Source organism: Carcharodon carcharias, chromosome 15 (genome assembly GCF_017639515.1).
Source record: "Carcharodon carcharias isolate sCarCar2 chromosome 15, sCarCar2.pri, whole genome shotgun sequence".
Lineage (NCBI taxonomy): Eukaryota > Metazoa > Chordata > Chondrichthyes > Lamniformes > Lamnidae > Carcharodon > Carcharodon carcharias.
In genome coordinates, this window is record NC_054481.1 from 80,655,954 (window position 1) to 80,797,255 (window position 141,302).

Here is a 141,302-nt window from a genome sequence, read left to right on the forward strand (position 1 = left end):
TCCTGTTGCTGCTGCTGTAGCTGCATCTGTTGCTGCTGTTGCTGTTGCTGTCCCTGCTGCTGTTGCTGTTCCTGCTTCTGCTTTTGCTGTTGCTGTTGTGTTCTTGTTGCTGTTGCTGTTGCTGTTGTTCCTGTTGCTGCTGCTGTTGCTGCGCCTGTTTCTGCTTTTGCTGTTGCTGTGCCTGCTGTTGTTGCAGTTCCTGCTTCTGCTGTTGCTGTTGCTGTTGTGTTTTTGCTGCTGCTGTTGCTGTTGTTGTTGCTGTTCCTGTTGCTGCTATTCCTGTTGCAACTGCTGTTGCTGTTGCTGTTGCTGCTCATACTGTTGCTGCTGCTATTGCTGCTGTTGCTACTCCTGTTGCTGCTTTTGCTGCTGCTGTTGCTGTTGTTGCTGTTGCTGTTGTTGCTGTTCCTGTTGCTGTTGTTGCTGCTGCTGTTCCTCTTCCTGCTGCTCTTGCTGTTCCTGGTGTTGTTGTTACTGCTACAATTGCTGCGGTTGTTGCTCCTAATGCTGTTACTGTTCCTGATGCTGCTGTTGCTTCTGTAGATGCTGTTCCTATTGCTGCTGTTATTGTTGCTTTTCCTATTGCTGCTGATGCTGTCACTGTTGCTGTTGCTGCTGTTGCTGTCGCTGCTGCTGTTGCTCTTGTTGCTGCTGTTGCTGCTGCTGTTGCAGCTGCTGCTGCTACAATTGATGCTGCTGTTTTTGCTGTTCCTATTGTTATTATTGCTGATGATATTGCTGCTGTTGTTCCTGTTCCTGTTGCTGCTGTTCCAGCTGCAGCTGCTGTTGCTGTTGTTCTTGCTGCTGATGTCGCTGTTGCTATTTCTGCTGTTAATGCTGCTGCTGTGGTTCAGCTTGCTGCTGTTGCTCCTGCTGTTGTTGCTGTTGCTTTTTCTGCAATTGATGCTGCTGTAATGTTCCTAAAGTTGCTGTTGTTTCTGCTGCTGCTTTTGCTGCTGTTGTTGCTATTCCTGCTGCAGCGTTTGTTCCTCTTCCTGGTGTTGCAGCTTTGGCTTTTATTGTTGCTCTTGCTGTTGCTGCTGATGCTGTTGTTGTTGCTGCTGCTGTTGCTCTTGTTGCTGTTCCTGTTGCTGTTGTTATTGCTGTTCCTGTTGTTGCAATTGCTGCTGCTGCTGTTATGCTGCTGTTGCTGCTGCTGCTGTTACGATTCTTTTTGCTCATGTTGCTGCTGTTGTTGCTACTGTTCCTATTGCTGCTAATGCTGTTGCTGCTGTTCCTGTTGCTGGTGTTCCTGCTGCTGTTGCTGTTCCTGCTGCTGTTGCTGTTCCTGTTGCTGTTCCTGCTGTTATTGCTACTGCTACAATTGCAGAGGTTGTTGCTCCTAATGCTGTTGCTTTTCCTGCTGCTGCTGTTGCTGCTGTTGCTGCTGTTGTTGCTGCTGTAGATGCTGTTCCTATTGCTGCTGTTCCCATTGCTGCTGTTCCTGTAGCTGCTGCTGTTGCTGCTGTTGTTTTTGCATGTGCTGATCCTGTTGCTGCTGTTGCTTCTGCTGTTCCTGTTCCTATTGCTGCTGTTGCTGCTGTTGTTCCTGTTCCTATTGCTCCTTTTCCTGTTGCTGCTGTTGCTGTTCTTTTTGCTGTTGTTGCTTCTGTTGTTGCTGCAGTTGCTGTTGCTGCTGATGCTGTTGCTGTTGCTGCTGCTGTTGCTACTGTTCCTGTTGCAGTTTTGCTGCTGCTGCTGAAGTTCCTGCCGTTGTTGCTACTGCTATTATTGCAGTGGTTGTTGCTCCTAATGCTGTTGCTGTTCCTGTTGCTGCTGTTGCTGCTGCTGATTCTGTTCTTATTGCTGCTGTTTCTGTTGCAGTTGCTGCTGAAGCCGTTCCTGTTGCAACTGCTGCTGCTACAATCGCTGCTGCTGTTTTTGGTGTTCAAGTTGCTGTTATTGCTGATGCTGTTTCTGCTGTTCCGGCTGCAGCTGCTGTTGCTGTTGCTGTTGCTGCTGCTGTTGCTGCTGCAGCTTTTCTTGCTTTTGCTGTGTCTGCTGTTGCTGTTTCAGCTGTTGATGCTGCTGTTGCTGTTCCTATTGTTACTGTTGTTGCTGCTGCTTTTGTGGCTGCTGTTACTGCTGTTCCTGTTGCTGCTGTTGTTCCAGTTGCTGCTGTTGCAGCTTTGGCTGTTATTGTTGCTCTTGCTGTTGCTGCTGATGCTGTTGCTGCTGTTGCTGCTGTTCCTGTTGCTGCTGTTGTTGCTGTTGGTGTTGTTGCTGCAGATTTGACTGTTATTGTTGCTCTTGCTGTTGCTGCTGCTGTAGCTGCCCCTGTTGCTTCTGTTGCTGTTGCTGCTGCTGTAGCTGCACCTGTTGCTGGTGTTGCCGTTGTTGTGCGCGCTGCTGTTGTTCCTGCTTCTGCTGTTGCTGTTGTGTTTTTGCTCTTACTATTGCTGCGGTTGTTGCTGCTATTGCTTTTTCAGTTGCTATTGCTGCTGCTGTTCCTGTAGCTGCTGCTGTTGCAACTGTTGATGCTGCTGTTGCTTATCCTGTTTCTGCTGTTGCTGCTGTTGTTCCTGTTCCTGTTGCTGCTGCTGCTGCTGCTGTTCCTGCTGTTAAGCTGCTGTTGCTGTTGCTGATGCTGTTGCTGTTACTACTGTTCCTGTTGCTGCTGCTGTAGCTGCACCTGTTGCTGCTGTTGCTTTTGCTGTCCCTGCTGCTGTTGCTGTTCCTGCTTCTGCTGTTGCTGTTGCTGTTGTGTTGTTGTTGCTGTTGCTGTTGCTGCTGTTGTTGTTGCTGCTGCTGTTGCTGCGCCTGTTTCTGCTTTGGCTGTTGCTGTGCCTGCTGTTGTTGCAGTTCCTGCTTCTGCTGTTGCTGTTGCTGTTGTGTTTTTGCTGCTGCTGTTGCTGTTTTTGTTGCTGTTCCTGTTGCTGCTATTCCTGTTGCAACTGCTGTTGTTGTTGCTGTTGCTGCTCATACTGTTGCTGCTGCTATTGCTGCTGTTGCTACTCCTGTTGCTGCTTTTGCTGTTGCTGTTGTTGCTGTTGCTGTTGTTGCTGTTCCTGTTGCTGTTGTTGCTGCTGCTGTTGCTCTTCCTACTGCTCTTGCTGTTCCTGCTGTTGTTGCTACTGCTACAATTGCTGCGGTTGTTGCTCCTAATGCTGTTGCTGTTCCTGTTGCTGCTGTTGCTGCTGCTGTTGCTGCTATAGATGTTGCTCCTATTGCTGCTGTTATTGTTGCTTTTCCTATTGCTGCTGATGCTGTCACTGTTGCTGTTGCTGCTGTTGCTGTCGCTGCTGCTGTTGCTCTTGTTGATGTTGTTGCTGCTGCTGTTGCAGCTGCTGCTGCTACAATTGATGCTGCTGTTTTTGCTGTTCCTATTGTTATTATTGCTGATGTTATTGCTGCTGTTGTTACTGTTCCTGTTGCTGCTGTTCTAGCTGCAGCTGCTGTTGCTGATGTTCTTGCTGCTGCTGTCGCTGTTGCTATTTCTGCTGTTAATGCTGCTGCTCTGGTTCCACTTGCTGCTGTTGCTCCTGCTGTTGGTGCTTTTGCTGTTTTGCGATTGATGCTGCTGTAATTTTCCTATTGTTGCTGTTGTTGCTACTGCTGCTTTTGCTGCTGTTGTTGCTGTTCCAGCTGCAGCTTTTATTCCTCTTGCTGGTGTTGGTTCTTTGGTTTTTATTGTTGCTCTTGCTGTTGCTGCTGATGCTGTTGCTGTTGCTGCTACTGTTGCTCTTGTTGCTGTTCCTGTTGCTGTTGTTATTGCTTTTCATGTTGTTGCAATTGCTGTTGCTGTTATGCTGCTGTTGCTGTTGCTGCTGTTGCTGTTACGATTCTTTTAGCTCATGTTGCTGCTGTTGTTGCTACTGTTCCTATTGCTGCTAATGCTGTTGCTGCTGTTCCTGTTGCTGTTGTTCCTGCTGCTGTTGCTATTGCTGTTGTGATGTTGTTGCTCTTACTATTGCTGCGGTTGTTGCTGCTATTGCTTTTTCAGTTGCTATTGCTGCTGCTGTTCCTGTAGCTGCTGCTGTTGCAAATGCTGATGCTGCTGTTACTTATCCTGTTGCTGATGTTGCTGCTGTTGTTCCCTTTCCTGTTGCTGCTGCTGCTGTTCCTGCTGTTATGCTGCTGTTGCTGTTGCAGATGCTATTGCACTTACTGCTGTTCCTATTGCTGCTGCTGTAGCTGCACCTGTTGCTGCTGTTGCTGTTGCTGTCCCTGCTGCTGTTTCTGTTCCTGCTTCTGCTGTTGCTGTTGCTGTTGTGCTGTTGTTGCTGTTGCCGTTGCTGCTGTTCCTGTAGCTGCTGCTGTTGCAACTGTTGATGCTGCTGTTGCTTATCCTGCTGTAGCTGTTGCAGCTGTTGATCCTGTTCCTGTTGCTGCTGCTGCTGCTGTTCCTGCTGTTATGCTGCTGTTGCTGCTGCTGCTGTTATGCTGCTTTTGCTGTTGCTGCTGCTGCTGTTACGATTCTTTTTGCTCATGTTGCTGCTGTTGTTGCTACTGTTCCTATTGCTGCTAATGCTGTTGCTTCTGTTCCTGTTGCTGTTGTTCCTGCTGCTGTTGCTGTTCCTGCTGCTGTTGCTGTTCCTGTTGCTGTTCCTGCTTTTATTGCTACAGCTACAATTGCAGTGGTTGTTGCTCCTAATGCTGTTGCTTTTCCTGCTGCTGCTGTGGCTGCTGTTGCTGCTGTTGTTGCTGCTGTAGATGCTGTTCCTATTGCTGCTGTTCCCATTGCTGCTGTTCCTGTAGCTGCTGCTGTTGCTGCTGTTGTTTTTGCATGTGCTGATCCTGTTGCTGCTGATGATTCTGCTGTTCCTGTTCCTATTGCTGCTGTTGCTGCTGTTGTTCCTGTTCCTATTGCTCCTTTTCCTGTTGCTGCTGTTGCTGTTCTTTTTGCTGTTGTTGCTTCTGTTGTTGCTGCAGTTGCTGTTGCTGCTGATGCTGTTGCTGTTGCTGCTGCTGTTGCTACTGTTCCTGTTGCAGTTTTTGCTGCTGCAGCTGAAGTTCCTGCTGTTGTTGCTACTGCTATTATTGCAGCGGTTGTTGCTCCTAATGCTGTTGCTGTTCCTGTTGCTGCTGTTGCTGCTGCTGATTCTGTTCTTATTGCTGCTGTTTCTGTTGCAGTTGCTGCTGATGCCGCTGCTGTTGCAGCTGCGGCTGCTACAATCGTTGCTGCTGTTTTTGGTGTTCAAGTTGCTGTTATTGCTGATGCTGTTGCTGCTGTCCCGGCTGCAGCTGCTGTTGCTGTTGCTTTTGCTGCTGCTGTTGCTGCTGCAGCTTTTCTTGCTTTTGCTGTTTCTGCTGTTGCTGTTTCAGCTGTTGATGCTGCTGTTGCTGTTCCTATTGTTACTGTTGTTGCTGCTGCTTTTGTGGCTGCTGTATTGCTGTTCCTGTTGCTGCTGTTGCTCCAGTTGCTGCTGTTGCAGCTTTGGCTGTTATTGTTGCTCTTGCTGTTGCTGCTGATGCTGTTGCTGCTGTTGCTGCTGTTCCTGTTGCTGCTGTTGTTGCTGTTGGTGTTGTTGCTGCAGATTTGACTGTTATTGTTGCTCTTGCTGTTGCTGCTGCTGTAGCTGCACCTGTTGCTTCTGTTGCTGTTGCTGCTGCTGTAGCTGCACCTGTTGCTGGTGTTGCTATTGCGGTGCCAGCTGCTGTTGTTGTTCCTGCTTCTGCTGTTGCTGTTGCTGTTGTGTTGATTTTGCTGTTACTATTGCTGCGGTTGTTGCTGCTATTGCTTTCTCAGTTGCTATTGCTGCTGCTGTTCCTGTAGCTGCTGCTTTTGCAACTGTTGATGCTGCTGTTGCTTATCCTTTTCCTGCTGTTGCTGCTGTTGTTCCTGTTCCTGTTGCTGCTGCTGCTGCTGTTCCTGCTGTTATGCTGCTGTTGCTGTTGCTGATGCTGTAGCTGTTACTGCTGTTCCTGTTGCTGCTGCTGTAGCTGCATCTGTTTCTGCTTTTGCTGTTGCTGTGCCTGCTGTTGTTGCAGTTCCTGCTTCTGCTGTTGCTGTTGCTGTTGTGTTTTTGCTGCTGCTGTTGCTGTTTTTGTTGCTGTTCCTGTTGCTGCTATTCCTGTTGCATCTGCTGTTGCTGTTGCTGTTCTTGCTCATACTGTTGCTGCTGCTATTGTTGCTGTTGCTACTCCTGTTACTGCTTTTGCTGCTGCTGTGGCTGTTGTTGCTGTTGCTGTTGTTGCTGTTCCTGTTGCTGTTGTTGCTGCTGCTGTTGCTCTTCCTGCTGCTCTTGCTGTTCCTGCTGTTGTTGCTACTGCTACAATTGCTGCGGTTGTTGCTCCTAATGCTGTTGCTGTTCCTGTTGCTGCTGTTGCTGCTGCTGTTGCTTCTGTAGATGCTGTTCCTATTGCTGCTGTTATTGTTGCTTTTCCTATTGCTGCTGATGCTGTCGCTGTTGCTGTTGCTGTCGCTGCTGCTGTTGCTCTTGTTGCTGCTGTTGCTGCTGCTATTTCTGCTGTTAATGCTGCTGCTCTGGTTCCACTTGCTGCTGTTGCTCCTGCTGTTGGTGCTTTTGCTGTTTTGCGATTGATGCTGCTGTAATTTTCCTATTGTTGCTGTTGTTGCTGCTGCTGCTTTTGCTCCTGTTGTTGCTGTTCCTGCTGCAGCTTTTGTTCCTCTTGCTGGTGTTGGTTCTTTGGCTGTTATTGTTGCTCTTGCTGTTGCTGCTGATGCTGTTGTTGTTGCTGCTGCTGTTGCTCTTGTTGCTGTTCCTGTTGCTGTTGCTAGTGCTGTTCCTGTTGCAATTGCTGCTGCTGCTGTTATGCTGCTGTTGCTGTTGCTGCTGCTGCTGTTACGATTCCTTTTGCTCATGTTGCTGCTGTTGTTGCTGCTGTTCCTATTGCTGCTAATGCTGTTGCTGCTGTTCCTGTTGCTGTGGTTCCTGCTGCTGTTGCTGTTCCTGTTGCTGTTCCGGCTGTTGTTGCTACTGCTACAATTGCTGCAGTTGTTGCTCCTAATGCTGTTGCTGTTCCTGTTGCTGCTGTTGCTGCTGTTGTTGCTGCTGTAGATGTTGTTCCTATTGCTGCTGTTATTGTTGCTTTTCCCATTGTTGCTTATGCTGTCGCTGTTCCTGTTGCTGCTGTTGCTGTCGCCACTGTGGTTGCTCTTGTTGCTGCTGTTGCTGCTGCTGTTGCAGCTGCTGCTGCTACAATTGATGCTGCTGTTTTTGCTGTTCCTATTGTTATTATTGCTGATGTTATTGCTGCTGTTGTTACTGTTCCTGTTGCTGCTGTTCCAGCTGCAGCTGCTGTTGCTGTTGTTCTTGCTGCGGATGTCGCTGTTGCTATTTCTGCTTTTAATGCTGCTGCTGTCGTTCAACTTGCTGCTGTTGCTCCTGCTGTTGTTGCTGTTGCTGTTTCTGCAATTGATGCTGCTGTAATGTTCATATTGTTGCTGTTGTTGCTGCTGCTGCTGTTGCTGCTGTTGTTGCTATTCCTGCTGCAGCGTTTGTTCCTCTTCCTGGTGTTGCAGCTTTGGTTGTTATTGTTGCTCTTGCTGTTGCTGCTGATGCTGTTGCTGTTGCTGCTGCTGTTGCTCTTGTTGCTGTTCCTGTTGCTGTTGTTGCTGCTGCTGTTGCTCTTCCTGCTGCTCTTGCTGTTCCTGCTGTTGTTGCTACTGCTACAATTGCTGCGGTTGTTGCTCCTAATGCTGTTGCTGTTCCTGTTGCTGCTGTTGCTGCTGCTGTTGCTTCTGTAGATGCTGTTCCTATTGCTGCTGTTATTGTTGCTTTTCCTATTGCTGCTGATGCTGTCGCTGTTGCTGTTGCTGTCGCTGCTGCTGTTGCTCTTGTTGCTGCTGTTGCTGCTGCTATTTCTGCTGTTAATGCTGCTGCTCTGGTTCCACTTGCTGCTGTTGCTCCTGCTGTAGGTGCTTTTGCTGTTTTGCGATTGATGCTGCTGTAATTTTCCTATTGTTGCTGTTGTTGCTGCTGCTGCTTTTGCTCCTGTTGTTGCTGTTCCTGCTGCAGCTTTTGTTCCTCTTGCTGGTGTTGGTTCTTTGGCTGTTATTGTTGCTCTTGCTGTTGCTGCTGATGCTGTTGTTGTTGCTGCTGCTGTTGCTCTTGTTGCTGTTCCTGTTGCTGTTGCTTGTGCTGTTCCTGTTGCAATTGCTGCTGCTGCTGTTATGCTGCTGTTGCTGTTGCTGCTGCTGCTGTTATGATTCCTTTTGCTCATGTTGCTGCTGTTGTTGCTGCTGTTCCTATTGCTGCTAATGCTGTTGCTGCTGTTCCTGTTGCTGTGGTTCCTGCTGCTGTTGCTGTTCCTGTTGCTGTTCCGGCTGTTGTTGCTACTGCTACAATTGCTGCAGTTGTTGCTCCTAATGCTGTTGCTGTTCCTGTTGCTGCTGTTGCTGCTGTTGTTGCTGCTGTAGATGTTGTTCCTATTGCTGCTGTTATTGTTGCTTTTCCCATTGTTGCTTATGCTGTCGCTGTTCCTGTTGCTGCTGTTGCTGTCGCCACTGTGGTTGCTCTTGTTGCTGCTGTTGCTGCTGCTGTTGCAGCTGCTGCTGCTACAATTGATGCTGCTGTTTTTGCTGTTCCTATTGTTATTATTGCTGATGTTATTGCTGCTGTTGTTACTGTTCCTGTTGCTGCTGTTCCAGCTGCAGCTGCTGTTGCTGTTGTTCTTGCTGCGGATGTCGCTGTTGCTATTTCTGCTTTTAATGCTGCTGCTGTCGTTCAACTTGCTGCTGTTGCTCCTGCTGTTGTTGCTGTTGCTGTTTCTGCAATTGATGCTGCTGTAATGTTCATATTGTTGCTGTTGTTGCTGCTGCTGTTGCTGCTGTTGTTGCTATTCCTGCTGCAGCGTTTGTTCCTCTTCCTGGTGTTGCAGCTTTGGTTGTTATTGTTGCTCTTGCTGTTGCTGCTGATGCTGTTGCTGTTGCTGCTGCTGTTGCTCTTGTTGCTGTTCCTGTTGCTGTTGTTATTGCTGTTCCTGTTGTCACAATTGCTGCTGCTGCTGTTATGCTGCTGTTGCTGTTGCTGCTGTTGCTGTTACGATTCTTTTAGCTCATTTTGCTGCTGTTGTTGCTACTGTTCCGATTGCTGCTAATGCTGTTGCTGCTGTTCCTGTTGCTGGTGTTCCTGCTTTTGTTGCTATTCCTGCTGCTGTTGCTGTTCCTGTTGCTGTTCCTGCTATTGTTGCTCCTGCTACAATTGCTGCCGTTGTTGCTCCTAATGCTGTTGCTGTTCCTGCTGCTGCTGTTGCTGCTGTTGCTGCTGTTGTTGCTGCTGTAGATGCTGTTCCTATTGCTGCTGTTCCCATTGCTGCTGTTCCTGTAGCTGCTGCTTTTACTGCTGTTGTTTTTGCATGTGCTGATCCTCTTGCTGCTGTTGCTTCTGCTGTTGCTGTTCCTATTGCTCCTGTTGCTGCTGTCGTTGCTGTTCCTGCTGCAGCTTTTGTTCCTCTTGCTGGTGTTGCATCTTTGGCTGTTATTGTTGCTCTTGCTGTTGCTGCTGATGCTGTTGCTGTTGCTGCTGCTGTTGCTCCTGTTGCTGTTCCTGTTGCTGTTGTTATTGCTTTTCCTGTTGTTGCAATTGCTGCTGCTGTTATGCTGCTGTAGATGTTGCTGCTGCTGCTGTTACGATTCTATTTGCTCATGTTGCTGCTGTTGTTGCTACTGTTCCTATTGCTGCTAATGCTGTTGCTGCTGTTCCTGTTGCTGTTGTTCCTGCTGCTGTTGCTGTTCCTGCTGCTGTTGCTGTTCCTGTTGCTGTTCCTGCTGTTATTGCTACTGCTACAATTGCCGTAGTTGTTGTTCCTAATGCTGTTGTTGTTCCTGCTGCTGCTGTTGCTGCTGTTGCTGCTGTTGTTGCTGCTGTAGATGCTGTTCCTATTGCTGCTGTTCCCATTGCTGCTGTTGCTGTAGCTGCTGCTGTTGCTGCTGTTGTTTTTGCATGTGCTGATCCTGTTGCTGCTGTTGCTTCTGCTGTTGCTGTTCCTATTGCTGCTGTTGCTGCTGTTGTACCTGTTCCTATTGCTCCTTTTCCTGTTGCTGCTGTTGCTGTACTTTTTGCTGTTGTTGCTTCTGTTGTTGCTGCAGTTGCTGTTGCTGCTGATGCTGTTGCTGTTGCTGCTGCTGTTGCTACTGTTCCTGTTGGTTATTACTGCTGCTGCTGAAGTTCCTGCTGTTGTTGCTACTGCTATTATTGCAGCGGTTGTTGCTCCTAATGCTGTTGCTGTTCCTGTTGCTGCTGTTGCTGCTGCTGATTCTGTTCCTATTGCTGCTGTTTCTGTTGCAGTTGCTGCTGGTGCTGCTGTTGTTGCAGCTGTTGCTGCTACAATCGCTGCTGCTGTTTTTGGTGTTCAAGTTGCTGTTATTGCTGATGCTGTTGCTGCTGTTCCGGCTGCAGCTGCTGTTGCTGTTGCTGTTGCTGCTGCTGTTGCTGCTGCAGCTTTTCTTGCTTTTGCTGTTTCTGCTGTTGCTGTTTCAGCTGTTGATGCTGCTGTTGCTGTTCCTATTGTTACTGTTGTTGCTGCTGCTTTTGTGGCTGCTGTTATTGCTGTTCCTGTTGCTGCTGTTGTTCCAGTTGCTGCTGTTGCAGCTTTGGCTGTTATTGTTGCTCTTGCTGTTGCTGCTGATGCTGTTGCTGCTGTTGCTGCTGTTCCTGTTGCTGCTGTTGTTGCTGTTGGTGTTGTTGCTGCAGATTTGACTGTTATTGTTGCTCTTGCTATTGCTGCTGCTGTAGCTGCACCTGCTGCTTCTGTTGCTGTTGCTGCTGCTGTAGCTGCACCTGTTGCTGGTGTTGCTGTTGCTGTGCCCGCTGCTGTTGTTGTTCCTGCTTCTGCTGTCGCTGCTGCTGTTGTGTTGTTTTTGCTGTTACTATTGCTGCGGTTGTTGCTCCTATTGCTTTTTCAGTTGCTATTGCTGCTGCTGTTCCTGTAGCTGCTGATGTTGCAACTGTTGATGCTGCTGTTGCTTATCCTTTTGCTGCTGTTGCTGCTGTTGTTCCTGTTCCTCTTGCTTCTGCTGCTGCTGTTCCTGCTGTTATGCTGCTGTTGCTGTTGCTGATGCTGTTGCTGTTACTGCTGTTCCTGTTGCTGCTGCTGTAGCTGCATCTGTTGCTGCTGTTGCTGTTGCTGTCCCTGCTGCTGTTGCTGTTCCTGCTTCTGCTTTTGCTGTTGCTGTTGTGTTCTTGTTGCTGTTGCTGTTGCTGTTGTTCCTGTTGCTGCTGCTGTTGCTGCGCCTGTTTCTGCTTTTGCTGTTGCTGTGCCTGCTGTTGTTGCAGTTCCTGCTTCTGCTGTTGCTGTTGCTGTTGTGTTTTTGCTGCTGCTGTTGCTGTTGTTGTTGCTGTTCCTGTTGCTGCTATTCCTGTTGCAACTGCTGTTGCTGTTGCTGTTGCTGCTCATACTGTTGCTGCTGCTATTGCTGCTGTTGCTACTCCTGTTGCTGCTTTTGCTGCTGCTGTTGCTGTTGTTGCTGTTGCTGTTGTTGCTGTTCCTGTTGCTGTTGTTGCTGCTGCTGTTGCTCTTCCTGCTGCTCTTGCTGTTCCTGGTGTTGTTGTTACTGCTACAATTGCTGCGGTTGTTGCTCCTAATGCTGTTACTGTTCCTGATGCTGCTGTTGCTTCTGTAGATTCTGTTCCTATTGCTGCTGTTATTGCTGCTTTTCCTATTGCTGCTGATGCTGTCACTGTTGCTGTTGCTGCTGTTGCTGTCGCTGCTGCTGTTGCTCTTGTTGCTGCTGTTGCTGCTGCTGTTGCAGCTGCTGCTGCTACAATTGATGCTGCTGTTTTTGCTGTTCCTATTGTTATTATTGCTGATGATATTGCTGCTGTTGTTCCTGTTCCTGTTGCTGCTGTTCCAGCTGCAGCTGCTGTTGCTGTTGTTCTTGCTGCTGATGTCGCTGTTGCTATTTCTGCTGTGAATGCTGCTGCTGTGGTTCAACTTGCTGCTGTTGCTCCTGCTGTTGTTGCTGTTGCTGTTTCTGCAATTGATGCTGCTGTAATGTTCCTATTGTTGCTGTTGTTGCTGCTGCTGCTTTTGCTGCTGTTGTTGCTATTCCTGCTGCAGCGTTTGTTCCTCTTCCTGGTGTTGCAGCTTTGGCTTTTATTGTTGCTCTTGCTGTTGCTGCTGATGCTGTTGTTGTTGCTGCTGCTGTTGCTCTTGTTGCTGTTCCTGTTGCTGTTGTTATTGCTGTTCCTGTTGTTGCAATTGCTGCTGCTGCTGTTATGCTGCTGTTGCTGTTGCTGCTTTTGCTGTTACGATTCTTTTAGCTCATTTTGCTGCTGTTGTTGCTACTGTTCCGATTGCTGCTAATGCTGTTGCTGCTGTTCCTGTTGCTGTTGTTCCTGCTGCTGTTGCTATTCCTGCTGCTATTGCTGTTCCTGTTGCTGTTCCTGCTATTGTTGCTCCTGCTACAATTGCTGCCGTTGTTGCTTCTAATGCTGTTGCTGTTCCTGCTGCTGCTGTTGCTGCTGTTGCTGCTGTTGTTCCTGCTGTAGATGCTGTTCCTATTGCTGCTGTTCCCATTGCTGCTGTTCCTGTAGCTGCTGCTTTTACTGCTGTTGTTTTTGCATGTGCTGATCCTCTTGCTGCTGTTGCTTCTGCTGTTGCTGTTCCTATTGCTCCTGTTGCTGCTGTCGTTGCTGTTCCTGCTGCAGCTTTTGTTCCTCTTGCTGGTGTTGCATCTTTGGCTGTTATTGTTGCTCTTGCTGTTGCTGCTGATGCTGTTGCTGTTGCTGCTGCTGTTGCTCTTGTTGCTGTTCCTGTTGCTGTTGTTATTGCTTTTCCTGTTGTTGCAATTGCTGCTGCTGTTATGCTGCTGTAGATGTTGCTGCTGCTGCTGTTACGATTCTTTTTGCTCATGTTGCTGCTGTTGTTGCTACTGTTCCTATTGCTGCTAATGCTGTTGCTGCTGTTCCTGTTGCTGTTGTTCCTGCTGCTGTTGCTGTTCCTGCTGCTGTTGCTGTTCCTGTTGCTGTTCCTGCTGTTATTGCTACTGCTACAATTGCCGTAGTTGTTGTTCCTAATGCTGTTGTTGTTCCTGCTGCTGCTGTTGCTGCTGTTGCTGCTGTTGTTGCTGCTGTAGATGCTGTTCCTATTGCTGCTGTTCCCATTGCTGCTGTTGCTGTAGCTGCTGCTGTTGCTGCACCTGTTGCTGCTGTTGCTTTTGCTGTCCCTGCTGCTGTTGCTGTTCCTGCTTCTGCTGTTGCTGTTGCTGTTGTGTTGTTGTTGCTGTTGCTGTTGCTGCTGTTGTTGTTGCTGCTGCTGTTGCTGCGCCTGTTTCTGCTTTGGCTGTTGCTGTGCCTGCTGTTGTTGCAGTTCCTGCTTCTGCTGTTGCTGTTGCTGTTGTGTTTTTGCTGCTGCTGTTGCTGTTTTTGTTGCTGTTCCTGTTGCTGCTATTCCTGTTGCAACTGCTGTTGTTGTTGCTGTTGCTGCTCATACTGTTGCTGCTGCTATTGCTGCTGTTGCTACTCCTGTTGCTGCTTTTGCTGTTGCTGTTGTTGCTGTTGCTGTTGTTGCTGTTCCTGTTGCTGTTGTTGCTGCTGCTGTTGCTCTTCCTACTGCTCTTGCTGTTCCTGCTGTTGTTGCTACTGCTACAATTGCTGCGGTTGTTGCTCCTAATGCTGTTGCTGTTCCTGTTGCTGCTGTTGCTGCTGCTGTTGCTGCTATAGATGTTGCTCCTATTGCTGCTGTTATTGTTGCTTTTCCTATTGCTGCTGATGCTGTCACTGTTGCTGTTGCTGCTGTTGCTGTCGCTGCTGCTGTTGCTCTTGTTGATGTTGTTGCTGCTGCTGTTGCAGCTGCTGCTGCTACAATTGATGCTGCTGTTTTTGCTGTTCCTATTGTTATTATTGCTGATGTTATTGCTGCTGTTGTTACTGTTCCTGTTGCTGCTGTTCTAGCTGCAGCTGCTGTTGCTGATGTTCTTGCTGCTGCTGTCGCTGTTGCTATTTCTGCTGTTAATGCTGCTGCTCTGGTTCCACTTGCTGCTGTTGCTCCTGCTGTTGGTGCTTTTGCTGTTTTGCGATTGATGCTGCTGTAATTTTCCTATTGTTGCTGTTGTTGCTACTGCTGCTTTTGCTGCTGTTGTTGCTGTTCCAGCTGCAGCTTTTATTCCTCTTGCTGGTGTTGGTTCTTTGGTTTTTATTGTTGCTCTTGCTGTTGCTGCTGATGCTGTTGCTGTTGCTGCTACTGTTGCTCTTGTTGCTGTTCCTGTTGCTGTTGTTATTGCTTTTCATGTTGTTGCAATTGCTGTTGCTGTTATGCTGCTGTTGCTGTTGCTGCTGTTGCTGTTACGATTCTTTTAGCTCATGTTGCTGCTGTTGTTGCTACTGTTCCTATTGCTGCTAATGCTGTTGCTGCTGTTCCTGTTGCTGTTGTTCCTGCTGCTGTTGCTATTGCTGTTGTGATGTTGTTGCTCTTACTATTGCTGCGGTTGTTGCTGCTATTGCTTTTTCAGTTGCTATTGCTGCTGCTGTTCCTGTAGCTGCTGCTGTTGCAAATGCTGATGCTGCTGTTACTTATCCTGTTGCTGATGTTGCTGCTGTTGTTCCCTTTCCTGTTGCTGCTGCTGCTGTTCCTGCTGTTATGCTGCTGTTGCTGTTGCAGATGCTATTGCACTTACTGCTGTTCCTATTGCTGCTGCTGTAGCTGCACCTGTTGCTGCTGTTGCTGTTGCTGTCCCTGCTGCTGTTTCTGTTCCTGCTTCTGCTGTTGCTGTTGCTGTTGTGCTGTTGTTGCTGTTGCCGTTGCTGCTGTTCCTGTAGCTGCTGCTGTTGCAACTGTTGATGCTGCTGTTGCTTATCCTGCTGTAGCTGTTGCAGCTGTTGATCCTGTTCCTGTTGCTGCTGCTGCTGCTGTTCCTGCTGTTATGCTGCTGTTGCTGCTGCTGCTGTTATGCTGCTTTTGCTGTTGCTGCTGCTGCTGTTACGATTCTTTTTGCTCATGTTGCTGCTGTTGTTGCTACTGTTCCTATTGCTGCTAATGCTGTTGCTTCTGTTCCTGTTGCTGTTGTTCCTGCTGCTGTTGCTGTTCCTGCTGCTGTTGCTGTTCCTGTTGCTGTTCCTGCTTTTATTGCTACAGCTACAATTGCAGTGGTTGTTGCTCCTAATGCTGTTGCTTTTCCTGCTGCTGCTGTGGCTGCTGTTGCTGCTGTTGTTGCTGCTGTAGATGCTGTTCCTATTGCTGCTGTTCCCATTGCTGCTGTTCCTGTAGCTGCTGCTGTTGCTGCTGTTGTTTTTGCATGTGCTGATCCTGTTGCTGCTGATGATTCTGCTGTTCCTGTTCCTATTGCTGCTGTTGCTGCTGTTGTTCCTGTTCCTATTGCTCCTTTTCCTGTTGCTGCTGTTGCTGTTCTTTTTGCTGTTGTTGCTTCTGTTGTTGCTGCAGTTGCTGTTGCTGCTGATGCTGTTGCTGTTGCTGCTGCTGTTGCTACTGTTCCTGTTGCAGTTTTTGCTGCTGCAGCTGAAGTTCCTGCTGTTGTTGCTACTGCTATTATTGCAGCGGTTGTTGCTCCTAATGCTGTTGCTGTTCCTGTTGCTGCTGTTGCTGCTGCTGATTCTGTTCTTATTGCTGCTGTTTCTGTTGCAGTTGCTGCTGATGCCGCTGCTGTTGCAGCTGCGGCTGCTACAATCGTTGCTGCTGTTTTTGGTGTTCAAGTTGCTGTTATTGCTGATGCTGTTGCTGCTGTCCCGGCTGCAGCTGCTGTTGCTGTTGCTTTTGCTGCTGCTGTTGCTGCTGCAGCTTTTCTTGCTTTTGCTGTTTCTGCTGTTGCTGTTTCAGCTGTTGATGCTGCTGTTGCTGTTCCTATTGTTACTGTTGTTGCTGCTGCTTTTGTGGCTGCTGTATTGCTGTTCCTGTTGCTGCTGTTGCTCCAGTTGCTGCTGTTGCAGCTTTGGCTGTTATTGTTGCTCTTGCTGTTGCTGCTGATGCTGTTGCTGCTGTTGCTGCTGTTCCTGTTGCTGCTGTTGTTGCTGTTGGTGTTGTTGCTGCAGATTTGACTGTTATTGTTGCTCTTGCTGTTGCTGCTGCTGTAGCTGCACCTGTTGCTTCTGTTGCTGTTGCTGCTGCTGTAGCTGCACCTGTTGCTGGTGTTGCTATTGCGGTGCCAGCTGCTGTTGTTGTTCCTGCTTCTGCTGTTGCTGTTGCTGTTGTGTTGATTTTGCTGTTACTATTGCTGCGGTTGTTGCTGCTATTGCTTTCTCAGTTGCTATTGCTGCTGCTGTTCCTGTAGCTGCTGCTTTTGCAACTGTTGATGCTGCTGTTGCTTATCCTTTTCCTGCTGTTGCTGCTGTTGTTCCTGTTCCTGTTGCTGCTGCTGCTGCTGTTCCTGCTGTTATGCTGCTGTTGCTGTTGCTGATGCTGTAGCTGTTACTGCTGTTCCTGTTGCTGCTGCTGTAGCTGCATCTGTTTCTGCTTTTGCTGTTGCTGTGCCTGCTGTTGTTGCAGTTCCTGCTTCTGCTGTTGCTGTTGCTGTTGTGTTTTTGCTGCTGCTGTTGCTGTTTTTGTTGCTGTTCCTGTTGCTGCTATTCCTGTTGCATCTGCTGTTGCTGTTGCTGTTCTTGCTCATACTGTTGCTGCTGCTATTGTTGCTGTTGCTACTCCTGTTACTGCTTTTGCTGCTGCTGTGGCTGTTGTTGCTGTTGCTGTTGTTGCTGTTCCTGTTGCTGTTGTTGCTGCTGCTGTTGCTCTTCCTGCTGCTCTTGCTGTTCCTGCTGTTGTTGCTACTGCTACAATTGCTGCGGTTGTTGCTCCTAATGCTGTTGCTGTTCCTGTTGCTGCTGTTGCTGCTGCTGTTGCTTCTGTAGATGCTGTTCCTATTGCTGCTGTTATTGTTGCTTTTCCTATTGCTGCTGATGCTGTCGCTGTTGCTGTTGCTGTCGCTGCTGCTGTTGCTCTTGTTGCTGCTGTTGCTGCTGCTATTTCTGCTGTTAATGCTGCTGCTCTGGTTCCACTTGCTGCTGTTGCTCCTGCTGTTGGTGCTTTTGCTGTTTTGCGATTGATGCTGCTGTAATTTTCCTATTGTTGCTGTTGTTGCTGCTGCTGCTTTTGCTCCTGTTGTTGCTGTTCCTGCTGCAGCTTTTGTTCCTCTTGCTGGTGTTGGTTCTTTGGCTGTTATTGTTGCTCTTGCTGTTGCTGCTGATGCTGTTGTTGTTGCTGCTGCTGTTGCTCTTGTTGCTGTTCCTGTTGCTGTTGCTAGTGCTGTTCCTGTTGCAATTGCTGCTGCTGCTGTTATGCTGCTGTTGCTGTTGCTGCTGCTGCTGTTACGATTCCTTTTGCTCATGTTGCTGCTGTTGTTGCTGCTGTTCCTATTGCTGCTAATGCTGTTGCTGCTGTTCCTGTTGCTGTGGTTCCTGCTGCTGTTGCTGTTCCTGTTGCTGTTCCGGCTGTTGTTGCTACTGCTACAATTGCTGCAGTTGTTGCTCCTAATGCTGTTGCTGTTCCTGTTGCTGCTGTTGCTGCTGTTGTTGCTGCTGTAGATGTTGTTCCTATTGCTGCTGTTATTGTTGCTTTTCCCATTGTTGCTTATGCTGTCGCTGTTCCTGTTGCTGCTGTTGCTGTCGCCACTGTGGTTGCTCTTGTTGCTGCTGTTGCTGCTGCTGTTGCAGCTGCTGCTGCTACAATTGATGCTGCTGTTTTTGCTGTTCCTATTGTTATTATTGCTGATGTTATTGCTGCTGTTGTTACTGTTCCTGTTGCTGCTGTTCCAGCTGCAGCTGCTGTTGCTGTTGTTCTTGCTGCGGATGTCGCTGTTGCTATTTCTGCTTTTAATGCTGCTGCTGTCGTTCAACTTGCTGCTGTTGCTCCTGCTGTTGTTGCTGTTGCTGTTTCTGCAATTGATGCTGCTGTAATGTTCATATTGTTGCTCTTGCTGTTGCTGCTGATGCTGTTGCTGCTGTTGCTGCTGTTCCTGTTGCTGCTGTTGTTGCTGTTGGTGTTGTTGCTGCAGATTTGACTGTTATTGTTGCTCTTGCTATTGCTGCTGCTGTAGCTGCACCTGCTGCTTCTGTTGCTGTTGCTGCTGCTGTAGCTGCACCTGTTGCTGGTGTTGCTGTTGCTGTGCCCGCTGCTGTTGTTGTTCCTGCTTCTGCTGTCGCTGCTGCTGTTGTGTTGTTTTTGCTGTTACTATTGCTGCGGTTGTTGCTCCTATTGCTTTTTCAGTTGCTATTGCTGCTGCTGTTCCTGTAGCTGCTGATGTTGCAACTGTTGATGCTGCTGTTGCTTATCCTTTTGCTGCTGTTGCTGCTGTTGTTCCTGTTCCTCTTGCTTCTGCTGCTGCTGTTCCTGCTGTTATGCTGCTGTTGCTGTTGCTGATGCTGTTGCTGTTACTGCTGTTCCTGTTGCTGCTGCTGTAGCTGCATCTGTTGCTGCTGTTGCTGTTGCTGTCCCTGCTGCTGTTGCTGTTCCTGCTTCTGCTTTTGCTGTTGCTGTTGTGTTCTTGTTGCTGTTGCTGTTGCTGTTGTTCCTGTTGCTGCTGCTGTTGCTGCGCCTGTTTCTGCTTTTGCTGTTGCTGTGCCTGCTGTTGTTGCAGTTCCTGCTTCTGCTGTTGCTGTTGCTGTTGTGTTTTTGCTGCTGCTGTTGCTGTTGTTGTTGCTGTTCCTGTTGCTGCTATTCCTGTTGCAACTGCTGTTGCTGTTGCTGTTGCTGCTCATACTGTTGCTGCTGCTATTGCTGCTGTTGCTACTCCTGTTGCTGCTTTTGCTGCTGCTGTTGCTGTTGTTGCTGTTGCTGTTGTTGCTGTTCCTGTTGCTGTTGTTGCTGCTGCTGTTGCTCTTCCTGCTGCTCTTGCTGTTCCTGGTGTTGTTGTTACTGCTACAATTGCTGCGGTTGTTGCTCCTAATGCTGTTACTGTTCCTGATGCTGCTGTTGCTTCTGTAGATTCTGTTCCTATTGCTGCTGTTATTGCTGCTTTTCCTATTGCTGCTGATGCTGTCACTGTTGCTGTTGCTGCTGTTGCTGTCGCTGCTGCTGTTGCTCTTGTTGCTGCTGTTGCTGCTGCTGTTGCAGCTGCTGCTGCTACAATTGATGCTGCTGTTTTTGCTGTTCCTATTGTTATTATTGCTGATGATATTGCTGCTGTTGTTCCTGTTCCTGTTGCTGCTGTTCCAGCTGCAGCTGCTGTTGCTGTTGTTCTTGCTGCTGATGTCGCTGTTGCTATTTCTGCTGTGAATGCTGCTGCTGTGGTTCAACTTGCTGCTGTTGCTCCTGCTGTTGTTGCTGTTGCTGTTTCTGCAATTGATGCTGCTGTAATGTTCCTATTGTTGCTGTTGTTGCTGCTGCTGCTTTTGCTGCTGTTGTTGCTATTCCTGCTGCAGCGTTTGTTCCTCTTCCTGGTGTTGCAGCTTTGGCTTTTATTGTTGCTCTTGCTGTTGCTGCTGATGCTGTTGTTGTTGCTGCTGCTGTTGCTCTTGTTGCTGTTCCTGTTGCTGTTGTTATTGCTGTTCCTGTTGTTGCAATTGCTGCTGCTGCTGTTATGCTGCTGTTGCTGTTGCTGCTTTTGCTGTTACGATTCTTTTAGCTCATTTTGCTGCTGTTGTTGCTACTGTTCCGATTGCTGCTAATGCTGTTGCTGCTGTTCCTGTTGCTGTTGTTCCTGCTGCTGTTGCTATTCCTGCTGCTATTGCTGTTCCTGTTGCTGTTCCTGCTATTGTTGCTCCTGCTACAATTGCTGCCGTTGTTGCTTCTAATGCTGTTGCTGTTCCTGCTGCTGCTGTTGCTGCTGTTGCTGCTGTTGTTCCTGCTGTAGATGCTGTTCCTATTGCTGCTGTTCCCATTGCTGCTGTTCCTGTAGCTGCTGCTTTTACTGCTGTTGTTTTTGCATGTGCTGATCCTCTTGCTGCTGTTGCTTCTGCTGTTGCTGTTCCTATTGCTCCTGTTGCTGCGTCGTTGCTGTTCCTGCTGCAGCTTTTGTTCCTCTTGCTGGTGTTGCATCTTTGGCTGTTATTGTTGCTCTTGCTGTTGCTGCTGATGCTGTTGCTGTTGCTGCTGCTGTTGCTCTTGTTGCTGTTCCTGTTGCTGTTGTTATTGCTTTTCCTGTTGTTGCAATTGCTGCTGCTGTTATGCTGCTGTAGATGTTGCTGCTGCTGCTGTTACGATTCTTTTTGCTCATGTTGCTGCTGTTGTTGCTACTGTTCCTATTGCTGCTAATGCTGTTGCTGCTGTTCCTGTTGCTGTTGTTCCTGCTGCTGTTGCTGTTCCTGCTGCTGTTGCTGTTCCTGTTGCTGTTCCTGCTGTTATTGCTACTGCTACAATTGCCGTAGTTGTTGTTCCTAATGCTGTTGTTGTTCCTGCTGCTGCTGTTGCTGCTGTTGCTGCTGTTGTTGCTGCTGTAGATGCTGTTCCTATTGCTGCTGTTCCCATTGCTGCTGTTGCTGTAGCTGCTGCTGTTGCTGCTGTTGTTTTTGCATGTGCTGATCCTGTTGCTGCTGTTGCTTCTGCTGTTGCTGTTCCTATTGCTGCTGTTGCTGCTGTTGTACCTGTTCCTATTGCTCCTTTTCCTGTTGCTGCTGTTGCTGTACTTTTTGCTGTTGTTGCTTCTGTTGTTGCTGCAGTTGCTGTTGCTGCTGATGCTGTTGCTGTTGCTGCTGCTGTTGCTACTGTTCCTGTTGGTTATTACTGCTGCTGCTGAAGTTCCTGCTGTTGTTGCTACTGCTATTATTGCAGCGGTTGTTGCTCCTAATGCTGTTGCTGTTCCTGTTGCTGCTGTTGCTGCTGCTGATTCTGTTCCTATTGCTGCTGTTTCTGTTGCAGTTGCTGCTGGTGCTGCTGTTGTTGCAGCTGTTGCTGCTACAATCGCTGCTGCTGTTTTTGGTGTTCAAGTTGCTGTTATTGCTGATGCTGTTGCTGCTGTTCCGGCTGCAGCTGCTGTTGCTGTTGCTGTTGCTGCTGCTGTTGCTGCTGCAGCTTTTCTTGCTTTTGCTGTTTCTGCTGTTGCTGTTTCAGCTGTTGATGCTGCTGTTGCTGTTCCTATTGTTACTGTTGTTGCTGCTGCTTTTGTGGCTGCTGTTATTGCTGTTCCTGTTGCTGCTGTTGTTCCAGTTGCTGCTGTTGCAGCTTTGGCTGTTATTGTTGCTCTTGCTGTTGCTGCTGATGCTGTTGCTGCTGTTGCTGCTGTTCCTGTTGCTGCTGTTGTTGCTGTTGGTGTTGTTGCTGCAGATTTGACTGTTATTGTTGCTCTTGCTATTGCTGCTGCTGTAGCTGCACCTGCTGCTTCTGTTGCTGTTGCTGCTGCTGTAGCTGCACCTGTTGCTGGTGTTGCTGTTGCTGTGCCCGCTGCTGTTGTTGTTCCTGCTTCTGCTGTCGCTGCTGCTGTTGTGTTGTTTTTGCTGTTACTATTGCTGCGGTTGTTGCTCCTATTGCTTTTTCAGTTGCTATTGCTGCTGCTGTTCCTGTAGCTGCTGATGTTGCAACTGTTGATGCTGCTGTTGCTTATCCTTTTGCTGCTGTTGCTGCTGTTGTTCCTGTTCCTCTTGCTTCTGCTGCTGCTGTTCCTGCTGTTATGCTGCTGTTGCTGTTGCTGATGCTGTTGCTGTTACTGCTGTTCCTGTTGCTGCTGCTGTAGCTGCATCTGTTGCTGCTGTTGCTGTTGCTGTCCCTGCTGCTGTTGCTGTTCCTGCTTCTGCTTTTGCTGTTGCTGTTGTGTTCTTGTTGCTGTTGCTGTTGCTGTTGTTCCTGTTGCTGCTGCTGTTGCTGCGCCTGTTTCTGCTTTTGCTGTTGCTGTGCCTGCTGTTGTTGCAGTTCCTGCTTCTGCTGTTGCTGTTGCTGTTGTGTTTTTGCTGCTGCTGTTGCTGTTGTTGTTGCTGTTCCTGTTGCTGCTATTCCTGTTGCAACTGCTGTTGCTGTTGCTGTTGCTGCTCATACTGTTGCTGCTGCTATTGCTGCTGTTGCTACTCCTGTTGCTGCTTTTGCTGCTGCTGTTGCTGTTGTTGCTGTTGCTGTTGTTGCTGTTCCTGTTGCTGTTGTTGCTGCTGCTGTTGCTCTTCCTGCTGCTCTTGCTGTTCCTGGTGTTGTTGTTACTGCTACAATTGCTGCGGTTGTTGCTCCTAATGCTGTTACTGTTCCTGATGCTGCTGTTGCTTCTGTAGTTGCTGTTCCTATTGCTGCTGTTATTGTTGCTTTTCCTATTGCTGCTGATGCTGTCACTGTTGCTGTTGCTGCTGTTGCTGTCGCTGCTGCTGTTGCTCTTGTTGCTGCTGTTGCTGCTGCTGTTGCAGCTGCTGCTGCTACAATTGATGCTGCTGTTTTTGCTGTTCCTATTGTTATTATTGCTGATGATATTGCTGCTGTTGTTCCTGTTCCTGTTGCTGCTGTTCCAGCTGCAGCTGCTGTTGCTGTTGTTCTTGCTGCTGATGTCGCTGTTGCTATTTCTGCTGTTAATGCTGCTGCTGTGGTTCAACTTGCTGCTGTTGCTCCTGCTGTTGTTGCTGTTGCTGTTTCTGCAATTGATGCTGCTGTAATGTTCCTATTGTTGCTGTTGTTGCTGCTGCTGCTTTTGCTGCTGTTGTTGCTATTCCTGCTGCAGCGTTTGTTCCTCTTCCTGGTGTTGCAGCTTTGGCTTTTATTGTTGCTCTTGCTGTTGCTGCTGATGCTGTTGTTGTTGCTGCTGCTGTTGCTCTTGTTGCTGTTCCTGTTGCTGTTGTTATTGCTGTTCCTGTTGTTGCAATTGCTGCTGCTGCTGTTATGCTGCTGTTGCTGTTGCTGCTGTTGCTGTTACGATTCTTTTAGCTCATTTTGCTGCTGTTGTTGCTACTGTTCCGATTGCTGCTAATGCTGTTGCTGCTGTTCCTGTTGCTGTTGTTCCTGCTGCTGTTGCTATTCCTGCTGCTGTTGCTGTTCCTGTTGCTGTTCCTGCTATTGTTGCTCCTGCTACAATTGCTGCCGTTGTTGCTTCTAATGCTGTTGCTGTTCCTGCTGCTGCTGTTGCTGCTGTTGCTGCTGTTGTTCCTGCTGTAGATGCTGTTCCTATTGCTGCTGTTCCCATTGCTGCTGTTCCTGTAGCTGCTGCTTTTACTGCTGTTGTTTTTGCATGTGCTGATCCTCTTGCTGCTGTTGCTTCTGCTGTTGCTGTTCCTATTGCTCCTGTTGCTGCTGTCGTTGCTGTTCCTGCTGCAGCTTTTGTTCCTCTTGCTGGTGTTGCATCTTTGGCTGTTATTCCTGCTGCTGTTGCTGTTCCTGTTGCTGTTCCTGCTATTGTTGCTCCTGCTACAATTGCTGCCGTTGTTGCTTCTAATGCTGTTGCTGTTCCTGCTGCTGCTGTTGCTGCTGTTGCTGCTGTTGCTGCTGTTCCTGTTGCTGCTGTTGTTGCTGTTCGTGTTGTTGCTGCAGATTTGACTGTTATTGTTGCTCTTGCTGTTGCTGCTGCTGTAGCTGCACCTGTTGCTTCTGTTGCTGTTGCTGCTGCTGTAGCTGCACCTGTTGCTGGTGTTGCTGTTGCTGTGCCCACTGCTGTTGTTGTTACTGCTTCTGCTGTTGCTGTTGCTGTTGTGTTGTATTTCCTGTTACTATTGCTGCGGTTGTTGCTGCTATTGCTTTTTCAGTTGCTATTGCTGCTGCTGTTCCTGTAGCTGCTGCTGTTGCAACTGTTGATGCTGCTGTTGCTTATACTGTTGCTGCTGTTGTTCCTGTTCCTGTTGCTGCTCCTGCTGCTGCTGTTGCTGCTGTTATGCTGCTGTTCCTGTTGCTGATGCTGTTGCTGTTACTGCTGTTGCTGTTGCTGCTGCTGTAGCTGCACCTGTTGCTGCTGTTGCTGTTGCTGTCCCTGCTGCTGTTGCTGTTCCTGCTTCTGCTGTTGCTGTTGCTGTTGTGTTGTCGTTGCTGTTGCTGTTGCTGTTGCTGCTGTTCCTGTTTCTGCTGCTGTTGCTGCGCCTGTTTCTGCTTTTGCTGTTGCTGTGCCTGCTGTTGTTACAGTTCCTGCTTCTGCTGTTGCTGTTGCTATTGTGTTTTTGCTGCTGCTGTTGCTGTTGTTGTTGCTCTTCCTGTTGATGCTATTCCTATTGCGACTGTTGTTGCTGTTGCTGTTGCTGCTCATACTGTTGCTGCTGCTATTGCTGCTGTTGCTACTCCTGTTGCTGCTTTTGCTGCTGCTGTTGCTATTGTTGCTTTTGCTGTTGTTGCTGTTCCTGTTGCTGTTGTTGCTACTGCTACAATTGCTGCTGTTGTTGCTCCTAATGATGTTGCTGTGCCTGCTGCTGCTGTTGCTGCTGTTGCTGCTGTTGTTGCTGCTGTAGATGCTGTTCCTATTGCTGCTGTTCCCATTGCTGCTGTTCCTGTAGCTGCTGCTGTTGCTGCTGTTGTTTTTGCATGTGCTGATCCTGTTGCTGCTGATGCTTCTGCTGTTCCTGTTCCTATTGCTGCTGTTGCTGCTGTTGTTGCTGTTCCTATTGCTCCTTTTCCTGTTGCTGCTGTTGCTGTTCTTCTTGCTGTTGTTGCTTCTGTTGTTGCTGCAGTTGCTGTTGCTGCTGATGCTGTTGCTGTTGCTGCTGCTGTTGCTACTGTTCCTGTTGCAGTTTTTGCTGCTGCTGCTGAAGTTCCTGCTGTTGTTGCTACTGCTATTATTGCAGTGGTTGTTGCTCCTAATGCTGTTATTGTTCCTGTTGCTGCTGTTGCTGCTGCTGATTCTGTTCTTATTGCTGCTGTTTCTGTTGCAGTTGCTTCTGGTGCTGCTGTTGTTGCAGCTGCTGCTGCTACAATCGCTGCTGCTGTTTTTGGTGTTCAAGTTGCTGTTATTGCTGATGCTGTTGCTGCTCCTGCTGCAGCTCCAGTTGCTGTTGCTGTTGCTGCTGCTGTTGCTGCTGCAGCTTTTCTTGCTTTTGCTGTTTCTGCTGTTGCTGTTTCAGCTGTTGATGCTGCTGTTGCTGTTCCTATTGTTACTGTTGTTGCTGCTGCTGCTGTGGCTGCTGTTATTGCTGTTCCTGCTGCTGCTGTTGTTCCAGTTGCTGCTGTTGCAGCTTTGACTGTTATTGTTGCTCTTACTGTTGCTGCTGATGCTGTTGCTGTTGCTGCTGCTGTTGCTCATGTTGCTGTTGCTGTTGCTGTTGCTATTTCTGTTCCTGTTGTTGCAGTTGCTGCTGCTGCTATGCTGCTGTTGCTGTTGCTGCTGCTGCTGTTACGATTCTTTTTGCTCATGCTGCTGCTGTTGTTGCTGCTGTTCCTATTGCTGCTAATGCTGTTGTTGCTGTTCCTGTTGCTGTGGTTCCTGCTGCTGTTGCTGTTCCTGCTGCTGTTGCTGTTTCTGTTGCTGTTCCGGCTGTTGTTGCTACTGCTACAATTGCTGCAGTTGTTGATCCTAATGCTGTTGCTGTTCCTGTTGCTGCTGTTGCTGCTGTTGTTGCTGCTGTAGATGTTGTTCCTATTGATGCTGTTATTGTTGCTTTTCCTATTACTGCTGATGCTGTTCCTATTGTTACTGTTGTTGCTGCTGCTTTTGTGGCTGCTGTTATTGCTGTTCCTGTTGCTGCTGTTGTTCCAGTTGCTGCTGTTGCAGCTTTGGCTGTTATTGTTGCTCTTGCTGTTGCTGCTGATGCTGTTGCTGCTGTTGCTGCTGTTCCTGTTGCTGCTGTTGTTGCTGTTGGTGTTGTTGCTGCAGATTTGAATGTTATTGTTGCTCTTGCTGTTGCTGCTGCTGTAGCTGCACCTGTTGCTTCTGTTGCTGTTGCTGCTGCTGTAGCTGCACCTTTTGCTGGTGTTGCTGTTGTTGTGCCCGCTGCTGTTGTTCCTGCTTCTGCTGTTGCTGTTGCTGTTGTGTTGTTGTTACTCTTACTATTGCTGCGGTTGTTGCTGCTATTGCTTTTTCAGTTGCTATTGCTGCTGCTGTTCCTGTAGATGCTGCTGTTGCAACTGTTGATGCTGCTGTTGCTTATCCTGTTGCTGCTGTTGCTGCTGTTGTTCCTGTTCCTGTTGCTGCTGCTGCTGCTGCTGCTGTTCCTGCTGTTAAGCTGCTGTTGCTGTTGCTGATGCTGTTGCTGTTACTGCTGTTCCTGTTGCTGCTGCTGTAGCTGCACCTGTTGCTGCTGTTGCTGTTGCTGTCCCTGCTGCTGTTGCTGTTCCTGCTTCTGCTGTTGCTGTTGCTGTTGTGTTGTTGTTGCTGTTGCTGTTGCTGCTGTTGCTGTTGCTGCTGCTGTTGCTGTGCCTGTTTCTGCTTTGGCTGTTGCTGTGCCTGCTGTTGTTGCAGTTCCTGCTTCTGCTGTTGCTGTTGCTGTTGTGTTTTTGCTGCTGCTGTTGCTGTTTTTGTTGCTGTTCCTGTTGCTGCTATTCCTGTTGCAACTGCTGTTGTTGTTGCTGTAGCTGCTCATACTGTTGCTGCTGCTATTGCTGCTGTTGCTACTCCTGTTGCTGCTTTTGCTGTTGCTGTTGTTGCTGTTGCTGTTGTTGCTGTTCCTGTTGCTGTTGTTGCTGCTGCTGTTGCTCTTCCTGCTGCTTTTGCTGTTCCTGCTGTTGTTGCTACTGCTACAATTGCTGCGGTTGTTGCTCCTAATGCTGTTGCTGTTCCTGTTGCTGCTGTTGCTGCTGCTGATGCTGCTATAGATGTTCCTCCTATTGCTGCTGTTATTGTTGCTTTTCCTATTGCTGCTGATGCTGTCACTGTTGCTGTTGCTGCTGTTGCTGTCGCTGCTGCTGTTGCTCTTGTTGATTTTGTTGCTGCTGCTGTTGCAGCTGCTGCTGCTACAATTGATGCTGCTGTTTTTGCTGTTCCTATTGTTATTATTGCTGATGTTTTTGCTGCTGTTGTTACTGTTCCTGTTGCTGCTGTTCTAGCTGCTGCTGCTGTTGCTGATGTTCTTGCTGCTGCTGTCGCTGTTGCTATTTCTGCTGTTAATGCTGCTGCTCTGGTTCCACTTGCTGCTGTTGCTCCTGCTGTTGGTGCTTTTGCTGTTTTGCGATTGATGCTGCTGTAATTTTCCTATTGTTGCTGTTGTTGCTACTGCTGCTTTTGCTGCTGTTGTTGCTGTTCCAGCTGCAGCTTTTATTCCTCTTGCTGGTGTTGGTTCTTTGGTTTTTATTGTTGCTCTTGCTGTTGCTGCTGATGCTGTTGCTGTTGCTGCTGCTGTTGCTCTTGTTGCTGTTCCTGTTGCTGTTGCTATTGCTTTTCCTGTTGCTGCTGCTGCTGTTGCTGTTACGATTCTTTTAGCTCATGTTGCTGCTGTTGTTGCTACTGTTCCGATTGCTGCTAATGCTGTTGCTGCTGTTCCTGTTGCTGTTGTTCCTGCTGCTGTTGCTATTGCTGTTGTGATGTTATTGCTCTTACTATTGCTGCGGTTGTTCCTGCTATTGCTTTTTCAGTTGCTATTGCTGCTGCTGTTCCTGTAGCTGCTGCTGTTGCAACTGCTGATGCTGCTGTTGCTTCTCCTGTTGCTGCTGTTGCGGCTGTTGTTCCTGTTCCTGTTGCTGCTGCTGCTGCTGTTCCTGCTGTTATGCTGCTGTTGCTGTTGCAGATGCTATTGCACTTACTGCTGTTCCTATTGCTGCTGCTGTAGCTGCACCTGTTGCTGCTGTTGCTGTTGCTGTCCCTGCTGCTTTGCTGTTTGCTTTGCTGTTCCTGCTTCTGCTGTTGCTGTTGCTGTTGTGCTGTTGTTGCTGTTGCCGTTGCTGCTGTTCCTGTAGCTGCTGCTGTTGCAACTGTTGATGCTGCTGTTGCTTATCCTGCTGCAGCTGTTGCAGCTGTTGATCCTGTTCCTGTTGCTGCTGCTGTTGCTGTTCCTGCTGTTATGCTGCTGTTGCTGCTGCTGTTAAGCTGCTTTTGCTGTTGCTGCTGCTGCTGTTACGATTCTTTTTGCTCATGTTGCTGCTGTTGTTGCTACTGTTCCTATTGCTGCTAATGCTGTTGCTGCTGTTCCTGTTGCTGTTGTTCCTGCTGCTGTTGCTGTTCCTGCTGCTGTTGCTGTTCCTGTTGCTGTTCCTGCTGTTATTGCTACTGCTACAATTGCAGTGGTTGTTGCTCCTAATACTGTTGCTTTTCCTGCTGCTGCTGTTGCTGCTGTTGCTGCTGTTGTTACTGCTGTAGATGCTGTTCCTATTGCTGCTGTTCCCATTGCTGCTGTTCCTGTAGCTGCTGCTGTTGCTGCTGTTGTTTTTGCATGTGCTGATCCTGTTGCTGCTGATGCTTCTGCTGTTCCTGTTCCTATTGCTGCTGTTGCTGCTGTTGTTGCTGTTCCTATTGCTCCTTTTCCTGTTGCTGCTGTTGCTGTTCTTCTTGCTGTTGTTGCTTCTGTTGTTGCTGCAGTTGCTGTTGCTGCTGATGCTGTTGCTGTTGCTGCTGCTGTTGCTACTGTTCCTGTTGCAGTTTTTGCTGCTGCTGCTGAAGTTCCTGCTGTTGTTGCTACTGCTATTATTGCAGTGGTTGTTGCTCCTAATGCTGTTATTGTTCCTGTTGCTGCTGTTGCTGCTGCTGATTCTGTTCTTATTGCTGCTGTTTCTGTTGCAGTTGCTTCTGGTGCTGCTGTTGTTGCAGCTGCTGCTGCTACAATCGCTGCTGCTGTTTTTGGTGTTCAAGTTGCTGTTATTGCTGATGCTGTTGCTGCTCCTGCTGCAGCTCCAGTTGCTGTTGCTGTTGCTGCTGCTGTTGCTGCTGCAGCTTTTCTTGCTTTTGCTGTTTCTGCTGTTGCTGTTTCAGCTGTTGATGCTGCTGTTGCTGTTCCTATTGTTACTGTTGTTGCTGCTGCTGCTGTGGCTGCTGTTATTGCTGTTCCTGCTGCTGCTGTTGTTCCAGTTGCTGCTGTTGCAGCTTTGACTGTTATTGTTGCTCTTACTGTTGCTGCTGATGCTGTTGCTGTTGCTGCTGCTGTTGCTCATGTTGCTGTTGCTGTTGTTGTTGCTATTTCTGTTCCTGTTGTTGCAGTTGCTGCTGCTGCTATGCTGCTGTTGCTGTTGCTGCTGCTGCTGTTACGATTCTTTTTGCTCATGCTGCTGCTGTTGTTGCTGCTGTTCCTATTGCTGCTAATGCTGTTGTTGCTGTTCCTGTTGCTGTGGTTCCTGCTGCTGTTGCTGTTCCTGCTGCTGTTGCTGTTTCTGTTGCTGTTCTGGCTGTTGTTGCTACTGCTACAATTGCTGCAGTTGTTGATCCTAATGCTGTTGCTGTTCCTGTTGCTGCTGTTGCTGCTGTTGTTGCTGCTGTAGATGTTGTTCCTATTGATGCTGTTATTGTTGCTTTTCCTATTACTGCTGATGCTGTTCCTATTGTTACTGTTGTTGCTGCTGCTTTTGTGGCTGCTGTTATTGCTGTTCCTGTTGCTGCTGTTGTTCCAGTTGCTGCTGTTGCAGCTTTGGCTGTTATTGTTGCTCTTGCTGTTGCTGCTGATGCTGTTGCTGCTGTTGCTGCTGTTCCTGTTGCTGCTGTTGTTGCTGTTGGTGTTGTTGCTGCAGATTTGAATGTTATTGTTGCTCTTGCTGTTGCTGCTGCTGTAGCTGCACCTGTTGCTTCTGTTGCTGTTGCTGCTGCTGTAGCTGCACCTATTGCTGGTGTTGCTGTTGTTGTGCCCGCTGCTGTTGTTCCTGCTTCTGCTGTTGCTGTTGCTGTTGTGTTGTTGTTGCTCTTACTATTGCTGCGGTTGTTGCTGCTATTGCTTTTTCAGTTGCTATTGCTGCTGCTGTTCCTGTAGATGCTGCTGTTGCAACTGTTGATGCTGCTGTTGCTTATCCTGTTGCTGCTGTTGCTGCTGTTGTTCCTGTTCCTGTTGCTGCTGCTGCTGCTGCTGCTGTTCCTGCTGTTAAGCTGCTGTTGCTGTTGCTGATGCTGTTGCTGTTACTGCTGTTCCTGTTGCTGCTGCTGTAGCTGCACCTGTTGCTGCTGTTGCTGTTGCTGTCCCTGCTGCTGTTGCTGTTCCTGCTTCTGCTGTTGCTGTTGCTGTTGTGTTGTTGTTGCTGTTGCTGTTGCTGCTGTTGCTGTTGCTGCTGCTGTTGCTGTGCCTGTTTCTGCTTTGGCTGTTGCTGTGCCTGCTGTTGTTGCAGTTCCTGCTTCTGCTGTTGCTGTTGCTGTTGTGTTTTTGCTGCTGCTGTTGCTGTTTTTGTTGCTGTTCCTGTTGCTGCTATTCCTGTTGCAACTGCTGTTGTTGTTGCTGTAGCTGCTCATACTGTTGCTGCTGCTATTGCTGCTGTTGCTACTCCTGTTGCTGCTTTTGCTGTTGCTGTTGTTGCTGTTGCTGTTGTTGCTGTTCCTGTTGCTGTTGTTGCTGCTGCTGTTGCTCTTCCTGCTGCTTTTGCTGTTCCTGCTGTTGTTGCTACTGCTACAATTGCTGCGGTTGTTGCTCCTAATGCTGTTGCTGTTCCTGTTGCTGCTGTTGCTGCTGCTGATGCTGCTATAGATGTTCCTCCTATTGCTGCTGTTATTGTTGCTTTTCCTATTGCTGCTGATGCTGTCACTGTTGCTGTTGCTGCTGTTGCTGTCGCTGCTGCTGTTGCTCTTGTTGATTTTGTTGCTGCTGCTGTTGCAGCTGCTGCTGCTACAATTGATGCTGCTGTTTTTGCTGTTCCTATTGTTATTATTGCTGATGTTTTTGCTGCTGTTGTTACTGTTCCTGTTGCTGCTGTTCTAGCTGCTGCTGCTGTTGCTGATGTTCTTGCTGCTGCTGTCGCTGTTGCTATTTCTGCTGTTAATGCTGCTGCTCTGGTTCCACTTGCTGCTGTTGCTCCTGCTGTTGGTGCTTTTGCTGTTTTGCGATTGATGCTGCTGTAATTTTCCTATTGTTGCTGTTGTTGCTACTGCTGCTTTTGCTGCTGTTGTTGCTGTTCCAGCTGCAGCTTTTATTCCTCTTGCTGGTGTTGGTTCTTTGGTTTTTATTGTTGCTCTTGCTGTTGCTGCTGATGCTGTTGCTGTTGCTGCTGCTGTTGCTCTTGTTGCTGTTCCTGTTGCTGTTGTTATTGCTTTTCCTGTTGCTGCTGCTGCTGTTGCTGTTACGATTCTTTTAGCTCATGTTGCTGCTGTTGTTGCTACTGTTCCGATTGCTGCTAATGCTGTTGCTGCTGTTCCTGTTGCTGTTGTTCCTGCTGCTGTTGCTATTGCTGTTGTGATGTTATTGCTCTTACTATTGCTGCGGTTGTTCCTGCTATTGCTTTTTCAGTTGCTATTGCTGCTGCTGTTCCTGTAGCTGCTGCTGTTGCAACTGCTGATGCTGCAGTTGCTTCTCCTGTTGCTGCTGTTGCGGCTGTTGTTCCTGTTCCTGTTGCTGCTGCTGCTGCTGTTCCTGCTGTTATGCTGCTGTTGCTGTTGCAGATGCTATTGCACTTACTGCTGTTCCTATTGCTGCTGCTGTAGCTGCACCTGTTGCTGCTGTTGCTGTTGCTGTCCCTGCTGCTTTGCTGTTTGCTTTGCTGTTCCTGCTTCTGCTGTTGCTGTTGCTGTTGTGCTGTTGTTGCTGTTGCCGTTGCTGCTGTTCCTGTAGCTGCTGCTGTTGCAACTGTTGATGCTGCTGTTGCTTATCCTGCTGCAGCTGTTGCAGCTGTTGATCCTGTTCCTGTTGCTGCTGCTGTTGCTGTTCCTGCTGTTATGCTGCTGTTGCTGCTGCTGTTAAGCTGCTTTTGCTGTTGCTGCTGCTGCTGTTACGATTCTGTTTGCTCATGTTGCTGCTGTTGTTGCTACTGTTCCTATTGCTGCTAATGCTGTTGCTGCTGTTCCTGTTGCTGTTGTTCCTGCTGCTGTTGCTGTTCCTGCTGCTGTTGCTGTTCCTGTTGCTGTTCCTGCTGTTATTGCTACTGCTACAATTGCAGTGGTTGTTGCTCCTAATACTGTTGCTTTTCCTGCTGCTGCTGTTGCTGCTGTTGCTGCTGTTGTTACTGCTGTAGATGCTGTTCCTATTGCTGCTGTTCCCATTGCTGCTGTTCCTGTAGCTGCTGCTGTTGCTGCTGTTGTTTTTGCATGTGCTGATCCTGTTGCTGCTGATGCTTCTGCTGTTCCTGTTCCTATTGCTGCTGTTGCTGCTGTTGTTGCTGTTCCTATTGCTCCTTTTCCTGTTGCTGCTGTTGCTGTTCTTCTTGCTGTTGTTGCTTCTGTTGTTGCTGCAGTTGCTGTTGCTGCTGATGCTGTTGCTGTTGCTGCTGCTGTTGCTACTGTTCCTGTTGCAGTTTTTGCTGCTGCTGCTGAAGTTCCTGCTGTTGTTGCTACTGCTATTATTGCAGTGGTTGTTGCTCCTAATGCTGTTATTGTTCCTGTTGCTGCTGTTGCTGCTGCTGATTCTGTTCTTATTGCTGCTGTTTCTGTTGCAGTTGCTTCTGGTGCTGCTGTTGTTGCAGCTGCTGCTGCTACAATCGCTGCTGCTGTTTTTGGTGTTCAAGTTGCTGTTATTGCTGATGCTGTTGCTGCTCCTGCTGCAGCTCCAGTTGCTGTTGCTGTTGCTGCTGCTGTTGCTGCTGCAGCTTTTCTTGCTTTTGCTGTTTCTGCTGTTGCTGTTTCAGCTGTTGATGCTGCTGTTGCTGTTCCTATTGTTACTGTTGTTGCTGCTGCTGCTGTGGCTGCTGTTATTGCTGTTCCTGCTGCTGCTGTTGTTCCAGTTGCTGCTGTTGCAGCTTTGACTGTTATTGTTGCTCTTACTGTTGCTGCTGATGCTGTTGCTGTTGCTGCTGCTGTTGCTCATGTTGCTGTTGCTGTTGCTGTTGCTATTTCTGTTCCTGTTGTTGCAGTTGCTGCTGCTGCTATGCTGCTGTTGCTGTTGCTGCTGCTGCTGTTACGATTCTTTTTGCTCATGCTGCTGCTGTTGTTGCTGCTGTTCCTATTGCTGCTAATGCTGTTGTTGCTGTTCCTGTTGCTGTGGTTCCTGCTGCTGTTGCTGTTCCTGCTGCTGTTGCTGTTTCTGTTGCTGTTCTGGCTGTTGTTGCTACTGCTACAATTGCTGCAGTTGTTGATCCTAATGCTGTTGCTGTTCCTGTTGCTGCTGTTGCTGCTGTTGTTGCTGCTGTAGATGTTGTTCCTATTGATGCTGTTATTGTTGCTTTTCCTATTACTGCTGATGCTGTTCCTATTGTTACTGTTGTTGCTGCTGCTTTTGTGGCTGCTGTTATTGCTGTTCCTGTTGCTGCTGTTGTTCCAGTTGCTGCTGTTGCAGCTTTGGCTGTTATTGTTGCTCTTGCTGTTGCTGCTGATGCTGTTGCTGCTGTTGCTGCTGTTCCTGTTGCTGCTGTTGTTGCTGTTGGTGTTGTTGCTGCAGATTTGAATGTTATTGTTGCTCTTGCTGTTGCTGCTGCTGTAGCTGCACCTGTTGCTTCTGTTGCTGTTGCTGCTGCTGTAGCTGCACCTATTGCTGGTGTTGCTGTTGTTGTGCCCGCTGCTGTTGTTCCTGCTTCTGCTGTTGCTGTTGCTGTTGTGTTGTTGTTGCTCTTACTATTGCTGCGGTTGTTGCTGCTATTGCTTTTTCAGTTGCTATTGCTGCTGCTGTTCCTGTAGATGCTGCTGTTGCAACTGTTGATGCTGCTGTTGCTTATCCTGTTGCTGCTGTTGCTGCTGTTGTTCCTGTTCCTGTTGCTGCTGCTGCTGCTGCTGCTGTTCCTGCTGTTAAGCTGCTGTTGCTGTTGCTGATGCTGTTGCTGTTACTGCTGTTCCTGTTGCTGCTGCTGTAGCTGCACCTGTTGCTGCTGTTGCTGTTGCTGTCCCTGCTGCTGTTGCTGTTCCTGCTTCTGCTGTTGCTGTTGCTGTTGTGTTGTTGTTGCTGTTGCTGTTGCTGCTGTTGCTGTTGCTGCTGCTGTTGCTGTGCCTGTTTCTGCTTTGGCTGTTGCTGTGCCTGCTGTTGTTGCAGTTCCTGCTTCTGCTGTTGTGTTTTTGCTGCTGCTGTTGCTGTTTTTGTTGCTGTTCCTGTTGCTGCTATTCCTGTTGCAACTGCTGTTGTTGTTGCTGTAGCTGCTCATACTGTTGCTGCTGCTATTGCTGCTGTTGCTACTCCTGTTGCTGCTTTTGCTGTTGCTGTTGTTGCTGTTGCTGTTGTTGCTGTTCCTGTTGCTGTTGTTGCTGCTGCTGTTGCTCTTCCTGCTGCTTTTGCTACTGCTACAATTGCTGCAGTTGTTGCTCCTAATGCTGTTGCTGTTCCTGTTGCTGCTGTTGCTGCTGCTGATGCTGCTATAGATGTTCCTCCTATTGCTGCTGTTATTGTTGCTTTTCCTATTGCTGCTGATGCTGTCACTGTTGCTGTTGCTGCTGTTGCTGTCGCTGCTGCTGTTGCTCTTGTTGATTTTGTTGCTGCTGCTGTTGCAGCTGCTGCTGCTACAATTGATGCTGCTGTTTTTGCTGTTCCTATTGTTATTATTGCTGATGTTTTTGCTGCTGTTGTTACTGTTCCTGTTGCTGCTGTTCTAGCTGCTGCTGCTGTTGCTGATGTTCTTGCTGCTGCTGTCGCTGTTGCTATTTCTGCTGTTAATGCTGCTGCTCTGGTTCCACTTGCTGCTGTTGCTCCTGCTGTTGGTGCTTTTGCTGTTTTGCGATTGATGCTGCTGTAATTTTCCTATTGTTGCTGTTGTTGCTACTGCTGCTTTTGCTGCTGTTGTTGCTGTTCCAGCTGCAGCTGTCCCTGCTGCTTTGCTGTTTGCTTTGCTGTTCCTGCTTCTGCTGTTGCTGTTGCTGTTGTGCTGTTGTTGCTGTTGCCGTTGCTGCTGTTCCTGTAGCTGCTGCTGTTGCAACTGTTGATGCTGCTGTTGCTTATCCTGCTGCAGCTGTTGCAGCTGTTGATCCTGTTCCTGTTGCTGCTGCTGTTGCTGTTCCTGCTGTTATGCTGCTGTTGCTGCTGCTGTTAAGCTGCTTTTGCTGTTGCTGCTGCTGCTGTTACGATTCTTTTTGCTACTGCTGCTTTTGCTGCTGTTGTTGCTGTTCCAGCTGCAGCTGTCCCTGCTGCTTTGCTGTTTGCTTTGCTGTTCCTGCTTCTGCTGTTGCTGTTGCTGTTGTGCTGTTGTTGCTGTTCCTGCTTCTGCTGTTGCTGTTGCTGTTGTGTTGTTGTTGCTGTTGCTGTTGCTGCTGTTGCTGTTGCTGCTGCTGTTGCTGTGCCTGTTTCTGCTTTGGCTGTTGCTGTGCCTGCTGTTGTGCTGTTGTTGCTGTTCCTGCTTCTGCTGTTGCTGTTGCTGTTGTGTTGTTGTTGCTGTTGCTGTTGCTGCTGTTGCTGTTGCTGCTGCTGTTGCTGTGCCTGTTTCTGCTTTGGCTGTTGCTGTGCCTGCTGTTGTTGCAGTTCCTGCTTCTGCTGTTGCTGTTGCTGTTGTGTTTTTGCTGCTGCTGTTGCTGTTTTTGTTGCTGTTCCTGTTGCTGCTATTCCTGTTGCAACTGCTGTTGTTGTTGCTGTAGCTGCTCATACTGTTGCTGCTGCTATTGCTGCTGTTGCTACTCCTGTTGCTGCTTTTGCTGTTGCTGTTGTTGCTGTTGCTGTTGTTGCTGTTCCTGTTGCTGTTGTTGCTGCTGCTGTTGCTCTTCCTGCTGCTTTTGCTGTTCCTGCTGTTGTTGCTACTGCTACAATTGCTGCGGTTGTTGCTCCTAATGCTGTTGCTGTTCCTGTTGCTGCTGTTGCTGCTGCTGATGCTGCTATAGATGTTCCTCCTATTGCTGCTGTTATTGTTGCTTTTCCTATTGCTGCTGATGCTGTCACTGTTGCTGTTGCTGCTGTTGCTGTCGCTGCTGCTGTTGCTCTTGTTGATTTTGTTGCTGCTGCTGTTGCAGCTGCTGCTGCTACAATTGATGCTGCTGTTTTTGCTGTTCCTATTGTTATTATTGCTGATGTTTTTGCTGCTGTTGTTACTGTTCCTGTTGCTGCTGTTCTAGCTGCTGCTGCTGTTGCTGATGTTCTTGCTGCTGCTGTCGCTGTTGCTATTTCTGCTGTTAATGCTGCTGCTCTGGTTCCACTTGCTGCTGTTGCTCCTGCTGTTGGTGCTTTTGCTGTTTTGCGATTGATGCTGCTGTAATTTTCCTATTGTTGCTGTTGTTGCTACTGCTGCTTTTGCTGCTGTTGTTGCTGTTCCAGCTGCAGCTTTTATTCCTCTTGCTGGTGTTGGTTCTTTGGTTTTTATTGTTGCTCTTGCTGTTGCTGCTGATGCTGTTGCTGTTGCTGCTGCTGTTGCTCTTGTTGCTGTTCCTGTTGCTGTTGTTATTGCTTTTCCTGTTGCTGCTGCTGCTGTTGCTGTTACGATTCTTTTAGCTCATGTTGCTGCTGTTGTTGCTACTGTTCCGATTGCTGCTAATGCTGTTGCTGCTGTTCCTGTTGCTGTTGTTCCTGCTGCTGTTGCTATTGCTGTTGTGATGTTATTGCTCTTACTATTGCTGCGGTTGTTCCTGCTATTGCTTTTTCAGTTGCTATTGCTGCTGCTGTTCCTGTAGCTGCTGCTGTTGCAACTGCTGATGCTGCTGTTGCTTCTCCTGTTGCTGCTGTTGCGGCTGTTGTTCCTGTTCCTGTTGCTGCTGCTGCTGCTGTTCCTGCTGTTATGCTGCTGTTGCTGTTGCAGATGCTATTGCACTTACTGCTGTTCCTATTGCTGCTGCTGTAGCTGCACCTGTTGCTGCTGTTGCTGTTGCTGTCCCTGCTGCTTTGCTGTTTGCTTTGCTGTTCCTGCTTCTGCTGTTGCTGTTGCTGTTGTGCTGTTGTTGCTGTTGCCGTTGCTGCTGTTCCTGTAGCTGCTGCTGTTGCAACTGTTGATGCTGCTGTTGCTTATCCTGCTGCAGCTGTTGCAGCTGTTGATCCTGTTCCTGTTGCTGCTGCTGTTGCTGTTCCTGCTGTTATGCTGCTGTTGCTGCTGCTGTTAAGCTGCTTTTGCTGTTGCTGCTGCTGCTGTTACGATTCTGTTTGCTCATGTTGCTGCTGTTGTTGCTACTGTTCCTATTGCTGCTAATGCTGTTGCTGCTGTTCCTGTTGCTGTTGTTCCTGCTGCTGTTGCTGTTCCTGCTGCTGTTGCTGTTCCTGTTGCTGTTCCTGCTGTTATTGCTACTGCTACAATTGCAGTGGTTGTTGCTCCTAATACTGTTGCTTTTCCTGCTGCTGCTGTTGCTGCTGTTGCTGCTGTTGTTACTGCTGTAGATGCTGTTCCTATTGCTGCTGTTCCCATTGCTGCTGTTCCTGTAGCTGCTGCTGTTGCTGCTGTTGTTTTTGCATGTGCTGATCCTGTTGCTGCTGATGCTTCTGCTGTTCCTGTTCCTATTGCTGCTGTTGCTGCTGTTGTTCCTGTTCCTATTGCTCCTTTTCCTGTTGCTGCTGTTGCTGTTCTTTTTGCTGTTGTTGCTTCTGTTGTTGCTGCAGTTGCTGTTGCTGCTGATGCTGTTGCTGTTGCTGCTGCTGTTGCTACTGTTCCTGTTGCAGTTTTTGCTGCTGCTGCTGAAGTTCCTGCTGTTGTTGCTACTGCTATTATTGCAGTGGTTGTTGCTCCTAATGCTGTTATTGTTCCTGTTGCTGCTGTTGCTGCTGCTGATTCTGTTCTTATTGCTGCTGTTTCTGTTGCAGTTGCTTCTGGTGCTGCTGTTGTTGCAGCTGCTGCTGCTACAATCGCTGCTGCTATTTTTGGTGTTCAAGTTGCTGTTATTGCTGATGCTGTTGCTGCTGTTCCGTCTGCAGCTCCAGTTGCTGTTGCTGTTGCTGCTGCTGTTGCTGCTGCAGCTTTTCTTGCTTTTGCTGTTTCTGCTGTTGCTGTTTCAGCTGTTGATGCTGCTGTTGCTGTTCCTATTGTTACTGTTGTTGCTGCTGCTTTTGTGGCTGCTGTTATTGCTGTTCCTGCTGCTGCTGTTGTTCCAGTTGCTGCTGTTGCAGCTTTGGCTGTTATTGTTGCTCTTGCTGTTGCTGCTGATGCTGTTGCTGCTGTTCCTGCTGTTCCTGTTGCTGCTGTTGTTGCTGTTGGTGTTGTTGCTGCAGATTTGACTGTTATTGTTGCTCTTGCTGTTGCTGCTGCTGTAGCTGCACCTGTTGCTTCTGTTGCTGTTGCTGCTGCTGTAGCTGCACCTGTTGCTGGTGTTGCTGTTGCTGTGCCCGCTGCTGTTGTTGTTCCTGCTTCTGCTGTTGCTATTGCTGTTGTGATGTTGGTGCTCTTACTATTGCTGCGGTTGTTGCTGCTATTGCTTTTTCAGTTGCTATTGCTGCTGCTGTTCCTGTAGCTGCTGCTGTTGCAACTGCTGATGCTGCTGTTGCTTATCCTGTTGCTGCTGTTGCTGCTGTTGTTCCTGTTCCTGTTGCTGCTGCTGCTGCTGCTGTTCCTGGCGTTATGCTGCTGTTGCTGTTGCTGATGCTGTCGCATTTACTGCTGTTCCTATTGCTGCTGCTGTAGCTGCACCTGTTGCTGCTGTTGCTGTTGCTGTCCCTGCAGCTGTTGCTGCTCCTGCTTCTGCTGTTGCTGTTACTCTTCTGTTGTTGTTGCTGTTGCTGTTGCTGCTGTTCCTGTAGCTGCTGCTGTTGCAACTGTTGATGCTGCTGTTGCTTATCCTTTTGCTGCTGTTGCTGCTGTTGTTCCTGTTCCTGTTGCTGCTGCTGCTGCTGCTGTTCCTGCTGTTATGCTGCTGTTGCTGCTGCTGCTGTTATGCTGCTGTTGCTGTTGCTGCTGTTGCTGTTACGATTCTTTTAGCTCATGTTGCTGCTGTTGTTGCTACTGTTCCGATTGCTGCTAATGCTGTTGCTGCTGTTCCTGTTGCTGTTGTTCCTGCTGCTGTTGCTATTCCTCCTGCTGTTGCTGTTCCTGTTGCTGTTCCTGCTATTGTTGCTCCTGCTACAATTGCTGTGGTTGTTGCCCCTAATGCTGTTGCTGTTCCTGTTGCTGCTGTTGCTGCTGTCGTTGCTGTCGTTGCTTTTCCTGCTGCAGCTTTTGTTCCTCTTGCTGGTGTTGCATCTTTGGCTGTTATTGTTGCTCTTGCTGTTGCTGCTGATGCTGTTGCTGTTGCTGCTGCTGTTGCTCTTGTTGCTGTTCCTGTTGCTGTTGTTATTGCTGTTCCTGTTGTTGCAATTGCTGCTGCTGCTGTTATGCTGCTGTTGCTGTTGCTGCTGCTGCTGTTACGATTCTTTTTGCTCATGTTGCTGCTGTTGTTGCTACTGTTCCTATTGCTGCTAATGCTGTTGCTGCTGTTCCTGTTGCTGTTGTTCCTGCTGCTGTTGCTGTTCCTGCTGCTGTTGCTGTTCCTGTTGCTGTTCCTGCTGTTATTGCTGCTGCTACAAATGCCGTGGTTGTTGCTCCTAATGCTGTTGCTGTGCCTGCTGCTGCTGTTGCTGCTGCTGCTGCTGTTGTTGCTGCTGTAGAGGCTGTTCCTATTGCTGCTGTTCCCATTGCTGTTGTTCCTGTAGCTGCTGCTGTTGCTGCTGTTGTTTTGGCATGTGCTGATCCTGTTGCTGCTGTTGCTTCTGCTGTTGCTGTTCCTATTGCTGCTGTTGCTGCTGTTGTTGCTGTTCCTATTGCTCCTTTTCCTGTTGCTGCTGTTGCTGTTCTTCTTGCTGTTGTTGCTTCTGTTGTTGCTGCAGTTGCTGTTGCTGCTGATGCTGTTGCTGTTGCTGCTGCTGATGCTACTGTTCCTGTTGCAGTTTTTGCTGCTACTGCTGAAGTTTCTGCTGTTGTTGCTACTGCTATTATTGCAGTGGTTGTTGCTCCTAATGCTGTTATTGTTCCTGTTGCTGCTGTTGCTGCTGCTGATTCTGTTCTTATTGCTGCTGTTTCTGTTGCAGTTGCTTCTGGTGCTGCTGTTGTTGCAGCTGCTGCTGCTACAATCGCTGCTGTTATTTTTGGTGTTCAAGTTGCTGTTATTGCTGATGCTGTTGCTGCTGTTCCGGCTGCAGCTGCTGTTGCTGTTGCTGTTGCTGCTGCTGTTGCTGCTGCAGCTTTTCTTGCTTTTGCTGTTTCTGCTGTTGCTGTTTCAGCTGTTGATGCTGCTGTTGCTGTTCCTATTGTTACTGTTGTTGCTGCTGCTTTTGTGGCTGCTGTTATTGCTGTTCCTGTTGCTGCTGTTGTTCCAGTTGCTGCTGTTGCAGCTTTGACTGTTATTGTTGTTCTTGCTGTTGCTGCTGATGCTTTTGTTGCTGTTGCTCTTGTTCGCGTTGCTGCTGTTGATGCGGTTCGTGTTGTTGCTGTAGCTTTGACTGTTATTGTTGCTCTTACTGTTGCTGCTGATGCTGTTGCTGTTGCTGCTGCTGTTGCTCATGTTGCTGTTGCTGTTGCTGTTGCTATTTCTGTTCCTGTTGTTGCAGTTGCTGCTGCTGCTGCTATGCTGCTGTTGCTGTTGCTGCTGCTGCTGTTACGATTCTTTTTGCTCATGCTGCTGCTGTTGTTGCTGCTGTTCCTATTGCTGCTAATGCTGTTGCTGCTGTTCCTGTTGCTGTGGTTCCTGCTGATGTTGCTGTTCCTGCTGCTGTTGCTGTTCCTGTTGCTGTTCCGGCTGTTGTTGCTACTGCTACAATTGCTGCCGTTGTTGCTCCTAATGCTGTTGCTGTTCCTGTTGCTGCTGTTGCTGCTGTTGTTGCTGCTGTAGATGTTGTTCCTATTGATGTTGTTATTGTTGCTTTTCCTATTATTGCTGATGCTGTTCCTATTGTTACTGTTGTTGCTGCTGCTTTTGTGGCTGCTGTTATTGCTGTTGCTGTTGCTGCTGTTGTTCCAGTTGCTGCTGTTGCAGCTTTGGCTGTTATTGTTGCTCTTGCTGTTGCTGCTGATGCTGTTGCTGCTGTTGCTGCTGTTCCTGTTGCTGCTGTTGTTGCTGTTCGTGTTGTTGCTTCAGATTTGACTGTTATTGTTGCTCTTGCTGTTGCTGCTGCTGTAGCTGCACCTGTTGCTTCTGTTGCTGTTGCTGTTGCTGTTGCTGCTGTTCCTGTTTCTGCTGCTGTTGCTGCGCCTGTTTCTGCTTTTGCTGTTGCTGTGCCTGCTGTTGTTGCAGTTCCTGCTTCTGCTGTTGCTGTTGCTATTGTGTTTTTGCTGCTGCTGTTGCTGTTGTTGTTGCTCTTCCTGTTGATGCTATTCCTATTGCGACTGTTGTTGCTGTTGCTGTTGCTGCTCATACTGTTGCTGCTGCTATTGCTGCTGTTGCTACTCCTGTTGCTGCTTTTGCTGCTGCTGTTGCTATTGTTGCTTTTGCTGTTGTTGCTGTTCCTGTTGCTGTTGTTGCTACTGCTACAATTGCTGCTGTTGTTGCTCCTAATGCTGTTGCTGTGCCTGCTGCTGCTGTTGCTGCTGTTGCTGCTGTTGTTGCTGCTGTAGATGCTGTTCCTATTGCTGCTGTTCCCATTGCTGCTGTTCCTGTAGCTGCTGCTGTTGCTGCTGTTGTTTTTGCATGTGCTGATCCTGTTGCTGCTGATGCTTCTGCTGTTCCTGTTCCTATTGCTGCTGTTGCTGCTGTTGTTGCTGTTCCTATTGCTCCTTTTCCTGTTGCTGCTGTTGCTGTTCTTCTTGCTGTTGTTGCTTCTGTTGTTGCTGCAGTTGCTGTTGCTGCTGATGCTGTTGCTGTTGCTGCTGCTGTTGCTACTGTTCCTGTTGCAGTTTTTGCTGCTGCTGCTGAAGTTCCTGCTGTTGTTGCTACTGCTATTATTGCAGTGGTTGTTGCTCCTAATGCTGTTATTGTTCCTGTTGCTGCTGTTGCTGCTGCTGATTCTGTTCTTATTGCTGCTGTTTCTGTTGCAGTTGCTTCTGGTGCTGCTGTTGTTGCAGCTGCTGCTGCTACAATCGCTGCTGCTGTTTTTGGTGTTCAAGTTGCTGTTATTGCTGATGCTGTTGCTGCTCCTGCTGCAGCTCCAGTTGCTGTTGCTGTTGCTGCTGCTGTTGCTGCTGCAGCTTTTCTTGCTTTTGCTGTTTCTGCTGTTGCTGTTTCAGCTGTTGATGCTGCTGTTGCTGTTCCTATTGTTACTGTTGTTGCTGCTGCTGCTGTGGCTGCTGTTATTGCTGTTCCTGCTGCTGCTGTTGTTCCAGTTGCTGCTGTTGCAGCTTTGACTGTTATTGTTGCTCTTACTGTTGCTGCTGATGCTGTTGCTGTTGCTGCTGCTGTTGCTCATGTTGCTGTTGCTATTTCTGTTCCTGTTGTTGCAGTTGCTGCTGCTGCTATGCTGCTGTTGCTGTTGCTGCTGCTGCTGTTACGATTCTTTTTGCTCATGCTGCTGCTGTTGTTGCTGCTGTTCCTATTGCTGCTAATGCTGTTGTTGCTGTTCCTGTTGCTGTGGTTCCTGCTGCTGTTGCTGTTCCTGCTGCTGTTGCTGTTTCTGTTGCTGTTCCGGCTGTTGTTGCTACTGCTACAATTGCTGCAGTTGTTGATCCTAATGCTGTTGCTGTTCCTGTTGCTGCTGTTGCTGCTGTTGTTGCTGCTGTAGATGTTGTTCCTATTGATGCTGTTATTGTTGCTTTTCCTATTATTGCTGATGCTGTTCCTATTGTTACTGTTGTTGCTGCTGCTTTTGTGGCTGCTGTTATTGCTGTTCCTGTTGCTGCTGTTGTTCCAGTTGCTGCTGTTGCAGCTTTGGCTGTTATTGTTGCTCTGGCTGTTGCTGCTGTTGCTGTTGCTGATGCTGTTGCTGTTACTGCTGTTCCTCTTGCTGCTGCTGTAGCTGCACCTGTTGCTGCTGTTGCTGTTGCTGTCCCTGCTGCTGTTGCTGTTCCTGCTTCTGCTGTTGCTGTTGCTGTTGTGTTGTCGTTGCTGTTGCTGTTGCTGTTGCTGCTGTTCCTGTTTCTGCTGCTGTTGCTGCGCCTGTATCTGCTTTTGCTGTTGCTGTGCCTGCTGTTGTTGCAGTTCCCGCTTCTGCTGTTGCTGTTGCTATTGTGTTTTTGCTGCTGCTGTTGCTGTTGTTGTTGCTCTTCCTGTTGATGCTATTCCTGTTGCGACTGCTGTTGCTACTCCTGTTGCTGCTTTTGCTGCTGCTGTTGCTATTGTTGCTTTTGCTGTTGTTGCTGTTCCTGTTGCTGTTGTTGCTACTGCTACAATTGCTGCTGTTGTTGCTCCTAATGCTGTTGCTGTTCCTGTTGCTGCTGTTGCTGCTGTTGTTGCTGCTGTAGATGTTGTTCCTATTGATGCTGTTATTGTTGCTTTTCCTATTATTGCTGATGCTGTCACTGTTGCTGTTGCTGCTGTTGCTGTCGCCGCTGCGGTTGCTCTTGTTGCTGCTGTTGCTGCTGCTGTTGCAGCTGCTGCTGCTACAATTGATGCTGCTGTTTTTGCTGTTCCTATTGTTATTATTGCTGATGTTATTGCTGCTGTTGTTACTGTGCCTGTTGCTGCTGTTCCAGCAGCAGCTGCTGCTGCTGTTGTTCTTGCTGCTGATGTTGCTGTTGCTATTTCTGCTGTTAATGCTGCTGCTGTGGTTCCACTTGCTGCTGTTGCTCCTGCTGTTGTTGCTGTTGCTGTGCCTGCTGGTGTTGCTGTTCCTGTTGCTGTTCCGGCTGTTGTTGCTACTGCTACAATTGCTGCAGTTGTTGCTCCTAATGCTGTTGCTGTTCCTGTTGCTGCTGTTGCTGCTGTTGTTGCTGCTGTAGATGTTGTTCCTATTGATGCTGTTATTGTTGCTTTTCCTATTATTGCTGATGCTGTCACTGTTGCTGTTCCTGTTGCTGCTGTTGCCACTGCTGTTGCTGCTGTTGTTACTTTTTCAGTTGCTGTTGTTCCTGCTGCTGCTGTTGTTGCTGCTGTTGCTGCTGCTGTTGCTGCCGCTGTGATTCTGTTGCTGCTGTTATTGTTGCTATTACTATTGTTGCGGTTGTTGCTGCTACTGCTGTTGCTGTTCCTGTTGCTTCTGTTGCTGCTGCGGTTGCTGTTTTTGCTCTTGCTGTTGCTTCTGCTGTTTGCTGTTGCTGCTACTGTTGATGTTGCAGTTGCTGCTGCTGTTGCAGCTGATGCTGTTTCAGCTGCTATTGCTGTTGCTGATCCTGTTGCTGCTGTTGCTGCTGTTGTTGCTGTTGATGCCGTTCCTGTTGCTGCTGCCACTGCAGCTGTTGTTGCTGATCCTATTGATACTGTTCCTGTTGTGTTGCTGCTGCTGTTCCTGCTGTGGTTGCTAATCCTGTTGCTGCTGTTCCTGTTGTGCTGTTGCTGTTCCTGCTGTGGTTGTTATTCCTGTTGCCCCTGTTCCTGTTGATGCTTTTGCTCATGTGGCAGCTATTGCTGCTGTTGCTGCTACTGCTGTTGCTGCTGCTACCATTGCTGATGTTCCTGTTGCTGCTGTTGTTGCTGCCTCTGCTCCTGCTGTTGCTACTGGCGCTGTTGCTGCTGCTGGTGTTGTTGCTACTGCTTTTGCTTCTCTTGCTACTGACGCTGCTGCTGATGTTGCTGATATTGCAGTTACTACTGTTGTTGCTGCTGCTGCTCCTGCTGTTGCTACTGTCGCTGTTGCTGTTGCTGTTGCTGCTGTTGTTGCTGCAAATGCTGTTGCTTCTGCTGCTGTTGCTGATATTCCTGTTACTGCTTTTATTTCTCCAGATGCTCCTGCTGTTGCTACTTTTGCTGTTCCTACTGTTACTGTTTTTGCTGTTCCTTTTGCTGCTGTTGCTCCTGCTGTTGCTACTCTTGCTCTTGCTGTTGCTGCTGTTGCTGCTAGTGTTGCTGCTGTAGTTGTCTCTGTTACTATTGCTGCGGTTGTTGCTGCTACTGCTATTGCTGTTCCTGTTGCTGCTGCTGTTGATGTTTTTGCTCTTGCTGTTGCTTCATCTGCTTGCTGTTGCTGCTACTGTTGATGTTGCAATTGCTGCTGCTGTTGCAGCTGATGCTGTTTCAGCTGCTATTGCTGTTGCTGATCCTGTTGCTGCTGTTGCTGCTGTTGTTGCTGTTGATGCCGTTTCTGTTGCTGCTGCCACTGCTCCTGTTGTTGCTGATCCTATTGATACTGTTCCTGTTGCTGTTGCTGTTGCTGTTCCTGCTGCGGTTGCTAATCCTATTGCTGCTGTTCCTGTTGTGCTGTTGCTGTTGCTGCTGCTGTTCCTCCTGAGGTTGATATTCCCGTTGCTCCTGTTCCTGTTGCTTCTGTTGCTCATGTGGCTGCTATTGCTGCTGTTGCTGCTACTGCTGTTGCTGCTGCTACCATTGCTGATGTTCCTGTTGCTGCTGTTGTTGCTGCCTCTGCTCCTGCTGTTGCTACTGGCGCTGTTGCTGTTGCTGCTGTTGTTACTGCTGCTATTGCTTCTCTTGCTACTAATGCTGCTGCTGATATTCCTGTTACTGTTCTTGCTGCTGAAGCTCCTGCTGTTGCTACTGTCGCTGTTGCTGTTGCTGTTGTTGCTGATGCTGTTGTTGTTGCTGCTAAAGCTTTGCTGCTGCTGCTGTTGCTAATATTCCTGTTACTGCTGTTGTTACTGCCACTGCTCCTGTTGTTCTTACTGTTGCTGTTGCTGTTGCTGCTGCTGTTGCTGTTCCTTTTGCTGCTGTTGGTGCTTTTGCTGCTGTTGCTGTTGCTGCTACTGCTGTTACGATTCTTTTTGCTGATGATGCTGCTGTTGTTGCTGCTGTTTCTATTGCTGCTAATGCTGTTGCTGCTGTTCCTGTTGCTGTTGTTGCGGCTGCTGTTGTTGTTCCTGTTGCTGTTGCTGTTCCTGATCCTGTTCCTGCTGTTGTTGCGACTGCTACAATTGCTGCGGCTGTTGCTCCTAATGCTGTTGCTGTTCCTGTTGCTGCTGTTGCTGCTGCTGTTGCTGCTGTAGATGCTGTTCCTATTGCTGCTGTTCCCGTTGCTGCGGCTATTGCTGCTGTTCCTGTAGCTGCTGCTGTTGCTACTGTTGCTTTTGCTGTAGCTGATCCTGTTGCTGCTGTTCCTGTTCCTATTGCTACTTTACCTGTTGCTGCTGTTGATGTTCTTTATGCTGTTGTTGCTTCTGTTGTTGCTGCAGTTGCTGTTGCTGCTTATCCTGTTGCTGCTGTTCCTGCTGCTGCTGCTGTTGCTGCGCCTGTTGCAGCTTTTGCTGTTGCTGTGCCTCCTGTTGTTGCAGTTCCTGCTTCTGCTGTTGCTTTTGCTGTTGTGTTTTTGCTGCTGCTGTTGCTGCTGTTGTTGCTATTCCTGTAGCTGCTTTCCCTGTTGAGAGAGCTGTTCCTTTTGCTGCTGCTGTTGCTGCTCATACTGTTGCAGCTGCTATTGCTGCTGTTGGTGCTGCTGATGCTGTTGTTGCTTTTGCTGTTGTTGCTGTTCCTGTTGCTGCTGTTGCCGCTGCTGTTGCTGCTGTTGTTACTGTTACAGTTGCTGTTGTTCCTGCTGTTCCTGCTGCTGCTGCTGTTGCTGCACCTGTTGCTTCTTTTGCTGTTGCTGTGCCTGCTGTTGTTGCAGTTCCTGCTTCTGCTGTTGCTGTTGCTGTTGTGTTTTTGTTGCTGCTGTTCCTTTTGCTGTTGTTGCTGCTGCTGTTGCTGTTCCTGCTGCTGTTGCTGATGTTCCTGCTGTTGTTGCTACTGCTACTATTGCAGCGGTTGTTGCTCCTAATGCTGTGGCTGTTCCTGTTGCTGCTGTTGATTCTGTTCCTATTGCTGCTGTTTCTGTTGCTGTTGCTGCTGGTGCTGCTGCTGTTGCAGCGGCTGCTGCTACAATCGCTGCTCCTGTTTTTGCTGTTCATGTTGCTGTTATTTCTGATGCTATTGCTACTGTTGTTACTGTTCCTTTTGCTGCTATTGCTGCTGCGGTTGCTGTTTTTGCTCTTGCTGTTGTTGCTGCTGCTTGCTGTTGCTGCTACTGTTGATGTTGTAGTTGCTGCTGCTGCTTGCTGTTGCTGCTACTTTTGATGTTGTAGTTGCTGCTGTTGTTGCTGTTGATGCTGTTCCTGTTGCTGCTACCGCTGCTTTCCTGCTGCGGTTGCTAATCCTGTTGCTGCTGTTCCTGTTGCTGCTGTTGCTCGTGTGGCTGCTATTTCTGCTGTTGCTGCTATTGCTGTTGCTGCTGCTACCATTGCTGATGTTCCTGTTGCTGCTGTTGTTGCTGCCTCTGCTCCTGCTGTTGCTAGTGGCGCTGTTGCTGTTGCTGCTGTTGTTGCTGCTGCTATTGCTTCTCTTGCTACTGAAGCTGCTGCTGATGTTGCTGATATTGCAGTTACTACTGTTGTTGCTGCTGCTGCTGCTACTGCTGTTGCTACTGTCGCTGTTGCTGTTGCTGCTGTTGCTGATGGTGTTGTTGTTGCTGCTAAAGCATTGCTGCTGCTGCTGTTGCTGATATTCCTCTAACTGCTGTTCCTGTTATTGCTATTGCTAGTGGCGCTGTTGCTGTTGCTGCTGTTGTTGCTGCTGCTATTGCTTCTCTTGCTACTGAAGCAGCTGCTGATGTTGCTGGTATTCTTGTCACTACTGTTGTTGCTACTGCTGCTGCTACTGCTGTTGCTACTGTCGCTGTTGCTGTTGCTGCTGTTGCTGATGCTGTTGTTGTTGCTGCTAAAGCGTTGCTGCTGTTGCGGTAGCTGATATTCCTGTAACTGCTGTTGTTACTGCCACTGCTCCTGTTGTTGTTACTGTTGCTGTTGCTGTTGAAGCTGTTGCTGCTGCTGTTGCTGTTCCTTTTGCTGCTGTTGCTGCTTTTGCTGCTGTTGCTGTTGCTGCTGCTGCTGTTACGATTCTTTTTGCTCATGTTGCTGCTGTTGTTGCTGCTGTTCCTATTGCTGCTAATGCTGCTGCTGCTGTTCCTGTTGCTGTTGTTGCTGCTGCTGTTGCTGTTCCTGCTGCTGCTGCTGTTCCTGATCCTGTTCCTGCTGTTGTTGCTACTGCTACAATTGCTGCGGCTGTTGCTCCTAATGCTGTTGCTGTTCCTTTTGCTGCTGTTGCTGCTGCTGTTGCTGCTGTAGATGCTGTTCCTATTGCTGCTGTTCCCGTTGCTGCTGCTGTTGCTGCTGTTCCTGTAGCTGCTGCTGTTGCTACTGTTGCTTTTGCTGTTGCTGATCCTGTTGCTGCTGTTGCTGCTGCTGTTGCTGTTCCTATTGCTGCTGTTGCTGCTGCTGCTGTTCCTGTTCCTATTGCTACTTTTCCTGTTGCTGCTGTTGATGTTCTTTATGCTGTTGTTGCTTCTGTTGTTGCTGCAGTTGCTGTTGCTGTTGTTCCTGTTGCTATTGCTGCTGATCCTGTTGCTGCTGTTCCTGCTGCTGCTGCTGTTGCTGTGCCTGTTGCTGCTTTTGCTGTTGCTGTGCCTGCTGTTGTTGCAGTTCCTGCTTCTTCTGTTGCTGTTGCTGTTGTGTTTTTGCTGCTGCTGTTGCTGCTGTTGTTGCTATTCCTGTAGCTGCTTTCCCTGTTGCAAGAGCTGTTGCTTTTGCTGCTGCTGTTGCTGCTCATACTGTTGCTGCTGCTGTTGCTGTTGTTGCTGTTGCTGTTGTTGCCGTTCCTGTTGCTGCTGTTGCCACTGCTGTCGTTACTGTTCCAGTTGCTGTTGATCCTGCTGTTCCTGCTGCTGCTGCTGTTGCTGCACCTGTTGCTTCTTTTGTTGTTGCTGTGCCTGCTGTTGTTGCAGTTCCTGCTTCTGCTGTTGCTGTTGCTGTTGTGTTTTTGTTGCTGTTGTTGTTGCTGTTCCTGTAGCTACTATTCCTGTTGCGACTGCTGTTGCTTTTGCTGCTGCTGTTGCTGCTCATACTGTTGCAGCTGCCATTGCTGCAGTTGCTGCTCCTGTTGCTGCTGTTGCTGCTGTTGTTGTCTCTGTTACTATTGCTGCGGTTGTTGCTGCTACTGCCATTGCTGTTCCTGTTGCTGCTGTTGCTGCTACTGTTGATGTTGCAGTGCTGCTGCTGTTGCTGCTGATGCTGTTTCAGCTGCTATTGCTGTTGCTGATCCTGTTGCTGCTGTTGCTGCTGTTGATGCTGTTCCTGTTGCAGCTGCTGCTGCTGCTATTGTTGCTGATTCTATTGATACTCTTCCTCTTGTGTTGCTGTTGCTGTTCCTGCTGCGGTTGATATTCCTGTTGCTCCTGTTCCTGTTGCTGCTGTTGCTCATGTGGCTGCTATTGCTGCTGTTGCTGCTACTGCTGTTGCTGCTGTTGTTGCTGCCTCTGCTCCTGCTGTTGCTACTGGTGCTGTTGCTGTTGTTGCTGTTGTTGCTACTGCTTTTGCTTCTCTTGCTACTGATGCTGCTGCTGATGTTGCTGATATTCCTGTTACTACTGTTGTTGCTGCTGCTGCTCCTGCTGTTGCTACTGTCACTATTGCTGTTGCTGATGCTGTTGTTGTTGTTGCTGCTAAAGCTTTACTGCAACTGCTCCTGTTGTTGTTACTGTTGCTGTTGCTGTTGCTGCTGCTGTTGCTGTTCCTTTTGCTGCTGTTGCTGCTTTTGCTACTGTTGCTGTGCTGCTGCTGCTGTTGTGATCCTTTTCGCTGATATTGCTGCTGTTGTTGCTGCTGTTCCTATTGCTGCTAATGCTGTTGCTGCTGTTCCTGTTGCTGTTGTTGCTGCTGCTGTTGCTGTTCCTGCTGCTCTTGCTGTCCCTGTTGCTGTTCCTGCTGTTGTTGCTACTGCTACAATTGCTGCGGTTGTTGCACCTAATGCTGTTGCTGTTCCTGTTGCTGTTCCTATTGCTGCTGTTGCTGCTTTTGCTGCTGTTGCTGTTGCTGCTGCTGCTGTTGTGATTCTTTTCGCTGATGTTGCTGCTGTTGTTGCTGCTGTTCCTATTGCTGCTAATGCTGTTGCTGCTGTTCCTGTTGCTGTTCTTGCTGCTGCTGTTGCTGTTCCTGCTGCTCTTGCTCTTCCTGTTGCTGTTCCTGATGTTGTTGCTACTGCTACAATTGCTGCGGTTCTTGGTCCTAATGCTGTTGCTGTTCCTGTTGCTGCTGTTCCTGCTGTAGATGGGGTTCCTATTGCTGCTATTATTGTTGCTTTTCCTGTTGCTGCTGATGCTGTAGTTGCTGCTGTTGCTCTTGTTGCTGCTGTTGCTGCTGCTGTTGCAGCTGCTGCTGCTACGATTGCTGCTGCTATTTTTGCTGTTCCTGTTGTTATTATTGCTGATGTTATTGCTGCTGTTGTTACTGTTCCTGTTGCTCCTGTTCCAGCTGCAGCTGCTGTTGCTGTTCCTGCTGTTGTTGCTACTGCTACAATTGCTGCAGTTGTTGCTCCTAATGCTGTTGCTGTTCCAGTTGCTGCTAATGCTGTTGCTGCTGATCCTGTTGCCGCTGTTGCTGCTGCTGTTGCTGTTCCTATTGCTGCTGTTGCTGCTGCTGCTGTTCCTGTTCCTATTGCTACTTTTCCTGTTGCTGCTGTTGATGTTCTTTATGCTGTTGTTGCTTCTGTTGTTGCTGCAGTTGCTGTTGCTGCAGTTGCTGTTGCTGCTGCTGCTGTTGTGATTCTTTTTGCTGATGTTGCTGCTGTTGTTGCTGCTGTTCCTATTGCTGCTAATGCTTTTGCTGCTGTTCCTGTTGCTGTTGTTGCTGCTGCTGTTGATGTTCCTGCTGCTCTTGCTGTCACTGTTGCTGTTCCTGCTGTTGTTGCTACTGCTACAGTTGCTGCGGTTGTTGCTCCTAATGCTGTTGCTGTTCCTGTTGCTGCTGTTGCTGCTGCTGTTGCTGCTGTAGATGCTGTTCCTATTGCTGCTGTTGCTGTTGCTGCTGCTGTTGCTGCTGTTCCTATAGTTGCTGCTGTTGCTACTGTTGCTTTTGCTGTTGCGGATCCTGCTGCTGTTGTTGCTTCTCCTATTGCTGCTGTTGCTGCTGTTGTTCCTGTTCCTATTGCTACTTTTCCTGTTGCTGCTGTTGCTGTTCTTTTTGCTGTTGTTGCTTCTGTTGTTGCTGCAGTTGCTGTTGCTGCTGTTCCTGTTGCTGTTGCTGCTGTTGTTGCGGCTGTTCCAGTTGCTGCTAATGCTGTTGCTGCTGTTCCTGTTGCTGTTGTTGCTGCTGCTGTTGCTGTTCCTGCTGCTGTTGCTGATGTTCCTGCTGTTGTTGCTACTTCTACTATTGCAGCGGTTGTTGCTCCTTATGCTTTTGCTGTTCCTGTTGCTGCTGTTGCTGTTCCTATTGCTGCTGTTGCGGCTGTTGTTCCTGTTCATATTGCTACTTTTCCTGTTGCTGCTGTTGCTGCTTTTTTTGCTGTAGTTGCTTCTGTTGTTGCTGCTGCTGCTGTTGCTGCTCTTCCAGTTGCTGCTAATGCTGTTGCTGCTGTTGATTCTGTTCCTATTGCTGCTGTTTCTGTTGCTGCTGGTGCTGGTGCTGCTGCAGTTGCAGCTGCTGCTGCTATGATCGCTGCTGCTGTGTTTGCTGTTCATGTTGCTGTTATTGCTGATGCTATTGCTGCTGTTGTTACTGTTCCTGTTGCTGCTTTGCCGGTTGCAGCTGCTGTTACTGTTGCTGTTGCTGCTGCTGTTGCTGTTGCTGCTGCTCTCGCTATTGCTGTTTCTGCTGTTACTGCTGCTGCTGTGGTTCCTCTTGTTGCTGTTGTTGCTGCTGTTGCTGTTCCTGTTGCTGTTGCTGCTGCTGTTGCTGTTGCTGTTTATGCTGTTGATGCTGCTGTTGCTGTTCCTATTGTTGCTGTTGTTGCTGCTGCTGCTGTTGCTGCTGATGTTGCTGTTCCTGTTGCTGCTGTTGCAGCTTTGGCTGTTACTGTTGCTCTTGCTGTTGCTGCTGATGCTGTTGCTGTTGCTGCTGTTCCTGTTGCTGCTGTTGTTGCTGTTCCTGTTGTTGCTTCTGCTATTACTGCTGTTATGCTGCTTTTGCTGTTCCTGCTGCTGTTCCTGCTGCTGTTGCTGTTCCTGCTGTTGTTTCTACTGCTACAATTGCAGTGGTTGTTGCTCCTAATGCTGTTGCTGTTCCTGTTGCTGCTGTTACTGCTGTTGCTGCTGTTGTTGCTGCTGTAGATGCTGTTCCTATTGCTGCTGTTCCCATTGCTGCTGCTGTTGCTGCTTTCCCTGTAGCTGCTGCTGTTGCTGCTTTTGTTTTTGCTGTTGCTGATCCTGTTGCTGCTGTTGCTGCTGCTGTTGCTGTTCCTATTGCTGCTGTTGCTGCTGTTGTTCCTGTTCCTATTGCTACATTTCCTGTTGTTGCTGTTGCTGTTCTTTTTGCTGTTGTTGTTTCTGTTCTAGCTGTTGTTGCTACTGTTGCTGAAGTTCCTGCTGTTGTTGCTACTGCTATTATTGCAGCGGATGTTGCTCCTAATGCTGTTGCTGTTCCTGTAGCTGCTGTTGATTCTGTTCCTATTGCTGCTGTTTCTGTTGCAGTTGCTGCTGGTGTTGCTGCTGTTGCAGCTGCTGCTGTTGCTGTTGCTGCTGCTGTTGCTGCTGTTCCTTTTCCTGTTGTTGCTGCTGCTGTTGCTGTTGTTGCTGCTGTTGCTGAAGTTCCTGCTGTTGTTGCTACTGCTGTTATTGCATCGGTTGTTGCTCCTAATGCTGTTGCTGTTCCTGTTGCTGCTGTTGCTGCTCTTGATTCTGTTCCTATTGCTGCTGTTTCTGTTGCAGTTGCTGCTGGTGCTGCTGCTGTTGCAGCTGATGCTGCTACAATCACTGCTGCTGTTTTTGGTGTTCATGTTGCTGTTATTGCTGATGCTGTTGCTGCTGTTCCTGCTGCAGCTGCTGTTGCTGTTGCTGTTGCTGCTGCTGTTGCTGCTGCTGCTTTTCTTGCTGTTGCTGTTTCTGCTGTTGCTGTTTCAGCTGTTGATGCTGCTGTTGCTGTTCCTATTGTTACTGTTGTTGCTGCTGCTTTTGTGGCTGCTGTTATTTCTGTTCCTGTTGCTGCTGTTGTTCCAGTTGCTGCTGTTGCAGCTTTGGCTGTTATTGTTGCTCTTGCTGTTGCTGCTGATGCTGTTGCTGCTGTTGCTGCTGTTCCTGTTGCTGCTGTTGTTGCTGTTCGTGTTGTTGCTGCAGCTTTGACTGTTATTGTTGCTCTTGCTGTTGCTGATGCTGCAGCTGCACCTGTTCCTGCTGTTGCTGTTGCTGCTGCTTTAGCTGCACCTGTTGCTGCTGTTGCTGTTGCTGTGCTTGCTGCTGTTGCTGTTCCTGCTTCTGCTGTTGCTGTTGCTGTTGTGTTGTTGTTGCTGTTACTACTGCTGCGGTTGTTGCTGCTTTTGCTTTTTCAGCTGCTATTGCTGCTGCTGTTCCTGTAGCTGCTGCTGTTGCAACTGTTGATGCTGCTGTTGCTTATCCTGTTGCTGCTGTTGCTGCTGTTGTTCCTGTTCCTGTTGCTGCTGCTGTTGCTGCACCTGTTGCTGCATTTGCTGTTGCTGTGCCTGCTGTTGTTGCAGTTTATGCTTCTGCTGTTGCTGTTGCTGTTGTGTTTTTGTTGCTGCTGTTGCTGTTGTTGTTGCTGTTCCTGTTTCTGCTATTCCTGTTGCGACTGCTTTTGCTGTTGCTGTTGCTGTTGCTGCTCATACTGTTGCTGCTGCTATTGCTGCTGTTGCTACTCCTGTTGCTGCTTTTGCTGCTGCTGTTGCTATTGTTGCTGTTGCTGTTGTTGCTGTTCCTCTTGCCGCTGTTGCCGCTGCTGTTGCTACTGTTGGTACTGTTCCAGTTGCTGTTGTTCCTGCTGCTGCTGTTGTTGCTGCTGTTGCTGTTGCTGCCGCTGTGATTCTGTTGCTGCTGTTGTTGTTGCTATTACTATTTTTGCGGTTGTTGCTGCTACTGCTGTTGCTGTTCCTGTTGCTGCTGTTGCTGCTGCTGTTGATGTTTTTACTCTTGCTGTTGCTGCTGCCTCTTGCTGTTGCTGCTCCTGTTGATGTTGCAGTTGCTGCTGCTGTTGCTGCTGATGCTGTTTCAGCTGCTATTGCTGTTGCTGATCCTGTTGCTGCTGTTGCTGCTGTTGTTGCTGTTGATGCTGTTCCTGTTGCTGCTGCCACTGCTGCTGTTGTTGCTGATCCTATTGATACTGTTCCAGTTGTTGTTGCTGTTGCTGTTCCTGCTGCGGTTTCTAATCCTGTTGCTGCTGTTCCTGTTGTGCTGTTGCTGTTGCTGCTGCTGTTCCTCCTGAGGTTGATATTCCTGTTGCTCCTGTTCCTGTTGCTTCTGTTGCTCATGTGGCTGCTATTGCTGCTGTTGCTGCTACTGCTGTTGCTGCTGCTACCATTGCTGATGTTCCTGTTGCTGCTGTTGTTGTTGCCTCTGTTCCTGCTGTTGCTACTGGCGCTGTTGCTGTTGCTGCTGTTGTTACTGCTGCTATTGCTTCTCTTGCTACTAATGCTGCTGCTGATATTCCTGTTACTGTTCTTGCTGCTGAAGCTCCTGCTGTTGCTACTGTCGCTGTTGCTGTTGCTGCTGCTGCTGATGCTGTTGTTGTTGTTGCTGCTAAAGCTTTGCTGCTGCTGCTGTTGCTAATATTCCTGTTACTGCTGTTGTTACTGCCACTGCTCCTGTTGTTGTTACTGCTGCTGTTGTTGTTGCAGCTGTTGCTGCTGCTGTTGCTGTTCCTTTTGCTGCTGTTGGTGCTTTTGCTGCTGTTGCTGTTGCTGCTACTGCTGTTACGATTGTTTTTGCTAATGATGCTGCTGTTGTTGCTGCTGTTCCTATTGCTGCTAATGCTGTTGCTGCTGTTCCTGTTGCTGTTGTTGCTGCTGCTGTTGTTGTTCCTGCTGCTGTTGCTGTTCCTGATCCTGTTCCTGCTGTTGTTGCGACTGCTACAAATGCTGTGGTTGTTGCTCCTAATGCTGTTGCTGTTCCTTTTGCTGCTGTTGCTGCTGCTGTTGCTGCTGTAGATGCTGTTCCTATTGCTGCTGTTGCTGTTGCTGCTGCTGTTGCTGCTGTTCCTATAGCTGCTGCTGTTGCTACTGTTGCTTCTGCTGTTGCGGATCCTGCTGCTGCTCTTGCTGTTCCTATTGCTGCTGTTGCTGCTGTTGTTCCTGTTCCTATTGCTACTTTTCCTGTTGCTGCTGTTGCTTTTCTTTTTGCTGTTGTTGCTTCTGTTGTTGCTGCAGTTGCTGTTAATGCTGTTCCTGTTGCTGTTGCTGCTGCTGTTGCTGCTGTTCCTGTTGCTGTTGTTGCTGCTGCTGTTGCAGTTCCTGCTGCTGTTGCTGATGTTCCTGCTGTTGTTGCTACTTCTACTATTGCAGCGGTTGTTGCTCCTAATGCTGTTGCTGTTCCTGTTGCTGCTGTTCCTGCTGCTGCTGCTGTTGCTGCACCTGTTGCTTCTTTTGCTGTTGCTGTGCCTACTGTTGTTGCAGCTCCTGCTTCTGCTGTTGCTGTTGCTGTTGTGTTTTTGTTGCTGCTGTTCCGATAGCTGCTGCTGTTGCTTTTGCTGTTGCTGATCCTGTTGCTGCTGTTGCTGTTCCTATTGCTGCTGCTGCTGTTGTTCCTGTTCCTATTGCTACTTTTCCTGTTGCTGCTGTTGCTGTTCTTTTTGCTGTTATTTCTTCTGTTGTTGCTGCAGTTGCTGCTGTTGATGCCATTCCTTTGCAGCTGTTCCCGTTGCTTCTGCTGTTGCTGCTGTTGTTACTGTTCCAGTTGCTGTTGTTCCTGTTGCAGTTGCTGCTGCTCCTGTTTGTGCTGCTGTTGCTGCTGTTCCAGTTGCAGCTAATGCTGTTGCCGCTGTTCCTGTTGCTGTTGTGTTGCTGCTGCTGTTGCTGTTCCTGCTGCTGTTGCTGATGTTCCTGCTGTTGTTGCTACTTCTACTATTGCAGCGGTTGTTGCTCCTAATGCTGTTGCTGCTGTTGCTGCTGTTGATTCTGTTCCTATTGCTGCTGCTTCTGTTGCTGCTGGTGCTGGTGCTGCTGCTGTTGCAGCTGCTGCTGCTATGATCGCTGCTGCTGTGTTTCCTGTTCATGTTGCTGTTATTGCTGATGCTATTGCTGCTGTTGTTACTATTCCTGTTTCTGCTCTTCCGGCTGCAGATGCTGTTGCTGTTGCTGTTGCTGCTGCTGTTGCTGTTGCTGCTGCTCTCGCTGTTGCTGTTTCTGCTGTTACTGCTGCTGCTGTGGTTCCTCTTGTTGCTGTTGTTGCTGCTGTTGCTGCTGTTGCTGTTCCTGTAGCTGTTGCTGCTGCTGTTGCTGTTGCTGTTTCTGCTGTTGATGCTGCTGTTGCTGTTCCTATTGTTGCTGTTGTTGCTACTGCTGCTGTTGCTGCTGTTGTTGCTGTTCCTGTTGCTGCTGTTAAAGCTTTGGCTGTTATTGTTGCTCTTGCTGTTGCTGCTGATGCTGTTGCTGTTGCTGCTGTTCCTGTTGCTGCTGTTGTTGCTGTTCCTGTTGTTGCTGCTGCTATTACTGCTGTTATGCTGCTGTTGCTGTTGCTGCTGCTGTTGCTGCTGTTGCTCTTCCTGTTGCTGATGCTACTGCTACTATTGCTGCGGTTGTTGCTCCTAATGCTGTTGCTGTTCCTCTTGCTGCTGTTGCTGCTGCTGTTGCTGCTGTTGATGCCATTCCTTTGCAGCTGTTCCCGTTGCTTCTGCTGTTGTTACTGTTCCAGTTGCTGTTGTTCCTGCTGTTCCTGCTGCTGCTGCTGTTGCTGCACCTGTTGCTACTTTTGCTGTTGCTGTGCCTGCTGTTGTTGCAGTTCCTGCTTCTGCTGTTGCTGTTGCTGTTGTGTTTTTGTTGCTGCTGTTGCTGTTGTTGTTGCTGTTCCTGTAGCTGATCCTGTTGCTGCTGTTGATGCTGTTCCTGTTGCAGCTGCTGCTGCTGCTGTTGCTGCTGATCCTATTGATACTCTTCCTGTTGTGTTGCTGTTGCTGTTCCTGCTGCAGTTGATATTCCTGTTGCTCCTGTTCCTGTTGCTGCTGTTGCTCATGTGGCAGCTATTGCTGCTGTTGCTGCTACTGCTGTTGCTGCTGCTACCATTGCTGATGTTCCTGTTGCTGCTGTTGTTGCTGCCTCTGCTCCTGCTGTTGCTACTGGTGCTGTTGCTGTTGCTGGTGTTGCTACTGCTTTTGCTTCTCTTGCTACTGATGCTGCTGCTGATGTTGCTGATATTCCTATTACTACTGTTGTTGCTGCTGCTGCTCCTGCTGTTGCTACTGGTGCTGTTGCTATTGCTGATGCTGTTGTTGTTGTTGCTGCTAAAGCTTTACTGCCACTGCTCCTGTTGTTGTTACTGTTGCTGTTGCTGTTGCAGCTGTTGCTGCTGCTGTTGCTGTTCCTTTTGCTGCTGTTGCTGCTTTTGCTGCTGTTGCTGTTGCTGCTGCTGCTGTTGTGATTCATTTTGCTGATGTTGCTCTTCCTGTAGCTGATGCTACTGCTACTATTGCTGCGGTTGTTGCTCCTAATGCTGTTGCTGTTCCTCTTGCTGCTGTTGCTGCTGTTGATGCTATTCCTATTGCATCTGTTCCCGTTGCTTCTGCTGTTGCTGCTGTTCCTTTAGCTGCTTCTGTTGCAACTGTTGATTTTGCTGTTGCTGATCCTGTTGCTGCTATTGCTGCTGTTGTTCTTGTTCCTGTTGTTGCTGCTGCTGCTGCTGTTCTTGCTGTTATGCTGCTGTTGCTGCTGCTGTTGTTGTTGCTGCTGTTCCTGTTGCTGCTGTTGCTGTATTTGCTGTTCTTGTTGCTGTTGTTGCTGTTGCAGCTGCTGTTGTTGCTGCTGTTGCTGTTGCTGCTTTCGTTCTACTGTTGCTGTTGCTCCTGCTGCTGATGTTGCAGTTGCTCCTGCTGCTGATGTTGCTGTTGCTGATCGTGTTGTTGCTCTTGCTCCTGCTGTTGGTGCTGTTGCTGTTGCTGTTAATGCTGTTGCTTCTGCTGCTGTTGCTGATATTCCTGTTACTACTGCTGTTGCTGCTGTTGCTCCTGCTGTTGCTACTGTCGCCATTGCTGTTGCTGTTGCTGTTGCTGCTATTGTTGCTGCAAATGCTGTTGCTTCTGCTGCTGTTGCTGATATTCCTGTTACTGCTTTTATTTCTCCAGATGCTCCTGCTGTTGCTACTTTTGCTGTTCCTACTGTTGCTGTTTTTGCTGTTCCTTTTGCTGCTGTTGCTCCTGCTGTTGCTACTCTGGCTCTTGCTGCTGTTGCTGCTGTTGCTGCTACTGTTGCTGCTGTTGTTGTCTCTGTTACTATTGCTGCTGTTGTTGCTGCTACTGCTGTTGCTGTTCCTGTTGCTGCTGTTGCTGCTGCTGTTGATGTTTTTGCTCTTGCTGTTGCTTCGACTGCTTGCTGTTGCTGCTACTGTTGATGTTGCAGTTGCTGCTGCTGTTGCAGCTGATGCTGTTTCAGCTGCTATTGCTGTTGCTGACCCTGTTGCTGCTGTTGCTGCTGTTGTTGCTGTTGATGCTGTTCCTGTTGCTGCTGCCGCTGCTGCTGTTGTTGCTGATCCTATTGATACTGTTCCTGTTGTGTTGCTGCTGCTGCTCCTGCTGTGCTGTTGCTGTTCCTGCTGCGGTTGTTATTCCTGTTGCCCCTGTTCCTGTTGCTGCTGTTGCTCATGTGGCTGCTATTGCTGCTGTTGCTGCTACTGCTGTTGCTGCTGCTACCATTGCTGATGTTCCTGTTGCTGCTGTTGTTGCTGCCTCTGCTCCTGCTGTTGCTACTGGTGCTGTTGCTGTTGTTGGTGTTGTTGCTACTGCTTTTGCTTGTGTTGCTACTGATGCTGCTGCTGATGTTGCTGATATTCCTGTTACTACTGTTGTTGCTGCTGCTGCTCCTGCTGTTGCTACTGGTGCTGTTGCTGTTGCTGATGCTGTTGTTGTTGTTGCTGCTAAAGCTTTACTGCCACTGCTCCTGTTGTTGTTACTGTTGCTGTTGCTGTTGCAGCTGTTGCTGCTGCTGTTGCTGTTCCTTTTGCTGCTGTTGCTGCTTTTGCTGCTGTTGCTGTTGCTGCTGCTGCTGTTGTGATTCATTTTGCTGATGTTGCTCTTCCTGTTGCTGATGCTACTGCTACTATTGCTGCGGTTGTTGCTCCTAATGCTGTTGCTGTTCCTCTTGCTGATGTTGCTGCTGCTGTTGCTGCTGTTGATGCTATTCCTATTGCATCTGTTCCCGTTGCTTCTGCTGTTGCTGCTGTTCCTTTAGCTGCTTCTGTTGCAACTGTTGATTTTGCTGTTGCTGATCCTGTTGCTGCTGTTGCTGCTGTTGTTCTTGTTCCTGTTGTTGCTGCTGCTGCTGCTGTTCCTGCTGTTATGCTGCTGTTGCTGTTGCTGCTGCTGTTGTTGTTGCTGCTGTTCCTGTTGCTGCTGTTGCTGCATTTGCTGTTCTTGTTGCTGTTGTTGCTGTTGCAGCTGCTGTTGTTGCTGCTGTTGCTGTTGCTGCTTTCGTTCTACTGTTGCTGTTGCTCCTGCTGCTGATGTTGCTTTTGCTCCTGCTGCTGATGTTGCTGTTGCTGATCGTGTTGTTGCTCTTGCTCCTGCTGTTGCTGTTCCTGTTGCTGCTGTTGCTGTTGCTGTTAATGCTGTTGCTTCTGCTGCTGTTTCTGATATTCCTGTTACTGCTTTTATTTCTTCGGATGCTCCTGCTGTTGCTACTTTTGCTCTTGCTGCTGTTGCTGCTGTTGCTGCTAGTGTTGCTGCTGTAGTTGTCTCTGTTACTATTGCTGCGGTTGTTGCTGCTACTGCTATTGCTGTTCCTGTTGCTGCTGTTGCTGCTGCTGTTGATGTTTTTGCTCTTGCTGTTGCTTCATCTGCTTGCTGTTGCTGCTACTGTTGATGTTGCAATTGCTGCTGCTGTTGCAGCTGATGCTGTTTCAGCTGCTATTGCTGTTGCTGATCCTGTTGCTGCTGTTGCTGCTGTTGTTGCTGTTGATGCTGTTCCTGTTGCTGCTGCTGTTGTTGCTGATCCTATTGATACTGTTCCTGTTGTGTTGCTGCTGCTGTTCCTGCTGTGGTTGCTAATCCTGTTGCTGCTGCTCCTGTTGTGCTGTTGCTGTTCCTGCTGCAGTTGTTATTCCTGTTGCCCCTGTTCCTGTTGCTGCTTTTGCTCATGTGGCAGCTATTGCTGCTGTTGCTGCTACTGCTGTTGCTGCTGCTACCATTGCTGATGTTCCTGTTGCTGCTGTTGTTGCTGCCTCTGCTCCTGCTGTTGCTACTGGTGCTGTTGCTGTTGCTGGTGTTGTTGCTACTGCTTTTGCTTCTCTTGCTACTGACGCTGCTGCTGATGTTGCTGATATTGCAGTTACTACTGTTGTTGCTGCTGCTGCTCCTGCTGTTGCTACTGTCGCTGTTGCTGTTGCTGTTGCTGCTGTTGTTGCTGCAAATGCTGTTGCTTCTGCTGCTGTTGCTGATATTCCTGTTACTGCTTTTATTTCTCCAGATGCTCCTGCTGTTGCTACTTTTGCTGTTCCTACTGTTGCTGTTTTTGCTGTTCCTTTTGCTGCTGTTGCTCCTGCTGTTGCTACTCTTGCTCTTGCTCTTGCTGCTGTTGCTGCTACTGTTACTGCTGTTGTTGTCTCTGTTACTATTGCAGTGGTTGTTGCTGCTACTGCTATTGCTGTTCCTGTTGCTGCTGCTGTTGATGTTTTTGCTCTTGCTGTTGCTTCGTCTGCTTGCTGTTGCTGCTACTGTTGATGTTGCAGTTGCTGCTGCTGTTGCAGCTGATGCTGTTTCAGCTGCTATTGCTGTTGCTGATCCTGTTGCTGCTGTTGCTGCTGTTGTTGCTGTTGATGCCGTTCCTGTTGCTGCTGCCGCTGCTCCTGTTGTTGCTGATCCTATTGATACTGTTCCTGTTGTGTTGCTGCTGCTATTCCTGCTGCGGTTGCTAATCCTATTGCTGCTGTTCCTGTTGTGCTGTTGCTGTTCCTGCTGCGGTTGTTATTCCTGTTGCCCCTGTTCCTGTTGCTGCTGTTGCTCATGTGGCAGCTATTGCTGCTGTTGCTGCTACTGCTGTTGCTGCTGCTACCATTGCTGATGTTCCTGTTGCTGCTGTTGTTGCTGCCTCTGCTCCTGCTGTTGCTACTGGCGCTGTTGCTGTTGCTGGTGTTGTTGCTACTGCTTTTGCTTCTCTTGCTACTGATGCTGCTGCTGATGTTGCTGATATTGCAGTTACTACTGTTGTTGCTGCTGCTGCTCCTGCTGTTGCTACTGTCGCTGTTGCTGTTGCTGATGCTGTTGTTGTTGCTGCTAAAGCTTTGCTGCTGCTGCTGTTGCTGATATTCCTGTTACTGCTGTTGTTACCGCCACTGCTCCTGTTGTTGTTACTGTTGATGTTGCTGTTGCAGCTGTTGCTGGGGCTGTTGCTGTTCCTTTTGTGCTGTTGCTGCTTTTGCTGCTGTTGCTGTTGCTGCTGCTACTGTTACGATTCTTTTTGCTGATGTTGCTGCTGTTGTTGCTGCTGTTCCTATTGCTGCTAATGCTGTTGCTGCTGTTCCTGTTGCTGTTGTTTCTGCTGCTGTTGCTGTTCCTGCTGCTCTTGCTGTCCCTGTTGCTGTTCCTGTTGTTGTTGCTACTGCTACAATTGCTGCGGTTGTTGCTCCTAGTGCTGTTGCTGTTCCTGTTGCTGCTGTTGCTGCTGCTGTTGCTGCTGTAGATGCTGTTCCTACTGCTGCTGTTCCCATTGCTGCTGCTGTTGCTGCTGTTCCTATAGCTGATGCTGTTGCTTTTGCTGTTGCTGATCCTGTTGCTGCTGTTGCTGTTCCTTTTGCTGCTGTTGCTGCTTTTGCTGCTGTTGCTGTTGCTGCTGCTGTTGCGATTCTTTTTGCTGATGTTGCTGCTGTTGTTGCTGCTGTTCCTATTGCTGCTAATGCTGTTGCTGCTGTTCCTGTTGCTGCTGTTGCTGCTGTTGTTGTTGCTGCGGCTGCGGCTGTTGCTGCTGCTATTGCTGTTGCCCATCCTGTTGCTGCTGCTGCTATTGCTGTTGCTGCTGCTGTTGCTGCTTTTACTATTGCTGCAGTTGTTGCTGCTACTGCTATTGCTGTTCCTGTTGCTGCTATTGTTGTTTGCTGCTGCTGTTGCTGCTTTTGCTCTTGCTATTGCTGCTGATGCTGTTGCTGCTGTTCCTTTTGCTGCTGCTGTTGCTGTTCCTGTTGCTGTTGCTGCTTCTGTTGTTGCTGCTGTTAGTGCTGCAGCTGCTGTTGTTGCTGCTATTGCTGTTGCTAATCCTTTTGCTGCTGCTGTTGCCCTTGTTGCTGTTCCTGTTGCTGCTGTTCCTGTTGTTGCTGTTACTGTTGCTGCTGTTGTTGCTGCTGTTATGCTGCTGTTGCTGTTGCTGCTGCTGCTGTTATTGTTCTTTTTGCTGCTGTTGCTGCTGTTGTTGCTGCTGTTCCTATCGCTGCTAATGCTGTTGCTGCTGTTCCTGTTGCTGTTGTTGCTGCTGCTGCTGTTGCTGTTCCTGTTGCTGTTCCTGCTGCTGTTGCTACTGCTATTATAGCTGCGATTGTTGCTCCTAATGCTGTTGCTGTTCCTGTTGCTGCTGTTCCCGTTGCTGCTGCTGTTGCTGCTGTTTCTGTTGATGCTGCTGTTGCTGCTGTTGCTTTTGCTGTTGCTGCTGCTGTTGCTGTTGCTGCTGCTGCTGTTGTTGCTGCTGTTGCTGCAGCTGCTGTTGCTGCTGCTGTTGCTGTTGTTACTGCTGCTGTTGCTGTTGCTGATGCTGCTGTTGTTGTTGCTGTTTCTGCTGCTGCTGTTGCTAGTGTTGCTGCTGCTGTTGCTGCTACTGCTGTTGCTGATATTCCTGTTACTGTTGTTGTTGCTGCTGATGCTCCTGCTGTTGCTACTGTTGATGTTGCTGCAGCTACCTTTGCTGCTGCTGTTGCTGTTGTTACTGCTGCTGTTGCTGCTCCTGCTGTTGCTGTTGCTGCTGTTGCTGTTGTTGCTGCTGTTGTTGCTGCTGCTATTGCTGCTGCTGTTGGAGAAATACTGGGGAATTTGATCCAGAAGACTTTCACACCTCTTAGAATGGGACTTGTCTTTGACTGTGGTGAGGAACAACAGGATGTGACCATGAATAAGCCAGGTAAAGGGACCAAACAGGCAGTTGTGGAAGAGTCTCAGACTTTGCAATTGTCAAACAGGTACAAGGTGCATACTAATTTTGTGGTTGAAGGTGGGTCCGCTGTGTGGATGAGAGAATTGGCCATGGTAAAATGGTACAGGAAGCCATTAAAGCAAGGGGCACCAAGATGAATGTAGTGGTAGTCAGGGACAGCATAGTGCGGGGAAATTGACACTGATCTCTGCATCAAGGAGCAAGAGTACAGTTCCCTGCCTGGTGCCAGGGTTTAGGACATTTACTCAGCACTGGAGATGATCTAGTTGTCGTGATACTTGTAGGTACTGATGACATAGGCAGGACAAGGAACGAGGTTTTTCATAGTCAGTATGAAGAGCTGGGCACCAAATTATGAAGCAGAACCTCAAAGGAAATGATCTCTGGATTATTACTTGATCCGCATGCAAATTGGCATTGGGCAAATAAGGTTAAGGAAATGAATATGTGGCATAAGGATTGGTGTGGGAGAAATGGGTTCCAGTTTGTGGGACACTGGCATCAGTACTGGGGAAAGTGGGGCTGTACCATTGGGATAGCTTACACCTGAACTGTGCTGGAACCAATGTTCTAGTGAGCTGCATAACTAGGGAAGTAGAGAGGGCTTCAAACTAAACAAGGGGCTGAGAGATCAAGCTTGGATAGAGGTAACAAATCAAAGGGCAGATTTAAGACAGAAGAGCGTGGTAGCAATATGGGAACTTAGAGTCAGAGAATGGTAGGAAGGGGCAGAGAGGTTAAATCTAAGAATACACCAGCAGTCAAGAGTAAATGTTACAAAGAGTGGAGACAGCAGGTCTAAAGCTCTCTTTGTATCCCTGCACTTATAATTGGTTTTATGATCCTTGAAGTGGAGAGCTGTGTTATCGGAGGGAGTAGGTGTAGTGGTTTAGGAAAGTCAAACCCAAGGTTACAAAAAACTGTGCTATTGCCTAGCAACAGGGGTCCAGAGAGGGAGGACACACACACACACACACACACACACACAGGCTGGACAGCAGAGGGACAGATAATAAGTCCCAAACTAAAGTTGAAGCTAGCCACTACAGCCACTAGCAGAAGCTGGACACAGGAGAAGGAACTGCAGAAGCAGGTTTCAGAAGCTGTTGATGATGTCCCCAAATCCAGGGGAGTGGAACAGTGAAGATCCGAAGATGGCAATCTAGTCAAAGGACAAGGTCAGGAATCTGGAAGAGGTCCTGTTCTGTGGATGTGAAAGTAAGGAGCAGAGAAGAGGGCTCCAAGATTCATGATTAAAAAGAAGAAAAGCTGCAGGATGCAGATTTAAAGTGATATAAGGGTGTGAGAAGCCAGAAGGTCCAAAGTGACAGCTGAAGGTCTGTAACTCTTTACTATGGGCTTGTGAAGCAATGGTGTTCTGTTGGCATGGCTGAGTCAGTGAGAGGGAGTGCATGGAAGAAAGATTAAATACATGTGGTGATCCAAGGGAGAGGAACAGCAGAAGGAGAACTCAGAACCCTGGAAGGGAACCCTTGCAGAAGGTGTTTGAGAGAAAGCATTGTTTAGAAGAAGATCTTAGAGTGGGTTTTCAAGAGTGGAGATTGGAAACCCTTGTGTGAAAGATAGTGTTCAGTGAGACTTGTTGGCTCATGGTGTGAAAAGCATCTGGGAGGAGTTGATGAGAGATCCATAGCATCTGTTTGGGGTGGTATTTGTCACTTGGTTTCAGAGTGTGGTGTGCCTGACCACAGGTCACCTACTGGTTTACATGACCGTGTACTGACTGTGAACTTTCAAGTATAAGAAAGCTTTTTTAACTTGTGTTATCCTTATATATCTGTAAAGATATAGGTGTGGGTGAAGGAGAATTGTAATATAGTTCATCTTTTCTGGTTTAATAAATGTTTTATTCCATTGTTAAAAGTTCATCAGTTGACTCCTGTGATTCTGTTCAGTAACCATTCTCGCTCTATCTAAACAAAAAATAGCAAGTGTTTCTACAGGTATTTAAAAAGAAAAAGGGGTAAGTAGGTCCTCTAGAGAGTGACAATGGGGAGTTATGATAGATAATAAGGAAATGGCAGATGAAATGAACAAATATTTTGCTTCTGTCTTCACTACAGAAGATACAAAATATATTCCAGTAATAGCTGTAAATCAGAAGGTGGAGGGGAGAGGGGAACTTGGTGAAATTACAATCACTAGGGAAATGGTACTGAGCAAACTGATGGAGCTGTGGGCTGACAAGTCTCCGGGTCCTGATGGACTTCATCCTATGGTCTTAAAACAGGTGGTTAATGAGATAGTGGATGCATTGGTGTTAATTTTCCAAAATTCACTCAATTCTGGAAAGGTTCCATCAGATTGGAAAGTAGCAAATATAACCCCTCTTCAACTCAAGAAGAGAGGGAGGCAGAAAACGGGAAACTATTGGCCGGTTAGCTTGACGTCTGTTGTGGGGATGGTGTTAGAATCAATCATTAAGGAGGTTATAACTGTGCAGTAAAAGAAACTCAAGGTAATTGTAAAGAATCAGCATGGTTTTGTGAAAGGGAAATCATGCTTAACCAATTTATTGGAGTTTTTTGAAGGATTAACATGCACAGTTGATAAAGGGGAGCCTGTAGATGTGCTGTACTTGGATTTCCAGAAGGCATTTGATAAGGTGCCACATCAAAGGTTATTGCAGAAAATAAAAACTCATGGTGTAGGGGGTAATGTATTAGCATGGATAGAAGATTGGCTAGCAGAAAACAGAGAGTGGGTCTTTTCCTGATTGGCAAAATGTGATGCGTGGAGTCCCTCAGGGGTTTGTGCTGGCACCTCAACTTTTTATAATTTATATCAATGACTTAGATGAGGTGGGTGAAGGCATGGTAGCTAAATTTGCAAATGACATGAAGATAGAAAGGAAAGTAGGTTGTGATGAGGATATAGGAGGTTGAAAACAGATATAGAAAGGCTGACTGGGTGGGCAAAAAAATTGGGCAGCTGGAGTATAATGGAGTATAATGTGGGAAAATATGATGTTGTTCACATGGGCAGGAAAAATACAAAAGCAGAGTATTATTTAAATGGAGAAAAGCTGCAGAATTCCAAATTGCAGAGATGTTCTGGTGCATGAGTCACAAAAAGTTGGTATGCAGGTACAGCAAGTAATTAAGAAGGCTAATTGAATGCTATCCTTTATAACAAGAGGAATTGAACATAAAAGTAAGGGTGTTATGTTTCAGTTAAACATGGCATTGGAGAAACCACATCTCAAATACTGTGTTCAGTTTTGGCCTCCTTATTTAAGGAAGGATGCAAATGCATTGGAGGTGGTTCAAAGGTTTACTGGAATGATACCTGGGATGAGTGGGTTGTCTTATGAGGGAAGGTTGGACAGACTGAGCTTGTTTCCACTGGAGTTTAAAGAGTGAGGGGTGATCTGATTGAGGATATAAAATCCTGAATGGTATAGGCAAGGAGGATGTGGAAATGATGTTTCCTCTTGTGGGAGAGTTCAGAACTAGGGGGTACTGCTTTAAAATTAGGGATCACCCTTTTAGGACAGAGATGAGGAGACATTTTTTTCTCTGAGAGTTGTGCGACTTTGGAACGCTCTGCCTCAGAAGGTGGTGGAGGCAAGGTTACTGAATATTTTTAAGGCAGAGGTAGATATATTCTTGTTGGCAAGAGAATCAAAGGGTATTGGAGGGTAAATGGGAATTTGGAATTAGTAATACAAACAGATCAGCCATGATCTTATTGAATGGCAGAGCAGGATCGAGAGGTTGAATGATCTACTTCTGCTCCCATTTTGTATGTTCATCTATCCCTGACCTTGGAAAGCACACTCTTTCTGCTCGCTCTGATGTTCCATGTTCCTCGTTTACAGTTGCCGCAATCGTATTCAGCAGCAGCCTTCATTGTGTTCTCCCTTTGTGAGGGGGCAGACTTCCTTTAGGAGCAGAAGGTTGGTGGCAGCATGTGCGTTCGGTGAATGCTGCTCAGCCCGTATTGAGCTCTTAGGCAGACGGGAACACAGCAGACCCTTGACTCTATGCTGCAATCATCGACATGAGGTGACATCACAAAATTTACATGTTATATACCTCTGCAGGAATCATCGCCCCTGTTCCTGAACGAATTTCTAACCCTGGAACTGTAAATTTCCCCACAGGGTGAATTCAGATATTGAAGAGAAATGGTTAGCAGCAAGATCAGTGACACCTTCCCACTACTCCCTAAACGATTATCATGCACTTTCATTAAGACTCTGCAGCAGGAAAGCTGCCTCTAGAAGCCTGCAGGTTATGGATGGAATTTAATGCCCTACCTTGAGATGAATTTGGAGATGAGGCATTTAATCAGACAGGAGGGTGCTAGGTGGGGATCAATCCAGAGTGGGAAAGCTCATGGATGGCCTTCCAGCCCCACTGTCAATTGAGGCCCTTAAGTGGGAAATAAATGCCCACTTCAGGGCCTCATTTCCCCCACTGCTGGTATTCAACCATTTATACGCAGGGTCTTGTCATGTGCGTAACCCAGAAAGCAAAACCCTACTGTGTTTGCTTGCCAGCCCCCAGGGGATCCCTCACTGTTAGCACTCAGTCCCTGATCAGGGAACCCAGCATGGGGAAGAGGGGATGCCTGCTGAGAGTCAAGCCCTACCCTTGCTGCCCGATGGCCAGCTCCCAGTGGCACTGCCAGCAATAGCCAGCTGCTGCCTTCTGAACATCAGCTGTGAGGATGTGTGTGGGATTTCTGCCCTTGAACCCTGGGAAGGTCACTTCAGCAAGCCTCCCTGAAAAAAAGCGAAGCGGGGAGGAGCTAGCTGGACTAGCTCCTAGCCTGCAAGCAGCAAACATGAAGGAAATTTTGTCACTGGCATAAGTGACAATTGATAGCCCTTATTTACATCAGCAGGTCTGACAGCATCTGCGGAGAGGAATACAGTTAACGTTTCGAGTCCATATGACTCTTCATTAGTCATACGGACTCGAAACATTAACTGTGTTCCTCTCCGCAGATGCTGTCAGACCTGCTGAGTTTCTCCAGCTATTTTTGTTTTTGTTTCAGATTTCCAGCATCTGCAGTATTTTGCTTTTACCCTTATATACATGATATTTAAAAGAGCTGCAATTATGTCAAAAACTCCTTATCGTATGTGAAGTGGAGTCAGGCAGCAAAGTTAATTGCGGCATTGAGTTAGCAGTTAAATTAACTGCATTTGGTACTCTTAAAATAGGTTTACTCCAGATCCACCAGTCCCTGCACCTGTGAACCTCCAAATGAGAAAAACCAACGGTTGAATCCAACTGCATGGGGTGAAAAAAGAATAGGGCTTAAACAAAACTTCACAGAGCCTAAAGTCTGATGAAGTAGATACACCTGAAATGTGAACTTACCCTTTGTTTTGACAGATTGGCTGTGTGTTCCCAACATTTTATATTTTTATAACTGAACTGCCAGTATCTCTCAAGCCGATAAACACATATATGTAAAATAAAATGTATAACTGTAAAATGTCAGCTAATTTTCTACTTTATCACAACCACATGTTATGAAAATTACATGAGCAGGAAAACAACATAGAAGGGTCATTGTAAAAGCTTCCTGAATCTTATTAGTGTGAGTCCAGAACTAAATAAATATGATGCAGTTATCATGATGAGAGTATGATTGTGGAGCTTCCTAATACTCTTACAGCACTGTGAGTATGCTCTCTGCTTACTGAAAAGCAAAGAACCTTTACATTTTTAGGTTTTTTATCTGTAAATGTCGCCTGAGGTATCTTCAGATTTAAAGTATTACTTTGAAGCAAATATGGCGGATTTGAGAAAACAGTAATGTTTGAAATGTTATCATGCCGTTCTGTGCGTGTGTGTGTGTGTTTGTGTGTGTCTGTCTCTGTGTGTGTGTGTGTGTGTGTGTGTGTGTGTGTGTGTTTGTGTGGGTGGTATCCCAGGGTGTGTGTGTGTGTGGGGCAAGTGTCATCAAGATGGTGAGGGCTGAGGAGGCAGTCTCCAGAGGAGATGAGGCCAGATGGAGATGTGAGGGTGTGTATGAGATGGATGGTGATGTTCCTTCAACTGGCTGTGAGTGAGATGCCAGTGAATGTGTAATGGGTTTGTGAGTGTGTGAGTTTAGAGCGATGAGATGTTTGCCTCACCCTGGTGGCATGGATGAGATCATTGATCTCTTTCTGCATTGGATGGCCAACCTCTTCTGTGCAGCACTGGCACTGACCACCTCTGCCATCACCTGCCAAGCCAGAGTGGTGAGATTGCTGGGGCTCCTGCAGCCAGAACGGGAGTGGATGACATTGCTGTGGGCCTCCAAAAGGCATTCCAGTCACAGCTCACTGAACTCTTCCTGGCTTTCAGGGTCATGTCTTCACTGGAGTAGTCCTGGTCTGCAAGCATTGTGAACAGTGTGCACAGCTGCAGTTTAGATATGGCACCCGGAGTGAGGAAGCAGTGAGGTAATGGTGTGACCGGTGATTTGGAGCCACTCGTCAGTGAGACAGCATGTTTCCTGTAGCTGCGTCATTAATGAGGTGGGAAGTGGGTGAAAGGATGTGAAAAGCCAACGTTGCGGCTAGTGGGTAAAACACCTTTCAGAGGGCTATGAGTCTTTGGAACTCTCTTTCTCAAAAGCCAGTGGAAGCAAAGCATCCACTTGTACTGAAGGTGTGGAGTGCCCTGGATGTGCGTAACAGCACTTGCAGGATGTCTCGTGGCCTGAGGGAAAGGCACATGGGTTCTTGGGCAGTTTTTTAATTCTTTCATGGAATGTGGGAGTTACTGGTTAATTATCAGCAAACATCCTCACTTCTGACCTTATGTTGCAGGGAAGTTCATTGATGAAGCAGCTGAAGGTAGTCGGGCCTAGGACACTACCCTGAGGAACTCCTACAGTGATGTCCTGGAGCTGAGTTGATTGACCTCCAACAACCACAACCATCTTCCTTTGTGCAAAGTATGATTCCAACCATGGCATTGGAGGTCCTGGTGGAGGAGGTTCAGAGGAGGAGGGATATCCTGTACCCACAGTTAAAAATAAATTTGTGATGTGTTCCCTTTTAGATTTCTTGGCGACTTTCTTATATTTATGGCATCTACTGGCCCCTCCCCCATGAAGGAACACTCTCTTTCATAGTTTTAAAGACTTCTATTAGGTCACTCCTCAGCTTTCCCTTTTCAAGGGAATGGAGATCCAGCTTGCTGAACCTTTCCTGAGAGATATAACCTTGCATTTCTGGTATCATCCTTAAATATTTTTACACCCTCTTCAGTGCCTCTGTATCCTCTTTATAATCTGGTGACCAGAATGTTCCATTGTTCTCCAAGGCTGAATCTTGTGTTCTGAGATTGGGCACACACTTGACCCGAACGCACATAAAACTGCAGAAAGACGTCGGGCATGCGTCGCATCATCATCGCACACACGAGCAATAATTAGGTCGGTGGGTGCGTGCGGGAGTCAAATCAGTGCCTGCCAACAATTAAAGGGCCAATTAAGGTCATTAAAAAAGCCTACTGTGATTTTATATCACCCGTGCGATTTTTAGCTTATTGCACGAGCATAACGGGTTTGCCAAGTTCATGTTTTAATCATTTCCTCATCCAAGGTTGGGATGAAATCTCCATTAGGATATGAAATAAACAGAAATATCTGGGGACTGTTTTTTTTATGAAGTCTGCTTTCAGGCATTTGATTGTGCTGCATTTTATGCAGCGTTTTTGTGCTTTCTTTTATTATTTGGATGTCTGCAGCCCCCTGAAGCATCTGTCTGCCTTCAGGAAGCTCAATGGGAGTGCTCACCAGCATCTGCGGTGATATCGGTGCCCACCCTCTTCCCATCCACTCCAGAGATGCTGAGCCTTTCTCAGAGCGCGTTTCACTCTGGCTGGTCATTAATTGGCCAGTCATTAATTGGCCAGCCAGCATGAAATCGTGGCCAGGGATCAATTGCATTCGGGGGCCCATTTCCCATCCACTCCCGGGCCAATCCCACAGTTCCTGATGAATGCAAAATTCAGGCCCTGGTGTGGTCTAATCAAGGTTTGATAAAAGCTTAGCAAAACATCTCTACTTTTCAATTCTGTCCCTCCAGGAATAAATCCTAGTGCCTGGCTTGCTTTTTTATGGCTTTGTTAACCTGCATTGTTACTTTTAGGGGGTCAGTTTATTGTCTAGATGTCTAGAGTGTGGTCCAGAAAAGCACCTGCAGCAGGGACTCAATCCCTGTATTGGCTGAGTAGTTCCTGCCTCCCTCTCTTCCTCATTGTTTGGGGTTGGTTAGCTCAGTTGGCAGGATAGCTGGTTTGCACTGCAAATTGATGCCACATAGCGTAGGTTTAATTCCTGTACCCGCTGAGATGCATGATCTCAGAGATCCATTGCTTTCTTAACCTCGCCTGAGGTGTGGTGACCCTCAGGTTAAATTCACCACCAGTCATCTCCCTCTAATGAGAGAGCAGCCTACGGGACTATGGCAACTTTCATTCATTGTGATAACAAACCCCTTGGAAAATGAGGATGCTACATAGAGAAGGGGAGTTGCTAATTTATATTCTTGTACTCCCCTTTCCTCTGCAATGCCAATTAGATTCATTTCTGAATAATAAGCAACCTATTTTTCCTATCAAAATGGAATTCCTCACACTAATATTTGATGAAATTCATTTGTCAGTTATATGTCTACTCAGATTTGGACTGTGCGTTCTGAGTGTCTGCAAAGCATGTCACTTCAGGCCCATCAAGTTCGTGAAAGCACTTTGAAAGAGTTATTCAATCAACCCCACTCCTGTCCCATAAATGTTTCCTTTACAAACATTTACCTAGTTCCCTTTTGAAAATTATTGTTGAAACTGCTTCCACCAGTGAATTCCAAATTGTACCAATAATCTCCTTATTTCCTCCACTGGTTCCTCAGGTTAATTATTTTAAATCAACCCTTCTGTCAACAGGAACAGTTACTCTATCAAAACACTTCTGTATTAAACATCTAGAAAACCTCCCCTTAAGCTTCTCTGTTCAAAGGAAAACTAGCCCAGATTCTATATTCTATTTACAGAACTGAGGTCCTGCGTTACAGGTATCATTCTGGTGAATCTCTCCTACACCCTCACCTCTACCTTGTCATACATCCTAAAGCGATACATAAAGGTTTAGCATTTCTTCCTTATCATTATATTTATAGGCTTGATTCTACTCTGCTCCATCAGCAAGTTTGAAGGCATGGGTGGGGAGGGTAGGTAAAATCTAGGGTGCATGATGCCCACCACCTACCCAGCACTTCCACAAGTAAGTGGGGAGCCATTGGGCGGCCTACATGCCTTTGGGCCATTTGAGGCCCTTAAAGGGGCAATTAATTAACATTTGTACACAAAACCATCAAGCAATGATCATCTCCAACAAGAGAGAATCTAACCATCACCCCATGACATTCAATGACATTATCATGGCTGACTCCCCAACTATCAACATCCTGGGGGTTACCATTGACCAGAAGCTGTACAGGGCTAGTCATATAAATACTATGGTCACAAGAGCAGGTCAAAGGCTGGGAATTCTGTGGGGAGTAACTCACCTCCTCTCTCCCCAACGCCTGTTGACCATCTACAAGGCACAAGTCAGGAGTGTGATGGAATACACCCCACTTGCCTGGATGAGAGCAGCTCCAACAACACAAGAAGCTCGACACCATCCAGGATAAAGCAGCCTGTTGATTGGCACTACATCCACAAACATCCACTCCCTCCACCACCGACGCATAGTGGCAGCAGTGTACCATCTACAAGATGCATCACAGGAACTCACCAAGGCTTCTTTGAAATCACCTTCCAATCCTGAAATCTCTACCATATAGAAGGTCAAGGGCAGCAGATAAACGGGAGTACCACCAACTGGAAGTTCCCCTCCAAGCCATGCACCATCCTGACTTGGAAATATATCGCCGTTCCTTTAATGTCACTGAGTCAAAATCCTGGAATTCCCTTCCTAACAGCACTGCGGGTGCTGCACTCATCCAGGCAAGTGGAGAGTATTCCATCATCAAATGGACTGCAGCAGTTCAAGAAGGGAGCTCACCACCAACTTCACAAGGGCAAATAGGGATGGGCACCAAATGATGGCCTAGCCAGCAACACTCACATCCCATGAAAAGAATAAAAAATTAATTTCCATTTAAGGGTCTTATCCCACAACTGGTATGATACCCCATGGTGGAGGGAGATGCATGCCAGTTGGGAAGCCCAGTGATTTTAGCTGCACAGGCTGGTGCCAGGGAAGGGAGTAGGAATGACCTACTTTGTGGGCCCTTTGGGCCCATCAGACGCACCCACACCCAAGATCATGACCCCCCTTTTAACCCTTGCCCCTGGCAACAGAGGGCGCTGGCAAGAAGTGACTGAAGCAGCCACCGTGACCAGGAGGGAATCAAGGAGAAGGACTCTTGCACTCAACAGGAGGAAGGGCATCCAACAGAGGGCGCTGGTGAGAAGTGACTGAAGCATTCTGGGAGAAGTCATTGCAGTCACCGTGACTCAGGAGGGAATCGAGGAGGACCCACTGTCAAAGAATGGAATTGTTGTAGAGTTTCCATCCCTCCCTCCTCCTCAAACCTAAAAAAAAGAGAGAGGAAGAGGCAGTGCCTTCAGGAGTACACCAGACCTGCAAGGGACACACTTCTGAAAGTGGATTTTAAAGAAGAAGTAGCTGATTGGTGAGTAAATCCTGGGAGCAGACTCGGAGGGAGGAGCACTGGAGCAGTGACCTCGGGCCACAGAGTAGCTGAAGCCAAAACTGAAAAAGTGACATCACAGGGAAGCTGTGACCTGATTGTTGGTAGGAGAGCTGCACCAAATTTGAAACAAAAACACTGCAAAGCTAATTAATAAATTAATTATCAAAGTAGAGATGGCTGGGTAGGTGATGTGCTGTACCTGTATGATGTGGGAGCTGGCAGATCCCATTGCGAGCCGCAGTGACCACATCGGCAGCAAATGTTGGTTGCTGGAGGAACTCCTGCTCAGAATTGATGAGCTGGAGTCCGAGCTCCAGATGCTGTGGCACATCCGGGAGGGGGAGAATTACCTGGACACTTTGTATCAGCAGGCGGTCACACCCGGTAGATTAAGTACCTCAAGTCCAGTCAGTGGTCAGGGTCAGAAGGGTGTGACTGCAAATGAGGCAGGTAGAGGGATCCTGTGTTCAGGAACCGAGGAGCCTCAGCTCTTGACCTTGTCCAACAGGTACGAGGTACTTGCTCCTTTTGTGGATGAGGAAGCGGGCTGTAGAGAAGATTAGCCAGCTGACCACAGCACCGTGGCACAGGAGGCCATTCAAGAGGGGGGAGCAAAAAGACAAGTGGTATTTTTAGGGGGTTCTATAATTAGGGGAATTGATAGCTTCCTTTGTAAGCAGGATCGAGAGTCCTGCATGGAATGTTGCCTGCCCAGTGCCAGGATGAGAGACATCTCTGACCTGCTTGAAAGGATATTGGAGAGGGAGGGGGAGGATCCAGTTGTTGTGCTCCACGTCGGGACAAATAACATAGGTAAGACTAGGAAAGAGGACCTGTTTGGGGATTATGAGGAACTAGGAACTAAATTAAAGAACTGGTCCTCAAGGGTAATAATCACCAGATTATTACCCGAGCCACGTGCAAGTTGGCATAGGGACGCGAGAATAAGGGAAATAAGCACATGGCTAAAGGAGTGGCGCAGGAAAGAGGGGTTCCATTTCGTGGGGCATTGGCATCAATATTGGAACAGGAGGGATATGTACTGTTGGGACGGTCTCCACCTGAACCAATCTGGGACCAATGTTCTAGCGACAAGGGTAAATAGGGTGGTCAACAGGACTTTAAACTAGAAAGTTGGGCAGGGGGGGTGGGAAGGTAAAACTCCAAGAAGTATGACTAATGGGAAACAAAGCAGTAGGTTAGCATGTGGGGGAGGGGGAGGGGGTGGATTCAACTTCATGGAAAATTATGAAAAAACTGGAAAGAAAGGAGGAGAGCCCAGGAGAGGCTATTAAAGTCTCCAGAACACAAGATAGGACAGAGTGTTTGGAAAGGGCTAGGAATCTAACTTCCAGCACATCAGATAAAGGGACGACAATGAGAAAGGGGACGGGAAATACAGGACTGAATGTGTTGTATCTGAATGCAAACAGTATACGAAATAAGGTAAATGAGCTTGTGGCGCAGATTGAAATTGGCATGTATGATGTGGTGGGCATCACGGAGATATGGCTGTAAGGGGATCAGGGCTGGGAGCTAAATATCCAAGTATATACATCCTATCAAAATGGGCAGGTTGGCAGAGGGGGTGGGGTTGCTTTGTTAGTACGAAATTAAATTAAATCGATAGCAAGAAAAGGTGTAGGGTCAGATGATGAAGAATCTGTGTGGGTAGAGTTGAGGAACCGCAAAGGTAAAAAAAACGTAACGGGAGTTATGTACAGGCCTCCGAACAGTAGTCAGGATGTGGGGCACAAGATACACCAGGAGATAGAAAAGGTGTGTAAGAAAGGCAAGGTTACAGCGATCATGGGGGATTTCAATATGCAGGTAGACAGGGAAAATCAGGTTGGTAGTGGATCCCAAGAAAAGGAATTTGTGGAATGTCTACGAGATGGCTTTTTGGAGCAGTTTGTGGTGGAGCCCACTATGGAACAGGCAATTCTAGATTTAGTGATGTGTAATGAGGCAGATTTGATAAGGGAGCTTAAGGTGAAGGAACCCTTAAGAGGAAGTGACCATAATATGATAGAATTTACCCGGCAATTTGAGAGGAAAAAGCTGGAATCAGATGTAACGGTATTACAGTTGAATAAAGGCAACTACAGAGGCATGAGGGAGTAGCTGGCCAGAATTGACTGGGAGATGAGCCTAGCAGGAAAGACAGTGGAACAGCAGTGGCAGGAGTTTCTGGGAGTAATTTGGGAGACACAGCAAAAATTCATTCCTAGGAAGGAGAAGCATACTAAAGGGAGGACGAGGCAACCATGGCTGACAAGGGAAGTCAGGGACAGCATAAAAGCTAAAGAGAAAGCATACAATGCAGTGAAGAGCAGTGGGAAACTAGGGGATTGGGAAGCCTACAAAGACCAACAGAGAACAACTAAAAAATAAATAAGGAGGGAGAAGATTAAATATGAGGGTAAACTAGCCAGTAATATAAAAGAAGATTGCAAGAGTTTTTTTAGATATATAAAGGGTAAGAGAGAGGCAAAAGTGGACATTGGACCGCTGGAAAATGACGCTGGAGAAGTAGTAGTGTGGAACAAAGAAATGGTGGAGGAACTGAATAGGTACTTTGCGTCAGTCTTCACAGTGGAAGACATGAGTGACATCCCCAAAGTTCAAGAGAGACGGGGGGCAGAGGTGAGAATGGTGGCCATTACCAAGGAGAAGGTGCCAGGAAAACTGAAAGGTGGATAAATCACCTGGACCAGACTGGTTACATCCCAGAGTTCTGAAGGAGATAGCTGAAGAGATAGTGGAGACGTTAGTGGTGATCTTTCAGGAATCACTGGAGTCAGGGAAGGTCCCAGAGGACTGGAAAATTTCTAATGTAATCCCCCTATTTAAGAAGGGAGTGAGGCAAAAGACGGGAAATTACAGGCCAATTAGCCTGACCTTGGTCATTGGTAAGATTTTACAGTCCATTATTAAGAATGAGATCTCAGAATACTTGGAAGCGCATGGTAAAATAGGGCAAAGTCAGCATGGTTTCATCAAGAGGAGATCATGCCTGACAAATCTGTTAGAATTCTTTGAGGTGGTAACGAGTAGTTTAGACAAAGGAGAGCCAATGGATGTTATCTACTTGGACTTCCAGAAGGCCTTTGACAAGGTGCCGCACAGGATGCTGCTCAGTAAGATAAGAGCCCATGGTGTTAGAGGCAAGGTACTAGCGTGGATAGAAGATTGGCTGTCTGCAGGAGGAAGAGAGTGGGGATAAGGAGTTCCTTCTCAGGATGGCGGCCGGTAACTAGTGGAGTTCCACAAGGGTCAGTGTTGGGACCACAACTTTTCACTTTATACATTAATGATCTAGATGAAGGAACTGAGGGCATCCTGGCTACGTTTGCAGATAATACAAAGATAGGTGGAGGGACAGGTAGTATTGAGGAGACGGGAAGGCTGCTGATGGGCTTGGACAGGTTAGGAGAATGAGCAAAGTAGTGGCAGATGGAATACAACGTGGGGAAGTATGAGGTCATGCACTTTGGTAGGAAGAAAAGAGGTATAGACTATTTTCTAAATGGGGAGAGAATTCAGAAGTCTGGAGTGCAAAGGGACTAGGGAGTCCTAGTCCAGGATTCTCTTAATGTTAACTTGCAGGTTGAGTCGGTAGTTAGGAAGGCAAATGCAATGTTGGCATTTATTTCGAGAGGACTAGAATATAAAAACAGTGATGTGCTGCTGAGGCTTTATAAGGCTCTGGTCAGACCATATTTAGAATATTGTGAGCAATTTTGGGCCCCGTATCTCAGGAAGGATGTGCTGGCCCTGGAGAGGGTCCAGAGGAGGTTCACGAGAATGATCCCAGGAATGAAAGGCTTAACATATAAGGAAAGTTTGAGGACTCTGGGTCTATACATGATGGAGTTTAGAAGGATAGGGGGGATCTGATTGAAACTTACAGAATACTGAAAAGCCTGGATAGAGTGGACGTGGGGAAGATATTTCCATTAGTAGGAGAGACTAGGACCCAAGGGCATAGCCTCAGAGTAAAGGGAAGACCTTTTAGAACAAAGGTGAGGAGAAACTTCTTTAGCCAGAGAGTGGTGAATCTATGGAATTCATTACCACAGAAGGCTGTGGAGGCCAGGTCATTGAGTGTATTTAAGACTGAGATAGATAGGTTCTTGATTAAGGAGATCAAAGGTTACGGGGAGAAGGCGGGAGAATGGGGTTGAGAAACTTATCAGCCATGATTGAATGGCGGAGCAGACTCGATGGGCTGAAAGGCCTAATTTTTGCTCCTATGTCTTATGGTCTTATGATCTTATGGCCTCTTGAAACCATCCCCTCACCCCTACTCACCAACACCTGCCAACCTGGCCCTGGCGAGACCTCGATCTTACCTCTCAGTCCAGGCTCCTTGGCATAGTGGCACTGCTTGTAATCCCACCTGAGGCCTCCATTCTTGATGGTGCTGGGACTATAATGCTGATGGACATCTGATTGGCTGGCAGCTCCCTAAGGTGGAACTTCCTCCAGACAGAGAAAGCACTTTGAGATGTTTGGTGGTGAAAGCACTTTATAAATGCCATTCTTCATTTTTTTTTTATATTAATGACACTGAAGTTTGCAGGTGAGGCAACATTGGATCTGAAGTAAACAGTAGGATAGTAAGCACTTGCAAACACTTATTGCTGCTCCTGGCATTAAATGGCTACCAGCAGCCATTGGGATTGTGGACGGGGTTCCCCACCACTCTCAGCAGCACCCCCCCACCGCCCCACCCAACACTGACTTAGGCACTGAGTCCAGCTCAATGTCTCTATAAAGCACAGGGTCCCTTGTGCTGTTTTTTTTTTAGCTATTTATTAACTTGTCCTTGCCACCTCCAAAGATTTGTGTGGTTAAAATCCCAGGCATCTCAGTTCCTGCATCCCTTTTAAAAGTGTTTCCTTTTAATTTCCATTACGTCATTCTTCCTTCCAGAATGCATTACTTCATCATTGTATTAAATTTTTTGTCTGCCTGTGTTAAAAGTCCATGGACTCCTGAAATCTGCTACTGTTCTACTCACTGTTTACTCCAGTTCCAATGTTTGTCTCATTGGCAAGCTTCAATATTTGCATCCTATACCAGGTCATTCATATAAAAAGAACAGAAAGACTTTCATTTGAACAGCGCTTTTCACACCCACAGGACATCTCAAAGTGCTTTACAACCAGTGAAGGATTTCTGAAGCGTAGTCACTATTGTAATGTAGGAATCACCACAGCTAATCTTTGCACAGCAAGATCCCACAAACAGCCAAGCGATTTTATTTTTGTGACAAGGGATAAATATTAGCTGAGGAGAATTCTCCTGTTCTTGTTTTGAATAGTGACATGGGATCTTTCACATCTACCCAAGGAGGCAAATGGGGCCTCGATTTAACATCTCATCCAAAAGATGGCACCTCCAACAGTGCAGCACCCCCCTCAATACTGCACTGGAGTGTTAGCCTTGGTTTTTGTGCACAAGTCCTGGGCTGAAGCTGGAACTTCATGACTCAAAGGCAAGAATTTTTTTTTATTCCTTCATGGGATGTGGGCATCATTGGCTAGGCCAGCACTTATTGCCCATCCCTAATTGCCCTTGTTCAGAGGGCATTTAAGAGTCAACCACATTGCTGTAAGTCTAGAGTCACATGTAGGTCAGACCAGGTAAGGATAACAGATTTTCTTCTCTAAAGGACATTAGTGAACCAGATGGGTTTTTACAACAATCGGCAATGGTTTCATGGTCATCATCAGACTTTTAATTCCTGAATTTTTGTTGAATTCAGACTCCACCATCTGCTGTGATGGGATTCAAACCCAGGCCCCCAGGAATATTAGTTCAGTGACAGTACCACTATGCCACCGCCTCCCAAGATATGTTGTCACCCATTAACTCATAGCTGACATTATATCAAAGAGAAGTGTGGTTCTAAACCAAACCCTGAAGAACACCACTGCATCCTTCCCTCCAGTTTTAGAAGTGTGCAGACCAGAGTGCCAACTATCTGGCTGCCTCTACTAATCAAAGTAGGAATTTGGAGAGGAAAGATAAAATGGAAACCTTCAGCACTTTCCCGAATCCCCCATAATCAGCAGAGATCATTAAATCCCTCCAGTTTCCTTTCAGCTCCATCCATACTTCTTCACCTCACTCTCACCCCATCCACTTCCACTCATTCAACTCTCCTCTTCTCCCTATTACCTCCACTAACCATGCTCCTCACATCTTCCTCCTCTCCTCCCCACCATCTTCCCCATTGGGGTTCACTTTCCAACAGACTGTAATACCACAGGAGATCAACCAGTTCTGATCATTTTGCAAAACTCATAAAATAATTCCCTTCTACCTTCACTAAATATTTGTGGATTAGTCTAGATTTTCAATTATTATGGCAACAGTTCACAATCTGTAAGAATCAAGGTTTTGACATGTTTAGGGCATAAACTACTCACAGACTTCATGCTTCATTAATTTATGGCTTTGCATCTTTCAAGTAAATTGAATTTGAAAATGGTTTCTTCAGCATCGCATAATTCTACTTCGAACATTTCAATACTGGAAGAAATACTGCAAACTATAGGTTCATGCACTTCTGTTTAACCATAGATAGTGAGATTACTGACACTTCTTTTCCTGTCCATAGCACCCCTTCTGTGCCAGTTTATGAGGTGTTAGGGACTAGCAAAGGAAGCAGATTTTATTATGGACTTTGGGGCAATATGGGAAACCCGAGCCAGCACATGCCAGCAGCAGTGCCAGCTCAGCAATTTTACTGGGGCAGTTTCCTAACTGGCCACCTCCAAATTCACTGTCCAATTAAGGAGAATGGATAGGCTCCCCATGCTACAGGCCCAATCAGAGGGCCGACAGTTTGAAAGTCTCAGTAACTCCAGCAGGTGAGGTAGGCGCTGCTGAGGCAGGTCTGAAATCAAGAGGCCACAGGTGTACATATAAAAATTAAAATGAGAGAGACCAAGCAGGTAAGTATCTCAAGGAGGGACCAGCCTTCCCTCCCCTTGGCCTCCTCTTGGTACCTATAGCTCCAATAGTCTCAGCACACAATGCAATGACACCTCCTACTGAACATAGCAGACAGTCAAATGACAATATCCCTCTATGTCACTGTAAGAAATAGAAATCTTATACAGAATACTGGGACCTGATATTGAGCTTTCACTTAATGTACAGTGCTGATTGTTTTGGCAGGGGAGAGAGGAAAACTGAACACCTTTATTTATCTCGCCATCTGTCCGTAAGCAGGGATGTTTTAATTTTTGAAATAGGCTGTGGCGTCTTTCCCCAATCCCTTTGTTTATGAGGTCAATTTTTAAAGCGATTCACAACAAATTCTCTTTAGGGTTAAATCAGAATCATTACTTTTTTTTATTCATTTGTGGGATGTACACATCACTGGCTAGGCCAATATTTGTTGTCCATCCCTAATTGTCCTTGAGAAGGTGATGGTGAACTGCCTTCTTAAACTGCTGCAGTCCCTGTGGTATAGGTACATCCACATTGCTGTTAGGGAGTGAGTTCCAGGATTTTGACCCAGCGACAGTGAAGGAACGACAATATATTTCCAAGTCAGGATGGAGAGTGACTTGGAGGGGAACTTGTAAGTGGCTGTTGTTCCCATGTGGCTGCTGCCCTTGTCCTTCGAGATGGTAGTGGTCATGGGTTTGGAAGGTGCTGTCTAAAGAGCCTTGTTAAGCTCCTGTAGTGCATCTTGTATATGGTACACGCTGCTGCTACTTTGCATCGGTAATGGAGTGAGTGAATGTTTGTGGATGGAGTGCCAATCAAGCAGGCTGCTTTGTCCTGGATGGTGCTGAGGTTCTTGAGTGTTTTATGGAGCTGCACTCATCCAGGCAGGTGGGAAGTATTCCATCCCACTCCTGACTTGTGCCTTGTAGATGGTGAACAGGCTTTGGGGAGTCAGGAGGTGAGTTACTCATTGCATGATTCCTAGCCCCTGATCTGCTCTTGTAGCCATAGTATTTATACGGCTAGTCCAGTTCAGTTTCTAGTCAAATTTAATCCCCAGGATGTTGATAGTGGGGGATTCAGTGATGGTAATGCCATTGAATGTCAAGGGGAGATGGTTAGATTCTCTCTTGTTGGAGATAGTTATTGCCTGACATTTGTGTGGCGTAAATGTTACTTGCCACCTGTCAGCTCAAACCTGGGTATTGTCCAGGTATTGCTGCATTTGGACATGGACTGCTTCTGTATCTGAGGAGTCATGAATGGCATGAACATTGTGCAATCATCAGCAAAGATCCCCCCTTCTTACCTTATGATGGAAAGAAGGTCATTGATGAAGTAGCTGAAGATAGTTGGGCCTAAGACAGTACTCTGAGGAACTCTGCAGTGATGTCCTGGAGCTGAGATGACTGACCTCCAACAACCACAACCATCTTTCTTTGTGCTAGGTATGACTCTAACCAGCGGAGAGTTTTCCCCCGATTCCCATTGACTCCAGTTTTGCCTGGGCTCCTTGATGCCACACTCGGTCAAGTGTGGCCTTGATGTTAAGGGCAGTCACTCTCACCTCACTTCATACATTCAAAACCAGGGGATGGGGAAGGTCATACAAGCAGACAAGAAGGAGATAGGAAAGTGAAGAGTTTTACAACTAGGAATAACTTAAAATAGAAATAAATCCAAAGATATAGATATTAATTCACATGAATGTCAGAGTCCAGTGAGAGTACCTACATGTAGAGGTCATGGGATCAGCTGGCTGAAAGCAGGAGTTGCCAAATTTCTTTAAAGTTGGTGATGATGTAGCAAGATGAGATTGGTGTTCAGCGACTTGGTCCGCTCTCCAGATGATTGGAATCTTCCAAGAGAACCAGGCTTCGAGTAGGTCTTGACTTGAGGCAGGCTTTGTTGTCAGCCTGGACTCCTGCTTTGATGTTGACAGACTGGATGTTTAACAGCAGACTCCCTGAGAGTCTAGGAACGTAATGTTAAAACTTTCCAAAAGCCAAAGGAGCTTAGGCCATATCGGGATACTCCTTTATGAGTCAGTTTCAGGTAAACAATCAGTTTCTATGTCTCTGGTCAAAATCTTTCAGAGATAGGTGGTGGTTGTTAGTGGCCTCTGTGAGTATAATGAGTTTTGATGGCCCCTTCTTTGTCAGAAGTCTGTTGTTCCCTTGTTTTGTTGATTGTAACAGGTGTGAAATTCCACAAGATGAGGGTTGAGCTTTGTTCTGTAATTACCATTGGAAGTTTCCAGAACAGTAACCAACTTGAAAATCATGTGACATGTAGCAGCCATGTTTTTGGTCCAGCAAAATCCATTTTTAACTAAGCAGAAAATAAGATTTGAGTTAAACAGCTCATGATCTCTTTCATGTCTTATGGACATGACATGATGCACTTACAAGAGGAGCTCTATTCAACAACATTGATGTTTTAACCAAGGATGGCTTGATGGCACTGATTCCAAAAATGAGGAAGTCTCACATTATCCAGTCGTCTTCTTTTAGGCAGGCTTGATCTTGGGATCGAGAATAACTTGTTTCCACATTGGTTTGATGATTCTAAGATTATTCAACATTGGCATCACAAATCTTCCTCTGCTTCAAAAATGTATTTTTGTATCAAATAAAAGTGTATCAAATAATTTTCCTGTGCTTTTATTGGAGAATAAAGTGTATCCCACTATGTGAAACAGAGAGAAACAGAGAGCAAGTAAGTGCGTAAACCATTGAACATATGTATTTCCTTGAATGATTAAAGCATCCTGCTTCCTTTAGTGAAGCATTTCAGACTCCTCTGTTTCAGCTGTTGATTTCTTCCCCATCATCTACCCTCAGAGGCCATGGCAAAAGAAGGGTAAGAAAATTAACCAGGTAAACTGACGAGTTCAACCTATGCTCTAGAGGTTAACATGCGACTAGTCCATTGAGCACCTTCATTTAAATGACGAGTCTGGTAAAATCATTTGTGTTACCTGATGCAAATTGAACACTGCATTTGGTCTAATGTGTTCAAAATGGCTCTCAGGGTTTAAATCAGAAATTTATCGTAGGAATACAAAATTAAACTCACAGACAGATATAATCTTATTTCCCTAATTCTATGGTTCAATCTAACTTAAAATAGTTCCCATACATAAAAGAGGCAACTCAAGCAGTGTAATGGAGAACTGTTTGTAAGAAAACAGCCACTTATAGTTAAATACCACTGCCTCATTGAATATCATTTTATAATGTTCCATGATTTTTTCCTCGATTTTTTTTCCATTTGATTTTGCCTCAAGGCATGAATTTCAAACATCAAACGACTTGTTAAGTTGCTATTCTGAAGAGAGTTCTGGTGAAATCTGACAGGATGCTCATGAGAACTAGTGAAGTGTATGAAACATCTAATAGCCCTCATTAGCAACAGAATATTTTATCACTGGTAGAAACAGAAATTGGAATTATCAGCTCTTCATTCATCTTGAAATAAGTTATGTATCTGACAGTTCTCCATTAAGTATATCTTTCTTCTTTGTTACTTAATTTTTCAATTTTTTGGTGCAGTCTCTATCACTTTATAAACACTTATCAGCTCATATTAACATAATAATGTCAATTTCTCACTCTTGCCACATATTTGAAAAGCTTTCCATATTGAAATTATTGGATCATGGATTTGTCCTGCCACATTGACTATGCATATGGATACTCAAAGTACTTCAAAGTGATTTTTTTTGGTCTCTGGTTAGGAATTATCCCAAGTAATTGATTGCTTTCATGTCCAGTGTTTATAAGAGAAAAAATTACAAATTAAGTAGCTAATAAGGCACATAGACAAAGCAATCCAAATCACCTAAGCGTATATCAATTTTTACTGGTAGTTCACAGTTACTGCATAATGTATTTCTATGTAGGTCTCAATATCTTTTGTTATTCATCTTCAAGCAGTTTAATCAATTCACTACAAGGGTTTACAACTTGTCTTAAGCAGGCACTGGGGCAAAGTGAAATAGGCAATAAATTATATTAGTGCACCCAAACCACAAATCTGCTGAGTTGTTGGTTAATAGGCATAAAGCAGAACATGGTCCATTCTCACTGCTGAATAAAACAACATGCTACAACTTTTTTGGGTAAAGGGCCAAAGCATGTTCCACAACCATCTGTAATCCCTCATGTGAAACTCTAGAACGAGGAAGCAAATTAATATAGACCCCAATTTCGGTCATCTTAACTTCATACGGGAAGGCACTGCTTTATATATGCCTTGCATTCACGGTGCAGTCTTGGAAGAGTGCATTATAATTCAGGTTGCAATTGTTTCATGCAGACTCCCCTTAATCCTTAATGATGAAACCTTGTCCTCAGGCAAGGAAAGAAATTGGAAATAGAAATATTTACTACACAGTCTGACATGTGACAACATCATATAATATCTAAACTCCACAATATATAACTTGCCTTACCATCAGGTGTACTCTACTCTTTTAAACCCAGCATGTATGGAAAATGTGGATGGACATTGTGTATTGGATCGATTAGATAAACTATTGTCATAACAGTTGTGGTACTTATTTAGTTCTCTACTGAACTCATTTGAATTGCATGACACAAGTATGCAGGGCAACACTTGATGGGGGAAGGGGGAGAGTCCTGTGTTAGCTTTTATAGTGAAATTGTAAAAAGAACCCATGCTGAAAATCTTTTTTTCTGAAGGTAAAACCCAACAAGACATCCTTTTGTATTCTCAATGCACTTCTGTTGAGACAGTGACTCTACTGCCCCTTAATTAGAGCTCTGGTTGACTGGGACACACATATAGTACTAGCACCTCAACACAGCAATAAGGCGGCACTATAGTGTTTGAGGTAAATCCTTAAATGAGACATGGTTAAGGTTGTGTCATAGGAGATAATAAAGAATCAATGATACTAATCATAAAGTGTAGAGCCCAATGCATTGGCCAATATTGCTCCAAGGTAAATAAGATGTGAAATAGCTAGTATGAAGAATACATATGAACATACAAACATGGAGCAGGAATAGACTACCCAGCCCCTCAAGCCTGCTCCACCATTCAATAAGATCATGGCTTATCTGATTGTAACCTCCCGCCTAGCCCCAATAACCTTTCACCCCTTGTTAATCAAGAATCTACCCAGCTCTGCCTTAAAAATATTTAAAGACTCTGCTTCCACTGCCTCCTGGGGAAGGGGGTTCCAAATGCTTACCATCTTCTGTGAGAAAAAAATTCTCCTCCTCTCTGTCTTAAATGAGCGACCCTTATTTTTAAAATTTGATTCCGAGTTCTAGATTTTCCCACAAGAGGAAACATCCTTTCCACATCAACACTGTCAAGATACCTCATGATCTTAAATGTTTCGATCAAGTCACTTCCTACTGTTCTAAACTCCAGTGGATACAAGCCTAAACTGTCCAACCTATTCTTATAAGACAACCCACCCATTCCTGGTATTAGTCTAGTAAACCATCTCTGAACTGCTTCCAATGCACTTACATCTTCCCTTAAATAAGGAGACCAGTACTGTACACAATACTATAGATGTGGTCTTATATGGCCCTGTACAACTGAAACATAACCTCCCTACTTTTGTACTCAATTCCCCTAGCATCAAATGATAACATTCTATTAGCTTTCCTAATTACCTGCTGTACCTGCATACTCACCTTTTGTGATTCATGCACTAGGACATCTAAATCCCTCTGAATCTCAGAGCTCTGCAATACCATACATTGAACAGATATGTAACCATAGCTATTGAGGGAAGATTATAAAACAGTAAAAGGAAAGAAATATGCAACAGTATTTACATTTAATACAATGTAAGAAGGGGGTGCCATTCAATCAGAAGACTAACAAACTTGGCCATTAACTTTTCATTTCAAGCCATCTCAACTAACAAGATAGAACAAAATAATCAATAGCAATTTCTTTAATTAATGGTCTTGTTAAAACTTGTATTTGTCACATTTACATATTTCTACTATTTTTGATGCAAGCATCAAGACAATGCTAAATAATTTTATATTACATCAAGCAGCAAGTTTGAAATGGTTAGTTACGAGTTTCTATGTCAAAACCTGGAGGAAAATAATGTTCTATCCACCATATACAAGATAAAAGTCAGGAGTGTGATGGAATACTTTCCACTTGCCTGGATGAGTGCAGTTCCAACAACACTCAGAAGCTTGGCACCATCCAGGGCAAAGCAGCCCGCTTTATTGGCACCCCATCCACAAACATTCACTCCCTCCACCACCAGCAGTGTGTACCATCTACAAGATGCACTGCAACAACTCAACAAGGCTCCTTAGGCAGCACCTTCCAAACCCACGAACACTACCATCTAGAAGGACAAGGACAGCAGATAGATGGGAATACCACCACCTGGAAGATCCCCTCCAAGTCACTCACCACGCTGACTTGGAAATATATCACCGTTCCTTCATTGTCACTGGGTCAAAATCCTGGAACTCATTCCCTAACAGCACTGTGGGTGTACTTACACCACAGGGACTGCAGTGGTTCAAGAAGGCAGCTCACCACCACCTTCTCAATGGCCATTAGAGATGGGCAATAAATGCTGGCCCAGCCAGAGAAACCCGCATCCCATAAATGAATCTTTAGCGTCATAGAGGTCTACAGCACAGAAAAAGGCCCTTCGGCCCATCGAGTCTAAGCCAGTCAAACAAGTACCTAACTATCCAAATCCCATTTTCCAGCACTAGGCCCATAGCCTTGTATGCTATGGCATCGCAATGTGCACTTGTTAATACTTCTTTAATCTTATGAGGGTTTTTGCCTCTACCATCCTTTCAGGCAGAGAGTTCCAGATTCCCACCACCCTCTGGGTGAAAAAGTTCTTCCTCACATCCCCTCTAAACCTCCTGCCCCTTACCTTAAATCTATGTCCCCTGGTTATTGATCCCTCCACCAAGGGGGAAATTTCCTTCCTCTCATAATTCTAAAAAGTACAATTTGCTCTCTTGATAGTAAATGTTGACATGGACCAGTTGGCTATGTGGTCTTTTCCTTGTTGTAAGTGCTATATTTCTCTATGTAACTACATCACCTAAATCAAGAAATAAAGCTCAGCCAAGCATTGGCTCCTTACATAAGCAGCACAATGCCTGAGATCTTCCTGATGGAATTTGTATGCAGATGACTATCATGTGGCAAGTGGATCCATTCATCTTGAATGAATTTCTATTCCTGCAAAGATGCATGAAGCAGAAATGTGACATTGAAAGTGAAAGGCAGAAATGTGTTTTCTTTAAAAAAAATATGGAATTGCTCTAAGAGAAATGAAAACTGTACTGAATTTTTAGAACATTTTTACGCATTTTAATTTTAAGACATGTATTTTGTCTACTCATTCTGCTGGAATAATGAATGGTCAGATCAAAGCCATTTCAGGTCATGTCTATTAAAGCTTGCCACCTCATTTGGTTATTTTATAATGAGGGTTAAATTAGACAACTTCTGAAAAAGGGCAGGACGGGACTAACCTGTGTCTGTTCAATGCACTTCAAGTAACACGGTGGATTGGTGTTGCCTATTGCTTTACATGATTGCTGCATGCAGCCAGTGCTACCCACACTGTTCGTTAGCTGCACACATCAGCAGTCTGCCTAGGGCTACTTCACTGCAGCCTGCACTTCTTAAAGGGGAGGCGCACTGTGGCTGCAAGAAGTGGTGGGATTTTTTTTTGGAAGAGAGTGAGTGCCAATATTTTCAGACAACGCATTGGAGATTTTGGTGGAAGAGGTGGAAAAGAGAGATGTCCGGTGTCTACAGGGAGGGCCAAACAGATGCTAAAGAGACAGAGGGAAAAAGTAGCAGCGCAGGTCAATACCAGTTGCATTGCTCCAAGATCATGAAATCAATGCAGGAAGAAGTTTAATGATTACACGAGTTATGGACAGTGAGTCCATCCTCATATGGCATATCCAACCAATGAAGCAAAAGCCTAATCCACTGTAGAATTTTCTACTCCCCATAATAGCCACCTACCAACAATCTCTCTCAGTCAGGACTCAATTAACCCTAAAATTCATCAGCTATATCTCACCCTCACACGCTGAGCACTGTTGCAAACCTCACACCCACAATTAACAGTTCATATACACAGGTAGCTATTCAACAATGACAGCACATTGCTCAAACATATTATGGACACTCGTTCACTTATTTCTCTCTGTCTTGCAGGAGAAGGTGATGCATAAAAGCAGGAAGCAGAAGGAGAACAGTCACATCCCTTGTTCTAACTCCCATGGAAGAGACAGTGATGGCCAACATAGGAATGAATTTCTGAGGTGGGATCGGAAGGATCGATGATGAGGGTGTCTGTATTCCTAATCTTCCCTCTCTCATCCGACTTCCTTTCATCCACAATTTCTTCTGACTGAGAAGCTGCAGATGGTGCTAAAATGAAGGTTTTACTTTCTACTCTCCCAGCACCACAACCTAATCCCTTTTTCATTGAGAATTAATCAAAAACTGGAGCCATCCAGTCAGTGCAAGATGAGGAGGAATGTACTAAAGATAAAGAGACACCATCACACAGTTTTATACTGATAGCTAGCACTCAAATCCTAACACTAGGTGTCATTTAGAGGCTAGGATAAAGGAGAGATTAGCATTTGGTGAGACATCGGGCACAAATATGTCCCCCCAGAAAAAGCAACATAACAGCAAGCTTACCAGAGGGCAAGGTCCCACAGTAATCCTGCTGCTTGGAGTCCAATTAGGGCATTAATGTGCCAGGCTACAGAAAAAGACTGATGAGAGAACAGAGCAAAATGCTAGGTCCACCAGAAAGCCTGCCTGAAAACCTGTGCTCAATATTAAGGTGCAAGGAGGAGTTTGGCGTCAACTTGGCTCAAGACTTTTCAGAGTTTGGAGACCATCTTTTCAAACATAGGACACCTTCAGTACACCTGTGGAAGCCAACATAATGCAGGGTCTGATAGCCAATGTACAGTTCATGTTGCCACACAAACAGCTTGCATCCCTGGAGGCAATGCCACCATGGTTTGGGGCCACTGTGCAAGGATGCTCCCAGAGCATCACAGCAATCCATCAATCTGTTCTTCAATAGGTTACTAGGATTGCTGAACTGATTGGGAGTGGTTTCATGGAGCACAATCCTACAGTACTCTTTGAGGATGACTGCATTCCAGCCATTCCACCATGCCCTTGCTAGTCTGCCAGTCAGCCCTGACTCTAGCACCCAAAGCTCAGAACTGCTTGTGGTCACTATCCAAGGCCATCTGCAGTCTCCTCAACTGAAGGTCAACAGCCTTCCACCACCCATGCTACAAGCAAATGGGAAGAGCTGACCATCATGAGAAGGGCAGCGGTGGCAGGAGATAAAAACCAGCGGCAGAGAGCCCCTTCAACTTGTTTCTACCTGTCAGAGCCGAAGTGTGACATCAAAGGAAAACAGGTAATTGATTGATGGATATCTCTTCCGTGTCTCTTTTGATTGGCCAAGTGGTTTAAATCAGGAGACGTTATTACAGCTGAAGAGTACAGTTAAGAAATTCACTTTTAAAATATTTAACATACTAATTAATTAATTATTTAGAATAGAGAAGGCTGGGCAGGAGATGTGCTGCAGCTGTAGCATGTGGGATCTGGTGGACGCAGGTGCGATCCACAGTGACCACCTCTGCAGCAAGTGTTAGCTGTTCAAGGAACTTCAGCTCAGAATTGATGAGCTGGAGTCCGAGCTGCAGACACTGCGACACATCAGGAAGGGGAAGAGTTACCTGGACACTGTGCTTCAGGAGATAGTCACACCCCTTAGATTAATTACATCAAATTTGGACCATGGTCAGGGACAGGACAGTGTGACCACGAGTGAGCCAGGTATGGGGATCCAGAATTTAGCTTTGGAGGAGCCTCAGCCAATGCTCTTGTCCAATGGGTACGAGGTTCTTGCTCCCAGTGTGGATAATGGCACAGACTGCAGGGAGGGTGAGTGAACTGACCACAGCACCATGGTGCAGAGCGCCATTCAAGTTGAGGGAGAAAAGAGAAATGTAGTTGTAATAGCGGATAGCCAATTAGGGGAATAGATACTGTTCTCTGAAGCAAAGACAGAGAGTCCCGAAGGCTGTGTTGCCTACCTGGTGCCAAGGCTAAGGACATCTCTTCAGGGCTGGAGAGGCACTTGGAGTGGGAGAGGAAGCATCGAGTTGTCATGGTCCACGTAGGTACCAATGACATAGGTAGAATTAGGAAAGACTCAGGGTTTTGCTGAGGGATTACGAGCAGCTCAGGGCTAAATAAAAAAGCAGGATTAATACCTGAGCCACGTTCAAATTGGCACAGGGTAAATAAGATTAGAGAGGTAAATGCATGGCTTAAAGGTTAGTGTCGGAGAAATGGGTTCCGATTCATGGGGCACTGGCACCAGTACTGGGGAAGGAGAGAGTTGTTCCATTGGGACGGGCTTCATTTGAACCATGCTGGGACCAGTGTCCTGGCAAATTATATAACTAGGGTTGTAGATAGGACTTTAAACTAATTAGTGGAGGGGAGGGTTCAATTGAAGGGGAGTTTAAAAAATCAAAAAGAAAGGAGAGAGCAGAGATGCAGGGTAGTGAAGAGGTGAACGATAATCAAAGTGTGACAGGAAGGGGCAGAAAATATAAGCAGAAGAGTGCAGCAGAAATTAGAACCAGAATGAGTAATAATGGTAAAAAGTCAAAACTTAAGGCTCCTAATCTGAATGCACACAGCATTTGTAACAAGGTAGATGAGTTGACAGCACAAATAGAAATAAATGAATATGACTTGATAGCTATTATAGAGACATGGTTGCAGGGTGACCAAGACTGGGAACTCAATATTCAAGGGTATTCAACAATCCAGAAAAAATAGGCAAAAAGGAAAAGGAGGTGGGGTAGCTTTCTTAATTATGGAAGGTATCAGAGCAGTGGTGAGTGATGATAAAGGTGCAATAAATCAAGATGTGGAATCAGTTTGGGTGGAAATAAGGAATAGCAAGTGGAAGAAGTCATGGATGGGAGTTGTCTATAGGCTCCCCGAAGAGTTGCCTCACTGTAGAACAAAGTATAAATCGGGAAATAATTGACAAATATAAGAAGGACATTACAATTATTGTGGGTGATTTTAATCTGCATATTGACTGGACACATCAGATTGTCAGGGGTTACATGGAAGGCGGATTTGTAGAGTGCATCAGGGATTGTTCCTTAGTGCAATATGTTGCAGAACCTACCCAAGAACAGGCTATTTTAGATCTAGTAATGTGTAGAGAGCTGGGGTTAATAAGCAAACTCATAGTTAAGGATCCTCTAAGGGGTAGCGATCACAACACGATAGAATTTCAAATTCAGTTTGAGGGCGAGCAACTCGGGTCTCAAACCAAAAACAGAATTACCTGGAAAAACTCAGCAGGTCTGGCAGCATCGGCGGAGAAGAAAAGAGTTGACGTTTCGAGTCCTCATGACCCTTCGACAGAACTTCGACAGTTCTTTTCTTCTCCGCCGATGCTGCCAGACCTGCAGAGTTTTTCCAGGTAATTCTATTTTTGTTTTGGATTTCCAGCATCCGCAGTTTTTTTGTTTTTATCGGGTCTCAAACCAGTGTCCTCAACTTAAATAAGGCAATTACAGAGGTATGAAGAAAAGAGTTGTCTAAAATGAGTTGGGAAAATAGACTAAGGGGAAAGTCAGTGGATGAGCAGTGGCAGACATTTAAGCAGATATTTCATAACGCTCAGCAAAAATTTATCCCAGTCAAAAAGAAAGACTCGATGAGAAGGATGAACCCATGGTTAACGAAGTGGTCAAGGAGAGTATCCAATCAAAAGCTAAGGCATACAAAGTGGTGGAAACTAGTGGTAAGCCAGAGGATTGGGAATCTTTTAGGAACCAGCAGCAGATGACTAAAAAGCAAATAAAGAGAGAAAAAGGAGAAAAAGTTGATTATGAAAGTAAATTGGCAAGAAATATAAAAACTAGCAACAAGAGCTTCTATGGGTATATAAAAGGAAAGAGAGTGGCTAAAGTGAGCATGGAATCCTTGGAGGATGCGACTGGAAAATTGATAACAGGGAACAGGGAAATGGCAGATAATTTAAACCAACATTTTGCATCGGTCTTCACGGTGGAGGACATTATAAACATCCCAAAGATATCAGATAAGCAAGGAGCTAATGGACAAAAGATCTTGTAACAGTCTCTATCACGATGGACAAAGTATTTGATAAACTAATGGGACTAAAGGCAGAGAAGTCACCAGTACCTGATGCCCTGCATCCAAGGGTTTCAAAGGAAGTGGCTGCAGGCCATTGGTCGAAATATTTCAGGACTCACTGGATTCAGGGAGGGTCCCAGCGGATTGGAAAACCACTAATGCCTTTGCAAGAAGGGAGGGAGACAAAAAACAGGAAACTATAGGCCAGTTAGTCTAGCATCTATCGTTGGGAAAATGCTATCTTCCATGATTAAGGAAGAAATAGCAGGACATTTAGAAAAGCTTAATGCAATCAAACAAGGTCATCATAGTTTTGGAAAGGGAAATCATGTTTGACGAATTTGTTAGAGTTCTTTGAGGATATAACAAGCAGAGTTGGTAAAGGGGAACCAGTAGATGTAGTGTATTTGGATTTCCAGAAGGCATTCAATAAAGTGTCACATAAAAAGTTATTGCACAAGGTAGCAGCTCACAGTGTTGGTGCTAATGTAATAGCATGGATTGAAGATTGGTTAACACACGGAAGACAGAGAGTCGGGTTAATGGGATTTTTTTTCAGGTTGGAAAGACATAACTAGTGGAGTGCCACAAGGATCAGTCCTAGGCCCTCAATTATTTACTATCTATATTAATGACTTGGAAGATGGGGGGCAGAGTGTAACGTACCCAAATTTGCTGACAATACTAAAATAAGTGGGTGGGCATGTTGTGATGGGGACATAAGGAATCTGCAAGGAGATATAGATAGGTTGAGTGAGTGGGCAAAAACTTGACAGATGGAGTTTAATGTGGGAAAGTGCGAGGTCATGCACTTTGGTAGGAAGAATCAAAAGGCAGATTATTATTTAAATAGAGAGAGACTCCAAAAAAGTGCAATGCAGAGGGATCTGGGTGTTCTTGTGCATGAAATACAAAACGTCAGATTGCAGGTACAGCAAGTAATCAAGAAGGCAAATGGAATTTTGGGCTGTATTGTTCAGGAGTTGGAACTTAAAAATATGAATGGCCAACTACAATTGAGCAACTATTTGAGCCTCCACTGCATCTCCATGACAGGAGCCTTATCACAGAGGGTATGTGCGCTGCCATAAGCCAACTGGAATCAAACGTTCACAGATGCAATGTGAGCATCTATGTGTCTCCTCACTGCATGTCATCATCATCCTCCACAAATCTAGCAGCTCTGAGGGCCTCCCGAGTGCACCTGCCTCATCAGGCTAGTGCAAGGGCCGCCTCACCCTCATCACCGTTGATGTCCTCCTCTTTGGAGGAGACCTCCAGCTCCTCCATCTCCTCCTCAGCCAGCTCCTCTCCACATTGCAGTTCCAGGTTGTAAAGGGTGCAACAGGCGATGATGATGTGTGACACCCTCTGCAGACTGTATTGCAGGGCACCACCAGGCACTGGAACCTCATCTTCAGCATCCCGATGGTCTACTCCACCAAGTTTTGAGTTGCAGCATGAGCCTCATTACAGCATCGCTCTGCTGCAGTCTGAGACCACCACATTGACCCCGAGGAGCCATTCCTGCAGCCTCTGTGGACCCTGGAAGACGTCAGGGATCTGTGACCCACTGAGAATGTAGGAGTCATGGACATTCCCTGGAAACCGTGTGCAGATCTGCAGGATGCGTTTGTGGTGGTTGCACACCAACTGCACATTCAGCGAGTGGAAGCCCTTGCGGGTGACATAGTTGACTCCTTGTTGCCACAGAGATCAGAGCACCAAATGAGTGCAGTCGATGGCACCCTGCACCTGTGGGAATCCCAAGATCTGGGCAGATCCCAGCGCTCTTGCATCCTGACTCTCCAGGGCCCGGACGAAATTCACAAAGTTGTGTGCCATCCTGAAGATGGGATCCATGACTTCATGTATGCATTCATGGATGGAGGCTTGTGATATCCCATAGAGGTCACCTGTGGAGCCCTGAAAGGAGCAACTGGCGTAGAAATTGAGTGCCATGGTCACTTTCATGGCCACTGGCAGTGGATGTCCTCCATGTCCCTGTGGCGCCAAAGCCTGCAGTAGCTGGCAGATGTGACCGACCAGTTCCCTAGACATGCGCAGTCTTCAGGGACTCTGGTTCTCAGTCATCTGCCGGAATGAATGGCAGTGTCTATAGATCCTGTGTGTTGCTAGGCACCAACTAGCAAAGGTTCACTGTGGCTCTTCAGCTGTGTGTGTGGGAGCCCCAGCCACCCCTTCTTCCTGAGGGTGCTTCTCCTCCCTCTCCCAAGCCAGGAGCCTCAGTCACTCATTTATCCTTTGTCACTGCTCTCTGTACACCACAATGCATACAGATAGTTCACCAGTCTTCATGCTCCTGATGTACTTCTCCCGCAGAATGAAAGAGAGAGATACCTGGTTAGCATGGGTGTACTAAGAATCTCTCTTTAGTTAAGTCTGAAGGCTCCTTAAAACTTCCTGGAGAGTGCTGGCCACCACTTGGATGGTCAGAGTTTAGTGTGCTGCATGGCTGCCCAAACCCCAACCACCTCCGCCCCACTCCACCTGACCGATTAGCAGCAGCTTTGCCCATTGGACTGCATGCTGTGCTCTCAGCTCAGGCACAGACATTCTCCTAACCCACACTGCAAGGCTGCACTGTTAGCTTGAACCATGGGGGAGTCTGGTCCAAACCAGGATGATGACATTGCAAGGAGCTGTGAGCATCTCCACCAGTGTCTGCTCCATGGCCAGCTTTAGCAAGGAGATTGTACAATGTGACCAGTCATCCAACTGTTCTGCAGTCCACTAAAACACTCATTAGTTTGCGGCCTGTGCTTGAGGTGTGAAAAGTTCTGGATCATTTAGTGGCACTTTCATGCCTCTGCATTGCTTGAGTGGGCAGATAATCTAGAGGCCCAACTCCACACATGTCAATGTGATTGCATTTGAACTGTCTCAACCGCGGAAGAATTGTCACTTTATACAAGGTTTCCCTAACGCGTGGCCCCTTTCCTCTCCCCCACCCCTCACATACTTGTGCACCACCTTCAACTGCAGGAGTGCCTTTGCCCCCATCCCCTCCAATCCGTCTCAACCTTGAAGTCCAACAGACGACCCAGGCAAGCGCTGCACAATGTTACTGTGCGCTCACCTCTGAGTTCCCCTCAAAGTGCAACATGTCTTATAAATGCTGTTGTGAAACATGTCACCGTGGACAGGCAATACAGCAAGTAATCGAGAAGGCAAATGGAATTTTGGGCTGTATTGTTCAGGAGTTGGAACTTAAAAATATGAATGGCCAACTACAATTGAGCAACTATTTGAGCCTCCACTGCATCTCCATGACAGGAGCCTTATCACAGGTTGCCATAAGCCAACTGGAATCAAACGTTCACAGATGCAATGTGAGCATCTATGTGTCTCCTCACTGCATGTCATCATCCTCCTCCACAAATCTAGCAGCTCTGAGGGCCTCCCGAGTGCACCTGCCTCATCAGGCTAGTGCAAGGGTCGCCTCACCCTCATCACCGTTGATGTCCTCCCCTTTGGAGGAGACCTCCAGCTCCTCCATCTCCTCCTCAGCCAGCTCCTCTCCACATTGCAGTTCCAGGTTGTAAAGGGTGCAACAGGCGACTAAAACACTCATTAGTTTGCGGCCTGTGCCTGAGGTGTGAAAAGCTCTGGATCATTTAGTGGCACTTTCATGCCTCTGCATTGCTTGAGTGGGCAGATAATCTAGAGGCCCAACTCCACACATGTCAATGTGATTGCATTTGAACTGTCTCAACTGCGGAAGAATTGTCACTTTATACAAGGTTTCCCTAACGCGTGGCCCCTTTCCTCTCCCCCACCCCTCACATACTTGTGCGCCACCTTCAACTGCAGGAGTGCCTTTGCCCCCATCACCTCCAATGCGCCTCAACCTTGAAGTCCAACAGACGACCCAGGCAAGCACTGCACAATGTTACTGTGCGCTCACCTCTGAGTTCCCCTCAAAGTGCAACATGTCTTATAAATGCTGTTGTGAAACATATCAGCGTGAGCAGGCAATACAGCCAGGGGTGGGGGAAATGCTTCCAGTGGGCTGGCCTTATAATGATATGCAGATGTATTACAATGAGGTTCCTGAGGTCTGATGGCCATCAATGCGCTGATTAGATGATCACAAACACTTTTCACAATGTCGTGAAACCAATTTCTGGCTTTCTCACCATATTATCTGCTCACGCTGCAGAGCATGCCCTATATCAGCAGGCACAGAGTATTCTGCTGTATATGTGATGACAGTTTTTAATCACAACAATTTTTGTGATTCAAAGACAGTCCAAGCAGTGGTCCTCAATGAAGCTAAAGTAAAAGAATTGCTTCCTAAACACCCTAAACTGATTTGGCCTCCTGCTCAGAGCCTTTCTCCCCTTCTCCTCATTCTTCTAGCAGCTTGCCCTGCTCTGCATGGCCTCTTCATCTGTTACAATAATGAGGTTTGTAAGATCATTATGTTTCAGGACTATGCCTTTAATTTAGTGTAAAATAAAGGAGGTCCACAGGTCACTGAAAGTGGCAACGCAGGTGGATAAGGTAGTCAGGAAGGCATATGGCATGCTTGCCTTCATTGGCAGGGGTATTGAGTATAAAAGCTGAGAAGTCATGCTGCAGCTGTATAGAAACTTGGTTAGGCCACACTTGGAATATTGCGTGCAATTCTGGTCACTACATTACCAGAAGGAAATGGAGGCATTGGAGAGGGTGCAGAGAAGGTTTACCAGGATGCTGCCTGGTCTGGAGGTTATTAGCTATGAGGAAAGGTTGGAGAAACTCAGATTATTCTCACTGGAGCAACGGAGATTGAGGGGCAACTTGATAGAAGTTTACAAAATTATGAGTGACATGAACAGAGTAGATAGTCAGAAGCTTTTTCTCAGGGTGGGAGAGTCAATTACTAGGGGACATAGATTCAAGGTGAGAGGAAAAAACTTTAGAGGAGATGTGCGGGGCAAGTTTTTTATACAGAGGGTAGTGAGTGTCTGGAATTCGCTGCCAGAGGAAGTGGTGGAAGCAGGTACAATAGTGGTGTTTAAGAGGCAGCTTGACAAATACCTGAATAGGATGGGAATAGAGGGATACGGACCCCGGAAGTGCAAAATGTTTTAGTTTGACAGGCAATATGATCAGTGCAGGCTTGGAGGGCCGAAGGGCCTGTTCCTGTGCTGTATTTTTCTTTGTTCTTTGTTCTTTGTCATGTGGCCTGTGCTGAAGTTCTGCCTGACAACATATCTGGATGATGGAGTTGCTAAAGATTAAAGGAAGGCCTATATTGTTTCACTTGCATGAAGATGCAAGGCACTTTAACAGCACTAGCAGCCATTAGCCGGTAATTTTAAAGGTCCCAGCCACTTTGCCAAGCTAAAAAGAGAAGGTATGTGTGTAAAATATGTAGGTGAGGGAATAGGGTGAGTCTGGTGGTCAGGTGGGAGTTTGGTAAGGGGGTCAGGGGGGTGTCGGGATAGCCATGGAGTGGGAGAGGTTGTTTTTTTTTTTATTCATTCATGGGATGTGGGCTTCACTGGCTTGGCCAGCATTTATTGCCCATCTCTAATTGCCCTTGAGAACGTGTTGGTGAGCTGCCTTCTTGAACCGCTGCAGTCCATGTAGGTACACCCACAGTGCTGTTAGGGAGGGAGTTCCAGGATTTTGACCCAGTGACAGTAGAAGGAGCGCCGATATATTTCCAAGTCAGGATGGTGAGTGATTTGGAGGGGAACTTCCAGGTGGTGGTTTTTCCCATGTGCCTGCTGCCCTTGTCCTTCTAGATGGTAGTGTTGTTGATTTAGAAGGAACTGTTGAAGGAGCCTTGGCGAATTCTGGATGGGGCACATTGCTGCCATTGTGTGTCAGTAGTGGAAGGAGTGAATGTTTATGGATGGGGTGCCAATCAAGTGGGCTGCTTTGTCCTGGATGGTCTCAAGCTTCTTGAGTGTTGTTGGAGCTTCACAGGTCCAGGCTGGGGTGGGGGAGGTGGAGGGGGTTTGGCCAAGGGAAGCTGGTCAGGGGGCGGAGGTTTGGTGGGGGTCAGGGAGGGTAGATGGAAGGTTGGAGGATAGTCGGGGGTCAGGGGTGGGCGAATAGTCAAGGGATGGGAAGTAATTAGGGGTTGGGAGTAGTCAGGTGGTCAGGAGGGTGGTTGGGTGGTTGGGGGGTTTTGGGGACAGTTGTTTGGGGAGACATGTGGGGAGAAGGGTTTGGTGGTCAGTCATACAGTTACCCAGGGCCTGGAGCTGGATTTAATCTTTCTAACTTTTCCTGGGTAACTATTCTACTAAGTGAGTTGGAATCATCCAACGTCTCCGACATTAAATTGTAGTTTCGGAGGTTTCCAAATGCAGGGGGATTGCCAAACAGAACTTGAAACTTCCCTGGAAATTCCTGTGTAGCCAGTGCACGGGGACTTCCAAGTGGTCCTCCAGAGCATCTTCAGGGGTACTTCCAGTGAACTCTCCCCACCCACCCCCCACCCCCACACACACCCCTGGGGAAGTGAAGATCTGGGCCAATGTTTAGTGAAAGCAACATTACACACTGATTAACATCAGAATCTGTTGGTTCTGCATACTGCCAGCAGTTGTTATGTGCACATGCCAAACCCTTTTATCAAGCTGGCATCTGGCACGTCTCCTGTCAGATATAAGCTCACATCTTCAAGCATTAGAAGGCTACTTAGTACCTAAAAGAAATGTATTACACATCTCAAATTCACATTATTGTGCTCAGTGGTCTCTCCATAGGCTGTTTGCACTTTTGATCATACAGTAAATTCTGGCACCGTGATGGGTATATGTACTAGATTTTTGACTCTGTATTATCCATCAAGCCCAACAGTTCACTATCCACGAACTGTTGTTCTTAGGTTATTATGTAAAAGAGCTGTGAAATCACTGATCTGGGTGACAGTCATTTAAATATTGTGTACTTGATTAACTGCACAAAATTAAGTGGATAAATGATGATGTCACTTGAGCATTTATGACTCATGTGCCTGAATTTTTAGGTCGACTGGCGGGCACAATGGGCAGGCCCGGGATTGGCCAAGGAACCAACTCACACTGGCTGGCCAATTAGCAGCCAGCATGAAGCGCGTGCTTAAATGTTCAGCGCTGCCGGGGTGGGGGCGGGAAGAGAGCAGGCCCTGATATCAGTTCAGGCGAGTGCTGACAGAAAGCTCCCTGAAGGCAGAAAGCTGCCTCAGGGAGCTGAAGACTTTTAAAGCATTAAATGAAGTTTTTAAAATCAGGAAAAAAAATGAGCAAGCATGACAATCAGTCACATGAACATATACATTATAAAAATACTACCCATAGATTTTTCTTTTTCTTTCATTTACTTTCGGAAACCCCGTGGATGAGGTTTCATGAGAAATGCAAAGCCCGTCTGGCCGTTTCACTCATCTACCAACCGTAAGGTTGAGTTTTTCAGTCCATTGCGGAGTTTTATTTGGAGCTGGTGTACTTGGTCACCACCTTCATCCCTTGCAACTCAGCAGTTTGGATGGACCATGAAAAATCAGAGACAGTTGCACATTTAATTACCTTAATTGGCTGCTTAATTGTCGGCGGGCGCGCTTCCGACTTTTGCATGTGCCTGCTGACTGAAATTTCACACAAGTGCAGTATGACATTGGGACGCTTGCCCAACGTTATCTTGTGCAATTTCGTGCCCGAGCAGGTCACACCGAGCTAAAAATTCTGTCCAAGGTGTTGTTAGGTTTATTCAGTGACGATAGTATTGTCCTGAAAGAAATTAACAAAGTGGGTAATATTTGGATGGTCTTGTGTAGAAAATCTATGCTGTACAGGTAAGTCACAGGAGGAAAAGGATTGAGAAGCTTCATTAGTAAGAATTTCAGTCGCAGATTGGCACTGCATGCAGTCAATCTATCAATTCAGCATTTCAATCTGAAAAACATACAGTTGGAACATGTAGTCTATTGAACGGAAGCACATGGGCTGATAGGCAAAGAGTTTGCAATCCTGTGTTTGTGACAGAGAGCCAGATTCACCAGCCAAAAGTTAGAAAATTATGGCTACAATGTTGTCTCTGACCCATTCTCCATGAAATGCAACTCATTGTGGGGGCACAGCATTGTGTATTCACCATTAAAAACTTAAGTCTTTGTTAAATAAAATCTGCTAAACAAATTCATATTTATATTTACTTTGTTGAAACATTTCACAGTATTTTGTGGGAGTGAATTTCTTTGTAATGTAGTAACTGTTATCTGAGTATATGTGGCAGACATGTATCACATAGCATGAATCTCCACAAATAGCATTGCCATAAATGACAAATTAATCTCTTTTATGGTGTTGGTTGAAGAAATGTGTCAAAGCACCAAAATTACCTACTCTGAACCAGCAAGTAGGTAAGTTTCTGTTCAATCTATCATCTGTAGGACAGCATTATAACTCCAGTTCTGGAATGAATTTTTCGCTCAGCTCCCTCACTCACAGCAAAGCCTTAAAGGGAGGATTACAAACAGAATCAAGGCAACCATTCTTCAATATATGTTTTTGTATGAAGTGTTCTATATTTTCTTTGAAATTTTAAGTATAATATACTGTACAAAACTAGGTTTCTCAATCCAAATATTGTATTAGAAACACATTTCAAAATTGTAACTGTATTAATAATTCACATCTTTGTTCAATCCAAATAAATACAGCATTATGTTTGCAGAATTCTCCAGTAAAGTTTAATTGAAAGTCAGGTTAATATCAGTGCACCAAATTCAATATAACTCTTTCAAGTACAAACCCATTTCCATCTGTTTCAGATAAAGTTACATAGTTTGTCATTGTGAGATTTGAACTCTTGATCTTGGGGTTACAAACCCAGTACCATAAACACTTGGCTATTTAGGCCAAGCTATTTCCACCCACTTGACTTGAATATAAATTGTATACATTAACATCACTGACAGATAGAAAATAATATGCTTTCTTTTTCAAGTACCAAAGGACAGTTCATACAATCAGAAATTAAATGTACAAAAAATTACTGTCACTTAAAAATATTGTTGATGCTGATGCTACTTAGTGTAGTTGGCTGAATATTGAGTAGTTCAGTAAATGCAATTGAGAGAACAAATAGTTGTTTCTGAATTTGGGTGGGATGATCTTCAGCAAAATTTTCATCCCAAGCATCTGAGCTGGATGCAAACTCAAATTCCAGAGACGAAACATCACTGACCAAGCCCAAAGCACCATCAAATCCTCACAGTCAAATATCTTCAAATCCCACAGAATGTTGATTTTTAACTCATTAGCATTTCGAATCATAGCACAACTTTGTAGAATGCATTCTGGACAGATGGTTTTCACTTAGCTATGAACTTGGAAACCTTTTTCTAATTATTACAAATTGTGTGGTTTTGTTTATATATTTTCTATGTTTTAGTTGATGCTGCTCTAGAATATGTTAAAACGCTTTTCTTTAAAAAAAATAGCCCAAGGGACCAGTTGGAACAATGTTGGTCTTAATTCCGATTTGTCACAGCTGCTTTTGATCAAGTGGCAGTGACAACTGGGGAATTAATCTTCAATGATAGAACTTACTGACCTTTAAAATTAACAGGAAACCATCAAACTAGTTTCACTAAAACATCTAATTTGTCAGTTGCATAAATAGTAACTGGAGCAGCACTTTTTTTTACTTTTTTAAGTGTGATTAGCAGTGATTCCTAGGGGATCTATCTTCAGACCACAAGTGGAAATCTAGCGTGCTAATAATAATTTCTTTATGTGGAAGCGATAGGCAACAGGAACAGCTTGTTCAGTATTGGCACAGGAAATATTTAAATGCATGGAAATGTATCGATCAATGTTCTGCTGGTGGAATATCCACTGGTCTCACTCACGTGTCTCAGCACCCAGACATTAATTCATCACTGATTTATACCTACATGAACCTGAGCAAACCTTTAACTTTAACTCTAGTTTTCCCAACTGTTCTGATGATGAATAGCCAGTATGGATTTTAAAAGATAAAATCTTGCTTGACCAACCTTATTGAACTTTTTGAGGATCTGTCATAAAGAGTAAACAATGATAACATCACAGATGTAATTTATTTGGATTTTAAAAGGCCTTCGATAGGGTTTCCATGCTAGATAAGGTCAAAGAATGTGGAGTCGGGGGACAAGTGGCAGAATGGACTGCTAGCTGGCTTCAAGACAAAAAAAGTGTGGAAGTGAAAGATCATCGTTCAGTGACAGAAGCTGGGAAGTGAAAGCATTCCGAAGAAGAATCATATTAGACTCGAAAAGTTAACCCTGTTCCACTCTCCATAGGTGCTGCTGGACCTGCTGAGTTTTACCAGCACAATGTTTTATTAACAGAAGTTGCAACATATGTTGGCAATTCAAGTACCAGAATTTAGTGCTATGGGGATAGCATTGAAAAATAGGGATGTTATACCAAACCTGTCTCAGACCTTAGTTAGAACACACTTGGAGACTTTGTGCAATTCTGTTCACCATATTATAAAAGGGATATAGAGGGACTGGAGAGGATACACACAACATTTATGAGGATGATACCAGAAATATGTAGATATACATATCATGAGATGATTGACAAGCTGGGTCTCTTCTCTTGAAAGAAGGCGACTGAGGGATGACCTAATAGGGATTTTAAATTCTGAAAGGTTTTGATCAAGTGGGTACAGAGAGAATGTTTTCTTTTGTGTGAAGGGTTCTCAAAATTCCCACATTTTTCATATCATCAACAAGGATATGACTTTTGGACTTTTACCTGAAACCAGACAATGAGAGGAGGTAGAATACGCATTCTTCCCTTTAAAACAATCAACACAAAACTAAAGCCCATCAAAATCTTGCATAAATAATTGCTACTAACTACTAAGGCAGGAAGACAACAATCAATGCAAATTATGCAAACCCATCAATACTCCACATATACAATGGCTTACAGTTCAAGACTAGTTACAGGGGCAGGAAGACAATGATAAACATCATGCGAGCCCATTAAAAACAACGAGACAACAATCACATGTGGAAGCCCACCAAAATCAAACAAAGAACTAACCTTGATTTGAATTGAGATAAGAAATTTTTTTAAAAAAGTATAACTGGGCCTGCAGATCTGACTGTGAGCAGTTTTTTTGGGCAGTGACACAGAAGGGTGGGCAATTTTGAAAGCACGGACAGGGCAGGGACATAGAAGTGAGCAGTTTTTGAAAACAGTTTGTTTTTGGGCAGTGAGGAGTTTAAGCAGGGAGCTGAGCTAAGTGGAGGAAGGAGATCTGGAGGTTTGCAGGCCCGCAGGCAACATCACGGCGAGGGGCATGGGGTGGCAGGCTCAACCGAAGACAACAAGGCCACAACCACAGCCCTCCACGAGGATTGACCACCCACAACCGCGCCCTTCACCCAACTGAAAAACCTTTGCAGATTCCACAGACCAGGACCACGTGGGGATTGCAGGCCCCAGAGGACACAAAGAGTGTACCCCAAACTGCAACCGGCTTACCTGGCTGGATTTTGAACTGTCAAGGAACCTTGGTTGGTGAGCATGATCCCTGACCTCTCCTAGTTCAATTTAGTTAGGCTTTGGGGGTGGGACAATGGTAAGGGGATTAGTAGCATGATTTTTCCCTCGTTATGCCGTGTGTTCCCCATTCTTAACTAAGTATACTTTATAGGTCTGTATAATCTCAGTGTAATCCTAATGTTATGAATTCATTTGTGACTTCAATAAACTCAGTTTTTTTTCTTGCGCCAAAACCAGTTGTCTGCTGCACTTTGTCACAACCCCCAAATAACTCCAGGGAGTGGAAGCGATTCAAACCACTCAGAAGTCAAAGGTGGAGCTGACACATACACCACCACCCCCTACATGCGGGGAAGAGCATAACGAGAGGCCGTCAGTATAACATAGTCTCCAAGAAATCCAATCAGGAATTCAGAAAGAACTTGCCCAAAGAGTGGTGAGAATGTGGAACTCATTGCCACAGGGAGTGGTTGAAGCAAATAACATTTAAAGGAAAACTAAACAAACATACAAGGGAGAAGGGAATCAAGGGTTACAATGATAGATTTAAATGAGGAAAGATGGGAGGAGGCTTGAGTGGACCATAAGCACTGGTATAGTGGTTTACTATATCCTATGTAATCTTATGTAACGTAATCCTCCCTAATCCCTGTGTATTTCAAAGTGTAGCTATTTTATTTTTATTCTTTCATGTGTTGCTGGCGTCACTATCTAGACCAGCATTTATTGCCCTATCAGTCTTGAGCTACCTTGATCTTGCAGGTCTGAGTCTGAGTAGCTTAGTTTCCCTAATTCCATTTACATGCAGGTGTTAGAGGTCACTCAGGGATCAACCCCATCAATTCTATTTCCTCTTTCCTTCCCTTTTACCTTTTCTCTTTACTTCTCTTACGATCATGCTGCCTTTATTTCTCTGCCCTTGATTACTCTAGAAACCCCAATCTTTTAGCACTCATCATTCCTACCCTCCTACCACTATCAAAGTCTTTACTCCCTATTAAATAATCATATAACTTTTCCCTGTGTCTCTTTTGGCCTTCCTAAACGGGCCCAGCTTGGTACGCATCACTGCTTCCTAACATGCAGGAATGCCAATCACCCCATTCTACTCTCTCCCCATCCAGCCCAAACACTGGCTAATCTTGTCAGCCTCCTTCCCATCTTAATCACTGCTCCTTGCACTGGCCGTCTGGACTGTGCTAGTGAATGGGCTATCAACACCTTCGCCACCTCTCCCTCGAGGGCTCTGGCCATCCATAACCTTGTTCTGGAAGTGACCACATTGACACTATGGCCCTGAGATGGCTGATGGTCAATGACACCTATCCTCCTTGGACATTCCCCACCTGACATATCTTCCACCACTGTCCCCACTCAAACAGTTGCAGTGCTGGTATAGCCCTTATCACTAAATCTTACCTTCGTCTGCTTTTCTATTCCTCAAACAACCTTTGAGCATCTCTTCTTGTTCCACCCTTCATACCTCTCATTTAAAACCCAGGTTCTGTATCGTCCACCCAGATATCACACCGTCTTTCTCATTGAAGTATTTTCTTTGCTTTCTTCCCTCAGGCTCTGCAATTAATGACTTTTCATCCTTGGTGATTTCAACCTCCATCCCACCTCATCTTGCATTCTCTTCTCCATCCTTGATTTATCTCTAAATATTTCCCTGCATATAACACTAGGTGGAATTTTCCAAGCCCGCGGGTGTCAGGTGTGTTTGTCAGCATGGGCTAATAATATGGCGACAAGGCCAAAAATCGGTTTCACGACGTCGTGAAACCAGTTCATAATTGTCTGCTCTGCCCGCCGATGGCAGGCCGCTTTTCCCACTTTCGGATGTCAAGAACTTCATTGTAGTATATCTGCATATCATTATAAGCCAGCCCACCGGAATCATCCCCCCGCCCACCCATCGCTGGCTCATCCGAGCACATTGGCGTAATTGCTTGCTGACGTGTTTCACAACAGCATATAAAAGGCGTGCACTTAGCAGTCTGCACTTCGAGTGGAACTCGGACATGAGTGCACAGTAACGTTACGCCGCATTTGCGGGGGCTGCCTGTTGAACTTAAAGGTTGAGGTATGCTGGGGGTGCTGGGGAGGAAGGGCTCCCTGCGGTTGAGGCGAGGTAGGAAAGCGACCACACATCTGGGAAACCTTGTATAAAGCAACCGTTCCTCTGCAGCTGAGATGGTTCAGATGCAGCCACATTGACATGTGTGGAGTTGGGCCTCCAGCTTATCTGCCCACTCAAGCAACGCAGAGGCATGAAATTGCCAGCAAAAATTCCAGAACTGTTGAACCCTCAGGCACAGACTGCAAACCAATGAGTGTTAGTGGACTGCAGAACAGTTGGATGACTGGGCACGTTGTACAATCTCCTTGCTAAAGTTGGCCATGGAGCAGTCACTGATGGAGGCGCTCATAGCCCCTTGCAATGTCATCATCCCAGTTTGGACCAGTCTCCCCCATGGTTCAAGCTAACAGTGCAGCCTTGCAGTGTGGGTTAGGAGAATGTCTGTGCCTGAGCTGAGAGCACAGCATGCAGTCCAGTGGGCAAAGCTGCTGCCAAACGGTCAGGTGGAGTGGGATGGAGGTGGGTGGGGTTTTCGGGCAGCCATGCAGCGCACTAAATTCTGGCCATCCAAGTGGATGTTGAGCTTGGTGCTGGCTGTGACTGTTTCTGCTACTATGGGGTTTCCTGTGGCTGCTCCTGTTGTTGTGGGATTTCCTGTGGCTGTTCCTGCTGCTGTTTTCCTGTGGCTGTTCCTGCAGCTGTGTGATTTCCTGTGGCTGCTCCTGCTGCTGTGGGATTTCCTGTGGTTGTTCCTGCTGCTGTTTTCCTGTGGCTGCTCCTGCTGCTGTGGAGTTTCCTGTGGCTGTTCCAACTGCTATGGGATTTCCTGTGGCTGTTCCTGCTGCTGTTTTCCTGTGGCTGTTCTTGCAGCTGTGTGATTTCCTGTGGCTGTTCCTGCTGCTGTTTTCCTGTGGCTGTTCCTGCGGCTGTGTGATTTCCTGTGGCTGCTCCTGCTGCTGTGGGACTTCCTGTGGCTGTTCCTGCTACTGTTTTCCTGTGGCTGTTCCTGCTGCTGTGGAGTTTCCTGTGACTGTTCCAACTGCTGTGGGATTTCCTGTGGCTGTTCCTGCTGCTGTGGGGTTTCCTGTGGCCGTTCCTGCTGCTGTGGGATTTCCTGTGGCTGTTCCTGCTGTGGGATTTCCTGTTGCTGTTCCTGATGCTGTTTTCCTGTGGCTGTTCCTGCTGCTGATTTCCTGTGGCTATTCCTATTGTGTTGCTGCCTTCCCTCATGATTCCTTCCATCCTCTGAGTTGCTGGGGACCTGGAGCCTGCAGGGCCTGAGGCCTGGAGGAGAGGGAGAGAGGGAGAGGGAGAGGGAGAGGAGGTGCTGCTGCTGCAGGACTGGGAGGGTCAGGAAGCAAGGACTGTTTGGTTTAATATCCGTGGTGGGTGTCTGGACTTTAGTTTGGTGGGGGCTGAAGACAGCCATGTGTTTGGTGGGGGGAAGAGAGAAGACCACTGCAGACATTTGGGGGAGAAGGGGTGTGTGTGTATGTGTGTGTGTGTGTATGTGTTTGTGTGTGTGTGTTGCTTAAGATTTGCCACCTCCCGCTCATCGCTCCAACTGAGTCTGAGTCCAGGTAGCTGGTGCTGCCTGGTGAAGATGGGCAGGCATCTGTGTGCCAAGCAGTACCAGCTGCTTGGTGAAGACATTGCCCTCCTCCTACATGAAGAACATCGAGGTCCCCACCCACACTCCATTCCACCGAGTGACACGCACCTCCCCTTCACCCTTTCCCTCCCTGTGTCCCTCTGTCCTTTACCCCTCTCCCTCCTCTCCTCTCTGTTTTTGTCATCCTGGAGGGGGAGGTTACACCATCCTTTCCCTCCTCTCCCCGGGATGGGATATTGTTAAATATGGAGCTGGGAGTGTATGTTGCTCAGCCAGCCTGGCCCGGGAGGATCACACAAAGTGGGGCTTTACTGTGGAATATCAGGGGGCTGCCTACAGGGTCTTCTGGATTGCGGAGGGTGTGCGGTGCCAGGCCTGAAAGCAGGTGGGGCACATCCGTAAAAACTGCCCCATCACCAAAGCCACCAGCACCATCCAGGCGGCTGCAACTGGCATCGCCGCCCCTCCCCCGACCATCACCCATCTACCCCACAATGCCCCCCCGCCCCCCTCCACCCCCCGCAAGGGGAGGTGCCGCCAGCAGCCACTGCCATCTCGGCTGCCGGTGAAGCGGTGGGGAGAGACCCCGTGCAGTAAGAAGGAGCGGAGGAAGATATGCCAACTGGAGATGGCCCCTCAAAAACCCCAAACCCGCCCTGATCCCCAGACCCTTGAAAACACGGGGGTAAAAACATCATCCGGCCCCAGCGTCGTCCCCATGTGGGTTCCCGGGTCCAGTGGGGGTGGGGCACGTGACCCCAAGCCGGTGGTTCTATTAAAGAGGATGGACCTGCCCAAACCCCAGAGGGCAGAGTGTCCGGAGGGGCTGGATGAGGTGGCAGGGGCCTCACTGATGGAGGTCTCCCCAGCCCCCAGCCTACCCCGGAGGGGAGGCCACCCCTCGCAGGGAGGGGACCTCATAACTCATGAAGTCGGATGTGTCCCCTCCCCCAGTGAAGTGGTGATGGCGTCTCCGCCCCGTAAGTCCTTGCTCTGCCCTCTAGGGGGAGCCCAAAACCATGTTCCCTCACTGCAGCCCCCTGAGCAGGGCCCCTCTGTGAGGGTATTGCCCTTGTGTTGTTGCCCCACCCCAACCCACCTTGTACCCTGCAGCAGTCCCTTCATGGCCCCGACTGCTGGGTCATCAGGCGGCGGTGGTGAGGAGGGCCTCCCAGCTCCCTCCCAACCTACAGCACCGGGAACCTCTGTCCTGGTCTGGAGCTTTTTCCGGACTCTCTGTGTGACCGGTGCCTTGGTGGTGGCGGGGGGGAGCAGGGGTCTGAGCTGCTGCTGCCCTTTAGCCCATATCCCCGAGAGGAGACCAGAGACGGCCCCTGTGCCCTTGATCCTGGGAGTGGGATCGAGGTGGAAGTGGAGCCGACTGGCAGCTCCGAACCGGCCCCCGTACTCAATATGGGGGAGGGGCTGGAAGCTGGATGCGATGACCTGGAGGAGGGCGGGGTTTCAGTGGGGAACACCGGGGATGACTTAGAGTCATTGTTGAGTGAGATGGTGGATTTCCTGGTGCCTCCCACTGACTCTCCCCTCATCCCTTTACGGGGGCTCCAGGATTTTTTAGCGAGTAATCACGGTCATCGAGACAGGGTCGAGTCGGCCCTGGGCCGGTGACATTCTTTCCCCCTTGTGTTCTGGTCTGTCCGCGATGCCCTCAAGGCCCCTGGACTGGACTGGACGCTAAGAGGAGGGTCCACACGTTTCTCGCTGGGCTCCTGAAGGAGAGGAAGGATTAAACTAGTCCTCTCCTTCTTACACTTTGCACTAGATGACGGTAGCACATACTCCTGACAGTGAAGACTACCATAGCCAGCCTCAACACCCACAGCAGCAGGGACGCACACCGCAGGGTCCAGAACTTCTTGGTTCTCCGGGATGGGAAGTATGCGGTGTGCTTCCTGCAGGAAACCCAGACCGTTCCGGGAAACAAAGCTATGTGGCTCCTGGAGTGGCGAGGTGTGGGGGGGAGGGCCTACATGAGTCCCCCAACCTCCAATTCTGGCGGGGTGACTATCTTGTTGGCCCCACGTTTTCAGCCGGAGATCTTGGGGGTCAAGGAGCCGGTGCCAGGCCAGTTGCTGCACCTTACTGTGCGCCTGGGGGGTGCAGCGCTTCACCTTGTGAATGTGTACATTCCCCTGGGCGCGCAGCAGCAAGCGAAACTCTTTCAGGAAGTGTCCACTCATCTCGGCTCCATCGACGCGGGTGAGCGCATTGTCCTCGGGAGGGATTTAAACTGTACCCTCGAGGACCGGGACCGTCACGGTGCCCAGCGCCGCTCGCTCTGTGTGAGTAAGTTCCGGGACCTGGTCGGGTCCTTCGATTGATGGACGTCCAGCGACATCTCCATCCCGACTCCAGCGTTTCACTCTCGTGTCACCTGGAGTTGGAGCGTGCAGACTCGATGGTCCTTACGGTTCGAGGGCGTTCCTGTCCTGTGTTCCACCGGCTTCTGTGCACAGACCAACATCTGGTGTAGGCGAAACATGCTCCATTCTGCGCCCGGACAGGGTCCGCGTACTGGCCCTTTAACAATCTGCTGCTATAGGACGAGCAGTTCCTGGACTCGTTCCATCGTTTCTGGGCCTGCTGGAGAAGGAAGCAGGGAGGCTTCCCCTCCTTGAGGCTCTGGTGGGACGTGGGCAAGACTCACGTCCGCGTTTTCTGTCAGGGGTACACGAGGGGGTCGATAAAGAGGCGGAAATCCAGGGACGAGGAGTTGGAGAAGGAGGTGCTCGACCTGGAGGCAGGTCTCGGTCAGCCCGACGCGGACCCGGCCCTGCGGCTGGTGTACGATGAGAAGAGGGGTGCGCTGCGGGACCTGCAACTGGTCGGGTCCTGGGGAGAGTTTGTGAGGTCGCGGATCCGGTTCCTCACGGACCTGGACCGTGGCTCCCACTTCTTCTACTCACTAGAGAAAAGGCACGGGGTCCGTCAGCAATCCTTACGCTGCTGGCCGACGATGGATCCCTTGTCTCGGATCCGGAGGGCATCAGGACCTTTGCCCGAGATTATTACACTGCCCTGTTCTCTCCGGATCCGTCCAGTGAGGATGCTCGCAGAGTTTTGTGGGAGGACCTGCCGCACGTCAGCTCGGAAGGTGCCGGAAAGCTTGACTCCCTGATAAGTCTGGCCCCCTCGACAGCCTCTCCAGGGGCAAATCCTCAGGGCTGGACGGGCTGACCATGGAATTCTTCAGGGCATTCTGGGACATCCAGGGGAGCGATCATACTGGGGTCCTGGGAGAGTATTGCAACCAGGGAGATTCCCCTTTTGTGGTGCTGGGTGGGCATTACCCTGCTGCCTAAGAAGGGGTATCTTCGCCTCCTTAAAAACTGGTGCCCGGTCTCCCTTCTCAGCACGGATTACAAGATCTTTGCCAAGGCCATGTCTTCTCGCCTTGGCACCGCGCTGGACCACATGATCCACCCTGACCAGTCCTACACCGTCCTGGGCTGCAACATTTATGACAACATTCACCTGGTCCAGGACGTCATCCACTTTTCCCAGAGGACTTGACCAGGAGAAGGTGTTCGACAGGATGGATCACAACTATTTATTCAGGACTCTGCAAACATTTATGCTCAGGACACAGTCTGTCGCCTGGATCCGACTTCTGTATGCTGCGGCAGGCTGTCTAGTGAAGCTTAATGGGTCCCTGATGGCCTCCCCTTCGCTTTGGGAGAGGGGTACGTCAGGGCTGCCCCCTGTCTGGCCAGTTGTATTCTATTTGCGTGGAGCCTTTCCTGCGTCTCTTGCGGAGGAGGTTGTCGGGATTGGTTCTGCGCGGGCCGGGCATCGGGGTGGTCCTTTCGGTTACGCCCATGATGTGCTCCTGATGTTCACCAATCCGTCTGACCTGCGGAGGATGCGCGAATGCCAGGAGGTCTACCCAGCCACGTCCTCTGCCAGGATCAACTGGGATAAATGTTCTGGACTCCTGGTCAGTCAGTGGCAGATGGAGCCCCTACCCAAGGCCTTTCACCTGGAGCAGGACCAGCCTCCTCTACCTGGGGGTCCATCTCTGCCCTGCTGAGGAATCTTGGCCGGTGAACTGGCAGGAGCTGGAGGCCAAAGTCACCACTCGCCTGTGGCACTGGACAGGACTGCTCCGAGTGCTGTCTTACCGGGGTCGAGTTCTGGTCATAAACCAGCTGATCGCCGCCATGTTGTGGCACCGGCTGCTCACTTTGACCCTTCCCCCGGACTTTGTCACGAAAATCCAGAGAATGTTCATTGACATCTTGTGGGACAAAAGGCAGCCCTGGGTCGCTGCTGAGGTTCTGAGTCTCCCGCTTAGGGAAGGCGGTCAGGCGCTAGTGTGCCTACGCACACAGATGGTGACTTTCTGCCTTCAGGCCCTGCAGCGATACCTTTACGTTGAGCCCCCTCCGAGATGGTGTGCCCTGACGATGTATTTCTTCCACCAGGTGCATTATGACGTGCAGCTCCTGTTTGTAGACTTGAGGGGCCTTCATGGTGTTGCCCGTCTTTTACCAGGATCTGATCAAAGTCTGGAACATGGTTGCCTCACGACGCAGCTCTCCCCCGTCAGGAGTAGCGGCTATCGTCAGAGAGCCACTGCTCAGGAATCCGCCCCTCCGTCCTTTTCAGTGATTGGCGGAGAGGAGGGCTGTGGCTGCCGGGTTGACCAGGATCGGGGACGTGCTGGGTGGTGGAGGAGTGGGCTGGATTCTTCCACAGGAGTTGGTGCATCGCGTGTCTGTGAATGTCTGACTCATGGCCACTGCCATTCATGACCTCAGGACGGTCATGCTCGGCCCCAATGTTATACTGCGTCTCGATGTGGTGCAGGAGCGGTGGTCGTCCGTCTGAACGCACCCCTGTTCGGACGGAGTTCCACATTGGCCCCAAGCCCCGAACCCTCCCTCAGGAGCCCTTGCCCCACAACCTGAGTCACCTCAGGAAAATGCCCTCCGAGTCCTTTAGCATGGGGAGGGGTTTCCTGTACGGGCTGCTGCTACACATCCTTCACTTCCTTGCCCTCGCCCGCTGCCCGGACACGCCCTGGCATGCCTTGTTGCCAGGTGGTAGAGGTCCCCAGTGTCCCCCCTTTTCCATCAGGGACCTGGGGTAGAGGGTGTTGCACGCAGCAGTCCCATACAACCGTAGGATGTGTCGGTTCACGGACTTCCAGGATACTTGCATTTTTTGCGGCCTTGCGGAGTCCGTGCACCACGTCTATGTTAATTGTTGTAGGCTGCACTCCCTTTTCAGTTATTTAAAAATCTTTTACTGTTGTTTTGTTTGCACTTCAGTTCCACGCTCCTGATCTACCGGCACCCGGTGCGGAGGAGGGGCAGGAGGGAGGAGAACCTGCTCCTGGGCCTGGCCAATTTGGCCATTAACAGGTCCAGGCAGTGGGTGATCAAGGGGATCGTCCGACCCGACTGTCTGCCCCTCTTCCACAGCTATGTTCATGGCCAGGCGTCCCTGGAGAGGGAGCACGCTGTGTCTGCTGGTACCGTCAAGGCCTCTCGTGCCTGGTGGGCACCGTGGGGACTGGAGTGTTTTATCGACCCCCTTAATCACATTTTGGTTTACTGTTTGTATGTTTCCTTTATATTTTGTCTTTGTTTTTGCAGTTTCTCTTTAAGGGGCTGCTTTTTACTTTGTCCCTCATTTTGTTAATTTTGTTTAATTTGTTGGACTCAAAAGTTTTAATTGGTGCCTGGCCTGAGGACACGGCGAGCTGATGGCGTGGTGGGAGAATGAGAGCCCACCCACCATGGAAATGGCGTGTTTCCCGGGAATGCATAATCAATGAGGTGGAATTAGGACAATACAGCATGAAAAGCCACCATTGCAGCCAAAGGGTAAAACGTCCTTTTTCCTTCCTGCTACTGCACTTAGTGCAAATCTGGGACGAATTCCACCCTCTTTTTATGTAACCCCTAGAAACTAATAACTTTAAAAAAGACTTTACTTGTGATCGATGGAAAGAATTGTGTGACAAGTTCTCACGTTTTAAGATTTTTACTGTAACAAACACATTAAAATAAACATTTACTAAACATTACTTAATAAGCAACTAATATGCTAAACTACAGGAAAGTTGCTTCCCCATTAATTAATTAACTCAATCAAAAATACTTTACAACCTGTTTGTACGTTTTTTTTTATTATTTATTAGTGGGATGTGGGCTTCACTGGCTAGGCCAGCATTTATTGCCCATCTCTAATTGCCCTTGAGAAGGTGGCAGTGAGCTGCCTTATTGAACCACTGAGTCCATGTAGTGTAGGTACACCCACAGTGCTGTTAGAAAGGGAGTTCCAGGATTTTGACCCAGTGACAGCTAAGGAACAGTGATATATTTCCAAGTCAAGTCAGTGTGTGGTTTGAAGGGGAACTTGCAGGTGTGCTCCCATGTAACTGCTGCTCTTGTCCTTCTAAGTGGTAGAGGGCGTGGGTTCGGAAGGTGCTGTCAAAGGAGCCTTGATGAATTTCTGCAATGCATCTTGTACATGATACACACTGCTGCTCCTGTGCTTTGTTCATGGAGGGAATGGATGTCGAAGGTGGTGGATAGGGTGCCAGTCAAGTAAGCTGCTTTGAACTGAATGTTGTCGAGCTTCTTGAGTGTTGTTGGAGCCGCACTCATCCAGGCAAGTGGAGAGTATTCCATTATACTCCTGACTTGTGGACAGGCTTTGGGGAAATAGGAGGCATGTTACTCTTCACAGAATTCCCAGACTCTGACCTGCTCTTGTAAGCATTATATTTAATTGGCTGGTCCAGTTCAGTTTCTGGTCAATGGTAACCCCACCCCCCATCACAGGTAATGCAACCTCTAATCATTTCCTTATATTGTTCTCCACCCACAATCCCCTTCCCTATCCCAACCTCACTCCTTTCTGTGTCTACTCCTGAATCATATATGAATCATTTTCCACTCTATTTTCAAGTTCCTGCCACCTTGTCTTTGGTCCTCCATTCATAATAACATTGCTACAGCTCCCAATCTGCCATTCTTCTCCTCCAGATTTGATGCACTTCTTCTCACGAAGCCATTACTCTCTTTTGCCCTGGTCATTCCCCTATTGTACTTCCTTAAGCCTAAGGAGGTGCAGATTTAAGCCAGGTGATTCAGCCAATCTTAATTCACCTCTTTCCATGAACTGAAAACAAGGGAGTTTGTTTTCTGCCTTCACAACTTTATCCCTATGGATGATGAGTAACGAAGGTGCTATTAAATTAACTTAAATTACACTAAATTAAAACACTTTCAGAATAATCCCATAAATTAAAAGAAAACCAGAAAGACCTGTTTGAATGTTAAGCTTACTGTTCATATACTGCCTGTCTAGATGTTGATCCTCAGACAAAGGGTGAACTAATGCCCACTTCAGGGCCTAATTCTGCCACCGTTCAAATACAATGGGCAGAGAGAGAGGCCTGCACCAACATGTGATGACCATGTGCCTACTGGTCAGTGAAAGAGGGAAGGGTAACTCCTTCCTGAGCCTCTGGTGCCAATCAAATACCACCCCCAACCTCCACCCCCAAACAGTCCACACTTCCCCTGTCCTGCCCAACATCCCCCATCCCACTCAGTGGATCCTGTCAGCTTGGTCCAGCGAGATCCCAGACTTATCTGTAGGCCCGGCTCCATTGTTGAACCAGCAGTGAGCCCAGTGGCGCTGGGGCACTGCTGAACTGTCAGCCTCCGATTGGCCAGCAGCTCCATGGAGATGGATGGAAATCTCATTTCATACTAATTAAAGGGCCGTCGGCTGAAAAATTAAAATGGAGTGAGCTGGCCAAGTGGAGACGGCCTCACCTCAACATTGACACTGAAATACTTAGTAAGAGTTGTCAATGTTCTGAGGCTGCTGAGGGTGAAGTCACTTTGTGAGGGATATGGTACGAAAGATTAATGTTGTCCTCCTTCCTCATGTGAATGGAGTAGGACTGACAAAACAATGTGAGGGGGTGTAGTGTATTATCTGGGTGAATATACTCATATGTTTACCCTTTCTGACCCTCGTTGAGCCACTTGTGGCACTGAATTCATGATGGCTGGGTCACACTCCAGCTACTGACCACCTCTGCCTCGTCCAGTCATGGTTCTGGGTGTGACAAAAGGCTTCTTTCTCCCACTGCCTCTGTCCTGTTCCTTTCTACCTCCAAACAGCATACCCAAAGCTGGAGCTGGAAAAGATGTCATCTTCTCCACTTATCCTTCAGCTTCCTGCCTCTTCTTGCAGCCCTACAAGCCTCCTCCATTTTATCTCTTAACAAGTTCTTTAAAAAGCTGAGGGAAATCATGCCATGCAGATCCAAGCCAGGCCTGCACAAACACAAGCAAGGTGCAAATGATAATGAGACATTCCCATTGAATTTAGACACCCCTACACATCCCATAATTTTGTGTGTACATTGTCCACTATCGCCACCACAAACCCCTCTGTTTACAGGCTGTACTTAATGGAGATGACAGGGGTCTTGCCCACCAGCTGGAGAGCTGGTAAGAGGTTGGCATCACCTCTTTTTTGGGAAGGCCCGCCAAATTAAGTGCCATTCTGGCAGTGGCAGGCCATCTCCAGGATCAAGGACCCCAGGAGCAGGAATCCCACCTGTCAAAAGCTGCTGGCCAATCAGAGGCTGGCAGCTCTCTCAATTGCTCCAAGAAAATTACAATTATTTTCATCCATTGGATCTTACTTTCTTTCACTGATTTGTAAGTTTTTTTCAGCACCTGGCAACCATAGAAAAGTTCAGCCTCTATTGGTTCCCATCACCCCAGAATGTCCTTATTCAACAATGGCCATTCCACACCTAAAGAAAGAACTGGGCAAGGAAGATGATGGTTGGGCGTGAGTGTGTAATAGAAGCAGAGATTTCCTGTATTGTATTTTCTAATAAAGAAATAAATTCACTAATACATCCAATCAGGAACTTAGGAAAAATCATCTTTAACCACGAAGCAGTGAGAATATGGAACTCACTACCACAGGGAGTGGTCGAGGCAAGCAGCAGATATATATTTAAAGGGAAGCTAGATAAACAGATGAGGGAGAAAGGAATTGAAGGATATGCTGATAGGGTTAGATGAAGTATTTTCAATTTTGCCAATAACACAAAACTAGATGGGAGTGTCAGTTCTGAGGAGGATGCAAAGAGGCTTCAAGGGGATATAGGCTAAATGAGTGGGCAAGAACATGGCAGATGTAATATAATGTGGAAAAATGTGAAGTTATCCACTTTGGTAGGGGAAACAAAAATCCACAGTATTTTTCAAAGAGTGAGAGATGGGGAAGTGTTGATGTCCAAAGGGACCTGGGTGTCCTTGTTCATGAGTCACTGAAAGCTAACATGCAGGTGCAGCAAGCAATTAATCAGAAATGGTATGTTGACCTTCATTGTAAGGGGATTTGAGTACAGGAGTAAAGATGTCTTGCTGCAATTGTATAGAACCTTGGTGATACCATACCTGGAGTACTGTGCACCTACTTAAGGAAGGATATACTTGCCATAGAGGGAATGCAACCGATGATCACCAGACTGATTCCAGGGATGGTGGGATTGCCCTCCAAGGAGAGATTGAGGAAACTGGACTATTCTCTAGAGGTTAGAAGAAAGAAAGGTGATCTCATTGAAACATACAACATTCTTACAGGGCTCAACAGGGTAGATGCAGGAAGGCTGTTTCCCCTGGCTGGTTGTGGGGGTGGGGGGGTCTTCTAGAACCAAGGGACACAGTCTCAGAACAAGGGATAGGCATTTAGGCAGAGATGAGGAGGAATTTCTTCACTCAGAGGGTGGCGAATCTTTGGAATTCTCTACCCCAGAGGGCTGTGGCTCAGTCATTAAGTATATTCAAGGCAGAGATGGATAGATGTCTAGCTATGAAAAGGTATCAAGAGATTAGTGGATAGTGCAGGAAAATGGCATTGAGGTAGAAGATCAGCCAAGATCTAGTTAACTGGCGGAGCTGGCTTGAAGGGCCCAATGGCCTACTCCTACTCCAAGTTCCTATGTTCCTATGCTTAACAGCACCTGAAGAGGTGGAGGGTGCTGCCGGTATGACACCTATCTGAGGCCCAGAATTGCCAATAGACCCATGCACAAATGAGTGATGGCTGTCGGGTGTGCACCTACTGATCCGCCTCCCTATGGGCACCTGAGGGCCCCTGGCTGACTCCTTGAGGAGAAGGGGAAGCTGGAGTGAGATCGAGCTGCCCCGCACCCCTCTCACGTTGACACCATTGAAGGCCAATTATGGCGTCAGCGATGGAGTTCAGCCCACACAGCCATGCAGCACCCATTTCCTGCATCAAGGTCTCCATGGCGGCTGCCATCCTGCCAGTGTTGACCTCGGTGCATCGGCCGACACTATCACCTCAGACTGAAGGCAGGCTCTATCGTCCCTTGCAACCTGAGGAGTGCAGTAGACATCTCTTCCTGATGTTCCTGTGATTGTCTTTGCAGCTCTAGCAACTGAGTGAGGACCGAGTCCAGAGGCTCATCGTCTCACTCAGACTCAGCAGATTCTTTGCCTCCAGCAGTCCTCTGAGTGCAAGCAACTTCTGATGTTGCAGCCTCTGCCTGCTGTGGATCAGATTGTGTCCTGTGCTCACCAGGCTGTGATCCTGAGGCTGCTCTACATCTAGGTCCCACCGAGGTGTGTGTCATTGCGCTGGTGGAGGGTGTGGGTGAGCACCATGACAGGTCTTCACCGGTGCTGCCCTCAGGGTCCTCATCTCGCCGCTGGGGTCGGGGTCAAGGTTGCTTAAGGGTGACATGAAAGATATGCCTAGGAGAGAAAGTGGAGTTTGTTAGTGTTTGGCAGCCATGTTACACGGAACACTGGACTCAGAGTCACATTGAGAAGGATGATGAGGTGCAGGATCCTCATGTGGGTCTTCACCGCTGACCTCACCGTCACCGCAGGAACGGTCCACGTCCTCTGCGGTCAGGTTCAAAGCGTGACTCTCGAACAGAGGGAGGACCTTGCTGTCCGGCATTCCACTCCTGGTCTGGGACCTTTCCCGGTGATTGTGCATGGTCTTGTCCTGCATAAAGACAGATGGAGAGAATGTGAGCAAGGTGCATACCAGGCCAAATGAGAAGGATGGCAGACGTGTGCACGTGTGCTGAGTGGAGCCATGGATGGGATGAGGAGGCAGTCTCCACAGGAGATGAGGCCAGATGGAGATGTGAGGGTGTGTGTGTGAGTGAGTGAGTGGTGATGTCCCTTGAGCTGGTAGTGAGTGAGATGCCAGTGAATGTGTGATGGGCTTCTGAGCGTGTGAGCTTAGAGTGATGAGATGGTTGTCTTACCCTGGTGGCACAGATGAGATTATTCATCCGTTTTTTGCACTGGATGGCTGACACTTTGTATGCATTGCTGGCACTGACCACCTGTACCACTGCCTCCCAAGCTGGAGTGGTGAGACTGATGCGCCTCCTGTGGCTGGAGCAGGGGTAGAGAACATTATAACGGCCTCCATGGTGTCCAGAAGGTATCTCTGGGATGCGTCATTGAATCGGGAGGCTGCACTATTCTTGGCTTTTGGAGTCATGTCTTCACTGGCGCAGTCCTGGACTGCAAGCATTGAGAAGTGTGCGCATGGCTGCAGTTTAAATATGGCGTCCAGACTGAGGAAACAGCGAAGAAACAGCATGGCGGGCAAATCGGAGACCAGCTGCCAGCAATCCGGCATCTTTCCCATGATTTTATAAATAATGAGCCTGGAAGAGGGTGATACAGTGTGAAAGCCCACCATTGCTGCCAACAGGTAAAACTTCTTTTTTCATGCCCGCTGCCACACTTGGTGCAAATCTGGGACAGTTCTGCCCTGAGTTTTGTGATAATGTTTTTTCCAGACTTGTGGTAGGTATACTGTGGAGTTCCACAGGGTTGAGTATTAGGATCACTGTTGTTTTTGATCAATGACTTTGACAATAGGCCCCTCCTTAAGGTACTCGGCCCTAAGAGGGAATTGGTGACCATGGGCTTCAATTGGATTGATCCACGATTATGTTTGGTAAAGTACTGGCGACGTTTGCCATTGCCTTCTACAGTATAGCTGACCAGGAAACTCTCCTACTCTTACGACCTGCCATCAGGTGTATTAGAAGGATTTACAGGCTGATAATCAACATGTTTGACCATCAAGCCCTGAAGTGGGACTTGAACCAGGAGCTTTTGTTTCAGAGGTAGGGTAACTATCACCATGCCACAAGACCTCCTGGAATATAGGGCACAATTTCAAAATTTGCAGATGACATGAAACTTGGAGGAGTAAACATTAAGGAAGATAGTAATCAACTTTAAGCAGGAAGAAAGAGGGTGCTGGAATGGGTGGACACCTGGCAGATGAAATTCAATGAAGAAAAATGCAAGATCATTCATTTTGGTCGGAAGAATGAGAACAGACGATACAAACTAAATGGTATAACTTTAAAAGGATTAGAAGGGGAGAGAGGCCTAGGATTATTTGCGTACAAATCTTTGAAGGCAGTAGTATAGGTTGCAAAGCTTTTAAACAAGAATATGAAATCTTCAGCTTTATAAATAGAGGCATAGATAGAAAGAAAAAGCCAGGAAGTTATTCTAAAGCTCCATAATACACTAGTTTGGCTCAGCTGGAATGTTATTTCCAATTCTGGACATCACTCTTTAGGAGCATGTGAAGGTTTTGGTGAGGGTACAGAGAGATTTACTAGAAAAGCTCCAACAATACGGGGTTACAGTTACATGGATGAACTGGAGACGGTGTAGTGACTCTCTTTAAAACAAAGAAAGCTAAAAGGGCATTTGATAGAGGCGTTTAAAATCATGAAAGGTTTAGATAGAATAAAGAAACTGTTTTCAATGGCCCAAGGGCCAATAATCAGAGGGCACAGGTTTAAGGTGATTGGGAAAAGAATAGAGGCAGCATGAGGAAAATATTTTTCAGCAATGAATGGTTAGGATTTGGAATGCACTGCCTGATCGGGTAGTGGAAACAGAATCAGTAATACCTTCAAAAAGGAACTGCATAAATACAGAAAGGAAAATGGAGAGAGAGCAAGAGTGTGGGTAGTGGACTAACTCTTCAAAAGTGTCAGCACAGACTTGATGGGCTGAATGGCCTCCTTCTGCGCCATATCATTCTATGATTTTATGATTTCATTTTCTGAGTGCTTAGAATAAACTTGCTCAATTGTTGCTTCGTTTTCTTTGCTAGTTTGGTATTTTTGTTTCTGAAACATGAAACTCAAAAACAACATTAGCTTCACAGCATGATGGATTGTATAGCATGTGTTGATGTAACTCTGATGATAAGGTACACTGAAGAGGCAAATCGATCAATAGAAGACTTTCAGATTGAATTCAATACTGTAGTAATATTGCAATGTTATAGTGATAGCAGTGTAATATCATTGAAAGTGACCTTATTGGATTAAAATTTCACTGGCATTGTTTTGGAGCTGAACCTTTGCATTGTTCCCACACTAGGAAAGCAGTTGAATAGAATCACAGGAATAGATGTTTCAATAATGATTGAATAACTTGCACTACCTCTCAAATAGTACTTTTTTTATTGTGCACTAAATCTCTAATCTTTACTTCTTGTTTCTTTGGATAGCGTCACCCTTGTCAATTGAGTTTAAATAAGAGTTTAAAATTGCTTTTCTTGATCTACAATGAATCCTAGGACTGAAACAAGTCATTCAAGTACATGAAACATTGTTCTGGTTCTTGACAAGTCTACTCAATCAAGTTATTTTGCACTCTGATTAATAGCTCTTCTTTGATTTGTGGAAGATATAGTTATTTTGTACAGATTCTTCTCAAGCACAGAAGAAAGATCTATTTATTACTTCTTGTCCAAGTTGTGCTATTTAATTCCCCTCTCCTCTAATATTCCCATTGACTTTCTCCACCTATCCTTTGGTCTCTGAAGGTAGTGACTCACTCTGAGGAAAGAAATGATGAATGATAAAATTGTATTTATGTCATTTTTATCCCATGTACTTTTTCATAAAATGAATTACATTGTCTGGTCACTGTCAGTGGGTATTGTTAATATAAGGGCAGGTTTTACAAAGTTTTGTCAGTGGTGTGCAAGTCTTTTGATGAAGAGTCATATCAATTAGAAACATTAATCTGTTTCTCTCTCCACACATGCTGCCAGACCTGTTGGGTTTTCCAGCACTTTCTATTTTTAGTTCAGATCTCCAACATCCACAGTATTTTGCTTCTACTTATATATATGAACATTTTCAAATATTTTCTCACTTAACATGATATTTTACCCAATCCTTTATCTCTGGCTGCTCTTTGTCCTTTTTGGGTTTTTTAAATTTCATCTATGTTGTGGTTTCTAATTCTCAATTATTCTTCCATTCTCACAGTCATTTATCCCATTTCATTTCCAAGAGTTTTTCTGACCTTTCGCACGCAACTTGTCTCTCATAGTTTGTGGTTGGGAATAATTCAGTTAGCATCCGCTATTTTGGCCTTCCACTTCTACAATGTGCTGCTACTCTTTAAATGTTTCTATCTCACTGGAATTTGCATTCCCTAACCAAGTATGCTGTAGACCAAACTCTCAGGGAAAACTTTTCCTCTGCTTGTATCCCATTCAAAATTGTGTTTTCACTGCTTGGCAGGTGAATACCAATGTCTTGGAAGGCACTTCACCTGTTCAGCTGCATTTCCCTGCTGTCATGACATGAGAGCAGATAATGCATCTCTAATTCAACCCCTGCTTGGGGGCATGGGCAGAGGCCACCATAATCAGCTCCAGCAGCAGCAGGAGCAACACCAGCAGCAGCACCAGCTGCATTTAACTCAGCCACATCCATCGCCAGAGGGCGGAGGTGATAGATGCTGAGATCCAGCTGGAAGGAGGTGAGACCCCAACACAGGACTACGAGCAGATCAATATGTCTGAGCACCAGCGCCTCGGGAGGCTCAGGCTGTCAAGGCAGGTCACTGCTGACGTCTGCAACAAGACCTGGAACAAGACCTCATCTTCAGTATCACTGAAAAAAGAGACTTGTATTTGACAAAGCTTCTCATCAGGAGAATTTGCAAGCATACCAAATGTAAAGGGAACAACAATTTATTCTGTATGAGAAAAGAATGCTGATTGGTTGGCAAGTGGACTCTGGTAGAGACATTGCCATGGAGAATGCACCAGTTGATGTTGAATGACAGTCAACTGCCAAGCATTGTTTGAAACGTAAACCAGGCATCTTGCCTCTGATTGGTCAAGGCATTTCCCTGAGGATTGAACCAGCGAATGGCTGTCACTTATTTTGTTAAGCTGAAACAAGCACAATATGTGTACATGTTCTTGCTGTCTGCAAAGAATAGGGCCCTGTGTATTAAGATATATAAATACGTAAATGTGCCATACTGTGAACTGGGCTGACAATTTTAAATTGGTTATTAGCATAATGCTTAGCACAGCAAGGATTATTTAGCAAATAATGTTCAACGGCAGAATCGCATCTAATATTGGACACTGTGTTTTGAGTTTTGCAAGCACGGGCTGGTTGGGTATTGTCTGTACTTTCCCCATTGCAAACAGCGGAAACAACTTGCTATTTGATATGATCTGCCAATCTTTGGAATGTATGGTCTACATACCTAGCACTTAAATTCATATACCACATTATTCATTTGTGTGATAGGCAAAACATTTTTTTGGCTTGGAAAAATAAGTAAGTGACAACCGTTCACTGGTTCATTCCTCAGGGTGATGCCTTGACCAATCAGAGCCAAGCTGCCTAGTTTAAATTTCAAACAATGTTTGGCCGTTAACTGTTAGTCACCATCAGTTGATGCATTCTCTACACCAACACCTCTACCAATCAGAGATCCACATACCAACAAATCAGCACTCTCTTCTCATACAGTATAAATTGTTGTTCCCTTTACATTTGGTATCCTTGCGATTTGTCCTGTTAAATGCAAGACCAAAAACTTTGACAAAGAAGTTTCTGTTTTTAGCAATACTCAAGCTCTGTACTACCAAACTATTACCTCTTCTTCAGTGCAGTAGGTGGGACCAAGGTGCCTGTCACTGGAAGGCCACCACCCCACCCAATGCCACACCATCACCACCACCAACCCCCTCCTCTCCCCCTTCCCACCACTCCAGATCTCTGCCTCTTGCCAAGAGGTATGCTCTTTTCTCCTGCATAGGAGAAAGTGAAGAGTTATTGGTATTAGAAATGGCTTATGTGGAGAGAAGGGAATGTGACACCAGCACAGCTACCAGTGCCTCTGTTTCACCTCATAGACAGGTAGACGGGACTGCACTTGATTAGTGTCATGCCACAAGCCCCAACCCCGCTTGCCCATTTTCAGACACAATCTGATTTTTTAGGTCAATGAGTTCAAAAGGCACTCACAGAATAGTAGAAAGTTTATGACACAGAAAGAGGCCACTTAGCCCATCTTGAATTGACCAAGAGAAACAAGCCACCCAGCCTAATCCCAATTTCCAGCATTTGGTCCATAGGCCTGCAGGTTGTGGCACTTGAGGTGTACATCCAGACACCTTTTAAATGAGTTGAGGGTTTCTGCCTCTACTACCCTTTCAGGCAGTGAGTTCCAGACCCCCACAACTGTATGGGTGAAAACGTTCTTCACTCCTGATCCAAATTTCCACATCAGCAGCTCAGAACATATTACAAAGATAAAATAAATGGCAACTGTTTTACCTGTAATAGTGTAACTTACTGGGTCAATAATTGTAAAGTGCACAAGACTCCTTCATTGTAAAATATGGTGAAAGTGTAGGCAAACAGGAGGTTAAGTATTAGAGAAAACTAAAACATTTGTATGATCTGAACATTGTGAGTATGAGCACCTCTGAAATTAGAAATCTGACACAGCAAGCTGACTTTCCTCAATAGATTGGGTACAATTCACAGTCAGGAGTTATCCCCAAATTTATTCCAATATTATTTACACTTTGCCAATTTTGCACTTCTTCCAGCAGTTCTCCAATTCTAATTTAAAGATTTAAAATGACTTGCTGTTGTTCAGTTAATCTGCAGTCTGAGAAGGTGACCCTATTCTGCAAGTGTTGCACTGAATGGCAGAATACCTGATTCAGTCTCTGATATTGCCATTCGAGATTGAATCAAGTTACTATGGAACAGCCACAAACTCATATAAAGTGCAAAGTGAGTATCTAGGGCCTATTACTTCACAAACCTGTTAACACCAAAAACCTCAATAACTATGAAACTAGTATTTGCAATTTAACTTTAAGCTAATTCATACAAAAATTGTTTCAGGCTGAACTTTGAAATTTAACAAACTTAGTCAAACCAGATCACAATTTCTACTATTTTCAGTAGAAACCATACTCACAGGAAACATGGGTCAAAGAGTTGAGACTACCTGGCTGAGTATTGATGACATTATCCCTCTTCCCCCTTAATGAACCTCTCCAGCCTGGCTATACCTTAACCCAATCCTTCATGGTAGCCCTGGAGCATTTATCACCAAATTCACACTTTGTTCTGTCCCACTGCATTCTGGTAACTTCACCTTATTGGAGCAATTCACCTTGTTCCACCCCTCTCACTTCATATTAAAAATCCTCTGTCTCTATAAAACACCCAAGTATCACATGAAGGGTGCGATTTTCTCGCTCCGCCCACCGCTGGGATAGTCCAGTTCCATCGATAGTGAATGGACTCCTGGCTGGGCCGCCAAATCTCCCTCGGACGACCTCACCAGGGGAGGGCTGGAAAATCCCGGTTAAGTTTCTCACTGAGATATCTTCCCTGCTTTCCTCCCTCGAACTCTGCACCAAATGACTTCCTATTCTCAGTGATTTCAACCTCCAACTTAACTCATCATGCTCTCTCTCCTTTGAGATCATTGCCCCCCTGGGCTTCCTAAGTTTCTACTTCCTTATAAATTCCACTTCCCATATTCACAGCCTCTCAAACCTGCAATCTCACTTGGCCTTGTCATTCCCATCATGTCACTCCCAGATAAGGCCAGTTCCAATCACTTCCTGTATAAATCTTCGTCCACATCCCCGTTACAATTCCACTTTTTCCTGTGTTCACTCTGTAAGAAACTCTTCTGGAAGTTACCATGGCATGATCAAATTACCAACATTCATCACAACATATCTGCAGCTACCAACCTGTTCAATCCCACCCTCGCCTCCAGCTTTGCCCTAGGCCCCATTAAGACTATTATTCTCTCTCAACCTGCTTGCTCAAATACTCTGCATAAGTCGGCCTGATAATTTCACTTAATTTATCATTTACCTTCTACATAGCATCTATTATTTTGTTTACTGATAACAGGACTTTTATTTCTTCCCTTACAAGGTCACCTTGTGAAGTGTTCTTCTATGTCAGCAGCCCTTTGAGATATTTCTGTATTTACTCATTATGATCTTACAATATCTACTTGGTGTCAGGCTGCGGTTCCTGTCATAGATCCTGTACTTCCACACCCTCCCAAATCTCTTTTATTTCAAAGTCATGATTCATCTAAATCATTTCCTTCATTTCTCTGAATAAAATTATGTACAATTTCCTGGATCATACACCAGGTTACAATGCCTTTAGGCATAGTTACAGTTGATAGATTAAAAGCTACCTACGCAATTTTGTAACGCATATGATTGTATAAAGCATTGAGTTCTAATAACTAAATGCCCATTCTTTGGAACACTTTCTATATCTGAGCATTGTGATTCATCCAGTTCCTGAAGAGCTCTGTCACTATTTATCTTCATAGTAGTCAGAAAACATTCTCTGTTGAATACAGTTTCATCCTTTGTTTTCACAATTCTACTTTCCAAACCTTTAACTTTTAATTATTCAGCTTATTAGTCTTGTTAATATGAACGCACACATTAACACAACAGGATTTCTTTCTGTACCAGCACTTAGCTGGCACAAACTGCTCCTGAACTCTGTGAAGCCACCTTAGAACCATAGAAAAGGTACAGCTCAAAAAGTGGCCACAAACAAAAGATATTTAAAAAAAACTAGCTGCCCATTTTAACCCCACCTTCCAGCACCCGGTCCATAGCCTCGCAGGTTACAGTACTTCAGATGCAGATCCAGGTGCCTTTTATATGTGTTGAGGGTTCCTACCTCCACCACCAAACCAGACAGCGAATTCCAAACACCCACCACCCTCTGGGTGAAGAACTTTTTCCTCATGTCCACTCTAATCCTTCTACCATTCACCTTTAATCTGAGAGGGGAAACAAAGTACCCCTGTCTACTCCATCTAGGCTCCTCATAATCTTCTATACCTCAATCTGATCACCCCTCAGCCTCCTCAGTTCCAAGGAAAACAATCCCTGTCTGTCTAATCTTTCCTCATAGCTGCAATTTTCAAGCTCTCACAGCATTCTTGTAAATCTCCTCTATACTATCTCCAGAGAAAATATGTCCTTCCTGTAATACGGTGATCAGAACTGTACACAAAATCCCAGCTGTGGTCTAACCAGCATTTTATACAGTTCCAGCATTATACCCCTGCTTTTGTATTCAACACCTCATCCAATAAAGGAAATCATTCCATATGCTTTCTCTACCACCTTATCCACCTTTCCTCCCACCTTCAGGGACCTGTGGACATGCACTCCAAGGTCTCTCACTTCCTTTACCCCTCCCAATATCCTCCCACTATTGAGAACTCCCTGGCTTTGTTTGCACTCCCCAATTGCCTTACCTCACACTTCTGTGGATTGAATCCCATCTGCCATTTTACCATCCACTCAACCAAATCATTGATATCATCCACAGCTATCCTTTTCACTATCAACTACACGGCCAATTTTTGTGTCATCTGCAAATTTCCCAATCATGCCTCCCACATTTAAGTCTAAATCATTAATATATACAACAAACAGCAAGGGCCCCAACAGTGAGCCCTATGGAACATCACTGGAAACCGCTTTCCATTCACAAAAATATCCATAGACCTTTACCCTTTGTTTCCTGTCACTGAGCCAATTTTGGATCCAACTCACCACTTTCCCCTATATCCCATGGGCTTTTATTTTTCTGACCAGTCCGCTATGTGGGACCTTGTCAAATGCCTTACTAAAATCCACATAGCCAACATCCACCACATTACCCTCATTAATCTTCCTTGTTACTTCTTCAAAAAATTTGACTAAATTAGTAAGACACGACCTTCCCCTAATAAAACCATACTGACTAACCCTGATTAACCCATTTCTTTCTAAGTGACAGTTTATCATGTCTCTCAGAATTGATTCTAAAAATTTGCCCACCACTGAAGTCAGACTGACCGGCCTATAATTATTTGGTCTATCCCTCGCAACCTTTTAAGTAATGGTACAATGTTCACAGACCTCCAATCTTCTGGTGCCTCGCCTGTATCTGGTGAGGATTGGAAAATGATCCTCAGATCATCTGATATTTTCTTTCTGGCTTCCTTTAACAGCCTGGGATACAATCCATCCAGCCCTGGTGATTTATCCACCTTCAAGGATGTCAGTCGCCCCAGTACTACCTCTCTCGCTATGCTTCTGGTATCTAACATTTCACACTCCTCCTCATTAACTAGAATATCTGCTTCATCCCTCACAGAGACAAAATACTCATTGAGAACCCTGCCCACACCTTCAACATCAGAGCACAAGTTAACATGTACATCTCTGATCAGCCCTACTCTTTCCTTAGTTATTCTGTTCTTAGTGTACTAGTAAAACATTTTTGGGTTTTCTTTGAATTTACCTGCCAATATTTTTTCATATCCTTTCTTTTGCTTTCCTAATTATCTTTTTTTACTTTACCCCTGTACTTTCTATACTCCTCTAGGCTTTCTACAATATCAAGTTTTTTTGTGACTGTAATAAGCTTTTTTTTGCTGTATTATCTCACCTTGTATACTTCCAGATAAGCAGGGAACTCCAGATTTAGCAGTGCCACCCTTTTTCTTTGTGGAGACAAGTATACACTGTGCCCTTGGAATCTCGCTTTTGAATGCCTCCCACTGGTCTGTCACTGATTTCCCTTCAAGTAGCTGTAACCAGTCCACTTTCACTTTTCAGCTTCTTAAAATGTGTCTTCATGTAAAAGAAATAATCTCAGGTGTCTGAAATTTGCACACAATCTTTGAGCTAATAGCTGATTATCAAGATTTGAATGAAACTACAGGTGGTAACCAGGCACCTGCCGGCTTAGCATTCAAGAACTGATTAGATGTAATTTTTATACAGCAGTACATGTGGGCTCCTCACAACTACTTCTACTGAAGGTGTGGGGTGCCCTGGCTGTCATTCAGCAGCTCAGAGACTGAGGGAGAAGCTGCACAGGTTCTTGGATGTGGTACTGGAGGTCCTCGTTGAGGAGGTTCAGAGTAGGTTGGTGTCATAAAAAGAGCTAATAAGTGGGATCTGCTAATGTATGATGTAGATTAAAACATACCACAACATCAGTCAGTCATGTGTTAGACTCACTAGAGAGGTTGGAATCATGCTTAGGAGCTCCATGCCTACTCTGTAATCTGTTTAGATGTAGTACTGATGAACAAGTGTTAAGCAGCTACCAGAGTATGTCTACAGTCTGTCTAAGAACCAAGTCCCACACCTAGTGTCCAAGATTGAAGGACCCAATGTCAGAACAGTGGAAGGTGCTGTATCCGCAGGGAGGGGGGATACGGGCAAAACATTAGTTCACACTCCTGCAACAGAGATGTGGGTGTCACTGGCTAGGCCAGTATTATTTTTTATTGTCCATCCCTAATTGCCCTTGAGAAGGTGGTGGTGAGCTGCCTCCGTGAACCACTGCAGTCCATGTGATGTAGGTACACCCACAGCAGTTAGGAGGTAATTCCAGGATTTTGACCTAGCAACCCTAAAGGAACGGCGATATATTTCCAAGTCAGGAAGGTATGTGACTTGGAGGGGAACTTGCAGGTAGTGATGTTCCCATGCATCTGCTGTCCTTGTCCTACTAGGTGGTAGAAGTTGCAGGTCACAGGGAGCTCTGCCAGAGCAACTAAGATCCTCAGCTCCATCCATGTCCTCACCTCCAGCCAAGGTGACACCTCCTCCATTGAAGAGCTGGAAATAAGCAGCCTGGAAGCCCTATCACAGCACTTACCCACACCCTGCACCAACGCAGAGACACATACCTTGGTAGGACCTAGATATAGAACAAGCTCAGGTTCACAATCTGGTGGTCACCACACGGACATGTGTCTGCAACAGCTGGGGGCAGGGTTGTATGAGCTCCCTGGCACTCAGAGGGCTGCTGGGGTAGAGGCATCTATGAGGTCAGAGTCAGATGACGAGCCTCTGGATTCGATCTTTCATCTCACCCTGGAGAGTCAGCAGAAGGCAGGGGAACACTTTGCTGTTTGAAGCTCTCAGCAAAGTGGCATGCGAGTCGGAAGAGTGCGCCCGCCTGCTCTCTGATGAAGTGGACATATGGACATTACTATGGGGAGGATGGCAGACACCATGGAGGCCCTGGTTCAGTAGAACGTGGTGATATGTGCAGACCTGCACTCCATCATAGGAGCCATGGGTGAGTTCCTGCAGTGGCAATGCGAGAGGGAAACGGGGAACCTCGATGTCCCTCCAAGTGCTCTTTCCCATCAAGGAGTCAGGCTGGGGTCCTTGGGCACCCAAAGGGAGGAGGGGCAGCAGCTGGACACTCTTGGGTCATCCACTCAGGAATCTCAAAGGCTGTCCTCCCCCTCCAAGTCCCCTTTGCCTTTGAGCCCCTCAACCTCGTCCTCTGTCACCACAGAGGGAGCAGCTGTAAAAACCCATCTTGTTCACTAATGCCCTCTAGGGAAGGAGATCTGGTCTACATGTGACTCCAGACCCACAGCAATGTGATTGACTCTTAACAGCCCTCTGGAATGGCCTAGCTGTTAAAAAGTCAAGAAGAAGGAATGGAACCAGTCAGATCACCCAGCATTGACCTCGGCACTGGAAATGACACTGGCAAGATTAGCCCTGTCAACCCTGTAAAGTCCTTCTTACTAACACCTGGGGCCTCGTGCCAAAAGTGGGAGAGTTGTCCCTCAGGCTAGTCAAGCAACAGCCTGACGTAGCCATCCTCTTAGAATCACACCTTACAGATAATGTCCCAGACACCATCATCACCATCCCTGGGTATGTCCTGTCCCATTGGCAGGGCAGAGGTGGTGGCACAGTGGCATACAGTTGGGAGGGTATTGCTATGGGAGTCCTCAACATTGACTCTGGACCACATGAAGTCTCATGGCATCAGAGTAACTGGAAACCTCCTGCTAATTACTATGTACCACTTGAAACCCTCCCCCAACCCCATCAGTTGATGAATCAGTACCCCTCCATGCTGAATGCCACTGAGGATGGCAAGGGCACAGAATGTACACTGGGTGGGGGACATCAATGTCTATCACCAAGAGTGGTACTGGTACAGATCAAGCTGGCCAAGTCCTAAAGGACATAGCTACTAGACTGGGCCTGCAGCAGGTGGTGAGGGAAAAACATACTTGACTTCATCCTCACCAACCTACCTGCTGCCGATGCATCTGCCCATGACAGTATCAGTAGGAATAACCACCACATAGTACTTGTGGAGATGAAATCTCATCTTCACATTGAGGATACCCTCCATCATGTTGTGTGGCACTATCACAGTGTTAAATGGGATAGATTTCGAACAGATCTATCAGCTCAAGACTGGGCAACTATGAAGCACTGTGAGCCATCAGCAGCAGCAGAATTGTACTCAACCACAATCTGTAACATCATGGCCTGGCATATCCCCCACTCTACCATTACCATTAAGCCAGGGGATGAACTCTAGTTCAATGAAGAGTTCAGTTTCCCTACAGGGTAGGAAGGGGGATAGAAAAGATGGGGGTGTAGCATTATTGGGTAAAGAATCAATTACCGCTGTGAGGAGGGATGACATACTAAATGAATCATCAAATGAGGCCATATGGGTTGAGCTCAGAAATAAAAAAGGGGCAGCCACATTACTAGCAGTGTACTATAGACCCCCAAATAGTGGAAGGGGGTTCGAAGAGTAAATATGTAGGCAAATTTCTGAGCGCAAAAACCATAGGGCAGTAACAGTTGGGGGCTTCAACTACCCTAATATCAACTCGGATATGAACAGTGTGAAGGGCACAGAGGGTGCAAAATTCTTGAACTGCATTCAGGAGAACTTTTTTTAGCTAGCATGTAACAAGCCCAATGAAATGGAGTGCAATTCTAGGAAATGAAGCTGGGCAAGTGGATGAAGTAGCAGTGGGGACATTTTTTGGAGATAGTGACCACAATACAGTTAGATTTAGTATAATTATGGAAAAGGACAAAGATAGAACGGGAGTGAAAGTTCTAAATTGGGGGAAAATAAATTTTATGAAGCTCAGTGATGAGCTGGCGAGAGTGAATTGGATACAGCTATTAAAAGGGAAAACAGCGTCAAATCAGCAGGAGGTATTCAAAAGCAAGATTCTACAGGCACAGTGTCAAAGACAAAGAAAAATGGTGGTACCGCCAAATCTAGAGCCCCCTGGTTATCCAGGAGCATACAGGCCAAGATAAAGCAGAAAAAGAAAGCTTATGACCATCACAAAAGACTTAACACTGTAAAAAGCCTAGAGGAGCATAGAAAGTACAGGGGTGAAATAAAGATGGAATTTAAGAAAGCAAAGAGAGGATACAAAAAAAATTGGCAAGTAAAATAAAAGAAACCCAAAGATATTTTACTCATACATTAAGAGCAAGAGAATTACTAAGGAAAGGGTAGGGCCTATCAGAGATGTACAAGGAAACTTGTGTGTTGATGCTGAAGATGTGGGCAGGGGTCTCAATGAGTAGTTTGTCGCTGTCTTCACTAAGGAGAGGGATGATGCAGACATTCTAGTTAATGAGGAGGTGTGTGAAACATAAGATACAATAAGCATTGTGAGCGAGAAAGTACTGGAACGACTGACATCCTTGAAGGTGGATAAGTCACCATGGCTGGATGGATTGTATCACAGACTGTTAAAGGAAGCCAGGGAGGAAATAGCAGATGCTCTGAGGATTATTTCCAATCCTCTCTAGATACAGGCGAGGTCCCATAGGATTGGAGGTCTGCAAATGTTGTAACATTATTTAAAAAGAGTGCAAGGGATAGGCCAGAAAATTATAGCCCAGTCAGTCTGACTTCAGTGGTGGGCAAATGATTGGAATCAATACTAAGAGACAGGATAAACTGTCACTTAGAAAGACATGGGTTGATCAGGGACAGTCAGCATAGTTTTGTTAGGGGAAGATTGTGTCTTAGTATCTTACTAGAATTTTTTGAGGAAGTAACAAGGAGGATTGATGAGGGTATTGCAATGGATGTTGTCTACATGGACTTTAGTAAGACATTTGTCAAGGTCCCACATGTCAGACTGGTCAGAAAAGTGAGATCCCATGGGGTACAGTGGAAGATAGCAAGTTGGATCCAAAATTGGCTCAGCAACAAGAAACAAAGGGTAATCATTGATGGATGTTTTTGCAAATGGAAAATGGTTTCCAGTGATGTTCCACAGTGTTGGGGCCCTTGCTGTTTGTTGTATATATTAATGTCTTGGACATAAATGTGGGAGGCATGGTTGGGAAACATGCAGATGACCATGTGACTGATAGTGAAGAGGATAGCTGTTGTCTCCAGATCATATCAATGGTTTGGTTGAGTGGGTGGAAATGTAGAAAATGGAATTCAAACCGGAAAAGCCTGAGTTGGGGAGGGCAAACAAAGCAAGGGAATCCTCAATAAATGGAAGGATATTGAGAGGGGTTGAGGAAGTGAGAGACCTTGGAGTGTATGTCCAAAGGTTCCTGAAGGTGGGAGGACAGATGGATAAGGTGGTAAAGAAAGCATATGGTCACTCAGCTCCTGACCTCATTACTGCCTTGGTTCAAACATGGACAAAACAGTAGAACTCCTCTTCACCATGGACATCCAATCCCTCTACACCTCCATCCCCCACCGGGAAAGTCTGATGGGTCTCCGCTTCTTCCTCGAACAGAGGCCCGAACAATCCCCATCCACCATTACTCTCCTCCATCTGGCTGAACTGGTTCTCTCACTAAACAATTTCTCCTTAAACTCCTCTCACTTCCTCCAAATAAAAGGTGTGGCTATGGGTACTCGCATGGGCCCCAGTTATGCCTGTCTCTTTATGGGGTGTGTGGAATATTCCTTGTTCCAGTACTACTCAGGCTCCCTCCCACAACTCTTTCTCCGGTACATCGACGATTGCTTTGGTGCTGCTTCATGCACTCATCTGGAAGTGGAAAAATTTATTAATTTTGCTTCCAATTTCCACCCCTTCATCATTTTCACATGGTCCATCTCTGACACGTCTCTTCCCTTCCTTGACCTTTCTGTCTCAATTTCTGGTGATAGACTGTCCACCAATATCCATTACAAGCCTACCGACTCCCACAGCTACCTTGACTACAGCTCCTCACACCCCGCTTCCTGTAAGGACTCCATCCCATTCTTTCAGTTCCTTCACCTCTGTTGCATCTGTTCTGATGATGCCACTTTCCAAACAATTCTTCCTTCGTCCTTAACCGAGGTTTTCCACCCACGGTGGTTGACAGAACCCTCAAATGTGTCTGGCCCATCTCCCACACATCCACCCTCACACCTCCCTCTCCCTTCCAGAAACATGATAGGGTTCCCCTTGTCCACACTTATCACCCCACCAGCGTCTGCATTCAAAGAATCATCCTCCGCCATTTCCACCAATTCCAGCATGATGCCACCACCAAACATATCTTCCCTTCACCCCTCCTGGTGGCTTTTCGCAGGGATTATTCACTCCGGGACACCCAGGTCTGCTCCTCTATCCCCCTACACCTCAACCCTCTCCCACGGCACCTTCCCATGCAACCGCAGAGGTGCAACACCTACCCCTTTACTTCCCCTCTCCTCACCATCCAAGGGCCAAAACATTCCTTTCAAGTGAAGCAGCATTTCACTTGCATTTCCCTCAATTTAGTCTACTGCATTCGCAGCTCCCAATGTGGTTTCCTCTACACTGGAGAGACCAAACGCAGACTGGATGACCGCTTTGTGGAACAGAAACTATCTTGTCTGCAATCATGACCCAGACCTCCCTGTCATTTGCCATTTCAACACCCCACCCTGCCCTCATGCCTACATGTCCATCCTTGGCCTGCTGCAATGTTCCAGTGAAGCTCAATGCAAACTGGAGGAATAGCACCTCATCTTCCGACTAGGTACTTTACAGCCTTCTGGACTGAATATTGAGTTCAACAATTTTAGATCATCAACTCTCTCTTCCATCCCCACAGCCTTTCCGATCCCCCTTTTTTCCAATAATTTATATAGATTTTTCTTTTCCCACCTTTTTCCATTATTTTTAAATGTATTTCCATCCATTGTTTTATCTCTACCTTTTAGCCTATTTCGAATCCCTTCCCCCCACCCCACCCCCACAAGGGCTATCTGTACCTTGCTCGTCCTGCTTTCTACCCTTAATGTCACCTATGAGCACATTCCTTAGATAATATCACCACCTTCAACACCTCTTTGTCCTTTTGTCTATGACATCTTTTGGCTATCCACCTATCACTGGCCCTCTGTCCAGCTCTACCTGTCCCACCCCCCCTCCTTAAACCAGCTTATATTTCACCTCTTTTCTATTTTTCCTTAGTTTTGTTGAAGAGTCGAAATGTTAACTGTGTTCCTCTCCACAGATGCTGTCAGACCTTCTGAGTTTTTCCAAGTATTTTTATTTTTGTTTTGGATTTCCAGCATCTGCAGTTTTTTGATTTTATCTTATGTGAGGTGAGAATAACTGCATTTGACCTCGAGGCAGCATTTGACCAAGTGTGGCATCAAGGGGCCCTAGCAATACTGGAGTCAATGGGAATCAGAGGGAAAACTTCCACGGGTTGAAGTCATACCTAGCACAAAGGAAGATGGATGTGCTTGTTGGGGCTCAATCATCTCAGCTCCAGGACATCACTGCAGGAGTTCCTCAGACTGTTGTCCTCAGTCCAACCATCTTCAGCTGCTTCATCGATGACCTGCCTTCCATTAGAAGGTCAGAAGTGGGGATGCTCACTGATGATTGCACAATGTTCAGCGCCATTCGCAACTCCTCAGATACTGAAGCAGCCCATGTCCAAGTGCAGCAAGACCTGGACAATATACAGGCTTGAGCTGACAAGTGGCAAGTAACATTCATGTCACACAAGTGCCCGGCAATGACCATTTCCAACAAGAGAGAATTCAACCATCACCCCTTGACATTCAATGGCATTACAATCACTGAATCCTCCACTATCAACATCCTGAGGATTGCCAGTGACCAGAAACTGAACTGGGCTAACCATATAAATACTGAGACTACAAGAGCGGGTCAGAGACTCGGAATCCTGCAGCAAGTAACTCACCTCCTGACTCACCTAAGCCTGCCCACAATCGACAGGGCAGAAGTCAGGAGTGTCATTGAAGAGACTGCTTAGATGAGTGCAGTTCCAGCAACGCTCAAGAAGCTGAACAAAGCAGGCCACTTGATTGGCACTCCCTCCACCACCGATACACAGTGGCAGCAGTGTGTACCATCTACAGGATGCGCTGCAGGAACTCACCAAGGCTCCTGAGATGGCACCATCCAAACTCACAACTGCTACCATCTAGAAGGACAAGAGCAGCACACATATGGGAACACCATCACAGGGAAGTTCCCCTCTAAGCCACTCACCATCCTGACTTGGAAATATATCACTATTCCTTCACTGTCACTGGGTCAAAATTCTGAAGCTGCCTCCATATCAGTACTGTGGGTGTACCTACACCACAGGAATTGTAGCAGTTGAAGAAAGCAGCTCACCACCACCTTCTCAAGCAAAATTAGGGATTGGAATTAAATGTTGGCCCAGTCAGCGATGCCCACATCCCATGAATGAATAAAAAAGAACTATATAGTCAGTCCTTTCATCCAAGCCAATGGCATTCCAATAGTTACTGTTTTCCAACCTGAAATTGACCCATTTATCCCAACTCTTTGTTTCCTATTAGCTTGCGAATCCACTATCCAAGCTAATATATTACCCCCAACACCATGGGCAGAATTTTGCCGTTGGTGGGCATGCGGGCCAATTAAGGCCTGCCTAGCGTCCTGCCCGACAGGAAGCGAAAGAACGCACTGCTCCCTGAGACAAAGTACTGTCTCAGGGAGGTTACTGACAGTCCAGAAAACTTTAAAATAGAAAAATTAAAAAATTATTAACATGTCCCCCTCATGTGACAACATCACACAAGATGGGACATGTTAATAAATATTACATTAAATGTATTAAAGTTTTTAAAAACGGACATGAAACATCATCTCGCCAGTAGATGAGATTTCATGTATTATCAGAAGCCTGTTGGGGCTCCTGACCTGCCCAGCCAGCCTTAAGGTTGGACGAGCAGGTCTTTAATTATCTTAATTACTCTGTCAATGGCCTCAATTGGCCATTGACACGTTGGCGGACAGATAGCTGATTTTGCTGTCAGCCCGCCTTCCTAAAAATTTAAAGGGACCGGGATGACGTCGGGGGCTCCTCCCAATGTCATTCCGTGTCATTTCCCGTAGGCGAGCAGATCCCGCCCCCAAATTGCCAATGGGAAATTCAGGCCCATGAGCTCTTATCTTGTGCAGTAACCTTTTATGTGGCTCTTAATCAAAGCCTTTTGAAAATCAAAATACACTGTATTTACTAATTTTCCTTTATCCACCCTGCTTGTTACATCCTCAAAGAAATCTAATAAATTTGTCAAACATGACTTCTCTTTCACAAAACCATATTGACTCTGCTTGATTGTATTATGATTTTCTAAATATCCTGCTACTACATCCTTAATAATGGAATCTAGCATTTTCCCAATGACAGATGTTAGGCTGACTGGTCTATAGTTTTCTGATTTTGGTCACCTTCCTGTCTTGGACAGCAGTGTAACATTTGTGGTTTTCAACCTGCGATCTTTCCAGAATCTGGGATTTTGGAAGATTACAACCAACGCATCCACCATCTCTGCAGCTGCTTCTTCGAAGACCTTAGGGTGCAGGCCATGAGGTCTAGGGCATTTATAAATCTGCAGTCTCATTATTTTTCCCAGTATCTTTTCTCTAGTGATTGTCATAGTTCTAAGTTCCTCTTGGTCTTTTGCCTCTTAATTTTCTATTATTCTTGGAATACTTTTGTGTTTTCTACTGTGAGGTTTGATACAAAATACTTGCTCAAGGTCTCTGCCATTTCCTTGTTTCCCATTATTAATTCCCCAGCCCCACCCTGTATGGTACCAATGCTCACTTTATCTACTCTCTTCCTTTTTATATACTTGTAGAAGCATTTACTGTCTGTTTTTATATTTTTTGCTACTTTTCCCTCATACTCCAATTTCTCACTTTTTTTATGTTATCCTCTACTGGGCTCTAAATTTTCCCAATCTCCTGAGCTGCCATGAATTTTTTGCAGCATTGTATATCTTTCCTTCCAATTTGATACCATCCTTAGTTTCCTCAGTTAGTCATAGATGGTGCAGCCTTCTCATAGAGTCTTTTTTCTCATTGGAATATATATTTTTGAGAGTTATGAAATAGCTTCTTAAATGCCTGCCACTATTTTTCCAACTTCTTATGTTTTAACCTATTTGCCCCGTCCACTTTGGCCAACTTTATCTTCAAACCCTTGTAATTGTTTTTATTTAAATTTGAGACATTAGTTTCAGACCTAAGTTTATCACTCGCAAACCAAATATGAAACTCTATCATGTTATGATCACTCAATGAGCAGGGACTAATCAAGGACAGTCAGCATGGTTTTCTTAAGGGGAGGTCATGTCTGACCAACTTAATTGAATTTTTTGAAGAGGTAGTCAGGTATGTAGATGGGGGCAATGTATTTGACGTAGTCTACTTGGACTTAGCAAGGCTTTTGATAAGTCCCGCATGGGAGACTGATATTGAAGGTAAGAGCCCATGGGATGCAAAGCAATTTGGCAAATTGGATCCAGAATTGGCTGAGTGGCAGGAAGAAGAGGGTGATGGTTGAGGGTGTTCTTGTGACTGGATGCCTGTGTCCAGTAGGGTTCCACAGGGACCGATGTTGGGTCCCTTGCTGTTTGTGGTATATATAAACGACTTAGGCTTGAATATAGGAGGATTGATCAGTAAGTTCACAGATGACACGAAAATTGGTGGGGTGGTAAATAGTGAGGAGGATAGCCTTAGATTACAGAAGGATATAGACCGGCTGGTCAGATGGGCTCATCAGTGGCAAATGGAATTTAATCTGGATAAGCGTGAGGTGATGCACTTGAGCAGGACAAACAGGGCACGGGAATATACAATGAATGGTAGGATTCTGGGAAGTACTGAGGATCAGTGGGACCTTAGTGTACATGTCCATTGGTCCCTTAATGTAGCAGGACAGGTAGATAAGGTGGTAAAGAAGGCAAATAGGATTCTTGCCCTAATTAGCCAAGGCATAGAATATAAGAGCAGGGAGGTTATGCTGGAACTGTACAATAAGCTGGTTAGGCTACAGCTAAAATATTGCATGCAGTTCTGGAATCCACATTTTAGGAAGGATGTGATTGCACTAGAGAGAGTGCAGCAGGATGCAGACTTTAAGTACAGACGGCCACTGGGCCAAAGGTATCCTCTTGGAGCAGTAGCATTCTGCATGGTGTAGCCAAAGATCTGAAGTTGTGCCTGTAATTGGTTTTTGAGTGTACCCTGGAATCCAGGGAATTGGAATCTCGGAAGCTGAGATTGAAACTCTGCAAGGTGAGCCATCGTTGAAGCAGTCCGAGTTGGAGTGACTTTTGGAGAGCATTCCAAGGTGAGATCTTTGAAGGTGAAGATTAGAAACTCTAATGAGAAATTCGAAGTTTCAGTGAGTTTGGTTGACTCACAGTGTTTACTGACGCCTGGGTTGTTGAGAAATCCTCAGAACCTGTTTTGACTGCATTTGGCATTTATTGTGCAGTGTGTTGTGTTCGACCGCAGTTGGCTTGTTAATTCAGATGTACCTTATTGTAAATTGTTTTATCTTTCTAACCTTGCACAGTAAAGTTTATTTTTGCTTGTTCAAAACCAAAGGAATCTTGTGGCTTCCTTCACTTAGGGTCTTGTCTGGTCTAGGGTCATAACAGACAGAATAAGAAGGTCACGTATTTCTTGGATAATAAAGAGCTCTAAATGGAGTAGAGGGGCAAAGGAATCTGGGAGAAAAAACAAACAAACCAACCTCTAAAACCTAATGATGTAGGTTAATAAGGCCATTTAAAAAATCAAACCAAGCATCTGTATTCATTTCTAGAGGGATAGAGTTGAAAAGCAGAGAGGTTATGCTAAACCTGTATAAAGCCTTGGTTATTATTTGCAGCAGTTTGATGTGTGAGAAGATTGCTAGGCCAATTCAGGTGGTAGTTAAGATGGCAACCACTTGGCTATTGGTCTGGACTTACATATAGGCCAGATCAGGTAAGGACAGTAGATTTTCTTCCCTAAAGGACATTCTGAAACAAATGGTATGTGTATGACAATTCAATAGTATCATGGTCACTCCTTTTTTATTTTAGGTTTATTAAATTGATCTCATATTCTCCAGCCAGCCATGATGGGATTTGAAATCTCTTCTCTGGAGAATTGGTGGAGGCTTTTCGAATATGTGCCCAGTAGCATAACTACTATGCTCCTGTAACCTTTATCATCTTAACGACCATCTTTCAATCATCAGTACTCAAAGGAATACAAGCCTAGTTTATGCAACCTGACTGCTGGTAACATGCCAACAGTGAGTCTCACGAGAAGGCCATGTGAACTCCTGTTGAGTATGAAAAAATGGGTTGGAGAGCAAAATCAAAAACTAACAGGCAGTCAACAGGAATGATAATTTAATGTGTGAGAAAAAATACCCACATTAAATACAGTGGTTTAAAGAAAGCCTTAATGCTTGGTGGTTAAAAAAAACAGTTTCTTGACTCCTCCAATGTGCATGAGGTGAAGATTTAAAATTCCTTAATCACACTAATGGTTATATAATAACTGAATTTGCAACTCAGTGAATGTGAAGTTTCAAGAACTCTGTTACAAACAGCTTAGTTAAAAGACTTTCTTTTCAAAATCTGTAAGATAATTGTCTGAAATATCTAGCTCTCCATAAACCGTTGCTTTGCTGATAATCTTCTAAGGATACCTCATAGACCATAAATGACTTCAATGACCACAGAACAATTCCTCTTAGTACCTGCCAAGGAATTAGCTGGGGCTGTCATTAAACTCATTTACCTTTCTTGTTTGAAATAATCAGTAGATAATAAAGGTCTTCCTCTGTACAAGTTAATCACCCTTCAGAATATACATACCTACTGAGAAAATTTAAATGACCACAATATCAATTTTATGCTGTTTAGAAAAGAAGATTCTAGTCTCCATAAATACATCCAAAATGCAATAACATTCACATCATGCCAGAAAATCGTATATGCTCAATTAAACACAAGCAGTAACAGCTGGAGTGAAATAATATAAATTATCACAAGCATTTCATTTCATCTGTGCAACTCCATGATATTACATTTTCACAAACAATATATGTTTATTTAACCATACCTGTAATTTTTGTCAAGAATCAATGATCCCAAAAACCTTAATAGTGAAGATGTGTAATAGTATTTAATAATTTGCTATTATCATAATTTTCAAAACCAATTTTGATGAAAA

At 46.6% G+C, this 141,302-nt stretch overlaps 1 pseudogene; it reads right to left on the minus strand.

Annotated features, from left to right (window-relative positions):
* Nucleotides 1-24,314: 24,314 nt before the first annotated feature.
* On the minus strand, nt 24,315-108,009 carry LOC121288417 (annotated as a pseudogene).
* Between the last annotated feature and the right edge of the window lie 33,293 nt (nt 108,010-141,302).